This window comes from Elaeis guineensis, chromosome 6, assembly GCF_000442705.2.
Source record: "Elaeis guineensis isolate ETL-2024a chromosome 6, EG11, whole genome shotgun sequence".
Taxonomy (NCBI): Eukaryota; Viridiplantae; Streptophyta; class Magnoliopsida; order Arecales; family Arecaceae; genus Elaeis; species Elaeis guineensis.
The window spans coordinates 78,771,239-78,915,417 of record NC_025998.2 but is presented as its reverse complement, the minus strand read 5'-3'; positions in this window follow the sequence as shown (position 1 = coordinate 78,915,417).

Genomic DNA, 144,179 nt, shown 5'->3' with positions numbered 1-144,179 from the left:
CTAATCTCTATTACCTCCTATGACCGGACGGCATGGTGATAAATCCGATCTGATTATTCGCTATTCAGATCATCTAATCTAAATAATTTAGATCTAATCTAAATTATTTTAGATCTAATTATTATATTTTGATCATATCAAAATTAGATAATAATCATCATAAATAAATTTTACATACTTCAAATTAAAATTAAATTTTATAAAGATCAGCACAAACTAGGACAACCTTTGCACTGTAAGGGATAAACATTATAGCAGGATAACTTTATATCAGTTTGTGTGATCAGATCTATAACTAATTTTAGAACTAAATATCATATATCAGATCTAATCTAAATTAAATTATAGATCTAAATGTATGTAATATCATGTCATATCGAACCATGGCTCTGATACCACTATTGAGATACGCAGGGGTTTCATGCATGCATTTCAAAAATTTTTCAATGAAAGAATATTAGATTAAACTATTTAATCTATAAATACATGTATAAGATTTGATCTTGAAACTCCTATAAATAGATCGATGATATAAATTTATATAAATAAAATTTTGAATTTAAAATGACAAGCATGTGAACCAAAAACAGTATTTAGTAATAGATCTAATCTACCACTTCTAGAATTTTGAATCTAATACCTAAGCATGGGTAGTCAAACTCCATAATCAAGAATATAGATCTGAAAGTCTTCTCTGATCGTTCACAACTGCACAAGCATCTGGCCTCTATGGATGGTCTACACCAAGCCCCTTGAATCGATCAGCCCTCCACGGGAGTGCAAGCTCGTGCAGTTGGATTCTGATGGCAGTTCTGACTTGATCTCCTATTTCAATTATCTCAAACCTTTCTAATATCGAAGATGAACCAGAGGAAGATGCTAGATGGTAGAGAAAAATCAGATGAAGATTCTTTTCTCTTTGATTTTTTTCTCATCCAAAAAATCTAGAACAGTTCTAGGTCTCTCACTCGAGAGGAGAACGATCTCCTCTTTTGTTCACGGCAAGAAAGAATGAAATGTTGGGAAATGTGTCCCAAAAAGCCAATCGTCAAGCTGTTGACGGTTGAGCAACCAAGTATTGTAATTGATTTGTTAATAAATAAAATATATTTGGCATCTTCATCATAATCTTTCATCTTCTAATGAACTCCGTTGTTATGATGAAGTCCTTAGGACTATTTAAGTTCGATAAAGAGAGGATTTATCGATTAGTCCTTAAAACTATTCACGACCAAATGATAAGCTGTTAATAAGGACGACAGCTTCTATCGAGCATAGGTCGCTGTAGGCCATATGGATTGGTTGTCCTCTTAACCAAGGAGTGTGGAGACACTGGTATGGCATACAGGTGAGATGTAAGGGTACATCATCATTGAACATGACCAACTCCAGAGTATTATACTGTCGAGAATGTCTCTGATGGGATATAGGTATAAGTGTCCCTTAGACTTGAGATCACCTCAGTGACTTGCAAGCAACTCACTGTGCTTTGGTACTGGACTAACTAAATTTCTAATTCAGAGACGGAAGGCTTCTAGGCACAGTCAAGTACTTGTGAAGTCAGAGTATGATCGAGATGGAATTGACCACTCCAAGAGTTGGAGAAGAATGAGTCGCTGTATTTCAATTTAACAAAACCTTGGCCAGGGTAATCCATCAGATGGATTTGATATTTTGAAATACAATGTGGACAACCTGATCAGAGTTGATAGTTGAACTCTGGGGTGTCCTATGATTATTTTGGTCAAGGGGATGAATTATATGAAAACTATATCCGTATGGGTTCTAAGGATGTTGTTCTATACATTTGACCTATCCGGTCGTCGGGTACCATTGCTAGATGGTCACTTCGATTGGTACAGAAATTTATTCCTATGCTACCAGCTTAGGTTCGGACCTATGAGGTCACACATTTTAGATTTCATGATCTGATCGGATGGTTGATCAATGATTAAGAATCATTCTAGGGTTAAATGATCAATACGATTGACATTTAACCCAGTGCAAGTGTTACAGGAGGATCGATTAGCAATTCGATTGCTAATTCGCTTAATTTGATTAAGCCAATGGGCTGAGATTAAGTCTAGTTAAATATGATTTAATTATATTTAGTTTGGACTTGATTGGATCAAGTCCAATTAGTTTATTGGATAAGCCAAGTGCAAGGAAAAACTAGTCCTAGTTCAACTAGGACTTGGGTCAATCTAATTTCTAATTTGATTAAAAAATTAAATCAGATTTAAATCTAATTTAATCTGATTAAATTAGGTTCTTAATTGGGTGAAGACATATTTTAATTAGGTTGATCTAATTTTGGTTTGATTTGGTTTGAGAAACCAAATTAAAACAAGTCATGAGATAGAACCCTAATAGGACTAGGACTCCACCTTGCGCCACATAAGCCTTCCCCACGCCCTCTCTCTTATTCAACGCCAATCTCCACTTATTTTATGTGACAAAAGCCCTCTCCCATATTCACAAAAGGTTTCCTCTCTTCTTTCTTACATGGAAGGTGGTTTGGATCAAATCAAAAAGGAATAAGTTTGGATTTCAAATTCTATGAGATAGAGTTTTAGAAATCCAAAACTCTTTCAATTTTGCACTGAATTTATCCAAATTTTTTTTGGAATTTTTATGGCTTTTAGGGTATACATTCTGAACCCTTTTCTGGTGATCCATGCATGAAAATATGGAGGAGGTGCTCAAGAGTTGGGCGCCCCTTAACTTGCCATGTTTGGATAAGCCTTGACTAGGTATTTGACCTAGATAAGAACTCTATCATATCTCTCTATATAAAATGAGTTTCTTTATGAAATTTTTGAATAAGATAGAAATTTGAGGGACCTTTGAGCCATCCAAAAATTAGAGAGAAAGACCTTTGGTTCATGGAGATATAAAAGATACAAGTTAGGGTGTCTAGAGAGAGAAATGAGAAGAAGAAGAGGGTCTTCTTCTAGGGTTGTTTGTTTTCATATCTTTCCTCCCTCCATCTTGAGTTTCCTGAGAGCATCTCAGATCTGAAACTCCTCCTTTTACTTTCCATCTTTGGAAGTATCCAAATCAAGAAGAAGGAGGCACCTAATTAACCATCAAAGAAGGATCAGCGCAGTACTAGCATACTGTGCTGATTTCCTGAAGCAGGACTTCTGCTCGAGATTCGTGGGCTCGTGTGGATGACTCCTAGAGGTCGGACGTGTGTGCGGCTTGCAACATCATCCTTAAGCCCGGATCAGTGAGGTTAGAGCATCTAACTTGCAAGGTAATAGATCTGATCTATTGTTTAATACATACATTAGATGTGGTATAGAAACATGTTGATATGATCAACATGTAGTTCATGCTATATTTATATATTTTAATTTTTGATTTAATACTATATAATAATCATATAATAAAATCTTAGATCTAGGGATTCTCTAATTTTAGAAAATAAATTTTGATTTATTTTAGTCTTTCGCTGTATGATCTTGAAAAAGTTTCAAGATCTAACCCTGAAACCCTAGATCTGATTCCTACAATTGGTATCAGAGCCTAGGTTCTTTATTACATGATTATTTATACATGCTTAGATTATTTCTTATATTAGATCTAATTTATAATCTGATTATTAAATATGAAATTAAAATTTTAGATCAATCACAAACTGCAAGGTTGTCCTGCTGTAAGGTTTACCCCTTACAGTGCAAAGGTTGTCCTAGTTTGTGTAGATCTATCTTTAATCATAAATTTGTTAGATATGATCTAGATTAAATTTATAATTTATTAGATTTAAAAGATATTTAAATCTAAAATAAAATCTCTTTGTTAATAATTTTTGTGCAAAGAAATTGTTTAAAGTTGAAATTGTTTCAATTACATGAACCTGTTTAGATTAGATCTAAAGTAGTTTCATGTTTTTTTCACTTGTATCTTGATTATGAATCAAACATGCAATATGGTTGGTAGAATCATATTATAAAATTATTTTACAAATATAAAAATTATTTTTTGAAAAGTCGAACCCAACCCTCAGCCCAAAACTTAATTAAGAATTAAGAAGTTGTTTGATTAGGTTCTAGGATTGTGAATTGAAGAACCTAAGACACAAACCATAACACATTGGGTTAATGGGTTAGTGAGAATTAGGTCCATTAATTGGGTTAGACCTATGGTTAGATTAAAGATGGACTTAATTAAAGAATTGACTAAATCTAATCAATTATTGTCTTAGATTAGGTCAAGGATTCTCTAGATCAATTACAATAGTTGTAGTTAGTCAAGTCCATGTCTTTAACGAGAACCAAATGGACTTGATTCTTGGCTAAACGGTCTAGCATGAACTGTTAGGTTGATCTAATCGAAACTAATTAAACCAGTTGGTGTCTAAGGTAAACCAGATCGATAGTTTTTAATTGGGAGCCCGCTTACCTGGCCATTTCTGATGGTGTCTAAGGCAAGCTTTGGCAGACCCTCCCACTGATCGAACTTACCTGACCTCTTGGTGAAATTATATTTTGATCGGATCACTTGACTATTCGAGTTGACCCATGTCAGCTAGGTAAATCAGTGTGACTGATTTAGGTGCTCCTAGACCAGCCCTTTTTAATGGTCTCCCTTAAGCTGACTTGGTGAAGCCAGTGGGAGGATCATGATAAGCTGGTTCATCTGACCTCATCCTCTATATTATTTAAATCCTCTAAAATTATTAGGTCCTTAAAATGATAAAGTTATGGAGATAACTGAGTCATAGCCTCCCATTAAGGTGTTTGATAATGAGTCCATTAACTCAATAATCATTGCAGACCCAAAGACCTGGTGCTTGTTGACTAATGAAATTATCACTCATCATATGATGACTTGGAAGTGTCTCTCTAATGGTGGTTAGGTGAGCCAACCAAAGTTGGGCTTAATCATTCATTGGTTAGATACACCAAGTATGATCATGTTAATGGTTGGACCTAACTGGATCCTTACAGTGGAGGCCAAAGCTTACTGATTAGATTTTTGGGGCAAAATTAAAATTACTAAAAATTATTTAGAAAAATAATTGGTTATGAACCTACCCTTAGATGTACATGGGTTGGCCAACCAAAGTTGGGCTTGTGTGCAGTCTAAGTGGATTCTAGTACCCACTAAGGAATTAGGGTAATTCCTCGAATTGGAGGTAGAGGCTACCAATTCGAATAAAATAATGGGAGAAACCTTTTGATTAAAGTCTAAATCTTTAGGTTTAATGAATCAATTATTAATTAGGTTATGGTTCTCCTTTGTGCAAATATGGCCACTTCTCTATCGCTCCGATCATTGTTGGACAATGATAAGTTGGTGGGATCCAACTTCGATAGCTAGTACCGAAAGTTGAAGATAGTCGTGGAGCATGAACGGATCCTATATGTGATAATGGATCCTACACCTGAGGAGCCAGCTGTCAATGCACGTGAAACAGTCAGAGACACTTACCAGAAGTGGCTCAGTGATCGGACCATGGTGCGCTGTATCATGCTGGCTGTCATGAGCGATGAGTTCAGTCGCAGATTCGAGACGGCTCAACCAAAGGATATGCTTCAAGTGTTGGAGGATGCCTTTGGCACACCCGATGACGTAGAGAGGCACAAGACTAGTTGTGCCATCTTCAACGCCAAAATGTGGGATGGTGCCTCAATCACTGATCATGTATTGTACATGATCGAGCTGATGGAACGATTGAGCAAGCTCGGCTTTTCCTTGCATGAGCAGCTTGGGAAAGATGCAATACTGAACTCGTTGTCCAAGTCTTATCTCCCATTCTTCACTCATTATAGAATGACAAAGCCTGAAGAGAACTACCACGGGTTACTGGGGTTGCTTCAAAACTTTGAGAAGGATCACCAACTTCACAAGGAGTCGGTGAACTTAGTGGGAGGTTCGTCTTCTGATTCTCAACCTTTTAAGAAAGGGAAGAAGAACAAGAAGAAGAAAAGAAGAAGGTGCATGTTCAGACTGGGACATCAGTGCAGGGCCAGACCAGAAAGATCAAGCCCGATAAGAGTCTATTCTACTGGCAAGCACCCTAAATTAGATAGTGTGTCAGATATCTACTTATGGCACTGTAGGCTAGATCATATAAACAAGAACAGAATAAACAGGTTGACTCAAGAGGGAATCCTCGAAGTCAGTGATTGTGAATCACTTCCAACCTATGAGTTCTGTCTTCTTGGTAAAATGACCAAGTCACCTTTTACTGGAAAAGGTGAGAGAGCTACTGAGCTCTTGGGCCTAGTACATACTGATGTATGCAGGCCCATGAGCACCAGTGCTAGAGGTGGATATTTCTACTTCATAACTTTCACAGATGACCTATCCCGATATGGATATGTCTATCTGATGAAACATAAGTCGGATTTATTTGAAATGTTCAAACGATTTCGAAGTGAAGTAAAAAAATAAACTGGAAAGAGTATTAAAACTCTTCAATCTGATCGAGGAGGAGAATATCTTTCTAGTGAATTTCTCACATATCTAGAAGAGAATGGAATTCTCTCCCAATGGACTCCTCCAGGAATACCACAGCGTAATGGTGTGTCTGAAAGGAGGAATCAGACTCTGTTAGACATGGTCCGATCCATGATGGGTTTTGCTAGCTTGCCGATATCCTTCTGGGGATATGCACTCGAATTGACCTGTTATCTATTAAATAGAGTTCCAAGTAAGTCTGTAATTAAGACTTCATATGAGATATGGACAAGACGTAAGCCAGCACTTTCACACCTTAGGGTCTGGCGGTGCCCGGCCTATGTCAAACGATTAGTCACAGACAAACTTGGATCTAGGTCTGATAAATGCTCATTCATAGGGTACCCCAAAGAGACAAAAAGATATTTTTTCTACCATGCTGATGAACGAAAGGTGTTCGTCAGCCTTAAGGCAATCTTTTTAGAAAAGAAGTTCCTTGGTGAAGGAACCGTTGCCTCTAAGGTTGAACTTGATGAAGTTCAACAGGTAGAAAGACCGACACCAATAGCTGAACCTGAGTCGGATATGATTAGATCAGATCCGAAGCCCAATGTACCTGTACCATTAAGGCGATCCGGTAGAGTACCGCATCAACCGGACAGATACTATGATTTCTTGGTCTGGGACGGTGATCCCATCGAACTTGATGAGAATAATGAGGATCCGATCACCTATATAGATGTAATACAGAGATTTGATTTCGAGAAATGGCTTGAAGCCATGAAATCCGAAATGGAGTCCATGAAGGTCAACGATGTATGGACATTGGTTGACCCACCTGAAGGGGTTAAACCCATTGGGTGTAAATGGGTCTTCAAAAGGAAGAGGGGCGCAGATGGAAAGGTGGAGACCTATAAAGCCCGTCTGGTCGCCAAGGGGTATCGTCAACGTTATGGTATTGACTATGACGAGATATTTTTTCCTGTGGCAATGCTCAAATTCATTCGGATAATGCTTGCAATAGCTGTCCATCTGGATTATGAGATCTGACAGATGGATGTAAAGACAGCTTTCCTGAATGGAGAGCTGACCGAAGAGGTGTATATGATATAACCTGAGGGATTTACATCCATAAATGAGTCCAAGGTGTGCAAGCTTTAAAGATCCATTTATGGATTGAAGCAAGCTTCTCGGAGTTGGAACATGCATTTTGATAAGGTGATCAAAACGTATTGCTTCATTAAGAATGGAGAAGAGCCCTGCATCTATAAATGGGCAAATGGTCCAGTTGTGGTATTCCTTGTCTTGTACGTGGATGAAATTCTCTTAATCGGGAATGACATCCCCACACTACAGGAAATAAAAGTTTGGTTGTCATCACAGTTCTCCATGAAGGACTTGGGTGAAGCATCCTACATCCTAGGGATGAAGATCTATAGGGATAGATCTAAAAGGATGCTTGGGTTATCCCAGTCCATGTATATAGACACTGTGCTGAAGAGGTTCAGCATGGAGAATTCCAAGAAGGGCTATCTACCGATAGGCCAAGGAATTTCTCTCTCCAAGAAGGATTGTCCGATAACTCCTGAAGAGAGAGAGCGTATGAGTAGAGTCCCATATGCTTCAGCCGTGGGATCTATCATGTATGCCATGACATGTACAAGACCAGATGTGGCATACTCACTAGGAGTAGTGAGTAGATACCAATCTGATCCTGGAGAAAATCACTAAAAAGTGGTTAAAGCCATCCTTAAGTATTTGAGAAATACTAAGGACCAATGGTTGGTTTATGGCGAGTCAGATCTGAAACTTGTGGGGTTCACAGACTCTAGCTTTCAATCTGACCATGATGACAGTAGAAACGTGTCGGGTTATATCTTTACTCTGAATGGTGGAGCCATCTGCTGGAAGAGTTCCAAGCAACATACTGTGGCGGATTCTGTTTGTGAAGCAGAGTACATCGCAGCATCGGATGCCGCGAAGGAAGCTGTGTGACTGAGAAAATTCATCAACGAGCTCGGAGTAGCACCCTCCCTCGATGGTCCGGTTCTGCTCTACTTTGATAGCACTGGTGCCATAGCTCAGGTGAAGGAACCCAAAGCACATCAGCGGACGAAGCACATCTTGTGCCACTTCCACCTGGTCCGAGAGATCATGGATCGAGGTGACGTCGACCTTCAGAAGATCGATGGAAAGGAGAACCTAGCTGACCCCTTCACTAAAGCCCTGACGATAAAGGAGTTCGACAACCACAAGTCGAAGATAGGTATTAGATACTGTGCCGAGTGGCTTTAGGACAAGTGGAAGTTGTTGAGAAATGTGTCCCAAAAAGCCAATCGTCAAGCTGTTGACGGTTGAGCAACCAAGTATTGTAATTGATTTGTTAATAAATAAAATATATTTGGCATCATCATCATAAGATTTCATCTTCTAATGAACTCCGTTGTTATGATGAAGTCCTTAGGACTATTTAAGTTCGATAAAGAGAGGATTTATCGATTAGTCCTTAAAACTGTTCACGACTAAATGATAAGCTATTAATAAGGACGACAGCTTCTATCGAGCATAGGTCGCTGTAGGCCATATGGGTTGGTTGTCCTCTTAACCAAGGAGTGTGGAGATACTGGTATGGCATACAGGTGAGATGTAAGGTTACATCGTCATTGAACGTGACCAACTCCAGAGTATTCTGCTGTCGAGAATGTCTCTGATGAGATATAGGTATAAGTGTCCCTTAGACTTGAGATCGCCTCAGTGACTTGCAAGCAACTCACTGTGCTTTGGTACTGGACTAACTGAATTTCTAATTCAGGGATGGAAGGCTTCTGGGCACAGTCAAGTACTTGCGAAGTCAGAGTGTGATCGAGATGGGATTGACCACTCCAAGAGTTGGAGAAGAATGAGTCGCTGTATTTCAATTTAGCAAAACCTTAGCCAGGGTAATCCATCAGATGGATTTGATATTTTGAAATACAATGTGGACAACCTGATCAGAGTTGACAGTTGAACTCTGGGGTGTCCTATGATCATTTTGGTCAAGGGGATGAATTATATAAAAACTATATCCGCATGGGTTCTAAGGATGTTGTTCTATACATTCGACCTATCCGGTCGTCGGGTACCATTGCTAGATGGTCACTTCGATTGGTACAGAAATTTATTTCTGTGCTACCGGCTTAGGTTCAGACCTATGAGGTCACACACATTAGAGTTCATGATCTGATCGGATGGTTGATCAATGATTAAGAATCATTCTAGGGTTAAATAATCAATACGATTGACATTTAACCCAGTGCAAGTGTTGTAGGAAGATCGATTAGCAATTCGATTGCTAATTCGCTTAATTTGATTAAGGCAATGGGCTGAGATTAATTCTAATTAAATATAATTTAATTAGATTTTGTTTGGGCTTGATTGGATCAAGTCCAATTGGTTTATTGGATAAGCCAAGTGCAAGGAAAAACTAGTCTTAGTTCAACTAGGACTTGGGTCAATCTAATTTCTAATTTGATTAGAAAATTAAATCAGATTTAAATCTAATTTAATCTGATTAAATTAGGTTTTTAATTGAGTTAAGACCTATTTTAATTAGGTTGATCTAATTTTGGTTTGATTTGATTTGAGAAACCAAATTAAAACAAGTCATGAGATAGCATCCTAGTAAGACTAGGATTCCACCTTGCGCCACATAAGCCTTCCCCACGCCCTCTCTCTTATTCAATGCCAATCTCCACTTATTTTGTACCAAAAAAGCCCTCTCCCAGGTCTCTCCCATGTTCACAAAAGATTTCCTCTCTTCTTTCTTACATGGAAGGTGGTTTGGATCAAATCAAAAAGGAATAAGTTTGGATTTCGAATTCTATGAGATAGAGTTTTAGAAATCCAAAACTCTTTCAATTTTGTACCGAATTTATCCAATTTTTTTTTAGAATTTTTATAGATTTTAGGGTATACATTGTGCACCCTTTTCTATTAATTTATGCACAAAAATATGGAGGAGGTGCTCAAGAGTTGGGCACCCCTTAACTTGCCATGTTTGGATAAGCCTTGACTAGGTATTTGACATAGACAAGGACTCTATCATATCTCTCTGTATAAAATGAGTTTCTTTATGAAATTTTTGAAAAAGTTAGATATTTGAGAGACCTTTGATCCATCCAAAAATTATAGAGAAAGATCTTTGAGTCGTGAAGATATAAAAGACACAAGCTAGGGTGTCTAGAGAGAGAAACGAGAAGAAGAAGAGGGTCTTCTTCTAGGGTTGTTTGTTTTCATATCTTTCCTCCCTCCATCTTGAGTTTTCTGAGAGCGTCTCAAATTTGAAACTCCTCCTTTTACTTTCCATCTTTGGAAGAGTCCAAATCAAGAAGAAGGAGGCACCTGATCAACCATCAAAGAAGGATCAGCGCAGTACTAGTATACTGTGCTGATTTCCTGAAGTAGGACTTCTGATCGAGATTCGTGGGCTCGTGTGGACGACTTCTAGAGGCCGGACACGTATGCGGCTTGCAACATCATCTTTAAGCCCAGATCAGCAAGGTTAGAGCATCTAACTTGCAAGATAATAGATCTGATCTATTGTTTAATACATACATTAGATGTGGTATAGAAATATGTTGATATGATCAACATGCAGTTCATGCTATATTTATATATTTTAATTTTTAATTTAATACTATATAATAATCATGTAATAGGATCTTAGATCTAGGGATTCTCTGATTTTAGAAAATAAATTTTGATTTATTTTAGTCTTCCGCTGTATGATCTTGAAAAAGTTTCAAGATCTAACCCTGAAACCCTAGATCTGGTTCCTACATGAAACCCACCCAAAGCTCACATCCCAAAAAAGGATTTTTACCCCACTTTCTCTTTAGTATCTCACAATGAAAAGCTTTCTTAATTTGGCACATTAAAATATGGCTTTTTTATGATTATCACACAAACCAGATAAGATAGGATAAGGGCTAGATTTTATTGTAATTCAAATTATTTTAAATTTTAATTTAACTCTAACTTTTTCTCACTCTTATCAAACTTAAAGAGAGACTTATCAGAGAAAATTAGACATGAAAATCAATTGAAAAGGCTTCTTTTTCTCATTCACAATGGGCACCTTCAAAAACTATCAATGTGTGGAAGGATATAGAAAAGGTTTTAAGTTGAAATTCAAACCAATTTGAATTCAAATCAAAACCAACCAAATCTTATCCTTAATAGATGATAAAAAAAGGGTTATTTTTTGATTTTCTCATGTATAAATTTATTTTATATGGTGAGAAAAGATGTGAGACAATTTAGGTGGCACAAGGGAGAGAGTCCTATTCCTTTGGGGCTCTAGGGTTTAACCAATTGGATTTCTTTCAAACCCAATCTAATTAGATCTAAATAAAATATAATAAATTTAATCTAATTAGGCTCCTATAATCTTAATTAAATTTGTTCAAATCAATAAATTAATTGAGCCATAGACTCGATCAAATCAGGATCATTTTTTTCTTACCGATTACGTCAGCTCATAACCTAATCAGACCTGACCTGATTGAATCCAATTCAATCAAACTTGATCCAGACTTTAATGCTCAATAAAATTGAGTTAATTAGTGATCTAATCATTAATTAATCCTCCATTAATGATAGAGTCTAAGTCGAGTAAGACTCTTCTCTAGAGTCCCCATCTAGTGGGACTCTTCACTAGAGTCCTCGTCCACTGAGACTCTTCAAATTAGCCATATGATCGAAGAAAAACTTCTAGTGTATATAATCTCATAGGTTTGAACCTAAATTGATAGCACAAAAATTAATTTCTATATGAATCGGAGTAACCATCTAGCAATGGTACACGACGTCTAGATAGGTCGAATGCATACAAAGCAACACTCAAGAACCTATTTGGATATAGTTACCATATAATTCATCTCTTTAACTCTTGATGCCAGGATGACTTAGAGTTTAAACTGTTAACTCTTAGTAGTACATCCATTATGTGTCTTAACTTGATAAATTCTGTGACTCCTCACAAAGATTATCCTGGCCAAGGTCTTATTAAATTGAAACATAAAGCATTCTCTCCAATCTCTTGGACTGGTCAATTCTATTTTGACTCACGCACCGACTTCACAAATACTTGACTATGTCTATAAATCTTTCGATTCTGAATTAGAAATTTAAATAGTCTAGCACCAAAACATAGTGAGTTACTTGCAAATCACCATGATGATCTCAGGTCGGAGGGACACTTATATCCATATCCTTTCAGAGTGACTCTTAACAGCAGAGTGCTATGAAGTTTATCACATTCAGTGAAATGTATTCCTACATTTCACCTATATGCTATACCAGCATCTCCACACTCTTTGGTTAAGAGGCCAACCAACCTATATGGCACACAAAAATCTACACTTGATATGTCTACATCCTAATAATAGCATATCATTTGATCGTGAACTCATTTAAGGACTAAATGATAAATCCTCTTTTATTGATTTAAAATAGTCCTAAAGATTTTTATCATAATACGAAAGTTCGATGTTGAAGATGTACAAGCTTATGATAAAAATTATTAAATAAATATTTTATTAATTAATTTATTTATAATTACATCAAATAGTACAACCATCAACAGGCTGACGATTAATTTTGGGACACATTTTCTAACACCTTTCTCCTCCATGCCACTTCTTCCCTTCTACACCTTGGTTATTTCTTCTAGATCAAATCTTGAGAGAGGCCTTAGAGGGAGAGAAAGAAAATTAAGGAGTTCTTAATTTTTCTTGGTGGTATTAAAGAGAAAACAAGTAGTTCAAAGTATGTACTTTTAAAATTTTACGATGAAAAACTAAAGATTAAACATTTTAATCTTCTAAATATGCCTAGGATCAAATCTAAACTATCAAATAAAAATCTATGATATAAAAAATTTACATATAAAATTTGATATAAAATAGAAAACTGTATCAATCGTATCGATGCCCTGAATCTGATCTAATCTTTAGATCATATTGATTGAGTTCAGAACTCATCACTTTTTTATGGATCGATGATCTTTACTATTGGTAGACATAGTATGAAGGTCTTGTTGATGTCGAGCAGTCATACAGATCGTCCGACCTCTACAGATCATCCACTCAAACTCCTGATCGGATCCTCCTTCGTAGGAGTGCTAGCTCACATCGAAGGCTCTAGATGGCTGATCCAAGCTCATTTCTTCAGATCTTCTAGACTCCTCTAGATCAAAAGATGAATCTTTATAAGGAGGTGGTAGTGTAAGAGATTGAACAAGACTCGCTCTTATATTTTTCTTCTCACAAAGTCTAGAGTTGAAACCCTAGATCCTACACCTCACCCTCGAGAGGAAGAACACTTCCTCTGTTTTTCATGCATGGAAGCCTAACCCACTCTTAACTTTTCGCACCCCAGCTCCCAAGTTTTTCATGCCAAAAATCACTTCTAATCTCACACAAAACTAATCCCTTCTTAAGGTGGCGTCCCATGGAAGATAAGGATAAGAAAAAAGTAGTTTCGATTCAATTTGAAATATTGGGTGATCCTTATCATCAATTCAAATCAAATTTGAATTAAATTTTGAACCAAACTTTTGTTGGAAATTATGTCCCAAAGCCAATCGTTAAATGATTGTGCTTATCTTGTAAATTGTATATGAATTTTTATTAACAAAAATTATTTGATATTTTCATTACAAATTGATCATCTTTGAACTTCTAGCTGTAATAAAGTCCTTAGGATTATTATTAATCGACAAAAGAGAATTTGTTGTTAGGTCTTTAAAAATATTCACGACCAAATGATACGCTATTACTAGGATGATAGCGATATCAACTGTAGGTCATTGTGTGCCATATGAGTTGGTTGTCCTCTTAATCAAGGAGTGTAGAGATACTATTATGGTATACAGATAGAATGTAGGAGTACATTTACATCAAGCGTGACTATGTGTCGAGTACTCTACTGTCAAGAGTAGCTCATGAAGGGTATGGGTATAAGTATCCCTTTGACCTGAGACTATCATGATGACTTGTAAGTAACTCACTATACTTTAGTATCAGACCATCCAAGTTTCTAACTTAGTGACAGAAAGATACTGAGTGTAGTCAAGTACTTATCAAGTCGGGGTATGAGTCAAGATGGAATTAACCCCTCTGAATTGGTAGAAGATATGCATCAATGTATTTCAATTTAGCAAAATATTGGCCAGGATAATCCATGAGATGGATTTGAAAGGTTGAAATACAATGTGGTTGACTTAATTAGAGTTGATAGTTCCTAGGTCACCTTGAGCATTAGGATCAAAGAGATGAATTATGTGATAACCATATGCCAATAGGTTCTAGAAGATTGCTTTGCAATACTTCGACTTATCCGATCGTCGAGTCATCATTGCTAGATGTTACATCGATTGGTATAAAAAGTTATTCCTATGCTACCGGCTTAGGTTCAAACTTATGGAGTCATACGCATTAAGAAGATTTGGTCAGATCTAATGGTTGAAGAGTCCAATTGGATTGTGACTTTGGTGAAGAGTCCTACTTAGACTAGAACTCTGTGAGAGAGTCTCACTGGGATTGAGACTTTACCATTTATGAAGAATTAATTAGTAATTAGATTATTAATTGACTCAATTTGATTGAATAAAGAGCTTTGGAACAAGTCTAACTGAATTAGATTCAGATCGACTCATATTGGGATTGATATGATCAAACCCGATTATAAGAGAAATTTGATCCTGATTCGATCAGGATTTAGACTCAGCTAATTTTTAATTGGATTAAAAATTTAATAAGATATTTAGATTTATAATTATATTAGGTTCATTTCTATTAGTAGTTTTAATCCAAATTTGATTTGGATTAGAATTGAATTAGAAATGAAGAGTCCAATTCAAATTAGGACTTTATCCTTATCTTTTGTGCCACATTTGGATCCATACCAATTTCTCCAAGTATAATTGAATTTGGGTTATGATTTTTGGTGTCATAAGAGAAGATCCAATAAGGATGGTCAGTAATAGCTGATGAGTCATAATATTATCTCTTGCTTAATTCGAATACGATCCGAATTAGAGATAAGATGCAGACCCGAAAAGGGTTTTCTCATATATGGTATATTGTTGGCATCATATTATTTTTTTTCTTATTTTTTAAAAAATTTTTTTAGTGTGTGAGACTCTAATTTTCTTTTTCACATCTTAATATTTTTTTTAGAATTTTTTGGGATACCAAAAGAAGATTTTGGCATTGATTCATGGCACCCTTCCTTAGAAAGCCCTAATTCCTAGTCTATAAAAAGGGATCCCCTCTCTTGGACATCCCATAATCAATTCTCTTGCTGATTTTTTATTTTTAGAGTCTCTTCTCCTTCTCCTCTCTTCTTCCTTCAGATCTTCTATCACTTTAAAGTATCCAAGGTATTTGTAGAAGAAGGAAGAGATCTACTGTAGAAGTTGTTCACAGGCTAGCATCTCCGAGCCCCTGATCTGTGCCAGTCTTTGCATAAATTTTTTTATAGAGGCTAGATAATATCATGTGACTGTAAGTGACTTGAGGAATACTCTCTCCAACCATTAGACTAGAGGAGATCAAGATCAAAATTTATTTGGTAACGATCTATAACTTATTTTGATTTCTATGGTAGATATAATAGTTAGATCTCGAATTTCAGCATCGATAAGATCGATTTGATTTTTTTTTTAGATCTAAAATATATATTTTTTATATCAAAGATCTTGATATGGTAGTCTAAGATTAAATTTTATACATATGATTAGAATTAAATTATTTAATCTATTATTTTCGTATACTTTCTTCAACTGGTATCAGAGCAGGGTTGTTTTGATATGAATTAATATGACTTTAGATTTAATTTTTTGTTATTAGATCTGATTATTTATGATTTAGATTATATCTAAATTAGTTTATTTTTAAATCTAATTATTATTTATTTAGATTAGATATTTTGAGTAGTAAAGTACTCGGATTGGATAATCATCAGGTCGTTCGGTCATATGAGCAAGTAAGATTTTATGACCCTCTCCTCCCATTCAATGGGGTGCTCTTCATGACGTGTAGGGGTGCCACTATGAGGTCCCATGAAGAAGAAAGCGAAAAAAGAAAACTTACTTTCTTGCAAAATTCTAGATCTTGAAATATTAGATATTGTTGTATGTGATGCAAGTTGAGAAGATGGTTTGTTACATCTAATCTTGTTTAATCAAAATTATTTTAATTTAAAATTATAAAAAATTTAGATTTGATCTAAAAAATTTTATGATCTAATGTAAAAAATTTACATAAAAAATTATTTTTAGAACCTTAACCATGTTGATGCAAAACTTAATTGAGAATTAAGTATCAAGCTGATTGGATCTAAAATTATGATTTAGATCAACTAACATTGCACAAAGTATGAGGCATGGGTTAGCTTAAATCAGATCCTTCTCTTTAATTGAGTTAGATCTAAGGTTAGAATCAAAGAATTGATTGACCATATAGAGAAATTGATTAAGTCTAACCAAATATTAAATTAGATTAATCAGAATTTCTCTAGTATAATAGTTGTAGATGGTTAAATCCATGTCTTTGATTAGACCAAATAAATCTGGATTGTGGCTCAGTGGTTGAACCCAAATCATTAGGTTGGTCAAATTGAAACTAGTTAACCAATTGGTGTCTAAGGTAAGTTTGCCATTTTGATCAATGGTTTTTAATTGAGAATGACTTACCTGGCCATTTCGATAGTGTCTAAGGCAAACATAGCAAACCCTCCTATCAATCTCACTTATCTGGCTAATTTGGTGAACTAGATTTTGATTAGATCGCTAAGTGATTTGAATTAGCCCATGCCATTAAGGTTGATCAGTGTGACTGATCTAGGTGCTAGTTCAATCAGCATGACCTAACCTGATTCAGTGATTTGGTGAAGTCAGTGGGAGGATTGTGGTCTACTGATTGATCTTTTCTTTTCTTCTCTCTTCTCTAAATCGATTAAATCTTCTAAATTATTAGGTCCCTAAAATGAACTGGTTATGATGATAACTAGATCATAGCCTCCCATTAAGATGAGTGATAATGGGTCCATTATTTCTGATTGACATTGTAGGCACCATCCATCTGGTGTTTTTTCTGAATGATGAAATTATCATTCATCATATGATGACTCTGTTGAACTATCTGATGATGGTTGGGTTGATCGAGCCATCTTCGGGTCTGATCACTCATTAGGTAGAATCACTGAGTAGGTTCATGTTAATAGTTTGATCGAATCGAAACTTTTAGTGGAGGTCCATCACCTACTGAAATGAAATTTAGGGCTAAATTAAATACTAAAAGTTGTTTGAAGAAATAATTGATTGAGAACCTATCCATAGGTGCATATGGGTTGATCGAGCCATCCTTCGGCCTATATATAGTCTGTATGGATTCTAGTACATGCTAAATAATTAAGGTAATTCCTCGAATTAGAGGTAGAGGCTATCAATTCGTATAAAATAGTGAAAGAATCTTTAGACTAAAGTTCAAGTCTTTAAAATTAATAAATTCATATACTAATTAAGCTTTGTATTTTTTGGTGGTGTAGATATGGCCTCAAACTTGTCACTCCGATTACTATTGGACAGTGAGAAGCTTATCGGATCGAATTTTGATAATTGGTATCGAAAGTTAAAGATTATTCTGGAGCACGAGCGGTTCCTTTATGTGATAGCAGATCTGGCACCTGAGGAGCCTGCTCCTAATACATGAGGAGTAGTTCGAGACACTTATTTAAAGTGACTCAACGATCGCACTATGGTTCATTGCATCATGTGGGCATCTATGAATGATGAGTTCAGCCAGAAGTTTGAAGAAGCTCAGCTAAAAAAAATACTTCAATTGTTGAGAAATTTTTTTAATACTCCTAATGATGTTGAGCGGCACAAGACTACTTGCATCATTTTTAATACATGGATGAGCGAGGATGCATCTATTATTGATCGTGTATTATACATGATTGAGTAGTTTGAAAAATTGAGTAAACTTGACTTCCCTTTGCTTGAATAGTTAGGGAAGGATGCGATCCTAAACACTCTACTCAAGTCCTATGCATCGTTCCTCAGTCATTTCAGAATGATAAAGCCTGTAGTCAACTACCACGGTCCATTGGGGCAGCTACAAACTTTCAAGAAAGATCACCAACTCCATAAGGAGACAGTGAATCTAGTGGGAGGATCTTCTTCGGATAGTCATCGTCCTTTTAAAAAAGAAAAAAAGAATAAGAATAAGAAGGTGCTTAGTGCTGGGAGTCAGTCCCAGAAATCCAAGTTCAAGACTGATCAAAGTCAGGCAGAGTACTTTTTTTGCAAGAAGCAGGGTCACTGGAAAAGGAATTATCCTCAGTATATCACTTTTCTTGACCCAAACAGGCCAAAGAAGAAGAAGCAATCAATTACTGGATAAGGTACTTATGTGATAACACCTTGTAACTTCTCTCTTATAGATACAATGATCTGGGTATTGAATACTGAAAGCCCTATTCATATTTGCAATTCATTGCAGGATCTTCAGATCACTAAGAGATTTGGAGAAGGTGAGAGATTCCTGAATATTGGAGATGGAAGATCAGTTTCAGTTCTAGCTTTAGGAATCATCAAGCTTGTATTTGAATCTCAATATATTATTCTTAATGAGTGTCATTACTATCTTAGTTTTCTTTTAAATATTATTTCTGTAGGCCTTTTGGTCCATTTCAATTATGAAATATCAATAAAGAAAAATTTTTGTGATATTATTTTGAATAATGTTACAATTTTACGTGGACAGTTGACTAATGGTATCTATATTGTATCTAGGCTTAATGTAATGTACATTTCAAATAAACACCCTAGAATAGATGATGTCACGGATGCCTACCTTTGGCATTGTAGGCTAGATCATATCAACAAGAATAGGATGAATAGGTTAGCTCAAAAAGAAATTCTTGATAAAGATGATTATGAATCGTTACCTACCTGTGATTCTTATTTACTTAGAAAGATGACCAAGTCACCTTTTACTAGAAAAGATAAACGAGCCAATGATGTGCTGGGTCTAATACATACTGATGTATGTGGATCCATGAGCACATATGCCAGAGGAGGGTACAGCTATTTCATTATGTTCATAAATGACCTATCTAGATATGGGTATGTCTACTTGATGAAACATAAGTCTGAATCATTTAAAATATTCAAATGATTCCATAATGAAGTAGAAAAATAAATTAAAAAAATATTAAAACTCTTCGGTATGACCGAGGAGGTGAATATCTTTTCAGTGAATTTCTGACATATCTAGGAGAGAATAAAATTCTCTCTCAATGGATCCCTCCACAGACACCACAGCATAATGACGTCTCAAAAAAGAGGAATCAAACCTTGTTGGACATGGTTCGATCTATGATAGGGTTTACAACTCTGTCGATCTTCTTTTGGGGATATACACTTGAAACAGCCTATCTTGTACTCAATATTATTCTGAGTAAGTCAGTGAGTAAGACACCATATGAGATATGGTTAAGACGTAGGCCGAACCTTTCTTACTTTAGGATCTTAGGGTATCTGGCTTATGTTAAATGATTACAAACTAACAAGCTTAGTTATAGGTCTGATAAGTGTAATTTCATAGGATACCCCAAGGAAGTGAGAGGATATTACTTTTACCTACTTGCTGAATAAAAAGTATTTGTCAGCAATAAGATACACTTTTTGAAAAAAAAATTCTTAGTGAAGGAATAAATACCTCTAAAATTGAGCTTGATGAAGTTCGACAGATAGAAGAATCAATGCCAATGATTGAATCTGAATTGGATTTGATAAGATCAAATCCGGAGCCCAATGAACAAACATCCTTAAGATGATCCGATAGAGTACTGCGTCAGTCGGATAGATACCTAGATTTCTTGATCCAGGATGGGGATTCTATCGAACTCGATGAGAATGATGAGGATTCGATCACCTACATGAATGCAATGCAGAGATCCGACTCTGATAAATGGCTTGAAGCAATAAGTCCATAATGGAGTCCATGGAGGTCAATGATGTATGAAAATTAGTTGACCCACCTGAAGGGGTTAAACCTATAGGGTGTAAGTGAGTCTTCAAGAGAAAGAGGGGTCCAGATGGAAAGGTGGAGACCTATAAAACTCATTTGGTTATCAAAGGTTATCGTCAGCATTATGGTATTAACTTTGACGAGATATTTTCTCCTGTGGCAATACTCAAATCCATTCGGATCATGTTTGCAATAGCAGCATATTTGGACTATGAAGTCTGACAAATGGATGTGAAGACAGCTTGTTGGGCCTCATGTGGTGCTCCCAAGGCTCAGGAGACCAAGGCTAAGGGCAAGGTCCAAAGTCCATGAGGTACTCATGGGGTTTCTAGGACTAGTTTGGGTCCTAGGATGAAAGGCTGTCAGCCTTTTGGGTCTTGAGGTCCAGAAATTTTGAGCCTTGAGGGGCTAACTTATTTTGGACTAGATTTGGATCCTAAGTAGATGAGATTCATTCAAATCATAGGTGTCCATGGGTTTGGGTTAGCACAAATCTCATATCAAGTTAGCCAAGGGAGTTTTGTGGTTGGGTCATATTGACCTTGTATAAATACCTTTGTATTTAGGGTTTGTATGAAGGGTTCAATCAATCAAATCATTTTTTTTCAGAACTCTCTCTCTCTTCCTTTTTTTCTCCCTATCTCTCTGGTCTTCTCCATGCCCTAGAACCAAGAAACCTAGGATATCTTGGCCGCCAACCCAAAAAAGAAAGAAAGGAACCAGCATTGCCTCTTTTGCATGCCCCTATTTTGAGTGCCCCCTCTTGGCCACCCAAGAGGAGTTTTAGGTCCTAATTTTTTTAGTTTTGGAGGATTCATCAAGTGTTATTTCAGGTTCCAAAAGGTTAATTTCAGATCTAGTGGAGAAGGAGTTCAAATCGAAGAAAGAAATCTTACCGACAGAATTTACAAGGCTGCTGCAACTAGAAAGGCTGTTCTTCTTCAACATGTCTCATCCTCTTTCAGAAAGTTTTCTTCATTGATCTCTTGGTGGAAGGTACTCCACACATCTGAGAACGTGATACAACAAGTGGTATCAGAGCCTGTATTGCATAGAGGGAGAATAAGATGCCAGAAGGTGAAGATCTTCAAAGGCTGAAATTTCAGCAAGATCCCTGTCAAGTTATTTCTCAAATCTCTTGGAGTTTTCTGTTGTGATTTGGTTTGGATCCAGCCATGGAAAGCAACATAAAGGTTGATTTTGAGAAGTTTGATAGGAAAAGAAACTTTTTTATGTAAAAAGTTAGGGTTGAAGATCTCTTGGTTTCGGCAGATCTAGATCAGGCATTGGAGGAGAAGCCTGAAGGGATGTCAGATCGTCAATGGATGTCTCTGAAGAAGAAGGTTTGTTCGGTGATTAGAGAATATTTAGCGGATGTGGCTCTCTATTCAGTGTTAGAAAAGAATACTTTGAAGGGTTTGTGATCAAAGTTGCACACCATGTATATGGAGAAAAATATATGCAACAAGCTAATGTTAAAGAAGAGACGGTACAGCCTTCGGATGCAGGAAGTCGGAGATGTAATGGGTCACATCCAGAGGTTCGACCAGATGTGCAACGAGTTGCTGAATATTGGGATGAAGATGAAAGAGGAAGATAGATCTCTATGATTCCTATGCTCGCTGCCCCCTTCCTATGGTGACGACGCTATTGTATGGCAAGGAGACTCTGGAGTATGAAGACATGGTCTCGGTGTTGCGCTCCAATGAACAGCAGGAAAAGATGACCAAAGATGGAGCTCTCCAAGAGGGCTTGACTATGAGAGAGTGGTTGGAAAGAGAAAAAGAAAGGGGCAAGTCAAGGAGATGGTCAAAGTCCCAGAAGAGTAGAAGCAAGAAAGTGGCTTGGTCTACAAGTGCAATGAGATCGGGCACTTCAAGCGAGATTGCCCATAGTGGAAGAGCAAGAAGAGAGACAAGGGAGGATCTGATGCATTGAGTATGGTGGCTGATCAGGAGGTGGAGGATGACCTCTTGATGATATCTGATGGTTACAAGCGATACACAGATGTATGGACCCTAGATTCAGCCTGTTTGCATTACTACACCCCAAACTGGTCATGGTTCGTGACATACACCAAGATTAGTGAGGAGACTGTGACACTCAGAGATGATCACCCGTACAAGATTGCTGGTATAGGGAGCATTCGGGTGAGGATGTTTGATAGGATGGTAAAGACTCTCACAATTGTGAAGCACGTCCCAGAATTGAAGAAGAATATGGTGTCACTGGGCTATTTAGAGTGGAGCGGCTTCAGCTTCAGCAGTCGTGCTAAAAGTGGAGTCTTGAATATCTCAAATGGAGCCATGGTGGTGATGAGAGGTGGAAGGATGGAGAATAACTTCTATAGATTGGAAAGATCTATAGTGATCGAAGAATCTGATACAGCAGCTGCAGTGTAGGATCAACAGGGGGCTCATCGGTTATGGCACTACCGCCTAGGCCACATGGGTGATCGTGGGATGAAAGAGCTGAGCAACCATGGTCTGATTTTAGATATGGATGGAGGTATTTTAGAGGTATGTGAGTCATGCCAGATAGAAAAGCAGAGGAGAGTGCATTTTGCCAGCAGTTCAGCCCACAGTGCAGCCCCACTGGAACTAGTTCACATTGATGTGTAGGGACTGACACCGATTTTAGCCAGTGTTGGGTATAAAATAACCCCAACCGAAGTTCGTAAAAGGCTGACCCTCCCAGGCCTCTTCCAGCTTCCGACCTTGTGCGGTATCTTTCTGAATCTCCCTGACCGTCTGAGCTTCCACAATATCATCCGGACTCCCCTAGCAGTCGGCCTTCCATAGTGTCCTCCAGATTCCTCCAACAGACGAACTCCTATCGTGCCATCCAGACTTCTCCGATAATGAGCTCCTCCATTCATCTACCGGGCTGCTCCAAATACTTTCTGAGCTTTACTATCAGCCGATTCTCTACAATGATCGGCTATTCTCTGAATCTCTCCCAAACTTTTTCTAGCCACGATCGACTCTACTCCGAACCTCTATTGCAAGCGAACTTCATCCGAGCTCCTACAAGAGCCAGACTCCGTCCGAACTTCTATAATGGACGGGCTCCACCAACCAAATTTCTATTCCGAACTTCTTTCGAACTTCATCAATGATCGAGCTTCTCCAGCAGTGGGACTTCTACAATAAGAAGTCTCCATCTGAGCTTCCACGACAACTGGTCTTCATCCAGACTCCTACAAGATCCAGACTCCGTCCGAACTTCTACAACATAATCGAATCCTGGACTCCTCCAATGTTCGACCTTCCACAGTGTCCTCAAGACTCCTCCAGTGGATGAACCTCCACAACGCCATCCAAACTCCACTATAGGTCGATCCTCTATCGGATTCCTCATGAAATCGGATCCCTCCAGCGGACAGTCCTCAGACGAGCTTCTACATCAGGCAAATTTTAGACGAACTTCTCTAGCAATCGGACTCCTGTCGGACTTCTCCAACAGAAAGTCTCCGTCTGAGCTTCTACAGTAGATGACTTTCGCCTGCAGTATCAGCGCCCAAGGCACCTGACAACAGTGGACTCATCAGCAACCTCGAAAACATCCGAGCCTCTCTTAGATTGCGAAGGCAGAGAGCCAGTCCGCTCTCTCAGACATCCCATCCAAACTTCAGCCGTCCAGCCCGAACTCTCCGGCAAGTCACGATAATGAACACCACTCCACTCTCCATAACAAACTCCACGTGGCTTTGAGCAGCCCACTAATGCCACTACTCTCCATAACAAACTCCGCATGGCTCCGAACGGCCCACTACCAGGCAGTTACGGACGTCGCTGTCAAATCAGTTACGCTCTCCCGTCTATAAAAGAGACCCTCTGATACATTTTTCTCTAAGCTCTAGATTCTATCTCGAAACCCTACTAAAATCTCATTCGAGTGCTCCATTTCTGTTGAGGCAGAGTACTGACTTGAGCATCGGAGGGTCTTGTCGGAGCACCCCCAACTCTGGTTTAGACTTCCCTTGCAGGTCTCGGTGGCAGCCACGATCCCCTCAACTCCAGCTTCTTCGGTGTCGGCGGAATTCTGCACCAACAGCCAGAAATGGGGTAAGATACTTCTTGACCTTTATAGATAATTTCTCAAGAAAGATATGGGTTTACTTCATAAAGGAGAAATCATATCTTCACCAAATTCAAAGTGTGGAAAGCTGAGGTGGAGAAGGAGATAGGTTGGAGCATGAAGTGTCTACGGTCTAACAATGGCGGAGAATACACCAGCAGAGAGTTTCATATTTTTTGTGAAGAGTGCGGCATCAAAAGGCACTTCTCTGTGAGAGGGACTTCTCAGCAAAATGGGGTGGCCAAGAGGTTCAATAGAACTCTTTTGAAAAAGGCATGGTGCATGAAGCTGCAGGCAGAGCTTCCTAAGGCATTCTAGGTTGATATAGTGAATGCAGCCTGCTATTTAGTGAATCGATCATCTCATACAAGATTAGATAGTGGTATTTTAGAGAAAAAATAGTCTGGAAGGAGGATTTGGCTGAGCCATCTAAGGGTGATTGGGTGCATGGCATATGTGCACATCGGTGCTGGTGAGCGGATCAAGTTGGACGTCAGGTCACAGAAGATGGTATTCTTGGGGTATCCATGAGGAATTAAGGGATATCGACTATGAAATCCCTTGGAAAAGAAGGTCGTCATTAGTAAGGATGTCACCTTCAATGAAAATTCAATTCTCCAAAGGTGAGATGGCATGGAAGAGCAACAAGAGCAGCAAGAGATCCAGCAAGGCAGTGCTGGATAACTTACATCCTATTCTCATTTGCCTCTTGCAGGTGCATCGGACGGACTTGGTATTCAGGTGTAGCACTCTTCAGATGTGTCTCCACAGGTGGAGAGAGCTTGGATAGGTGATAGAAGCCAAGAGGTCCAGTAGGAGCAAGCTGGACCTAGGATGGACATCGGGGTTGCACTGTACAAGTCCAAAAGGAACGTCAGGCAATCAGAACGATATGGCTTCGAGGAGACATTGTCATATGTCCTGGTGATAGTGAATGGAGACTCCTACACCTATGAGAAGGCCATGGAGTGTCAGGACAGAGAGAGATGGGTCCAAGCAATGTTCGTGGAGATGCAGTCTCTCCACAAGAACGAGACGTGACGATTGGTGCAGTTGCCACAAGGAAAGAAATCCATTGGTTGCAAATGGGTTTACCAATGCAAGGAGGGGCCTTCAGAGTAGAGAGGTATCAGGTACAAGGTGAGGCTAGTAGCCAAAAGATACTTCTAGAAGGAAGGCATCGAGTTCAGTGAGATTTTCTCTCCTATCGTCAAACATACTCCCATCAGGATGTTGCTGAGCATCGTAGCAGCTCCGGACTTGGAGTTGGAGTAGATGGATGTCAAGACGGTATTCCTCTATGGGCATCTAGAGGAGAGCATTTGTATGGAGCAGCCACTGAGGTTCCAAGAGCCAGGAGTAGAAGAGAAGGTCTGTTTGCTGCAGAAATTATTATACGGGCTGAAGCAGTCATCGAGGCAATGGTACAAATGATTTGATTCCTATGTGAGGAGCATCGGACTTTTCAGATGTGAGTATGACTCTTGTGTTTAAGTTTGATCTATGAAGGATGGGTCTAGGGTGTTTCTACTCTTGTATGTGGATGACATGCTTATAGCATGCAAGAGTAGGAAGATTATACAGGAACTGAAGGCAGCCTTATCTTGGAAGTTTGAGATGAAGGATTTGGCGCATGCGAGGAAGATCTTGAAGCGAAATTCAGTACAGGGGTAAAATGATAATTTTAAATTTTTTTTAAAATTATGATTTTACAGTAGAAAATATTAATTAATCTAATTAATTAATATTTGTTTACCCTACACTAGGATCTAAATATGATATACATCATGCATGTATTTAAATTTGAAATTCGAATTTGAACAGTAAACACTTTACTGTAATGTGTTCAAAACACAATACCTTTATGTGGGTAGTCGATCTCTGCAATCTGATCACTGTCGGGAGGCTCTGATCATCGCAACACAGCCACACAGGATATCTAGCCTCTGCAGATCATCCACACGAGGCTCCCGATCTGATCGGCTCCTCATGAGTGCTAGCTCGTTGTAGAGCCCTTTTGACGGCTGATGCTGATCGAACTCCTTTGATCGATGTCTGTCGATTCTTTGGATGCTTTGGATCATCAACAGATGTGCTTAAGAGGATGTTGAAGATTTTTCTAAAATTTGGTGGGCTCATGACACTCATAGCTCACCTTCTCACTTTTCGAACCCCAGGCTGAAACCCTAGGGTACACTAAGAAAAACTCTGTGCCCTTTTTTCTTTCTTTTCTTTCTTTTTCTCTCAGAAGGTTTTGGATCTTCACCTCATGCAGAAAGATTCCTCACACCCCAAACTTTTTCTCCAAAATTTCTTACGCACGCCCCACCTTTCTCCCCTTTTTAAAACAATGTCAAACATGTCTTATCCGCGTGAGAGGATAAAGATAAGTGGTTGCACATTTGAATTCAAATCGAGTTTGAATTCAAATGCAAACCAACTCATCCCTATCCACTTATGGCATGAGAAGAGAAGGGCGTGGACTCTTTGTGCATGGAAAGGTTTCATGAGAAACCTTTTCTCATTTAAGTTATGTAGCGCACTAGATGGATAAGCATGAAGGCACAAGAGATAAGTTATCCATTCAAATTCAAACACGCTTTGAATTTGAATGGTTAAGTAATCAGCTTTATCCATCCATATGGTGCACAAATGTGGGCATGGGGAGGGCTTTGTGTGAGAAAAAATTCATGAGAAATTTCTTCTCGTGAATTCAAATGGGCGCAGTGGATGTGAGGTGGCGCAGGGAGTTTGGGTCAAGGTGGTTTCATTATTTAAACCAACCTAATTGAACCAAATAAGTTAGGCCCAATTAGACTAATTTAAACCCATCTTAATTAGACTTAATTAGGCTCAATAAATTTCTAATCAAATCAGGAATTGATTAAGCCCAACCCCTGATCAAATCAGGGACCAAAGCATCTCGATGATTAGGTCAACTCTTAACCTAATCGGGTCAAACCCAACTGAATCCAATTCAATTGGACTTGATCCAAAAATAATTACTCAATCAAATTGAGTTAATTAGCAATCAAATCATTAATTAAATCTCTCATAAATATTGAGTCCAAATTTGATGGGCAATCGGGTATCAAAGTTCATCAATATGAAACCTTGATCGAAGAGTCCCAAACTAGTGGGACTCTTGACCTCGGTATCCAAAATGTGTGGGACTTGTGATCAGAGAATCTTGATTCTCAATCACAGAGTTTCAGACACATAGGACTCATAGTCCATGAATATTAGGACTCTTCATCAGCCATCAGATCAGATAGGAACCTCTAATATGTGTGACCTCGTGGGTTCGAATCTAAGCCGGTAGCACAAGAACCAATTCCTGTACTAATCGAAGTGATCATCTAGCAATGGTACCCGACATTCGGATAGATCGAATAGTCACAATCACAACACTCAGAACCTACGTGAATATGATTACTGTATAATTCATCCCTTTTGACCCCTGTGTTTAGGATGACTCAGGGTTAAACTGTCAACCCTGATTAGATCATCCGAGTCGTGTTCAACTCAAACAGTCCTGTGACTCCTCACTAGGACTACCCTGGCCAAGGTTTTACTAAATTGAAATACGACTATACATAGCTCCTGAACTAGAGTGGTCAATCCCATCTTGACACATGCACCGACAAGTCAAGTACTTGACTACACCCAGCAGCCTTCCGTCACTGAATTAGAAATTCAGGTAGTCCAGTGCCTAAGTGCAGTGAGTTGCTTGCAAGTCACCGTGGCGGTCTCAGGTTGGAGGGATAGTTATACCCATATCCCATTGGAGTAAATCTTGACAGCAGAAATAGCTCCGGAGTTGGTCACGTTTAGTGCAGATGTACCCTTATATCTCACCTGTATGCCATACCAGTGTCTCCACACTCCTTGGTTAAGAGGACAACCAACCTATATGGCACACAACGACCTATGCTTGATAAATGTTGTTGTCCTTGGTAACAATGTATCATTTGGTTGCGAACTAGTTTAAGAACTAAATGACAAATCTTCCTTTGTCGAGTCTAAATAGTCTTAAGGACTTCACCACAACACAGGAGTTCATTAGAAGATAAAATAATTTATGATGAAAAATATCAAAATAACTTTTATTAATTTATAATTCATGTACTAATACAACAAAGAGCACAACCGTCAACAGACTGACAATTGGCTTTGGAACACTATTCCCAACAATCTCCCACATGGCCTAAAGCCAATCGATGCAGTATCTAATACCCATCTTTGACTTGAAGTCATCGAACTCCTTCACCGCAATGGCTTTAGTGAATGGGTCGGCCAGGTTCTCCTTCCCGTCTATCTTCTGAAGGTCGACGTCACCTCGATCCATGATTTCCCAGATGAGATGGTAGCGACGCAGAATATGCTTCGTCCGCTGGTGTGCCTTCGGTTCCTTCGCCTGAGCAATGGCTCCAGAGCTGTCACAGTAGAGCAGAACTGGACCAACAAGGGAGGGTGCTACTCCGAGCTCGGTGATGAATTTCCTCAGCCACACCATTTTTTTGACAGCATCTAATGCAGCGACATACTCCGCCTCGCAAATTGAATCAGCCACTGTGTGCTGCATGGAACTTTTCCAGCAAACAGCACCACCATTAAGGGTAAAAATAAATTCCGACAAACTCTTGCTATCATCGTGATCAGACTGAAAATTAGAGTCTGTAAACCCTATAAGTCTCAAGTCTGATTCACCATAAACAAGCCACTGATCCTTAGTATTTCTTAAATACTTCAGGATGGTTTTAACAACCTTCCAGTGATTCTCCCCTGTATCAGATTGGTATCTACTCACTACCCCTAGAGAGTATGCCACATCTGATCGTGTACATGTCATGGCATACATGATAGATCCCACTGCTGAAGCATATGGAATTCTATCCATACGCTCTCTCTCTTGAGGTGTTGTCGGACAATCCCTCTTCGAGAGAGAAATTCCATGGCCTATCGTTAGATAGCCTTTCTTGAAATTCTCCATGCTGAACCTTTTCAGCATAGTATCAATGTATGTGGACTGAGATAAGCCAAGCAACCTTTTAGATCTATCTCTATAGATCCTCATCCCTAGGATGTAGGAAGCTTCTCCCAGATCCTTCATGGAGAATTGTGATGATAGTCAAGTCTTTATTCCCTGTAATGCAGGGACATCATTCTCGATTAAGAGAATGTCATCGACATACAATACAAGAAATACCACTACTGGACCATTAGCCCACTTATAAATGTAGGGCTCTTCTCCATTCTTAACGAAGCCATACGTCTTAATCATCCTATCAAAATGTATGTTCCAACTTCGGGATGCCTGCATAAGTCCATAAATGGATCTCTGAAGCCTACACACCTTAGTCTCATCTGTGGATGTGAATCATTCAGGTTGTATCATATACACCTCTTCTTCCAGCTCTTCATTTAGGAAAACTGTCTTCACATCCATCTGCCAGATTTTATAGTCCAGATGGGCAGCTATCGCAAGCATAATCTGAATAGATTTGAGCATTGCCATAGGAGAAAATATCTCGTCATAGTCTATACCATAATGTTGATGATATCCCTTAGCAACCAGATGGGCTTTATAGGTTTCCACCTTTCCGTCTGTGCCCCTCTTCCTCTTGAAGACCCACTTACACCCTATGGGTTTTACTCCTTCGGGTGGGTCAACCAATGTCCACACATCGTTGACTTTCATGGAGTCCATTTTGGATTTCATGGCCTCAAGCCATTTCTCAGAGTCAGATCTCTGCATTGCATCCATGTAGGTGATCGGATCCTCATCATTTTCATTAAGTTCGATAGGATCTCCATTCTGGACCAAGAAACCATAGTATCTGTTCGGTTGACGTGGTACTCTACCAGATCGCCTTAAGGGTGCACGAACAATGGGCTCTGGATCTGATCTAACCAAATCTGGTTCAGGTTCAGCTACTTGTGTCGGTTTTTCCACCTGCCGAACTTCCTCAAGTTCGACCTTAGAGGCAACAGTCCCTTCACCAAGGAACTCCTTTTCTAAAAAGATTGCCTTAAGGCTAACAAACATCTTTTGCTCATCAGCTAGGTAGAAATAATATCCTTTAGTCTCTTTTGGGTACCCTATGAAATTACACTTGTCAGACCTAGGTCCAAGCTTGTCCATAATTAAATGTTTAACATAAGCCGGACACCCCCAAATCCTAAGGTGCGAGAGTACTGGCTTACGTCCTATCCATAACTCATATGGTATTTTGGTTACAGACTTACTCGAAACCCTATTTAGAAGGTAACAAGCTGATTCGAGCATATATCTCCAGAGAGAGATCGACAGACTAGCAAACCCCATCATGGATCAGACCATGTCTAACAAGGTCCGATTCCTCCTTTCAGACACACCATTATGTTGTGGTGTTCCAGGAGGAGTCCACTGAGAGAGAATCCTATTCTCTCCTAAATATATCAAAAACTCATTGAAAAGGTATTCACCTCCTCGATTAGATCGAAGAGTTTTAATACACTTCTCAGTTTGTTTTTCTACCTCATTTCGGAATAGTTTGAATATTTCAAACGATGCCGACTTATACTTCATTTAATAGACATACCCATACCTCGATAGGTCGTCTGTGAAGGTTATGAAGTAGAAATATCCACCTCTTACACTTGAGCTCATGGGTCCACATACATCAGAATGTACCAAACCCAAGAGTTCACTGGCTCGCTCACCTTTTTCAGTAAAAGGTGATTTAGTTATTTTACCAAGAAGACAGGACTCACAGGTTGGAAGTGATTCACAATCACCAACTTTAAGAATTCTTTCTTGAGCCAACCTGTTTATCCTGTTCTTATTGATATGACCTAGCCTACAGTGTCAAAGGTAGACTTCTGACACATTATCTATTCTAGGGCATTTATCGGAGATTTGAACCACATTAACAGGCTGTGATAGTAAGTAAATTCTATTATTTATTTGTCCAACAAATATTGTAACACCATTCAGAATGATATTGCAAACATTTTTTTTTATTAAAAATTGATAACCGTACATGGCCAAAAGACTTACAGAAATAATATTTAATAAAAAGCTTGGGCAATAGTGACATTCACTCAAAATTACATTACGAGAATTGATTACAAGGTTCATGATTCCTAAAGCTAGAACTAAAACTTTGCTTCCATCTCCAACGTTCAGGAACCTCTCGCCATCATCAAATCTCCTACTGACCTGCAGACCCTACATTGAATTGCAAATGTGATAAGGACTTCTGGTATCCAATACCCAGACAGTAGTATCACAAATGAAAAAGTTGCAAGGTGTTATCATATAATTACCTTGCTTCTTCTTCGGCCTGTTTGGGTCTAGGGAGGCAATGTATAGAGGACAGTTCCTCTTTCAGTACCCCTGCTTCTTGCAAAAGAAGCACTCTGCCTGGCTCTGGTCGGGCTTGCGCTTCTTGGTCTGACCCTATGCAGATGTCCCAGCATGTGGCTGCACCTTTTTGTTCTTCTTCTTCTTGTTCTTCTCCTCTTTCTTAAAGGGTCGATGACCAGAAGAAGACCCTCCCACAACATTCACCGACTCCTTATAGAGCTGGTGGTCCTTCTCAAAGTTCTGCAGTAACCCCAACAAGCCATGGTAGTTCGCTGCAGGCTTTGTCATTCGAAAATGAGTAAGAAAGGAGAGGAAGGACTTGGGCAATGAATTAAGGATCGCATCCTTACCGAGCTGCTCATGTAGGGGAAAGCCCAGTTTATTTAGATGCTCAATCATTTTGATCATGTACAGTACATGATCGGTGACTGAGGCCCCATCCCTCATGCGAGCATTGAAAATGGCACAACTAGTTTTGTGCCTTTTAACATCGTCAGACGTGCCAAAGGAGTCATTCAACATTTGAAGCATCTCCTGCGGCTAGGCATTCTCAAACCTATGGTTGAACTCATCATTCATTGCCGCCAGTATTATGCACCGAACGATGGTGCGATATTGAGCCACTTCTGGTAAGTGTCTCAGACCGTGCCTCTAGCATTTGGGGCTGGCTCCTTTGGTGTCGGATCCGTTACTACATAAAGGATCTGCTCATGCTCAAGGATGATTTTTAATTTTTGATACCAGCTATCGAAATTAGGTCTCATGAGCTTGTCATTATCGAATAATGATCGGAGCGACAGGGTAGTGGCCATAGCTGCATAAAGGAAAACCAGACCTCTATTAGTACATAAATTATTAATACTAAAGACTTGGACTTTAGTCTAAAGTTTCTCTCAATATTTTTACGAACTGGTAGCCTCAACCTCCAATTTGAGGAATTACTTTAATTTCTTAGTGGGTACTAAAATCCACACAGACTACACATGAGCCCAACTTTGGTTGGTCAACCCATGTGCATCTATGGGTAGGTTCATAACCAGTTGTTTCTCTAAACAACTTCTAGTAATTAATTTTGCTCCAAAACCTAATCAGTAGGCTTTGGCCTCCACTGAAAAGATCTGGTTAGGTCCAACCATTAATATGACTTGATTTGGTGAATCGAACTAATAAATGATCAGGCCCGACTTTGGCCGGCAAATCTGACCACCATCAGAAAGACTCAAACCAAAATATCATATTATGAATGATAATTCTATTAGTCAATAAGCACCAGGCCTTTGGGCCGCCAATGATTATTAAACTAATGGACTCATTATCACTCACTTAATGGGAGGCTATGACTTAGTTATCACTATAACTTAATCATTTTTAGGGGCCTAATAATTTTGAAGATTTTATTAAAGGATAGAAGAGAAGAAATTAACCAGTCAATTTCAATATTCCCACTAACTTCACCAAGTCAGATTAAAATGGATTTAATTAGAGCCGGCATTAGGAGCACCTAAATCAGTCACACTGATTTACCTAATGACATGGGTGAGCCCTAATCACGAAGTGATCTAATCAAAATCTAACTCACCAGGTTGGCCAGGTAAGTGAGATCAGTGGTGGGGATAAGCCATTAACTCGTTAGAGATCGAATCAATGCGAGTAGCTCCCACTTAAGAACCACTGGTCAAACTGCCGAACTTACCTTAAACATTAACCGATTCATTAGTTTTAATTTGATCAACTTAGTAAATAGAGTTCCACCGCGTAGCCATGAATTAAGTCCATCTTGGTCTAGTTAAAGACATGGACCCATTCAACTACAACTATTGGAGTTGAGTCTAGAGTGTCCTTGACCTAATCTAATTCAACTTTTGATTAGATTTGATCAATTACTCTATTTTAGTCCATTTCTTTAAGCTAACCTTAGGTCTAACCTAATTATGGACCTAATCCATCTAACCCATTGACCCACAAGTTTATGCAATTGTCTTAGATCTTAATTCACAATTCTAGACCAACTTGACAACACTTAATTCTTTTAATTAAGTATTTGGGATGATGGGTCAGGGTTTGGCTTTTTGAAAACAAGTTTCAAATTTGAAAGATTTTATTTTCTGTTCACCAAACATGTTGACTCATTTCATAAATAAATCAGCATATTTCATAAATAGCAATCCTATTGCTAATTACATAACAGAAAATAACTCAATCAAAATAAATCATGAATATTCCTTTAGATCTAATCTAACACATTCATGATAAATTTTACAATTGAACCTTTACAATTAAGTCCTTTCGCTGCTTCATCTGTATGGGACATAATTACAGCGGCACCCCTACCGCCATAGGAGACCCCATCGAATGGGAGGAGAGGACCTTTAAACCCTACTTTTCTCCTATGATCGGACGGCCATGGCAACCAACCCAATTCGATTACTTGCTACTTGGATCAAGTATATCTAAATATACCAATTTTAAAATTTAAATTTTAAATTTCAAATTTCAAATTTTAAATTTTGAATTTCAAATTTCAAACAAATTTTAAATTTTTGAATTTTAAATTTTGAATTTCAAATCTGAAATTTCAACCAAATTTTAAATTTTAAATTTCAAATTTTGAATTTTAAATTTTTGAATTTTAAATTTTAAAATTCAAATTTCAAATTTTGAATTTCAAACTTTTGAATTTTGAATTTTGAACAACTTTCAAAATTCAAATTTTAAATTTTAAATTTCAAATTTTAAATTTAAACTTTTAGATTACAACTTAATCTATACATGCAAATTCATATATCATATCTTAGAACCTGCTCTGATACCATTTGAAGCGAAATTCAGTGCAGGGGTAAAATGATAATTTTAAATTTTTTTTAAAATTATGATTTTACAGTGAAAAATATTAATTAATCTAATTAATTAACATGTATTTACCCTACACTAGGATCTAAATATGATATACAGTATGCATGTATTTAAATTTGAAATTCGAATTTGAATAATAAACACTTACTGTAATATGTTCAGAACACAATACCTTTATGCGGGTAGTCGATCTCCGTAATCTGATCACCGTCAGAAGGCTCTGATCATCATAATGTAGCCACACAAGATGTCTGGTCTCTGTGGATCATCCACACGAGGCTCCCGATCTGATCGGCTCCTCACGAGTGCTAGCTCGTTGTAGAGCCCTTTTGACGGCTGATGCTGATCGAACTCCTTCGATCGGTGTATGCTGATTCTTTGGATGCTCTGAATCATCAGTAGACATGCTTGAGAGGATGTTGAAGATCTTTCTAAAATTTGGTGGGCTTACGACACTCATAGCTCACCTTCTCACTTCCTGAACCTCAGGCTAAAATCCTAGGGTACACTAAGAAAAACTCTGCACCCTTTTTTCTTTCTTTTCTTTCTTTTTCTCTTGAAAGGTTTTGGACTTTTACCTCATGCAGAAAGGTTCCTCATGCCCCAAACTTTCTCTCCAAAATTTCTTACGCACGCCCCACCTTTCTCCCCTTTTTAAAACAACATCGAACGTGTCTTATCTGCGTGAGAGGATAAAGATAAGTGGTTGCACATTTGAATTCAAATCGAGTTTGAATTCAAATGCAAACCAACTTATCCCTATCCACTTATGGCATGAGAAGAGAAGGGCATGGACTCTTTGTGCGTGGAAAGGTTTCATGAGAAATCTTTTCTCGTGTAAGTTATGTGGCGCACAAGATGGATAAGCATGAAGGCACAAGAGATAAGTTATCCATTCAAATTCAAACACGCTTTGAATTTGAATGGTTAACTAATCAGCTTCATCCATCCATATGGCACACAAATGTGAGCGTGGGGAAAGCTTTGCGTGAGAAAAAATTCATGAGAAATTCCTTCTCGTGAATTCAAATGGGTGCAGTGGATGTGAGGTGGCATAGGGAGTTTGGGTCAAGGTGGTTTCATTATTTAAACCAACCTAATTGAACCAAATAAGTTAGGCCCAATTAGATTAATTTAAACTCAATTTAATTAGGCTTAATTAGGCTCAATAAAATTCTAATCAAATCAGGAATTGATTAAGTCCAACCCCTGATCAAATCAGAGACCAAACCATCTCGATGATTAGGTCAACTCTTAACCTAATCGGGTCAAACCCAACTGAATCCAATTCAATTGGACTTGATCCAAAAATAATTACTCAATTAAATTGAGTTAATTAGTGATAAAATCACTAATTGAACCTCTCATAAATATTGAGTCCAAATTCGATGGGCAATCGGGTATCAAAGTTCATCAATATGAAACCTTGATCGAAGAGTCCCAAACTAGTGGGACTCTTGACCTCGGTACCCAAAATGTGTGGGAGTTATGATCAGAGAATCTTGATTCTCGATCATAAAGTTTCAGACATGTAGGACTCATAGTCCACAAATATTAGGACTCTTCATCAGCCATCAGATTAGATAGGAACCTCTAATGTGTGTGACCCCGCAGGTTCGAACCTAAGCCGATAGCACAAGAACCAATTCTTGTACTAATCGAAGTGACCATCTAGCAATGGTACCCGATGTTCGGATAGGTCGAATAGTCACAATCGCAACACTCAGAACGTATGTGAATATGGTTACTGTATAATTCATCTCTTTTGACCCCTGTGTTTAGGATGACTCAGGGTTAAACTGTCAACCCTGATTAGATCATCCGAGTCGTGTTCAACTCAAACAGTCCTGTGACTCCTCACTAGGACTACCCTGGCTAAGGTTTTGCTAAATTGAAACACGACTATACACAGCTCCTGAACTGGAGTGGTTAATCCCATCTTGATGTAGGAACCAGATCTAGGGTTTCAGGATTAGATCTTGAAATTTTTTCAAGATCATACAGCGGAAGACTAAAATAAATCAAAATTTATTTTTTAAAATTAGAGAATCCCTAGATCTAAGATCCTATTATATGATTATTACATAGTATTAAATCAAAAATTAAAATATATAAATATAGCATAAACTACATGTTGATCATATCAACATGTTTCTATACTACATCTAATGTATGTATTAAACAATAGATCAGATCTATTACCTTGCATGTTAGATGCTCTAACCCTGCTGATCCAGGCTTAAGGATGATGTTGCAAGCTGTACATGCATCCAGCCTCTAGGAGTCGTCCACACGAGCCCACGAATCTCGATCAGAAGTCCTGCTTCAGGAAATCAGCACAGTATGCTAGTACTGCGTTGATCCTTCTTTGATGGTTGATCAAGTGCCTCCTTCTTCTTGATTTGGACTCTTTCAAAGATGGAAATTAAAAGGAGGAGTTTTAGATCTGAGATGCTCTCAAAAAACTCAAGATGGATGGAGGAAAGATATGAAAACAAATAACCCTAGAAGAAGACCCTCTTCTTCTTCTCGTTTCTCTCTCTAGACACCCTAACTTGTATCTTTTATATCTCCACGACCCAAAGGTATTTCTCTCTAATTTTTGGATTGCATAAAGCTCTCCCAAATCTCTATCTTTTCCTAAAATTTTATGAAGAAACTCATTTTATATAGAGAGATATGATAGAGTCCTTGTCTAGGTCAAATACCTAGTCAAGGCTTATCCAAACATGGCAAGTTAAGAGGCGCCCAACTCTTGAGCACCTCCTCCATATTTTCATGCATGGATCATCAAAAAAGGGTGCATAATATGTACCCTAAAATATATAAAAATTCCAAAAAAAATTTGGATAAATTCGGTGCAAAATTGAAAGAGTTTTGGATTTCTAAAACTCTATCTCATAGAATTCAAAATCCAAACTTATTCCTTTTTGATTTGATCCAAACCACCTTCCATGTAAGAAAGAAGAGAGGAAACCTTTTGTGAACGTGGGAGAGACCTGAGAGAGGGCTTTTGTCGCACAAAATAAGTGGAGATTGGCGTTGAATAAGAGAGAGGGCGTGGGGAAGGCTTATGTGGTGCAAGGTGGAATCCTAGTCTTACTAGGATTTTATCTTATGACTTGTTTTAATTTGGTTTCCCAAACCAAATCAAACCAAAATTAGATCAATCAAATTAAAATAGGTCTTAACCCAATTAAGAACCTAATTTAATCAGATTAAATTAGATTTAAATCTGATTTAATTTTCTAATCAAATTAGAAATTAGATTGACCCAAGTCCTAGTTGAACTAGGACTAGTTTTTTCTTGCACTTGGCTTATCCAATAAACCAATTGAACTTGATCCAATCAAGCCCAAAATAAATCTAATTAAATTATATTTAATTAAACTTAATCTCAGCCCATTGGCTTAATCAAATTAAGCCAATTAGCAATCAAATTGCTAATCGATCCTCCTGCAATACTTGCACTGGGTTAAATGTCAATCGTATTGATCATTTAACCCTAGAATGATTCTTAATCGTTGATCAACCATCCGATCGGATCATGAACTCTAATGTGTGTGACCTCATAGGTCCGAACCTAAGCTGGTAGCATAGAAACAAATTTTTATACCAATCAAAGTGACCATCTAGCAATGGTACCCGACGACCGGATAGGTCGAATGTGTAGAACAACATCCTTAGAACCCATGTGGATATAGTTTTCATATAATTCATCCCCTTGACCAAAATGATCATAGGACACCCCAGAGTTCAACTGTCAACTCTGATCAGGTTGTCCACATTGTATTTCAAAATATCAAATCCATCTGAAGGATTATCCTAGCCAAGATTTTGCTAAATTGAAATACAGTGACTCATTCTTCTCCAACTCTTGGAGTGGTCAATCCCATCTCGATCACACTCTGACTTTGCAAGTACTTGACTGTGCCCAGAAGCCTTCCATCCCTGAATTAGAAATTCAGTTAGTCCAGTACCAAAGCACAGTGAGTTGCTTGCAAGTCACTGAGGCGATCTCAAGTCTAAGGGACACTTATACCTATATCCCATCAGAGACATTCTCGACAGTAGAATACTCTGGTGTTGGTCACGTTCAATGACGATGTACCCTTACATCTCACCTATATGCCATACCAGTATCTCCACACTCCTTGATTAAGAGGACAACCAACCCATATGGCCTATAGCGACCTATGCTCGATAGAAGCTGTCGTCCTTATTAACAGCTTATCATTTGGTCATGAACAGTTTTAAGGACTAATCGATAAATCCTCTCTTTATCGAACTTAAATAGTCCTAAGGACTTCATCATAACAATGGAGTTCATTAGAAGATGAAAGCTTATGATGAAGATGCCAAATATATTTTATTTATTAACAAATCAATTACAATACTTGGTTGCTCAACCGTCAACAGCTTGACGATTGGCTTTTTGGGACACATTTCCCAACAACTCCCACTTGTCCTAAAGCCACTCGACACAGTATCTAATACCCATCTTCGACTTGTGATTATCGAACTCCTTTATCGCAAGGGCTTTAGTGAATGGGTCGGTTAGGTTCTCCTTTCCGTCGATCTTCTAAAGGTCGACGTCACCTTGATCCACGATCTCTCGGACCAGGTGGAAGTAGCGCAAGATGTGCTTCGTCCGCTGATGTGCTTTGGGTTCCTTCACCTGAGCTATGGCACCAGTGCTGTCACAGTAGAGCAGGACTGGACCATCGAGGGAGGGTGCTACTTCGAGCTCGTTGATGAATTTCCTCAGCCACACAGCTTCCTTCGCGGCATCCTTTGCTGCGATGTACTCCGCTTCACAAACAGAGTCCGCCACAGTATGTTGCTTGGAACTCTTCCAGCAGATGGCTCCACCATTCAGAGTAAAGATATAATCCGACATGCTCCTGCTGTCATCATGGTCAGATTGGAAGCTAGAGTCTGTGAACCCCACAAGTTTTAGATCTGACTCGCCATAAACCAACCATTGGTCCTTAGTATTTCTCAAATACTTAAGGATGGCTTTAACCATTTTTCAGTGATTTTCTCCAGGATCAGATTGGTATCTACTCACTACTCCTAGTGAGTATGCCACATCTGGTCTTGTACATGTCATGGCGTACATGATAGATCCCACGGCTGAAGCATATGGGACTCTACTCATACGCTCTCTCTCTTCAGGAGTTGTCGGACAATCCTTCTTAGAGAGAGAAATTCCTTGGCCTATCGGTAGATAGCCCTTCTTGGAATTCTCCATGCTGAACCTCTTCAGCACAGTGTCTATGTACATGGACTGGGATAACCCAAGCATCCTTTTAGATCTATCCCTATAGATCTTCATCCCTAGGATGTAGGATGCTTCACCCAAGTCTTTCATGGAGAATTGTGATGACAACCAAACTTTTATTCCCTGTAGTGCGGGGATGTCATTCCCGATTAAGAGAATGTCATCCACGTACAAGATAAGAAATACCACAACTGGACCATTTACCCATTTATAGATGCAGGGCTCTTCTCCATTCTTAATGAAGCCATACGTTTTGATCACCTTATCAAAATGCATGTTCCAACTCCGAGAAGCTTGCTTCAGTCCATAAATGGATCTCTGAAGCTTGCACACCTTGGACTCATCTGTGGATGTAAACCCCTCAGGTTATATCATATACACCTCTTCAGTCAGCTCTCCATTCAGGAAAGCTATCTTTACATCCATCTGCCAGATCTCATAATCCAGATGGGCAGCTATTGCAAGCATTATCTGAATGGATTTGAGCATTGCCACAGGGAAAAATATTTCGTCATAGTCAATACCATAACGTTGACGATACCCCTTGACGACCAGACGGGCTTTATAGGTCTGGACCTTTCCGTCTGTGCCCCTCTTCCTTTTGAAGACCCATTTACACCCAATGGGTTTAACCCCTTCAGGTGGGTCAACCAATGTCCATACATCGTTGACCTTCATGGACTCCATTTCGGATTTCATGGCTTCAAGCCATTTCTCAAAATTAGGTCTCTGCATTGCATCCATATAGGTGATCGGATCTTCATTATTCTCATCAAGTTCGATGGGATCACCGTCCCGGACCAAGAAACTGTAGTATCTGTCTGACTGACGCGGTACTCTATCGGATCGCCTTAATGGTGCAGGTACATTGGGCTTTAAATATGATCTAATCATATCAGACTCAGGTTCAGCTATTGGTGTCGGTCCTTCTACCTGTTGAACTTCATCAAGTTCAACCTTAGAGGCAACGGTTCCTTCACCAAGGAACTCCTTTTCTAAAAAGATTGCCTTAAGGCTGACGAACACCTTTTGTTCATCAGCATGGTAGAAAAAATATCCTTTTGTCTCTTTGGGGTATCCTATGAATGAGCATTTGTCAGACCTAGGTCCAAGTTTGTCTGTGGCTAATCGTTTGACATAGGCCGGGCACCCCCAGACCCTAAGGTGTGAAAGTGCTGGCTTACGTCCCGTCCATATCTCATATGGAGTCTTAATTACAGACTTACTTGAAACCCTATTTAACAGATAACAGGCCGATTCGAGTGCATATCCCCAGAAGGATATCGACAAGCTAGCAAAACCCATCATGGATCAGACCATATCTAACAGAGTCCGATTCCTCCTTTCAGACATACCATTATGCTATGGTGTTCCTGGAGGAGTCCATTGGGAGAGAATTCCATTCTCTCCTAGATATGTTAGAAATTCACTAGAAAGGTATTCTCCTCCTCGATCAGATCGAAGAGTTTTAATACTCTTTCCAGTTTATTTTTCTACTTCACTTCAGAATCATTTGAACATTTCAAATGAATCCGACTTATGTTTCATCAGATAGACATATCCATATCGGGATAGGTCATCCGTGAAAGTTATGAAGTAGAAATATCCACCTCTAGCACTGGTGCTCATGGGCCCGCATACATCAGTATGTACTAGGCCCAAGAGCTCAGTAGCTCTCTCACTTTTTCCAGTAAAAGGTGACTTGGTCATTTTACCAAGAAGACAGGACTCACAGGTTGGAAGTGATTCACAATCACTGACTTCAAGGATTCCCTCTTGAGTCAACCTATTTATTCTATTCTTGTTTATATGACCTAGCCTACAGTGCCATAAGTAGATATCTGACACACTATCTAATCTAGGGTGCTTGCCAGTAGAATAGACTCTTATCAGGCTTGATCTTTTTGCTCTGGCTCTGCACTGATGTCCCAGCCTGAACTTGCACCTTCTTCACTTTCTTCTTCTTGTTCTTCTTTCCTTTCTTAAAAGGTCGAGAACCAGAAGACGAACCTCCCACTAAGTTCACCGACTCCTTATAAAGTTGGTGATCCTTCTCAAAGTTCTGAAGCAACCCCAGTAACCCGTGGTAGTTCTCTTCAGGCTTTGTCATTCTATAATGAGTGAGGAATGGGAGATAAGACTTGGGCAGCGAGTTCAGTATTGCATCCTTTCCAAGCTGCTCATGCAAGGGAAAGCCGAGCTTGCTCAATCTTTCCATCAGCCCGATCATGTACAATACATGATCAGTGACAGAGGCACCATCCCGCATTTTGGCATTGAAGATGGCACAACTAGTCTTGTGCCTCTCCACATCATCGGGTGTGCCAAAGGCATCCTCCAACACTTGAAGCATATCCTTTGACTGAGTCATCTCGAATCTGTGACTGAACTCATCGCTCATGGCAGCCAGCATGATACAGCGCACCATGGTTCGGTCACTGAGCCACTTCTGGTAAGTATCTCTGACTGTTCCACGTGCATTGACAGCTGGCTCCTCAGGTGCAGGATCTATTATCACATATAGGATCCGTTCATGCTCCAGGACTATCTTCAACTTTCGATACCAGCTACCGAAGTTGGGTCCCACCAACATATCATTGTCCAACAATGATCGGAGCGATAGGGAAGTGGCCATATTTACACAAAGGAGAACCATAACCTAATTAGTAATTGATTCATTAAACCTAAAGATTTGGACTTTAATCAAAAGGTTTCTCCCACTATTTTATTCGAATTGGTAGTCTCTACCTCCAATTCGAGGAATTACCCTAATTCCTTAGTGGGTACTAGAATCCACTTAGACTGCACACAAGCCCAACTTTGGTTGGCCAACCCATGTACATCTAAGGATAGGTTCATAACCAATTGTTTCTATAAATAATTTCTAGTAATTTTAATTTTGCCTCAGAAACCTAATCAGTAGGCTTTGGCCTCCACTGTAAGGATCCGGTTAGGTCCAACCATTAACATGATCATACTTGGTGTATCTAACCAACGAATGATTAAGCCCAACTTTGGTTGGCTCACCTAACCACCATTAGAGAGACACTTCCAAGTCATCATATGATGAGTGATAATTTCATTAGTCAACAAGCACTAGGCCTTTGGGTCTGCAATGATTATTGAGTTAATGGACTCATTATCAAACACCTTAATGGGAGGCTATGACTCAGTTATCTCCATAACTTTATCATTTTAAGGACCTAATAATTTTAGAGAATTTAAATAATATAGAGGATGAGGTCAGATGAACCAGCTTATCATGATCCTCCCATTGGCTTCACCAAGTCAGCTTAAGGGAGACCATTAAAAGGGCTGGTCTAGGAACACCTAAATCAGTCACACTGATTTACCTAGCTGACATGGGTTAGCTCGAATAGTCAAATGATCCGATCAAAATATAATTTCACCAAGAGATCAGGTAAGTTCGATCAGTAGGAGGGTCTGCCAAAGCTTGCCTTAGACACCATCAGAAATGGCCAGGTAAGCGGGCTCCCAATTAAAAACCACCGGTCTGGTTTACCTTAGACACCAACTGGTTTAATTAGTTTCGATTAGATCAACCTAACAGTTCGTGCTAGACCGCTTAGCTAAGAATCAAGTCTATTTGGTTCTCGTTAAAGACATGGACTTGACCAACTACAACTATTGTAATTGATCTAGAGAATCCTTGACCTAATCTAAGACAATAATTGATTAGATTCAGTCAATTCTCTAATTAAGTCCATCTTTAATCTAACCATAGGTCTAACCCAATTAATGGACCTAATTCCCACTAATCCATTAACCCAATGTGTTATGATTTGTGTCTTAGGTTTTTCAATTCATAATCCTAGAACCTAATCAAACAACTTCTTAATTCTTAATTAAGTTTTGGGCTGAGGGTTGGGTTTGGCTTTTCAAAAAATAATTTTTATATCTGTAAAATAATTTTACAATATGATTCTACCAACCATATTGCATGTTTGATTCATAATCAAGATACAAGTGAAATAAACATGAAACTACTTTAGATCTAATCTAAACAGGTTCATGTAATTGAAACAATTTCAACTTTAAACAATTTTTTTGCACAAAAATTATTAACAAAGAGATTTTATTTCAGATTTAAACATCTTTTAAATCTAATAAATTATAAATTTAATCTAGATCATATCTAACAAATTTATGATTAAAGATAGATCTACACAAACTAGGACAACCTTTGCACTGTAAGGGGTAAACCTTACAACAGGACAACCTTGCAGTTTGTGATTGATCTAAAATTTTAATTTTAGATTTAATAATCAGATTATAAATTAGATCTAATCTAAGAAATAATCTAAGCATGTATAAATAATTATGTAATAAAGAACCTAGGCTCTGATACCAATTGTAGGAACCAGATCTAGGGTTTCAGGGTTAGATCTTAAAATTTTTTCAAGATCATACAGCGGAAGACTAAAATAAATCAAAATTTATTTTCTAAAACTAGAGAATCTCTAAATCTAAGATTCTATTACATGATTATTATATAATATTAAATCAAAAATTAAAATATATAAATATAGCATAAACTATATGTTGATCATATCAATATGTTTCTATACTACATCTAATGTATGTATTAAACAATAGATCAGATCTATTACCTTGCAAGTTAGATGCTCTAACCTCACTGATCCAAGCTTAAGGATGATGTTGCAAGCCACACATGCATCCAGCCTCTAGGAGTCATCCACACGAGCCCACGAATCTCGATCAGAAGTCCTGCTTCAGGAAATCAGCACAGTATGCTAGTACTGCACTGATCCTTCTTTGATGGTTGATCAGGTGCCTCCTTCTTCTTGATTTGGACTCTTCCAAAGATGAAAATTAAAAGGAGGAGTTTCAGATCTGAGACACTCTCAGGAAACTCAAGATGGAGGGAGGAAAGATATGAAAATAAATAACCCTAGAAGAAGACCCTCTTCTTCTTCTCGTTTTTCTCTCTAGACATCCTAACTTGTATCTTTTATATCTCCATGACCCAAAGGTTTTTCTCTCTGATTTTTGGATGACACAAAGGTCTCTCAAGTATCTATCTTCTCCTAAAATTTTATAAAGAAACTCATTTCATACAAAGAGATATGATAGAGTCCTTGTCTAGGTCAAATACCTAGTCAAGGCTTATCCAAACATGGCAAGTTAAGAGGCGCCCAACTCTTGAGCACCTCCTCCATATTTTCATGTATGGATCATTATCAAAGGGTGCAAAATGTATACCCTAAAAGCCATAAAAATTTCAAAAAAAATTTGGATAAATTCGGTGCAAAATTGAAAGAGTTTTGGATTTCTAAAACTCTATCTCATAGAATTCGAAATCCAAACTTATTCCTTTTTTATTTGATCCAAACCACCTTCCATGTAAGAAAGAAGAGAGGAAACCTTTTGTGAACGTGGGAGAGACTTGGGAGAGGGCTTTTGTCACACAAAATAAGTGGAGATTGGCGTTGAATAAGAGAGAGGGCGTGGAGAAGGCTTATGTGGCGCAAGGTGGAATCCTAGTCTTACTAGGATTCTATCTTATGACTTGTTTTAATTTGGTTTCCCTAACCAAATCAAACCAAAATTAGATCAATCAAATTAAAATAGGTCTTAACCCAATTAAGAACCTAATTTAATCAGATTAAATTAGATTTAAATCTGATTTAATTTTTTAATCAAATTAGAAATTAGATTGACCCAAGTCCTAGTTGAACTAGGACTAGTTTTTCCTTGCACTTGGCTTATCCAATAAACCAATTGGACTTGATCCAATCAAGCCCAAAATAAATCTAATTAAATCATATTTAATTAAACTTAATCTCAGCCCATTGGCTTAATCAAATTAAGCCAATTAGCAATCGAATTGCTAATCGATCATCCTGCAATACTTGCACTGGGTTAAATGTCAATCGTATTGATCATTTAACCCTAGAACGATTTTTAATCGTTGATTAACCATCCGATCGGATCATGAACACTAATGTGTGTGACCTCATAGGTCCGAACCTAAGCCGGTAGCACAGAAATAAATTTTTGTACCAATCGAAGTGACCATCTAGTAATGATACCCGACGACCGGATAGGTCGATTGTGTAGAACAACATCCTTAGAACCCATGCGGATATAGTTTTCATATAATTCATCCCTTTGACCAAAATGATCATAGGATACCCCAGAGTTCAACTGTCAACTCTGATCAGGTTGTCCACATTATATTTCAAAATATCAAATCCATCTGATGGATTACCCTGGCCAAGGTTTTGCTAAATTGAAATACAGCAACTCATTCTTCGCCAACTCTTGGAGTGGTCAATCCCATTCGATCACACTCTGACTTCGCAAGTACTTGACTGTGCCCAGAAGCCTTCTGTCTCTGAATTAGAAATTCAGTTAGTCCAGTACCAAAGCACAGTGAGTTGCTTGCAAGTCACTGAGGCGATCTCAAGTCTAAGGGACACTTATACCTATATCCCATCAGAGACATTCTCGACAGCAGAATACTCTGGAGTTGGTCACGTTCAATGACGATGTACCCTTACATCTCACTTGTATGCCATACCAGTGTCTCCACACTCCTTGGTTAAGAGGATAACCAACCCATATGGCCTACAGCGACCTATGCTCTATAGAAGCTGTCGTCCTTATTAACAGCTTATCATTTGGTCGTGAACAGTTTTAAGGACTAATCGATAAATCCTCTCTTTATCGAACTTAAATAGTCCTAAGGACTTCATCATAACAACGGAGTTCATTAGAAGATAAAATCTTATGATGAAGATGCCAAATATATTTTATTTATTAACAAATCAATTACAATACTTGGTTGCTCAACCGTCAACAGCTTGACGATTGGCTTTTTGGGACACATTTCCCAACACTTGACACACGCACCGACAAGTCAAGTACTTGAGTACACCCAGCAGCCTTCCATCACTGAATTAGAAATTCAGGTAGTCCAGTGCCTAAGTGCAGTGAGTTGCTTGCAAGTCACCGTGACGGTCTCAGGTCGGAGAGACAGTTATACCCATATCCCATCGGAGCAAATCTTGACAGACATACTTCGCCTCGCAAACTGAATCAGCCACTGTGTGCTGTTTAGAACTTTTCCAGCAAACAGCCCCACCATTAAGGGTAAAAATAAATCCTGACACACTCTTGCTGTCATCGTGATCAGATTGAAAACTAGAGTCTGTAAACCCTATAAGTTTCAAGTCTGATTCACCATAAATAAACCATTGGTTTTTAGTATTTCTTAAATACTTCAGGATGGTTTTAACAACCTTCCAATGATTCTCCCCTGGATCAGATTGGTATCTACTCACTACCCCTAGTGAGTATGCCATATCTGGTCGTGTACATGTTATGACGTGCATGAAAGATCCCACTGCTAAAGCATATGAAATTCTACCCATATGCTCTCTCTCTTGAGGTGTTGTCGGACAATCCCTCTTCGAGCAAGAAATTCCATGGCCTATCGATAGATAGCCTTTCTTGGAATTCTCCATGCTGAACCTTTTCAGTATAGTATCAATATATGTGGACTGGGATAAGCCAAGAAACCTTTTAGATCTATCCCTATTGATCCTCATCCCTAGGATGTAGGAAGTTTCTCCCAGATCCTTCATGGAGAATTGTGACAACAGCCAAGTCATTATTCCCTGTAATGCAGGGACATCATTCCCGATTAAGAGAATGTCATCCACATACAATACAAGAAATACCACTACTAGACCATTAGCCCACTTATAAATGCAGGGCTCTTCTCCATTCTTAACGAAGCCATACGTCTTGATTGTCCTATCAAAATGTATGTTCCAACTCCGGGATGCCTACATAAGTCCATAAATGGATCTCTGTATCCTGCACACCTTAGACTCATCTGTGGATGTGAATCCTTCAGGTTGTATCATATACACCTCTTCTTCCAGCTCTCCATTTAGGAAAGCTATCTTCACATCCATCTGTCAGATTTCATAGTCCAGATGGGCAGCTATCGCAAGCATAATCCGAATAGATTTGAGCATTGCCACAAGAGAAAATGTCTCATCATAGTCTATACCATAACGTTGACGATATCCCTTAGCAACCAGACGGGCTTTATATGTTTCCACCTTTCCGTCTGCGCCCCTCTTCCTCTTGAAGACCCACTTACACCCTACGGATTTTACTCCTTCGGGTGGGTCAACCAATGTCCACACATCGTCGACTTTCATGGACTCCATTTCGAATTTCATGGCCTCTAGCCATTTCTCAGAGTCAGGTCTCTGCATTGCATCCATGTAGGTGATCGGATCTTCATCATTTTCATCAAGTTTGATAGGATCTCCATCCCGAACCAAGAAACCATAGTATCTGTCCGGTTGACGTGGTACACTACCAGATCGCCTTAAGGGTGCAGGAACAACGGGCTTCAGATCTGATCTAACCAAATCCGGTTTAGGTTCAGCTACTTGTGTCAGTTTTTTCACCTGTCGAACTTCCTCAAGTTCGACCTTAGAGGCAACAGTCCCTTCACTATGGAACTTCTTTACTAAAAAGATTGCCTTAAGGCTGACAAACACTTTTTGCTCATCAGCTAGGTAGAAATAATACCCTTTAGTCTCTTTTGGGTACCCTATGAAATTACACTTGTTAGACCTATGTCCAAGCTTGTCCGTAATTAAATGTTTAACATAAGCCGGACACCCCCAAACCCTAAGGTGTGAGAGTACTGGCTTACGTCCTATCCATAACTCATATGGCATTTTGGTTACAGACTTACTCAGAACCCTATTTAGAAGGTAACAAGCCAATTCGAGTGCATATCCTCAGAGGGAGATCGGCAGACTAGCAAACCCCATCATGGATTGGACCATGTCTAACAAGGTCCGATTTCTTCTTTCCGACACACCATTATGTTGTGGTGTTCCAGGAGGAGTCCACTGAGAGAGAATCCTATTCTCCCCTAAATATGTCAAAAACTCATTGGAAAGATATTCACCTCCTTAATCAGATCGTAGAGTTTTAATACACTTGTTTGTTTGTTTTTCTACCTCATTTCGGAATAGTTTGAACATTTCAAACGACTCTGACTTATGCTTCATTAAATAGGCATACCCATATCTCGATAGATCGTCTGTGAAGGTTATGAAGTAGAAATATCCACCTCTTGCACTTGAGCTCATGGGTCCACATACATCATAATGTACCAGACCCAAGAGTTCACTGGCTCGCTCACCTTTTTCAGTAAAAGGTGACTTGGTCATCTTCCCAAGAAGACAGGACTCACAGGTTGGAAGTGATTCATAATCACCAACTTCAAGAATTCCTTCTTGAGCCAACCTGTTTATCCTGTTCTTATTGATATGACCTAGCCTACAATGCCAAAGATAGACTTCTGACACATTATCTATTCTAGGACATTTACCGGAGGTTTGAACCATATTAATAGGCTGTGACAGTAAGTAAATTCTATTATTTATTTATCCAACAAACATTGTAACACCATTCAAAATGATATTGCAAATATTTTTTTTTATTAAAAATTGATAACCGTACATGGCCAAAAGGCCTACAGAAATAATTTTTAATAAAAAGCTTGGACAATAGTGAGATTCACTCAAAATTATATTACGAGAATTGATTACAAGGTTCATGATTTTTAAAGCTAAAACTGAAACTTTGCTTCCATCTCCAACATTCAGGAACCTCTCACCATCATCAAATCTTCTACTAACCTGCAGACCCTGCATCGAATTGCAAATATGATAAGGACTTTCCGTATCCAATACCCAAGCAGTAGTATCACAAATAAAAAAGTTGCAAGGTGTTATCATATAATTACCTTGCTTCTTCTTCGGCCTGTTTGGGTCCAGGGAGGCAATGTATAGAGGACAGTTCCTCTTCCAGTGCCCCTGTTTCTTGCAAAAGAAGCACTCCGCTTGACTCTGGTCGGGCTTGCACTTCTTCGTCTGACCCTGTGCAGATGTCCCAGCATGCGGCTGTACCTTCTTGTTCTTCTTCTTCTTCTTTTTCTTTCCTTTCTTAAAGGGTCGACGACCAGAAGAAGACCCTCCCACAATATTCACCGACTCCTTATGAAGCTGGTGGTCCTTTTCAAAGTTTTGCAGCAACCCCAACAAGCCATGGTAGTTCACTGCAGGCTTTGTCATTCGAAAATGAGTAAGAAAGGAGAGGAAAGACTTGGGTAATGAATTAAGGATCGCATCCTTACCGAGCTGCTCGTGCAGGAAAAAGCCTAGTTTATTTAGATGCTCAATCATTTCGATCATGTACAGTACATGATTGGTGACTGAGGCCCCATCTCTCATAGAGGCTCTAGGGCTAGTTGGGCCCTAGGTTGAAAGGCTGTGGGCCTTTTGGGTTCTTGAGGTCTAGGTTATGTGGGCCTCAAGGGACCAACTCTTTATGGGCTAGGTCTGGACCCAGGATAGGTGAGATTAGGTCGAGTCATGGGTGTACATGGGCTTGGGTTAACCTAATCTCCCATAGAGTTGGTCAAGGGAGTTTTGGGTTTGGGTCACTTGACCCTGTGTTTATATATACATGCACTGTATAGGTTTGATTAAGCCAAGAAATATGAAACTCTTTCTCCCAAGTCTCTCTCTCTCTCTTTTCTCTCTCTCTCCAGCTATTCTCTATGCCCCAAGAGCAAGAAACCCTAGGGTTTCTTGCTTCCAGGTCCTGAAAAGGCAGGAAAAGCAAGGGGAGGTGCTAGGCTCCCCTCTTTGTGCCACCAACTCTCTCTCTTCTCTCTCTCTTGCAGTCATCCAAACATCAGGTCCAGGACCTAGAATCTCTTAATAAGAGGATGATACAAGTTTCTCTCAGATCTGGAGTTGATGTGAGGTCGTTTGAGGCACGGGTGAGATCTCCATCAACAGATCTACAGGAAAGGCTGCAGCAGGATAGATCTGTAAGGTCTGTCTCCATCTACCTTCTTTCCTATCTAAAATATCCCAATTCAAGATCTACAAATTGGAAGACCTCGATACAAGCCTGATCTAGTTGGGTACCAGATCTTGGATTTTTTAGAGGTAATTTCAGAAGCATTCTTCATCTGGAACGAAAGGCTGACGAAGAAGACAGCAATCAGGCTGATTTCGTCAAGGGCCTTTAATCGAGTCCAGAAGTCTCCAGATTTGTTTGTTACTGGTTCTGCTACACCCAAGGTCCATGGGAGGAGCCAAGATCATGCTCCAATAGTTGGTATCAGAGCCACAGTGGTGAGGAAGCTTTTCCAAGCTCGAAAAGTTGAAGATCTCAAGTGCTGAAAATTTTCAGTAAGGTACCATCAAGGTATATTCTACACTTCTTGATTTTATATTGCTTGTTTGGCTTGGATCCAGTCATGGGCAGCAATATGAAGGTCGATGTCGAGAAGTTTGATGGCAAGGAGAATTTTTTCATGTGAAAAATCTGGATGGAGGATCTTCTGGTGCAAGCAGATCTGGATCAGGCTTTGGATGAGAAGCCTGAGGGAATGACAGATAGACAGTGGGCATCGTTGGAGAAGAAAGCATGCTCGATGATCAGAGGATGTTTGGCGGATGCGGTGTTGTATTCGGTGCTAGAAGAAAAGACCCCAAAGGGCCTTTGGTAGAAGTTGCACACCATGTATATGGGAAAGAATATGTGCAACAAGCTGATGCTGAAGAAGAGATTGTACAGTCTTCGAATATAGGAGGGATCTGATGTGATTGGCCACATTCAGAGGTTCGACCAGTTATGTACGGAGTTGATGAATATCGAGGTGAAGCTGGATGAGGAGGACAAGTCCCTGTTGCTATTGTGTTCGCTGCCAGGATCATATGATTCTTTGGTGACTACACTGCTCTACGGTAAGGAGACTCTGGAATATGAGGACATGGTCTCGGTGCTGAGGTCTAATGAGCAAAGAAAAAAGTTGACTAGAGATCGGGCTCCCCAGGAGGGTTTGGCAGTAGGGGAGAGGACAGCTAGAGACAGAGGCAGAAGCAAGTCCAGGGGGCGGTCCAAGTCCAGAAAGGGAAAGAAAGAGGTGAAATGCTTCAAGTGCAACGAGTTCGAGCACTTCAAGCGAGAATGTCCACTATGAAAGAGCAAGAAGGGAGAAAGAAGTGGCTTAGAATCAGTGAGTGCAGTTGCTGGGCAGCAGGTGGAGGATGATCTACTTGTGGTATCAGATGGTCACAGGCATTACACAGAGGAGTGGACACTAGACTCTGTGTGCTCACATCACTACACACCACACAGGTCTTGGTTTGCGACATACACCAAGATAGATGAGGGATCAGTGACTCTATGCGACAATCATCCTTGCAAGGTGGCTGGGATAGGGACAGTCAGGGTGAGGATGTTTGATGGGATTGTGAGGACATTGACAAATGTAAAGCACATCCCGAAGCTAGAAAAGAATCTGGTGTCACTAGGCTACTTGGAGCGCAATGGATACAGCTTCAACAGTAGGGCTAGAAGCGGAGTACTGAATATCTCCAATGGAGCTATGGTGGTGATGAGAGGTAGGAGGTTGGACAATAACCTCTATCGCATGAAGGGATCTGTGGTGACCGAAGAGTCTGATGCAGCAGCTGCAGCACAAGACCAGCAGGAGGCTTATAGGATGTGGCACTACCGCCTAGGCCACATGGGTGACAAGGGGTTGAGGGATTTGAGCAGGAGAGGACTCATCTCTAATCTGGAGGATGGTGCTGCAGGGGAGATCTATGAGCCTTGCCAGATGGGAAAGCAGAGGAGAGTTCAGTTCAACATCAGTACAGCCCACAGTGCAACCCCTCTGGAGTTAGTACACACGGATGTGTGGGGACCAGCCCCAGTTTCAGCTAGGAATGGGGCCAGATACTTCATGACCCTAATTGATGATTTCTCAAGAAAACTCTGGATTTACTTCATGAGAGAGAAGTCAGAGGTCTTCACCAAGTTCAAATTCTGGAGAGCTGAGGTGGAGAAGGAGCAGGGGAGGAGCGTGAAGTGTCTGAGGTCAGACAATAGCAGGGAGTACACCAGCAGAGAGTTCCAGGACTACTGTGAGGAGTGTGGGATCAGGAGATACTTCTCAGTTAAGAGGACTCCACAGTAGAATGGGGTGGCCGAGAGGATGAACAGAACACTTCTAGAAAAGGCACGATGCATGAGGCTGCAGGCAGGGCTTCCAAAGGAGTTCTGGGTTGACACAGTTGACGCAGTAGGTTACTTGGTCAATCGATCACCTCACACCAGTTTGGATGGCAGGCTTCCAGAGGAGGTGTGGTCTGGGAGGACAGTTGGGCTGGGCCATCTATGGGTATTTGGGTGCACGACCTATGTGCACATTGGAGTTGGTGAGCGGAGCAAGCTAGACGTCAGATCATGCAAGATGGTGTTTCTAAGCTATCTATGAGGAGTCAAGGGATACAGGCTGTGGGATCCCTTGGAAAAGAAGGTCATCATTAGTTGGGATGTGACTTTTGATGAGGAGTCAGTCCTACGGAGGCGAGCAGGCATGGAGGAGCAGCAAGAGCAGGAGGAGGTCCAGCAGGGCGCTGCTGGACAGCTTACCTCTTTGATTTTGCCTCTTGCAGGTACTACGGGAGGACATGACATTCAGGTGGAGAACCTACCTAAGGTGTCTCCATAGGTGGAGAGAACTCGGATGGATGATCAAGGTGGAGAGGTCCAGCAGGAGCGAGCTGGACCGAGGACTGATATCGGTGTTGCCCTACACAAGCCCAAGAGGACCATCAGGCAACCGGACCGATATGGCTTTGAGGAGATGCTGTCATATGCTCTGGTGACAGCGAATGGAGATCCATATATGTATCAGGAGGCTATTGAGAGCCAGGACAGAGAGCGGTGGGTCCAGGCGATGTCCGAGGAGATGCAGTCTCTCCACCAGAACCAGACGTGGCGATTGGTGCAATTGCCACAGGGGAAGAGGCCGATTAGCTGCAAATGGGTCTACAGTCGTAAGGAAGGGCCTTCAGAGCAGGGAGGTATCAGATTCAAGGCAATGTTAGTGGCCAAGGGATACTCTCAGAAGGAAGGCATCGACTTCAGCGAGGTCTTCTCTTTCATCGTCAGACATACTTCCATCAGAGTGTTGCTGAGCATTATAGCAGCTCAGGATTTAGAGCTGGAGCAGATGGATGTCAAGACGGCATTCCTCCATGGACATTTGGAGGAGAGGATTTACATGGAGCAGCTACCCGATTTCAGGGATCCAGGATCAGAGGGAAAGATTTGTTTGTTGCAGAAGTCGCGGTATGGGCTGAAGCAGTCGCCGAGGCAATGGTACAAACGGTTTGACTCCTATGTGCGCAGCATTGGACTTTTCAGGTGCGAGTTTGATCCTTGTGCTTATGTTCAGTCTCTTGAGGATGGTTCTAGGCTGTTCCTACTCTTGTATGTGGATGACATGCTTATAACATGCAAGAGTAGGAAGGTTGTGCAGGATTTGAAGGCATCCTTATCTCGGGAGTTTGAGATGAAGGATTTGGGCCCTGCAAGGAAGATCCTAGGCATGGAGATTTTCAGAGACCGAGCTCGGAGGGTACTGCATCTATCTTAGGGGGGCTATATATAGAAGGTCTTAGAGAGGTTCGGGATGAAGGGAGCAAAGCCGGTGGAGCTGCCACTTGCCGGTCACTTCAGACTCTCGAAGACCATGATGCCACAGACTGAGGTGGAGGCTCAGGACATGGAGAAGGTTCTTTATGCTTCAGAAGTTGGGAGCTTGATGTATGCGATGGTCTGTTATAGGCCAGACATCACTCATGCAGGGAGTCAGGTTAGCAGGTTCATGGCACAACCTGGTAGGGAGCACTGGAGAGCTCTGAAGTGGATATTCAGATACCTGGCGGGTTCAGTTGGAGTTGGCATTTGTTACGGACAGCGAGGAGGTGTAGTGGGATACTCTAACATGTCCAGGGAGGCTCAGGGGCTGATTGGCGGTTATGTAGATGCAGACTTTGATGGAGATGTGGATACCCAGAGGTCTACGACAGGCTTTATCTTTAGCCTGTATGGAGGTCCTATTTCTTGGAGATCGAGTCTGCAGCCTATCACGGTCCTATCCACTACAAAGGTGGAGTACATCGGACTGACAGAAGTAGCTAAGGAGGCAATTTGGCTGAAGGGTTTGTTGACGGAGATGGGCCTTACTTAGGAGGCCATTAGAGTGCACTATGACAGCTAGAGTACACTTCTATTAGCACAGAACTCAGTCTATCATGCAAGGACAAAGCACATCGACATTCAGTATCATCAGATTAGGGAGCTTGTGGAGGATGGTGAGGTGGAGCTGGTAAAGGTACACACCAAGGAGAACCCAACTGATGCACTTACGAAGGTACTTCCACGGGACAGCTTTCAGAGATGTGTTGAGCTGATGTGGCTGATGGACAGAGTGGAGCTAGTTGAGGCCTTGGGACACCAAGGTGGAGATTGTTGTGATCCAGGTGGTGTGCCCAAGTCCTAGGGGACCAATGCTAAGGCCAAGGTCCATCATTCATGAGGGCTTCATAGAGGCTCTAGGGCTAGTTGGGCCCTAGGTTGAAAGGCTGTGGGCCTTTCGGTTTCTTGAGGTCTAGCTTATGTGGGCCTCAAGGGACCAACTCTTTATGGGGCAGGTCTGGATCTAGGATAGATGAGATTAGGTCGAGTCATGGGTGTACATGGGTTTGGGTTAACCTAATCTCCCATAGAGTTGGTCAAGGGAGTTTTGGGTTTGGGTCACATGACCCTGTGTTTATATATACATGCACTGTATAGGTTTGATTAAGCCAAGGAATATGAAACTCTTTCTCCCAAGTCTCTCTCTCTCTTCTCCCTCTCTCTCCAGCTATTCTCCATGCCCCAGGAGCAAGAAACCCTAGGGTTTCTTGCCACCAGGTCCCAAAAAGGCAGGAAAAGCAAGGGGAGGTGCTAGGCTCCCCTCTTTGTGCCACCAACTCTCTCTCTTCTCCCTCTCTTGCAGCCATCCAAACATCAAGTCCAGGACTTGAAATCTCTTGAGAAGAGGTTGATACAAGTTCCTCTCAGATTTGGAGTTGATCTGAGGTCGTTTGAGGCACGGGTGAGATCTCCATCAACAGATCTACAGGAAAGGCTGCAGCAGGATAGATCTGCAAGGTCTGTCTCCATCTACCTTCTTCCCTATCTAGAACATCCTGATTCAAGATCTATGAATTGAAAGACCTCGGTCTAGGCCTGGTCTAGTTGGATACTAGATCTTAGATTTTTAGAGGTGATTTCAGAGGTGTTCTTCATCTGGAACGAAAGGCTGACGAAGAAGACAGCAACCAGGCTGATTTCGTCAAGGGCCTTTGATCGAGTCTAGAAGTCTCCAAATTTGTTCGTTGCTGGTTCTGCTGCACCCAAGGTCCGTGGGAGGAGCCAAGATTATGCTCCAATAGACTATACCCTGCAGCCTTCCGTCACTAAATTAGAAATTCAGGTAGTCCAGTGCCAAAGTGCAGTGAGTTGCTTGCAAGTCACCGTGGCGGTCTCAGATCGGAGGGACAGTTATACCCATATTCCATCGGAGCAAATCTTGACAGCAAAAATAGCTCCGGAGTTGGTCACATTCAGTATAGATGTACCCTTACATCTCACCTGTATGCCATACCAGTGTCTCCACACTCCTTGGTTAAGAGGACAACCAACCTATTGTGGGGAAAATTCAGTGCTGGGGTAAAATGGTAATTTTAAAACTTTTTCAAAATTACTATTTTACAGTAGAAATTATTAATTAATCTAATTAATTAACATAAATTTATCCTACACTAGGATCTAAATATGATATATAGCATGCATTCATTTAAATTTGAAATTCAAATTCGAACAGTAAACACTTTACTGTAATGTGTTCAGAACACAATACCTTTGTGCGGGTAGTAGACAGCCGCAATCTGATCACCGTCGAAAGAGTCTGATCATTACGATATAGCCACACAGTATGTCTAGCCTCTGCGGATCATCCACACAAAGCTCCCAGTCTGATCGACTCCTCACGAGTGCTAGCTCGTTGTAGAGCCCTTTTGACGGTTGATGCTGATCGAACTCCTTTGATAGACGTCTGTCGATTCTTTGGACACTCTGGATCATCAACAGATGTGCTTGAGAGGATGTTGAAGATCTTCCTGAGATTTTGTGGGCTCACGACACTCGTAGCTCACTTTCTCACTTCCCGAACCACAGGCTAAAACTCTAGGGAACTCACCGGAAACCTTGCACCCACTTTTCTTTCTTTTCTTTCTTTTTCTCTTGGAAGGATATGGACTTTCTTCTCATGCACAAGACTTTTCATGCCCCAAAATTTTTTTTCAAAAATCTTCTTCTTGCACGCCCGACTTTTCTCCTCCTTTTATAACAACGTCAAACGTCTTATCCAAAAGAAAGGATAAAGATGAGTAATTGCACATTTGAATTCAAATCAAATTTTGAATTCAAATGGACACCAACTCATCCCTTATCCACTAAAAGTGTGAGGCGTGGCTTAAATTGTGCATGGAGTGATTTCATGAGAAACCTTTTCTCATGTAATAAATGGGGCATAAAAAAAGGGATAAGGTGCAAAGATTGATTGCCCATTCAAATTCAAACTTTATTTTAAATTTGAATGTCCAATCAATCATTCTTATCCATTCATATGGCACATTAAAGTGGGGCGTGGAGAGGGCTTGGCATGAGAAAATAATTCATGAGAAGTTCCTTCTCATGAATTCAAATGGGTGCAATGGAAGTGAGGTGGTGCATGGAGATTGGGTCAAGGTGGTTTAATTATTTAAACCAACCTAATTGAACCAAATAAGTTAGGTCCAATTAGATTAATTTAAACCCAACTTAATTAGGCTTAATTAGGCTCAATAAAATCCTAATCAAATCAAGAATTGACTAAGCCCAATCCCTGATCAAATCAGGGACCAAACTATTTTGACGATTAGGTCAACTCTTAACCTAATCGGGTCAAACCCAACTGAATCCAATTCAATTGGACTTGATCCAAAAATAATTACTCAATCAAATTGAGTTAATTAGCGATCAAATCACTAATTAAACCTTTCATAAATATTGAGTCCAAATCCGATGAGCAATCGGGCATCAGCATTCATCGATATGTAACCCTGATCGAAAAATCCCAACCAGTGGGACTCTTGACCCCGGTACCCATAATGTGTGGAACTCGTGATCAGAGAATCTTGATTCTCGATCACTGAGTCCCAAACATGTAGGATTATATATTAGCCATCAGATCAAATAGGAACCTCTAATGTGTACGATCCTACAGGTTCGAACCTAAGCCGGTAGCACAGGAACCAATTCCTGTACTAATGGAAGTGACCATCTAGCAATAGTACCCGACATTTAGATAGGTCGAAAAGTCACAATCGCAACACTCAGAACCTACATGAATATGGTTACTGTATAATTCATCCTTTTGACCCCTGTGATTAGGATGACTTAGGGTTAAACTATCAATCCTGATCAGATCATCCGAATCGTGCTCAACTCAAATAGACATATGACTCCTCACAAGGACTACCCTGGCTAAGATTTTGCTAAATTGAAACACGACTGTACACAGCTCCTAAACTGGGGTGGTCAATCCCATCTTGACACACGCACTGACAAGTCAAGTACTTGACTACACCCAGTAGCCTTCCGTCACTGAATTAGAAATTCAGGTAGTCCAGTGCCTAAGTGCAGTGAGTTGCTTGCAAGTCACTATGGTGGTCTCAGGTCGGAGGGACATTTATATCCATATTCCATCAGAGCAAATCTTGATAGCAGAAATAGCTCCGGAGTCGGTCACATTCAGTGCAGATGTACCCTTATATCTCACCTGTATGCCATACCAGTGTCTCCACACCCATTGGTTAAGAGGATAACCAACCTATATGGCACACAACGACCTATGGTTGATAAACATTATCGTCCTTAGTAACAACGTATCATTTGGTCACGAACAGATTTAAGGACTAAACGACAAATCTTCTTTTGTCGAGTTTAAATAGTCTTAAGGACTTCACCACAACATAGGAGTTCATTAGAAGATGAAACATTTTGTGATAAAAAATATCAAAATAATTTTTATTAATTCATAATTTATGTACAAATACAAAAATGAGCAAACCATCAATAGGCTGACGATTGGCTTTGGGACACTATTTTCAACAATCTCCCACTTGGCCTAAAGCCAATTGGTGCAGTATCTAATATCCATCTTCGATTTGTAGTCGTCGAACTCCTTCACTGCAATGGCTTTACTGAATGGGTCAGCCAGGTTCTCCTTTCCGTCGATCTTCTGAAGGTTGATGTCACCTCGATCCAAAATTTTCAGGATGAGATGGTAGCGGTGCAGAATATGCTTCGTTTGCTGGTGTGCCTTGGGTTCCTTCACTTGAGCAATGGCTCCAGAGCTGTCACAGTAGAGCAGAACTGGACCAACAAGAGAGGGTGCTACTCCGAACTCGGTGATGAATTTCCTCAGCCACACCACTTCTTTGGCAGCATCTGATGCAGCGACATACTCCACCTCGCAAACTGAATCAGCCACTGTGTACTGCTTGGAACTTTTTCAGTAGATAGCCCCACCATTAAGGGTAAAAATAAATCCCGACACACTTTTGCTATCATCGTGATCAGACTGGAAACTAGAGTCTGTAAACCCTATAAGTCTCAAGTCCGATTCACCATAAACAAGCCACTGGTCCTTAGTATTTCTTAAATACTTCAGGATGGTTTTAACAACCTTCCAGTGATTTTCTCCTGGATCAGATTGGTATCTACTCACTACCACTAGTGAGTATGCCACATCTGATCATGTACATGTCATGGCGTACATGATAGATTTCACTATCGAAGCATATGGAATCCTACCCATATGCTCTCTCTCTTGAGGTGTTGTCGGACAATCCTTCTTCGAGAGAGAAATTCCATGGCCTATCGGAAGATAGCCTTTCTTGGAATTCTCCATGCTGAACCTCTTCAGCATAGTATCAATGTATGTAGACTGAGATAAACCAAGCAACATTTTAGATCTATCCCTAAAGATCCTCATCCCTAGGATGTAGGAAGCTTCTCCCAGATCCTTCATGGAGAACTGTGACGACGGCCAAATCTTTATTCCCTATAATGCAGGGATATCATTTTCGATTAAGAAAATGTCATCCACATACAATACAAGAAATACTACTACTGGACCATTAGCCCACTTATAAATGCATGGCACTTCTCCATTCTTAACGAAGCCATACGTCTTGATCGTCTTATCAAAATGTATGTTCCAACTCCGTGATGCCTGCTTAAGTCCATAAATGGACCTCTGTAGCCTACACACCTTAGACTCATCTATGGATGTGAATCCTTCAGGTTGTATCATATACACCTCTTTATCTAGCTGTCCGTTTAGGAAAGCTGTCTTCACATCCATCTGCCAGATTTCATAGTCCAGATGGGCAGCTATCACAAGCATAATCCAAATGGATTTGAGCATTGCCATAGGAGAAAATATCTTATTATAGTCTATACCATAACATTGACGATATCCCTTGGCAACCAGACGGGCTTTATTGGTTTTCACCTTTCCGTCTGTGCCTCTCTTCCTCTTAAGGACCCACTTACACCCTATGGGTTTTACTCCTTCGGGTGGATCAACCAATGTCCACACATCGTTGACCTTCAAGGACTCCATTTTGGATTTCATGGCCTCCAGCCATTTCTCAGAGTCGGGTCTCTGCATTGCATCCATGTAGGTGATCGGATCCTCATCATTTTCATCAAGTTCGATAGGATCGCCATCCCGGACCAAGAAACCATAGTATCTGTCCGGTTGATGTGGTACTTTACCAGATCGCCTTAAGGGTGCTTGAACAATGGGATCCGGATCTGATCTAACCAAATCCGATTCAGGTTCAGCAACTTGTGTCGGTTTTTCCACCTGTCGAACTTCATCAAGTTCGACCTTAGAGGCAACAGTCCCTTCACCAAGGAACTTTTTTTTTCAAAAAGATTGCCTTAAGGCTAACAAATACTTTTTGCCCATCAGCTAGGTAGAAGTAATACCCTTTAGTCTCTTTTGGGTACCCTATAAAATTATACTTGTCAGACTTAGGTCCAAGCTTGTCCGTAATTAAACGTTTAACATAAGCCGAACACCCCCAAACCCTAAGGTGCGAGAGTACTGGCTTACGTCCTATCCATATCTCATATGGTGTTTTGGTTACAGACTTACTCGAAACTCTATTTAGAAGGTAACAAGCCGATTTGAGTGCATATCCCCAGAGGAAGATCGGCAGACGAGCAAACCCCATCATGGATCGAACCATGTCCAACAAGGTCCGATTCCTCCTTTTAGATATACCATTATGTTGTGGTGTTCCAAGAGGAGTCCACTGAGAGAGAATCCCATTCTCCCCAAGATATGTTAGAAAATCATTGGAAAGGTATTCACCTCCTTGATCAGATCGAAGAGTTTCAATACACTTTCCAGTTTATTTTTCTACCTCATTTCGGAATAGTTTGAACATTTCAAATGACTCTGATTTATGCTTCATTAAATAGACATACCCATACCTCGATAGGTCGTCTGTGAAGGTTATGAAGTAGAAATATCCACCTCTTACACTTGAGCTCATGGGTCCACATACATCAGAATGTACCAAACCCAAGAGTTCACTGGCTCGCTCACCTTTTCCAGTAAAAGGTGATTTAGTTATTTTACCAAGAAGACAGGACTCACAGGTTGGAAGTAATTCACAATCACCTACTTCAAGAATTTCTTCTTGAGCCAACCTGTTTATCTTGTTCTTATTGATATGACCTAGCCTACAGTGCCAAAGGTAGACTTCTGACACATTATCTATTCTAGGGCATTTACCGGAGGTTTGAACCATATTAACAGGTTGTGATAGAAAGTAAATTCTATTATAAAGTTGTCCAACAAATATTGTAACACCATTCAAAATGATATTGCAAATATTTTTTTTATTAAAAATTGATAACTGTTCATGGCCAAAAGGCCTACAAAAATAATATTTAATAAAAAGTTTGGACAATAGTGACATTCACTCAGAATTATGTTTCAAGAATTGATTACAAGGTTCATGATTCTTAATGCTAGAACTAAAACTTTGCTTCCATCTCCAACGTTCAAGAATCTCTCGCCTTCATCAAATCTCCTACTGACTTGCAGACCCTGCATCGAATTGCAAATATGATAAGGGCTTCCGGTATCCAATACCCAGACAGTAGTATCACAAATAGAAAAATTGCAAGGTGTTATCATATAAGTACCTTGCTTCTTCTTCGGCCTGTTCGGGTCCAGAGAGGCAATGTATAGAGGACAGTTTCTCTTCCAGTGCTCCTGCTTCTTGCAAAAGAAGCACTCCGCCTGGCTCTAGTCGGGCTTGCATTTTTTGGTCTGACCCTGTGCAGACATCCCAGCATGCGGTTGCACCTTCTTATTCTTCTTCTTCTTGTTCTTCTTCCCTTTCTTAAAGGGTCGACGATCAGAAAAAGACCCTCCCACAATATTTATCGACTCCTTATGGAGCTGGTGGTCCTTCTCAAAGTTCTGCAGCAACCCCAACAAGCCGTGGTAGTTCACTGTAGGCTTTGTCATTCGAAAATGAGTAAGGAAGGGAAGGTAGGACTTAGGCAGAGAATTAAGGATCGCATCCTTACTGAGCTGCTCGTGCAGAAAAAAGCCCAGTTTGCTTAGGCGCTCAATCATTTCGATCATGTACAGTACATGATCAGTGACTGAGGCTCCATCCCTCATCCGAGCATTGAAAATGGCACAACTAGTTTTGTGCCTTTCAACATCATCAGGCGTGTCAAAGGAGTCGTTCAACATTTGAAGCATCTCCTATGGCTGAGCGTTCTCAAACTTGCAGCTGAACTCATCATTCATTGCCGCCAACATATGCATCGAACGGTGGTACGGTCGTTGAGCCACTTCTGGTAAGTATCTCGGACCATCCCTCGAGCGTTCGGGGCTGGCTCCTCAGGTGCCGGATCCATTACTACATAAAGGATCCGCTCATGCTCATGGATGATTTTTAATTTTCGATACCAGCTATCAAAATTAGGTCCCATGAGTTTGTCATTATCTAATAATAACCGGAGGGACAGGGTAGTGGCCATAGCTGCATAAAAGAAAACTAGACATCTATTAGTACATAAATTATAAATACTAAAGACTTGGACTTTAGTTTAAAGTTTCTCACAGTATTTTTACGAACTGGTAGCCTCAACCTCCAATTCGAGGAATTAATTTAATTTTCTTAATGGGTACTAGAATCCACACAAACTACACACGAGCCCAACTTTGGTTGGTCAACCCATGTGCATCTATGGGTAGGTTCATAACCAGTTGTTTCTCTAAACAACTTCTAGTAATTGATTTTGCCACAGAACCTAATCAGTAGGCTTTGACCTCCACTGAAAAGATCTGGTTAGGTCTAACCATTAACATGATTTGATTTGGTGAATCGAACCAATAAATGATCAGGCCCGACTTTGGCTGGCCAACCTGACCACCATCAGAAAGACTCAAACCAAATTATCATATTATGAATGATAATTCCATTAGTCAATAAGCACCAGGCCTTTGGGCCTCCAATGATTATTAAACTAATGGACTCATTATCACTCACTTAATGGGAGGCTATGACTTAGTTATCAATATAACTTAATCATTTTTAGGGACCTAATAATTTTTGAAGATTTTATTAAAGGATAGATGAGAAGAAAATATCTAGCCAATTTCAATCCTCCCATTGATTTCACCAAGTCAGATTAAAAAAGGATTTAATTAAAGCTGGTATTAGGAGCACCTAAATCAGTCAAACTGATTTACCTAATGACATGGGTGAGCCCTAATCACCAAGTAATCTAATCAAAATCTAATTCACCAGATTGGCTAGGTAAGTGAGATCAGTGGTGGGGATAAGCCATTAACTCGTCAGAGATCGAATCACTGCAAGTAGCTCCCGCTTAAAAATCACTGGTCAAACTGCCAAACTTATCTTAGACACCAACCGGTTCATTAGTTTTAATTTGATCAACTTAGTAAATAGGGTTCCACCACATAGCTATGAATTAAGTCCATCTTGGTCTAGTTAAAGACATGGGCCCATTCAACTATAACTATTGGAGTTGAGTCTAGAGTATCTTTGACCTAATCTAATTCAACTTTTGATTAGATTTGATCAATTACTCTAATTTAGTCTATTTCTTTAAACTAACCTTAGGTCTAACCCAATTATGGACCTAATCCATCTAACCCATTGACCCACAAGTTTATGCTATTGTCTTAGATCTTAATTCACAATTCTAGACCTACTAGACAACACTTAATTCTTTTAATTAAGTATTTGGACTGATGGGTCAGGGTTTGGCATTTCAAAAATAATTTTCAAATTTGAAAGGTTTTATTTTCTGTTCACCAAATATGTTGACTCATTTCACAAATAGATTAGCACATTTCATAAATAGCAATCCTATTGCTAATTACATAACAGAAAATAACTTAGTTAAAATAAATCATGAATATTCCTTTAGATCTAATCTAACACATTCATGATAAATTTCACAATTGAACCTTTATAATTAATTCTTTTCACTGCTTCATCTGCGTGGGATATAATTACAGTGGCACCCCTACCGCCATAGGAGACCCCATCGAATAGGAGGAGAGGGCCTTTAAATCCTGCTTTTCTCTTATGACCGGACGACCATGGCAACCAACCCAATTCGATTACTTGCTACTTGGATCAAGTATATCTAAATATACCAATTTTAAAATTTAAATTTTAAATTTCAAATTTCAAATTTTAAATTTTGAATTTCAAATTTCAAATAAATTTCAAATTTTAAATTTTTGAATTTCAAATTTTGAATTTCAAATTTCAAATTTTAAATTTTGAATTTCAAATTTGAAATTTCAACCAAATTTCAAATTTCAAATTTTGAATTTTAAATTTTTAAATTTTGAATTTCAAATTTCAAATTTTAAAATTTAAATTTTAAATTTTGAATTTTAAATTTTTGAATTTTGAATTTTGAACAACTTTCAAAATTCAAATTTTGAATTTTGAATTTCAAATTTCAAATTTAAACTTTTAGATTACAACTTAATCTATGCATGCAAATATATATATCATATCTAAGAACCCGCTTTGATACCATTTGTGGGGAAAATTCAGTGCAGGGGTAAAATGGTAATTTTAAAATTTTTTCAAAATCATTATTTTACAGTGAAATTATTAATTAATCTAAAATATAAATTTATCCTATACTAGGATCTAAATATGATATATGACATACATTCATTTAAATTTAAAATTCAAATTCGAACAGTAAACACTTTACTATAATGTGTTTAGAACACAATACCTTTGTGCGAGTAGTAGATTGCTACAATCTGATCACCGTCGGAAGAGTCTGATCATTGCGACACAGTTACACAGCGTGTCTGGCCTTTGCGGATCATCCACACGAAGCTCTCGATCTGATTGACTCCTCATGAGTGCTAGCTCGTTGTAGAGCCCTTTTGACGGTCGATGCTGATCGAACTCCTTCGATCGATATTTGTCGATTCTTCAGACACTTTGGATCATCAACAGACGTGCTTGAGAGGATGTTGAAGATTTTTCTAAGATTTTGTGGGCTCACGACACTCGTAGCTCACTTTCTCACTTCCCGAACCCCAGGCTAAAACTCTAGGGAACTCACCGAAAACCTTGCACCCACTTTTCTTTCTTTTCTTTCTTTTTCTCTTAAAAGGATATGGACTTCCTTCTCACGCACAAGACTTCTCACACCCCAAAATTTTTCTCCAAAAATCTTCTTCTTGCATGCCCCACTTTTCTCCTCCTTTTATAACAACGTCAAACATGTTATCCAAAAGAAAGGATAAAGATGAGTAATTGCACATTTGAATTCAAATCAAATTTTGAATTCAAATAGACACCAACTCATCCCTTATCCACTAAAGGTGTGAGGCATGGCTTAAATTGTGCATGGAGTGATTTCATGAGAAATCTTTTCTCATGTAATAAATGGGGTATAAAAAAAGGGATAAGGTGCAAAGATTGATTGTCCATTCAAATTCAAATTTTATTTTAAATTTGAATGGCCAACCAATCATCCTTATCCATTTATATGGCACATTAAAGTGGGGCATGGAGAGGGCTTGGCATGAGGAAATAATTCATGAGAAGTTCCTTCTCATAAATTCAAATGGGTGCAATGGAAGTGAGGTGGCGCATGGAGATTAGGTCAAGGTTGTTTAATTATTTAAACCAACCTAATTGAACCAAATAAGTTAGGTCCAATTATACTAATTTAAACCCAACTTAATTAGACTTAATTAGGCTCAATAAAATCCTAATCAAATCAGGAATTGACTAAGCCCAACCCCTGATCAAATCAGGGACCAAACCATCTTGACGATTAGGTCAACTCTTAACCTAATCGGGTCAAACCCAACTAAATCCAATTCAATTGAACTTGATCCAAAAATAATTACTCAATCAAATTGAGTTAATTAGTGATCAAATCACTAATTGAACCTCTCATAAATACTGAGTCCAAATCTGATGAGCAATCAGACATTAGAATTCATCGATATGTAATCCTGATCGAAAAGTCCCAACCAGTGGGACTCTTGACCTCGGTACCCATAATGTGTGGCACTCATGATCAGAGAATCCTGATTCTCGATCACTGAGTCTCAAATATGTAGGATTCTACATCAACCATTAGATCAGATAGGAACCTCTAATGTGTGTGACCCCACAAATTCAAACCTAAGTCGGTAGCACAGGAACCAATTCCTGTACTAATCGAAGTGACCATCTAGCAATGGTACCCGACATTCGGATATATTGAAAAGTCACAATCGCAACACTCAGAACCTACATGAATATGGTTACTGTATAATTCATCCTTTTGACCCCTGTGATTAGGACGACTCAGGGTTAAACTGTCAACCCTGATCAGATCATCCGAATCGTGCTCAACTCAAACAGTCATGTGACTCCTCACAAAGACTACCCTGGCCAAGGTTTTGTTAAATTAAAACACGACAATACACAGCTCCTAAACTGGAGTGGTCAATCCCATCTTGACACACGCACTGACAAGTCAAGTACTTGACTACATCCAGCAGCCTTCCGTCACTGAATTAGAAATTCAGGTAGTCCAGTGCCTAAGTGCAGTGAGTTGCTTGCAAGTCACTATGGTGGTCTCAGGTCGGAGGGACATTTATACCCATATTCTATCAGAGCAAATCTTGACAGCAGAAATAGCTCCAAAGTCGGTCACGTTCGTGCAGATGTACCCTTACATCTCACCTGTATGCCATAGTAGTGTCTCTACACTCATTGGTTAAGAGGACAACCAACCTATATAGTACATAACGACTTATGCTTGATAAACATTATCGTCCTTGGTAACAACGTATTATTTGGTCACAAACAGATTTAAAGACTAAATGATAAATCCTCCTTTGTCGAGTCTAAATAGTCCTAAGAACTTCATCATAACATAGGAATTCATTAGAAGATGAAACATTTTATGATGAAAAATATCAAAATAATTTTTATTATTTCATAATTCATGTACAAATACAAAAATGAGCACAACCGTCAACAGACTGACAATTGGTTTTAGGACACTATTCCCAACACCTATATGGCACACAATGACCTATGCTTGATAAATGTTATTGTCCTTGGTAACAACATATCATTTGGTCGCGAACTGGTTTAAGAACTAAATGACAAATCCTTCTTTGTCGAGTCTAAATAGTCCTAAGGACTTCACCACAACACAGGAGTTTATTAGAAGATGAAATAATTTGTGATGAAAAATACCAAAATAACTTTTATTAATTTATAATTCATGTACTAGTACAACAAAGAGCACAACCGTCAACAGGCTGACGATTGACTTTGGGACACTATTCCCAATAGATCATAGGCATAAAAATTTTTAGAGATCGAGCCAAGAAGGTGCTGCATTTATCTCAAGGAAGCTACATCAAGAAAGTCCTAGAGAGGTTAAGGATGAAGGAAGTAAAATCGATGGACCTACCACTTGCCAGGCACTTCAGACTCTTGAAGACGATGTCGCCACAGACTGAGATGGAGGCTTAGGAGATAGAAAGAATGCCATATGCCTCTGGTGTGGGAAGTCTTATGTACGCCATGGTGTATTGTAGGCCAGATATCACCCACATAGTGAGCCAAGTCAATAGGTTCATAGCATAGCCTGGCAGGGAGCACTAGCGAGCACTGAAGAAGATCTTCAGGTACTTGATGGGTACTGTTGGAGTCGACATCCGCTACAAATAGAGAGGAGGTGCTGAAGGACTTTCCAACACATCCAAGGAGGCTCGGAGGCTGATGGGAGGGTTTGTAGATATTGATTTTGGTGGAGATGTGGACACTCAGTGATCTATGACAAGTTTTGTATTCATTTTGTATGGAGGTCTAGTTTCATGGAGATCATGCTTGCAGCCCATCATGGCATTATCAACCATTGAGATGGAGTATATTAACATTACAAAGGTAGCAAAAGAGGCCCTATGGCTGAAGGGTTTGGTGTTGGAGATGGGCCTTGCACAGGAGGCCGTCAGGATGCACTATGACAGTCAGAGTGCACTGTTACTTGCACAGAACTCTATCTACCATGCGAGGTTGAAGCACATTGACATTAGATATCATCGGATCAGAGAGCTTATAGAAGAAGGCAAGGTGGAGCAGGTGAAGGTCCACACCAAGGAGAATCCAACGGATGCACTGACGAAGGTTCTTCCACGGGATAGCTTTCGAAGATGTGTGACACTGATGTGCTTGATGGACAGGATGGAGTTGGCTAAGGTCTTGGGGCACTAAGGTGGAGACTGTTAGGCCTCATGTGGTGCTCCCAAGGCTCAGGGGACCAAGGCTAAGGTCAAGGTCCAAAGTCCATAAGGTGCTCATGGGGTTTCTAGGACTAGTTTGGGTCCTAGGATGAAAGGATGTCAGCCTTTCGGGTCTTGAGATCCAAACATTTTGAGCCATGAGGGGCTAACTTATTTTGGACTAGATTTGAATCCTAGATAGATGAGATTTATTCAAATCATGGGTGTACATGAGTTTGGGTTAGCACAAATCTCATATCAAGTTAGCCAAGGGAGTTTTGTGGTTGGGTCATATTGACCTTGTATAAATACCTTTGTATTTAGGGTTTGTATGAAGGGTTCAATCAACCAAATCATTTTCCCTCAGAACTCTCTCTTTCTTCCTTCCTTTCCCCCTCTCTTCTGGTCTTCTCCACACCCTAAAACCAAGAAACCTTGGGTTTTTTGGCTGCCAACCCAAAAAGAAAAGAAAGGAACCAGTGCTGCCTCTTTTCCATGCCCCTGTTTTGAGCACCCCCTCTTGGCCACCCAAGAGGAGTTTCAGGTCCTAATTTTTTTGGCTTTGGAGGCTTCATCAAGTGTGGTTCTAGGCCCCAAAAGATAAATTTTAGATCTGATGGAGAAGGGGATCAAATTGAAAAAAAAAATCTTACCAACAAGATTTACAAGGCTGCTACAACTAGAAATACTGTTCTTCTTCAATGTGTTTCATCCCCTTCCAAGGAGTTTTCTTCATTGATCTCCCAGTGAGAGGTACTCCACACACCTGAAAATGTGGCACAACATAGTTTTCCTAAATGAAGAGCTAAACAAAGAGGTGCATATGATACAATCAAAAGGGTTCATATCCACAGATAAGTCCAAAGTGTGCAAGCTTCAAAAATCTATTTATGGATTGAAGCAAGCATCTCATAGTTAGAATATATATTTTGATAAAATGATCAGAACGTATGGCTTTGTTAAGAATGAAGAAAAATCCTACATATATAAGTGGATAAATAGTTCAATAATTGTATTTCTTGTGTTGTGTATGGATGACATTCTCTTAATCAGAAATGATGTTCCTACATTATAAGGAATAAAAGTTTGACTGTCGTCACAATTCTCCATAAAGGATCTAGGAGAAGCAACCTACATCCTAAAGATGAAGATCTATAGGGATAGATCTAAGAGGCTGCTCGAATTTTTTTAATCCACGTACATAGATACCATACTAAAATGGTTCAGCATGGAGAAGTTCAAGAAAGGTTATCTTCCGATAGACCAAGAAATTTCTCTTTTGAAAGGAGATTATCCGATAACTCCTCAAGAGAGAGAGCATATGAATAGAGTTCCATATGCTTCGATAGTGGGTTCTATTATATACATCATGACATATATGAGATCAGATGTGGCATACTCATTAGGGATAGTGAGTAGATACCAGTCTGATCTAGGAGAATCACTGGAAGGTCGTAAAGATCATTCTTGAGTATTTAAGAAATACTAAGGACTAGTGGCTTATGTATGATGAAACTGACTTGAAACTTGTGGGGCTCACCAACTCCAACTTTCAGTCAGACCATGACGATAGTAAGAGTGTTTCAGATTATATTTTTATCCTAAATGGTAGAGTAATCTGCTAGAAAAGTTTTAAGCAGAATACTATGGTAGACTCTATTTGTAAAGTGGAGTATATCGTGGCATCCGATGCTATGAAGGAAGCTGTATAGTTGCGAAAGTTCATTGACGAGCTCGAAATGATACCCTTTGTTGGTGGTCCTGTCTTATTATACTGCGATAATACTAGATCCATTACTCAAGCCAAAGAATTGAGATCCCATCAACACACCAAACATATTCTGCACCATTATCACCTTATCTGAAAGATCGTAGATCAAGGTGATATCGACCGTCAAAAGATCGATGAGAGGGAGAACTTGACCGACCTATTTACTAAAGCTCTCAGAATCAAAAAATTTGACAATCACAAATGAAAAAGAATATACGATACTGTACTGATTGGCTTTAGTCCAAGTGAGAGTTATTGAAAAATGTGCTTTAAAGTCAATCGTTAGACGATTGTGCTCAACTTGTAAATTGTATATAAATTTTTATTAATAAAAATTATTTAATATTTTTATTATAAATTGATCATCTTTGAACTTCTATGTTGTAATGAAGTTCTTAGGACTATTATTAATCAACAAAAGAAGATTTGTCGTTAAGTCCTTAAAAATACTCACGACCAAATGATATGTTATTACTAGGATGATAGTGATATCGAGTGTAGGTCATTGTGTGCCATATGAGTTGGTTGTCCTCTTAATCAAGGAGTGTGGAGATACTATTATGGCATACAGATAGAATGTAAGAGTACATTCGCATCAAACGTGACCATAAGTCGAGCACTCTGCTGTCAAGAGTAGCTCGTGAAGGATATGGATATACATGTCCCTCCGATCTGAGACCACCACAGTGACTTGTAAGCAACTTACTGTACTTTAGTATCAAACCATCTGAGTTTTTAACTTAGTGACAGAAGGATACTGGGTGCAGTCAAGTACTTATCAAGTCGGTGTGTGAGTCACGATGAAATTGACCCCTCTGAATTGGTAGGAGATATGCATCAGTGTATTTCAATTTAGCAAAATCTTGACCAGGATAATCTATGAGATAGATTTGAAAGGTTGAAATATAATGTGATCGACTTAATTAGGGTTGACAGTTAAACCTTAGGTCACCTTAAGTATTTGGATCAAAGGGATGAATTATATGATAACCATACACCAATAGGTTCTAGAAGGTTGCTTTGCAATACTTTAACCTATCCGATCGTCGGATCATCATTGCTAGATGGTTACATCGATTAGTATAAAAAGTTATTTCTGTACTATTGACTTAGGTTTGGACCTATGGGGTCATACGCATTAAGAAGATTTGATCAGATCTGATGGCTGAAGAGTCCAATTGGATTATGACTCTGGTGAAGAATCCTACTTGGAGTAGCACTCTGTAGGAGAGTCCCACTGAGATTGAGATTCTATCATTTATAGAGAATTAATTAGTAATTAAATTATTAATTGACTCAATTTGATTGAGTAAAGAGCTTTAGAACAAGTCTAACTGAATTAGATTTAGTTCAACTCAGATTGGGATTGATATGATCAAACTTGATTATAAGAAAAATTTGATCCTGATTCGATTAGGATTTGGACTCAGCTAATTCTTAATTGGATTAAGAATTTGATAAGATATTTAGATTTATAATTAGGTTAAGTTTATTTCTATCAGTGGTTTCAATCCAAATTTGATTTGAATTAGAATTGAATTAGAAATAAAGAGTCCAAGTCAAACTAGGACTCTATCCTTATCTTTTATGCCACATCTGGATTCATGCCAATTTCTTCATATCTGTTGGTGCAGAATTCCATCGACGTTGGAGAAGTTGGATTCGAGGGGATCGTGGCCGCCATCGGGACCTGCAAGAAAAGTCTAAACCGGAGTTGGGGGTGCTCCGGTAAGACCCTTCGACGCTCAAGTCAGTACTCTGCCTCAACAGAAATGGAGTACTCGAATGGAATTTTTACAGAGTTTTGAGATAGAGTTTAGAGCTTAGAGAAAAGCATATCTGGGGGGTCTCTTTTATAGATGGGAGACCGTAACTGATTGACAGCGACATCCGTAACTGCCTGGTAGTGGGTCGTTCGGAGCCACGTGGAGTTTGTTATGGAGAGTGGTGGTGTCAGTTGTCGTGACTTGCCAGAGAGTGGTGGGACCATGTGGAGTTTGTTACAGAGAGTGGAGTGGTGTCCGTTGTCACGACTTGCCAGAGAGTGGTGGGATCATGTGGAGTTTGTTATGGAGAGTGGAGTGGTGTCTGTTATCGCAACTTGCCAGAGAGTCGTGGGACTACGTGGAGTTTGTTATGGAGAGTGGTGGTGTCAGTTGTCGCGACTTGCCAGAGAGTTCGGGCCGGATGGTTGAAGCTCGGTTGGGATGCCTGGTGGAGTGGAATAGCTCTCTGTCTCAGTAATCTGAGAGAAGCCTCGATGTTTTCGAGGTTGCTGATGGACTATTGTTGGGTGCCTTAGGCACTGATGCTGCAGACTGAAGTCATCTGCTGTAGCAGCTCGAGCGAAAACTTTCTATTGGAGAAGTTCGGTAGGAGTTCGATTGCTAGAGAAGTCTGTCTAAAATTTATCTGATGTAGAAGCTCGTCTAAAGATTGTCCGTTGGAGAGGTCCGATTTCATGGGGAGTCTAGCTGAAGGTCGACCGATAGTGGAGTTCGGAAGGCATTGTGGAAGTTCATCTGCTGGAGGAGTCTTGAGGACACTGTGGAAGGTCGACCACTGGAGGAGTTAGAATTTAATTCTATTGTAGAAGTTCAGATGGAGTCCGATTCTTGTAGGAGTCCGGAAGGAGGTCGCTTACTGTAGAAGCTCGGACGAATATCAGTTGTCGTGAAAGCTCGGATGGAGACTTCTTGTTGTAGAAGCTCGGATGAAGTCTGCTTGCAATAGAAGTTTGGAGTAGAGATCCGGCTGGTGGAGTCTGTCCATTGTAGATGTTCATCTGGGATCCATCTATTGTAGAAGTTCGGACGGAGTCTGACTCTTGTAGGAGCTCGGAAGGAGGCCGCTTATTGTAGAAGCTCGGACGAAGATCGGTTGCTGTGGAAGCTCGGACAGAGACTTCTTGTTGTAGAAGCTCGGATGAAGTCCGCTTGCAATAAAAGTTTGGAGTAGAGATCCGACTGGTGGAGTCCATCCGTTGTAGACATTCGTCTGGGATCCATCCACTGTAGAAGTTCGAACGGAGTCCGGCTCTTGTAGGAGCTCGGAAGGAGGCCGCTTACTGTAGAAGCTCGGACGAAGATCGGTTGCCATGGAAGCTCAGACGGAGACTTCTTATTGTAAAAGCTTGGATGAAGTCTGCTTGCAATAGAAGTTCAGAGTAGAGATCTGACTGGTGGAGTCCGTCCGTTGTAGACATTCGTTTGGGATCCATCTGCTGTAGAAGTTCGGATGGAGTCCAACTCTTGTAGGAGCTCTGATAAAATTCGAAAGGCGGTCGACCACCGTAGAAACTTGGATGGAGTCTGGTTATTGTAGAAGTCCTGCTGCTGGAGAAGCTCGATCATTGACGAAGTCCAGAAGAAGTTCGGAGTAAAGTTGATCGTGGCTGGAAGAAGTCTGGAAGAGATTCAGAGAGTAGTCGATCACTGTAGAAAATCGGCTGATAGTGAAGTCCGGAGAGCATTTGGAGCAGTTCGGTAGATGAACGGAGGAGCTCATTATTGGAGAAGTCCAGATGGCACGATAGAAGTTCATCTGTTGGAGGAATCTAGAGGACACTGTGGAAGGTCGACTGCTGGGGGAGTCCGGAAGGTATTATGGAAGCTCGGACAGTCGGGGGAGTTCAGAAAGACGCCGCACAAGATTAGAAGCTGGAAGAGCCCTGGGAGGGTCGGCCTCTTATGAACTTCGGCTGGGATTATTTTATACCCAACACCAGTCCCCCTACTTTCAAGTTCGAGTTTCGAATGAAGGAAGTACAAAAAAATTTTCACAGCCGAAGTTACCCTCCTCAATTTTCATATTCAGTTGTTTCCAGATATTTTGGCGTTTGACGTGCTAGTGCTGGAGTCTTTTCAAATCGAGGCAATTCGAAAAGATTTTTTTTGAAATTTTTGCTAGAGCGTTGCTCTAAGTACGGTGTAATAATGATTCTATCAGTTGTCAGTCGCCTGCCATGATGAGTGGGACATGCGACGGTTGTAGATCGACCAGAGGAGATCTGCAATCATTATTGCATCGGACCCCGTTGCCTATTTAAACCCGCCCCCCTCCTTCAGGGGTTTCACTTTGCCTAAGAATTCTATTAGTGCCCTTCTTCTTCCCGAGAGTTTCACCCTCCTTCAGCGTCCCTCTCGGCCTTAGGCGTTCTTCGGGTCGACCCTCATCCCTGCATCTCTGCATCTCTACATCTCTTGGACCAGCTTAGGTTAGTTCCAGAACCCCCTTTTCTTTTTTGTTGTTCTTTCATTTTTCTTCCTTTGCATTCTTCCTGTTTGATTTTTTGCGAGCGTCCTATCTCTTATTTTTCCCAATTTTTTTAGAATTTTTTAGGATTTTCATTTGATTCATAATGTCCTCCAACACTTCCTCCTCTAGCAGTTCTAGGAGTTCGTCCGTTCCAGTCCCACAAAATCCTAGTTCTACAGATGAACCTCATTCGATCTTTGTACCAGACATCATTCCCAGCTCTCTGACTCCGAACGAACTTTCACTGATTAAGATTCAGTATTGGGTTCTTCCGGAGTACGAGCTGAAGCTTCCCAGGCCAGCTGGCCGGGCTAGCGCTCCTCCCCCCGGCTGCTTCTGCTTATACCAAGAAGCTTTCCGTGTTGGGCTTTGACTTTCGCTTTCACTTTTTGTTATTACTCTTTTTCACTTCTTAAACATTTCTTTAGTTTCTGTAGCTCCGAACTCCTTTAGATTTTTGATAGGATTTTTTTTCCTCTATTGTTTAGCTGAGGTTCGGCCAACCCTTTCTTTGTTTAGAAATTTCTATACCTTCAAACGTCATCCCTCGGCAAAGGACTAGTGGTACTTCTCCCCCCAGTTCGATAGAAAGGGATTGCTGAAAGGTGCCCCTTCTTCTATCCACAACTGGAAGGAGAGGTACTTCTACATCCGATGCCCGACCTTGGAGCTAAGATTGCCCCCCTGGGGCTCCCTGAGGGACTCTATCTGTCGGGCTTCTAACTTGAGACGGGACGACCTTGAAGCCTCCAATAAACTCGAGGCTTATCCAGCTCCTCTCCTCTCCGACCTCCTGAAGGAGCAACTCTTATTTAACATCGACCTAAGCCCTCTCAACCATGTCGATATATATATATATATATATATATATATATATATATATATATATATATATATATATATATATATATATATATATATATATATATATATAGTCATTTGCTGTTTCTCCTTTCTTCTTGTTCTTTTTCTAAGCTGTGTTGATCTTCTTTCATTACAGATATGGATGCTGACGCAGCTCGAATGCTAGCCCTGGGTCTCAAGGCCCACAAAAGAAAAGGCGCCACATCCTCAGGGGCGGCGAAGAGGGCCAGGGTAGAAGAGACTAGCTCGACTGTGCCTACCCAGGCGGCCATTGCCGTCAACGCCCCCTCTGACGTCGAGCTCGCAGTCCCCCGGGCCTCTTCAAGAAGCCCCCCGACTGAGGTTCCCGCTCTAGAGGCTCATCCCGAGGAGGCGTCGGGGGCCAAAAGGAGGAGGAAGAAGACGTTGGCCCACAAGAGCCGCAGCAGCAGAGCTGCCATCGAGGGGGCCGATGGCTCTGAAGAAGATCCGGGGGAGAATCCCTTCAATAATAGGGATTTAATAAAGAGATTGATCAACGGGTGCATCCTGCCTGAGGTCGTCCACAGGATCGTTCATGCCGATACTGAGCAACGGGTCTGGGACTCTCTGGGGTCCTTTCTCGTGGTAGATCAATTTACTTCTTCTTCTCGCCTCTTTACTTAGCTTATTCCTCAGCTTTTATATTGACTCCCTGACCACTCTTACAGATTGGACATCAGCTCATCGCCAACATCGAGGCGATGAATAACACCAAGAGGGAAGCAGCCTAGGTGGAGTAAGGTCGCCTGGCCGAGGCCGCCCGCCTCAAGGAGAAGATCGCCAAAGTCGCGAGTCTCTAAGAGGCACTGCAGAAAGAGGGACAAACCTCGACAGATCTGAGGGCCGCCTTGGAGGAGGAAAGAAAGAAGGTAGAGGCCAAGGTCTCCGAGCTGAAGGCGCAGATCCCGACCCTGGTCTCGGAGGCAATGGTCCGAGCAGTGAAGGAGTTCAAGACCTCCTCCGAGATGAGGGACCTGAAGGTCCAGTTCGGCCAGGATGCCTTCATCAAAGGCTTCGAGCTCTGCCAGGAGAAGATGGTCGGAAAGTTTCTCGAACTGAACCTCGGCTTCCTGGATGAGGCATCCGACGATGAAGCCGGACCTTCTGAAGCCACTGCCGGTCTTCCTCCAGCCAGGACTTCTTTGACTGTCACGGCTGCCATGACCGACCTTTCGGGGGTGCCGAGCCCCTCCACTTTTGTCCCAAAGGTCCGAAACCTCTAATTTTGTATTTTTTTTCTTTGTTGCGACTTTTCCTCATTTTCTTGTACTTAAGAACTATTTAATCAATGAAATCAAATTCTTCTTTACAGAGAGCCCTTTTTTCTTCTTCTTTTATTTCCTTGCATTGATTTGTGTTGTGACGCTCTTATTTTCCAACAACAGTGCCCTGTCGAAGCTCTTCCCCTACCACAGGAGATTTTCTTGAAGTCGATAATCCGAGATCTCCGAAGAAAAGTTCATCACCTAACGAAGAAATCAAAGATGTTGGACGATGAACTTCATCGGCTGAGGAAGAATCATTCGGAAGCCACCATGGAGGTTACTCGCCTTCAGAGCCTCCACAAAAAGGGCTTCATGGACTACACTCGAAAGAAGGCCGACTTCGTGAAGGAGCTTGAGGAGTTCCAGAAATATGTCAGTGATTGATCTTGGACTCAGGCTTCCAAGATCAGCTCCCTCGAAGTTGAGTTGGCGGCCGCACGGGAGAAGATCGACCAATTAAAAGGGAGCTTGTTCTAGCTCGTGACTCAGACCAACCACGATCGGAAATGGTTGAAGAAATTCTCTGACCTGCAAAAGCAGTTGCAGGATGCCGAGGTGAACTACAACGCCTACCGAGTCGGCTGGTGCGGGCAAGTATATGACTACCGAAAGAGGCTCAAGATGGTGACCGACGAGGTTGCCCGCCATCAGAGGCAGTTGTCTGAGAGAGTCTAGGCCATTTTGGTATAAGGTTCTGATGAGCTCCACTCTTTGAGGGAGACCATGGAAGAACTATCCATGGCCCTTGGACAGGAGAAGGCGGAACTGCAGTGGCTGAAGATTCAGCTGGCCTATGAGCAGCAGGCGATCAAGGATGCCGAGATGGAGTCCGAGGTTCTGAGGAAGAGGCTTCGAGAGTCGGAAGGCAAAAGCTGACAATTCCACCAAATGTATCGAGAGATGTTTTTAAGGAAGAAGGAACTAGAAGAAGAAGTTGAGAACTTGAAGCAATCCCTGACAATGGCTGAAATCGAGAGTCCGAAGTTTGAAGAAGCCGAGCTTCCTTAGAGCTTTTTTACCTTTTATTCTATGTATTCTTTTTTTTTCTGGTTGTTTCTTTTTTTTTTTCCCTTCAAAGGCTTTTGTAAAGCATTCTTTACTAATGAAATAAAATAAAATTTTCTCATCATCTTGTATAATTTTGCTCTGAGTTGTTGTTTACCGAGCTTCTTTTATCTTTTGTCTTATTCGATGTCAACATTGTTTGAAGGTTCCTGATCATCGCCGTATTGATTTGTCCTTTTCGTTCATGATCGAAGATCTTTTCGAGACCATTCGAGTTTGACACTTCCTCTCGGTGCTTGAGCTTGGGGAAGTCTATTTTCTCTGACCAGTGTTGGGTTTCTCCTTAGAGACTGAGAGTTTTTGACAAGAGTCTCCTTCCTCGTTGAGACGAGGTCCCTTGTGTTTTTGATGTAGTTCATTTTTTCCTTATCTCCGACGTAGTTCGTCGCTTTCCCTTTTTATCTCCCTCTTTTTTTTTCATATTTGGGTGAGGGTTTTCCCTCTGCTCTTAGCGGGGTTGTAGGGATGTAGAGGAGCCATTGAGGAGGCTTTTCTCCTCATCCGATCTTGAATGACCAGGTCTTCATTTGTGTCAAGATGAGGTTCTCTTCCTATTCCCGACACAGTCAATTTTAGCTCATGCTAGGATGAGGTTTTCCTCCTATTCCTAATAGGGCTATGGGGGCATGTAAGGGCCATTGCAAGGGCCTCTCCTCCCATCCAGTCTCTAAATAATCGGGCCTTCGACTTTGCTCATGTTAGGATGAGGTTTTCCTCCTGTTCCTAACATGGCTGTGGGGGTGCATAAGGACCGTTACGAGGGCCTCTCTCCCCATCCGATCTCTAAATAATTGGACCTTCGACCTTACTCATGTTAGGACGAGGTTCTCCTCCTGTTCCTAACATGACCGTGAGGGTGCATAAGGGCCGTTGCAAGGGCCTCTCCCCTCATCCGATCTCTAAATAACCGAGCCGTCGACTTTGCTAATGTTAGGATGAGGTTCTCCTCCTGTTTCTAACATGGCTGTGGGGGTGCATAAGGGCCGTTGCAAGGGCCTCTCCCCCCATCCGGTCTCTAAATAATCGGGCCTTCATTTGTGTCGGGACAAGGTTCTCCTCTTGTTCCTGACATGCTTAATTTCGATTGCCTAAAGGAGCTACTCCTTGTTGTTACAAGCTCATGCCAAAAGAAAAGATATGCAAATATGAAACTTTTATTTAAGGCAAAGTTATTGGTAATACATTCGTAGATTTTTTGAATTTCATGGTCGTGAAAGGTTTGCTCCTCTGAGCTCTTTTAGATAGTATGTTCTGGACCAGACTACCTCTTTGACTTCATACGGGCCTTCCCAGTTCAGGGCAAGTTTCTTTTGGTTCTGAGGTTATGAAATAGCAGCTCGCCAAAGTACTAAGTCCCCCACTCTGAAGGCTTTGCTCTTGACCTGGGAGTTGTAGTAGCGGGCTGCTTTCTGCTTGTAGGCTACCATCCGAACTTGAGCTGTCTCCCATTTTTCTTCTAATAGGTCGAGGTTGGCCTTGAGATCCTATGAGTTGCGCTGCTCGTCGAATGCCACAACTCGCACCGATGGAAGCTTGAGTTCGATCGGGATCACGGCTTCTATTTCGAAGGCTCAGGCAAAGGGGGTTTCCTCTGTGGATAGTCTTTGGGTAGTTCGGTATGCCCATAACACATGATAAAGCTCATCTGCCCAAGTTTCCTTTGCCTTTTCAAGTCTCGCCTTGATTCCTTGCAACAGAGTCCTGTTAGTCACCTCGGCTTCGTCGTTTGCCTATGGATGGGCTACTGACGTGAAGTTATGGGAGATGTTTAAGTCCTCATAAAATTCAGCAAACCTTGCTCCAGCAAATTATCGCCCATTATCAGTAATGAGAGTTCTGGGCAAGCTGAACCTAGAAACGATTGACTTCCAGATGAAGTCCTGCACTTTAACTTCTATGATTTTTGCCAAAGGTTCAGCTTCGACCCACTTGGTGAAGTAGTCAATTACCACCAAGAGGAACTTTCGTTGCCCAGATGCCATGGGAAAAGGTCCAAGGATATCCATTCCCCATTGTGTAAACGGCCATGGGGCACTCAAAGGTGTAAGTTCGGAGGTGGGCTGTCTTTGGATATTCGTATATCTCTGACACCGATCACACTTTCTGACATATTCAATGGAGTCGTGGTACATTGTAGGCCAATAATAACCTTGTTGGAGTAGTTTGTGGGATAAAGATCTAGCCCCCAGGTGACTTCTGCAGACTCCTTCACGTACCTCCCATAAGGCAAAGTCGGCTTCAGAAGGCTAGAGACATTTCAGGAAGAGCAAAGAGTACGATCTCTTGTATAGCTTACCCTCGTAAAGGATATATCGAGAGGCCTGGTTCCTAAGCTTTTGAGCTTCTTTTGCATCATGAGGAAGAACCCCGTCTTTGAGGTATGCAACCAGAGGGTCAATCCAGCTGGGTTCATGGCTGATCTCCATTACAAGCTGCGGTTCTTTCATACTTGGACACTTCAGAACTTTCAAGAAGACTTCCTTGGGTAGTTCAGCTGGAGCCAGTGTAGCCAATTTGGAGAGAAGATCGGTCTTGGTATTTTCTGCTCTTGAAATCTGCTTGATGTCAAAACTGCCAAAGACAGGGATGATCTCTTTTACTTTTTCGAGATACTTCGCCATACTATCCTCTCAAGCTTCATAGCTTTCGCTGACTTGTCCCACCATTAATTAGGAGTCACTGTAGACTTGAAGCCGATCTACTTCTAGTTCTTTGGCAATTTTCAGTCCTGCAACTAGAGCCTCATATTCTGCTTCGTTATTTATCGCAGAAAATTCGAAGCACAGTGTGTACTCTGCGATGATTCCTTCTGGATTGATCAAGATCAGACCCGCACCCGTGCCTGACATGTTGGAGGAACTGTCCATATAGAGGACCCAAAAACCATCAGGGAGATCTGTTCTTTCCTCAGGGGAGTTCGGCTGGAGCTTGGGTTGTCAGCTTCTCCTCATTCGAGTTTGACTTCTTCCGGGATAGTCCATTCCACTATGAAGTCTGCTAATATCTGAGCTTTTATCACCGACTGAGGTCGATAGTTGATGTCGAATTCTGTGAGCTCGACTGTCTATTTTGCTATCCTTCCGGAAGCATCCGCTTGATGCAGAACCACCTTAATCGGCTGATCAGTGAGCAGTGTTATGGTATGTCCTTGAAAGTAAGGTTGGAGCCTTTGAGCTACAATCAACAAGGTGTAAGTCAGTTTCTCTAACTTAGTATACCTAGTTTCGACATCTCTCAATACTCGACTTATGTAGTAGATTGGCCATTGAATTTTTACTTCTTCCTTAACCAGAACTGCTGCGAGAGCCACAGGGGAGACTGCCAGGTACAGGAATAACTCTTCTCCAGGTTCAGGCTTTGTCAGTAATGGAGGTGAGCCGAGGTAGTTCTTCAATTCTTCGAATGCTTGCTGACATTCAATGGTCCAATAGAAGTTCTTCGGCTGCTTGAGAGTCTGAAAGAAAGGCAGGCATCGTTCGGCCGACCTTGAGACGAGGCGATTCAGAGCTGCTACTCTCTCAGTAAGGCACTGAACATCTTTTATTGACTTCGGGGCGGTCATTTTCTGCATGGCATAAATCTTTTTCAGATTTGCTTCGATCCCGCACCCTGATACCATGAAGCCCAAGAATTTCTCTGAGGTTACTCCAAAAGTGCACTTGGCCGGGTTCAGCTTCATCTTATATTTTCAAAGGGCGCTGAAGGTCTCCTCAAGGTCGGCGACGTGGTTCATTGTGGATTTACTTTTTACAAGCATGTCATCCACGTAGACCTCCATGTTGCAACCGATCTGCTCTTTGAAGATCTTGTTCACCAGCCATTGATAGATTGCCCCTATATTTTTGAAACCAAAAGGCATGACTCTGTAACAATAAAGACCACAGTTAGTAATAAAAGTAGTTTTTTCTTCATCCTCCGGTGCCATCCTGATTTGATTGTAGCCAAAAAATGCATCCACAAAAGTGAGAAGCTCATGGTCCGAGGTTGCATCCACTAATTGGTCAATTCTGGATAGAGGGTAACTGTCCTTCAGGCAGGCTTTGTTTAGTTTCTTAAAGTCTATACACATCCTCCACTTACCGTTCGCCTTCTTGACTAGAACCACGTTGGAGACCCAGTTCAGATAGTTGACTTCTCTGATGAATCCGATTTTTAGGAGTTTATCAACTTTCTCAACTATTGCCATCTGCCTTTTCGGTGCATGACATCAGATTTTTTCTTTCGTCGGTCGATGTTTGGGATCAACAGCCAAACGGTGTTCCATGACTTCAGCATCAATCCCTGGCATGTCCGTTGGAACCCAAGCGAAAACATCCGCATTCTCTTGTAGAAAATTGATGAGCTATGTCCGTACCTCTTTTTCCAGGTTGGAGCTGATCTTCACCATGTGCTCCTTATTCTCATCATTCAAAAGAATTGAGACAAGATCTTCAATTGGCTCACCTCGTTCTTCAACAAGGTCATCATGGGTGTCTAATCCATCAACCGAATAGGGATTAGACTGGCCATTTCTTTGTAAGGCTATATTATAGCAGTGTCTTGCCAGGACTTGATCTCCTCTAACCTCTCCGACCCCTTGGCTAGTAGAAAATTTTAATTTCAAATGGTAGGTCGATACCACAGCTCGGAGGGCATTGAGGTCAGGTCAGTTGAGTATTGTGTTGTAGGTAGACAGCGCCCTCACTACCAAAAAATCCACTTGCGCTCTAGATTGTTTCGGGTACCGACCTGCAACTATAGTCAAAGTTATTACTCCTTCCACAGGCACAGCATCGCCAGTGAACCCTACCAACGGGGAGCTTATTGGCACTAATCGACCATCCGGGATGGATATTTTTGAGAATGCATCGTAAAATAAAATATCAGTAGAGCTTCCACTGTCAACAAGAATGCGGCGTACATCATAGTCAGCAATATTTAAAGAAACTACAACCGCATCATTATGGGGGAACTGAATCTCCTGGGCATCTTCTTCAGTAAAGGTTATAGATTCTTCAGTCCTCTACCGCTTGGGCAGTCCGACTGATCCACTGGTTGCTCCCCACTGGGGTCCTCCAGAGATGGTGTTGATGATCCTGATTGAAGGCCGATCTTCAGGCTGTTCCTCCCTCCTTGGCGGCTCTGGCTGTGGTAGGGCCCTCGACCGATCTTCCCTACCTTCAGGTCGATGTCGAATGAATCTGTCGAGCCAACCTCATCTGATGAGCTCCTCGATCTCATCTCGGAGCTGAATACATTCCTCCATGTCGTGGCCGTGGTCACGATGATAGAGGCAGAACTTGTTAGGGTTGTACTTTCTGAGGTATGTGCGCATCCTTTCCGACCTTGGCAGCTGCTCCCTGATCTCCATCAGCACTTGAGCTTTTGGAGCATTGAGAGGGGCGTAGCTGTGGAATCTTTTTGGGGGGGAGCCCCACCGAATTTTGTGATTCGGGCTCCTCTGCCTACAGGCTCGGGGGGGAGTTCAAACACGCTTGTGTCCGGGGGGAGTTCAAGAATGTGGTCAAGCTTCACTCAATCCTGTTTTAGCTGTGGGCTTGCTGGAGTCACCCGCCTGCCGCGCCTTCACAGCCTCTTCGTCCTTCAGCTTGAAGGCTTCCTCTGCTCGGGCATATCCTTTGGCCCAAGCCAGCAAATCAATGAAGTTCTTGGGATACTTCTTTTTCAAGAAAAATAGAAGATCGTTCTTTTGAAGACCGCTCTTCAGGGTGGCCATTGCAACTGATTGATCCAAGTCTCGGACCTCCAATGCGGCGGTGTTAAAATGATTGACGTAAGTTTGGATGGATTCTCTTTTCTTTTGCTTGATATTGATGAGGAACTTCGAACCTCTCCGGGGATGCTAGCTGCTGACGAAATGAGCCACAAATTGGTGGCTAATCTGATCAAAGAAGAAGATAGTACCCGACTTCAGTGCTGAGTACCAGTTTCTTGCTACTCCCTTCAAGGTAGATGGGAAGGCTTAGCACAAGATGGCATCTGACGTGTCATGGAGCAGCATCATTATCTGGAAGGCCTTCAGGTGGTTAATCAGATGAAGGAGGAAAATCGCTTTTCCTCATAGGATCTTCCAGATTTCACCAAATCTGGGGCGGAATAAATTTAAAAATTTTTATCCTACATATATTTTAGATCTAAATCTCTAGATCTAATTTTATTATCTAATATTTTAAATTTAAAATTAAATCTAAAACTATGATGAAAGAAGAAATACCTCAAGGGTAATCTGATTACCTTGTAGATGATCTCTGCACAACCCGAGGTTCAGATGTAGCCATGCAAGCACCTGGCCTCTATCGGTATCCACTCGAGTAGGACCTAGAACATCTTCTCTTCACAAATCTATGCTCCAAAAATCAGATCTAAATCTGATTAGGAAGATCTTCAAAAGTCTTTCTGAAGTTGGAGCAGTAGCCTGTCGAAGAAGTCCTGCAGCCTTCTGTTCCAGGCGTCACCATGCCTTGGATCTTTGCCAGATGGACGTCCAACTCTTTGGACATGAAGAGAGAAGGAAGGAGAGTAGGGAGAACATAGAGAAGATGGGAGGGGGTGACAGCTATTGGGTTTTGTGCATAAAATAATTTCTACCTCAAAACCCTAGGTGCAGCAGGGTTTATATAGACCCTGTATGCTGCGCAGTGCCACATCATTCAAGCAATCAAAAAATTCTAATAAATTTTGGAAAAAATTTGATTGGTGGAGTGATGTCATCTGATCACATCAGATAAAAACTCCACCCTCTCTCCTAAGTTGGCACCAACATTGGATAAGCTCAAGCAAGGTGGCGCCAAAGAGTCCATGTTTATCAGGACTCTTTGGTTCTTATCCATTTGGGGCGCCCACTTTAATCTAATTGGGCTCACATCATAATCTAATTATAGCATCCAATTCAATTGGATTTTAATATGTGGACACTCTACAAAAATCCTCCAATGAGCCCTCTTCAGTTTAAGACCCATATGTCAACTTTTGACAGATGTCCTAAAATGAAATTGGTAGGTGCTAGGAATTAGCAGGTGTTGTCTTAAATTTATCTCATAAATTAAGACAAACTTTTTTTGAGTAGGACAAGCTTCATTTAGACTGAGAGAAACTTTTCTAAGGTTTTCTGGATGAGTCAAATCATATTTGGCTCAGTAGAGACAAAAAAGATTACACGTGGAGAAAGTTAGGCTCAATCATGTGCTAGCACGATTTTCTTGAACCTAATTGGATCTTATCCAAATCAATTGGGTTAGCCCAATTGATGACATCCAAATCCTAACCCTTATTTGTGTGACCCAGTTAGATTCAATTCTATATGGTAATGAGACATGTCGTGACCTCATCATCGACATCATCGAAACTCCTTTCGATGGACCAGAACTCTTCTGATTTAGATAATTAGAATAATCGATCATCAATATCATTCTAATTGCTCTCAAAATCCACCAGTGATACCTAGCAGTATTTGGTGGCAACCCATCAGAATTGAAGATGAACCTCTCGATGTAGCTACCTGTGTGATTGAGTTCCTCTATCATGAGTCCTGACTGAATTAGGATTAAGGTGAACTCGTCAAACCTAATATCAGTCATATGAGTTAATCGATCGATTCGAGTCCGATGTGAAACCTTAATGAAAAACTCTTTTCTATTATTTCACTCTGCCATGACCATAGGCTTAAGGACTCAATCTTTCAATTATCATAGGACTACTCCTCTCATCTACCGAGGTTGATAGATCCCATCTTGGTGCGACCTAGTTCCTACAATGAATATGCTACAGCAAACATACACCTCAGGGTTCCGAATAGCTAGGAGATCGAGTTATGGTGTAGTCAAACTATAACACACTCAAGGTGAACTATTGATGCACCTCAGATCAAAGAACTAGACACACAACTACAGCATCGAGCTAGTCATCGATGAGAAGGTAGACTTCCTTATGACTGCTCGAAGTGGTCACGCTCAGTACTCTCATTCTCAACGAATACCTGTACTCTTGCTCCAGTGTCTCCACACCGTAGATTCAAGATACATCTACCCTAAGAAAGTGATCATACACCAACCTTCCGGATTGATCACCATCCTCGTGATGATTCTATGGTCAGGAGCTATTTATGAGTTAGTTATGTAAATTCATGCCTTAAATTTTCAACATTTGAAAATATGAATTTACATTCCTACTAACTTAAAAGATGTATCATAGACACAATGTACATAATGTGATAGAAGAATAACCCTTTTATTCATTTATAGTCAAAATTATAAATTTGCCCTTAGATCTATACAGGAATATGTCAGCCGATCTGGCATCTAGGGCACACGTCTAACAAACTCCCACTTGACCTAATGCCAATTGGCTACATATCTAAGTCCCATCTTCTCAAGGTGGGCTTCGATCTTTTGCTGGCCCAATAGCTTAGTCAGCGGGTCTGCCACATTGTCTGTAGAGTCGACTCTCATAACCTCGACATAATCTTTTTTGAGATAAGCACGGATTAAATGGAATCGCCGCTCGATGTGCTTGGACTTCTGATGAGATCTTGGCTCCTTAGCTAGAGCTGTGGTGCCATTATTGTCGCAGTAAAGAGGGATGGCATCCGATGACATCACTCCAAGCTCTGTGGCAAACTTCTTGTACCAGAATGCCTCCTTCACAGCTTCTAATGCAGCAATATACTCTGCCTCCATGGTGGAATCAGCAATCACCGTCTGCTTGAAACTCTTCCAGCTGACGCACCACCATTGCAAATGAACAGACTCCTAGATGTTGACTTTCGATCATCTATATCAGACATAAAGTCTGACTCTATATATCCCTGAATCTAGAGTTCTCCATTCTCAAAGACTAGAAACATATCCTTAGTCCTTCTCAAGTACTTAAGGATACATTTCATAGAAGTCCAGTGCTCTTCGCCTGGATTCGACTGATATCTGCTTGTGACACTCACATCATGGGCTATATCAGGTCGTGTACATAGCATGGCATACATGAGGCTCCCTACTGCCGAAGCATAAGGGATCTTGCTCATGCGTTCAATCTCCTCAGGTGTGCTAGGGCACATCTTCTTGGAGAGATGAATGCCATGTCTAAAAGGTAATAAACCTCTTTTGGAGTTTTTCATGCTAAACCTTTTTAGCACTTCCTCTATGTACATCTTCTGTGAAAGTCCCAGCATCCTATTTGGTCTATCTCTATAGACCTTAATACCCAGTATAAAGGATGCCTCTCATAGATCTTTCATAAAGAACTCCTTAGACAACTATACTTTGACTGAGGTCAATATGGGAATATCATTCTCAATTAGAAGGATGTCATCTACGTATAATACGAGGAAGACAACTGCGCTCTCACTGACCTTTTTGAACACACATGGCTCCTTCTCGTTCTTGATGAAATCAAATATTTTGATCACATCATTGAAACGAGTATTCCAACTCTGAGATGCTTGCTTAAGTCCATAAATGGACCTTTGCAACTTGCAGATCTTGTGATCATCATCACTGGATGTGAAACTAAGCGGCTGTTCAATATAGATATCTTCATCAAGATGTCCATTTAAGAACATCGTTTTCACGTCCATTTACCATATTTCATAATCGAAATAGGTTGCAACAGCAAGCAATGTGCAGATGGATTTTAGCATGGCTACGGGCAAGAAGGTATCCTGATAGTCAATGCCTTCGCACTGACTATAACCTTTCGCTACGTGCCTAGCCTTAAATATCTCCACATTCCCATCTGTACCTATCCTTCTCTTGAAGATCCATTTACACATAATAGGTACAATACCTTCAGGTGGATCTACCAAGGTTCAGACTTAGTTTGAGTGCATTGAGTCAATTTTTGATCTCATTGCCTCTAACCATTTTTTGAAGTCGATATCTGATATCGCCTCATCATAGGTCTTGGGGTCATCACCATGAGCCCCATTTTTCATGAGGAATATTTTCTCTATATTCTCTTGTATGGTACCTAAGTACCTTTCAGGAGGATGGAAAACTCTAGTCGATCTACAAGGTGGAAGAGGTTGTATTAAGACTGATTCTGATTGATTAGGTTCTTTAGCTCGTTGCTCTTGGAAAGATTTTTTCATATATGGTATATTTTTGGCACTATATTATTTTTTTCTTAATTTTTTTGAAGAATTCTTTAGTGTGTGAGACTCTAAATTTTTTCTCCATATCCTAATAATTTTTTAAAAATTTTTTGGGATGCCAAAAGGAGATTTTGGTGTTGATTCATGGCACCCTTCTTTGAAAAGCCCTAATTCCTAGTCTATAAAAAGGGGTCCCTTCTCTTGGACATCCCATAATCAATTTTCTTGCTGATTTTTTATTTTCAAAGCCCCTTCTTCTCCTCCTCTCTTCTTCCTCTAGATCTCTTATAACTTTGAAGTGTCCAAGGTGCTTGTAGAAGAAAAAAGAGATCAGCTATCGAAGTTGTTCGCAGACTAGCATCTCCGAGCCCTTGATCTACGTCAGTCTTCATGTAAATTTTTTTATAGAGGTTAGACAACTTCGTGTGGCTGTGTGTGACTTGAGAAATACCCTCTCTAATTATTAGACTAAAAGAGATCAAGTTCAAAATTTGTTTGATAACAATCTCTAACTTATTTTGATTCCTATGATAGATCTAATAGTTAGATCTAGGATTTCAACATCGATGAGATCGATGTGATTTTTATTTTAGATCTAAAATATATATTTTTTATATCAAAAATTTTGATGTGGTAGTCTAAGATTAGATTTTATATATGTGATTAAGATTAAATTATTTAATCTATTATTTTTACTGCATAAAATTTAAAAATTGCATGTACTGTACTACCATATTTTTTCTTCAATTTTATTCTCATCTTATGAACTCAGAGAGGGGTCGACCAACATCAGATTGGTATAAAAAATCTCATGTAAAAATACTTTATGCATGGAGAAAGGATATGACGTGAAGAGAGGAGACCAACTCAATTTAGACTCTAAATTTTTTATTCAAATTCAAACCCATTTGAACTCAAATTTAAACCAACCAATTTTTAATTCAAAAGAAATCAGATATATGTCCTAAAAGTCAATATGACTGATATATTGTAATAATTCTAAGACATAATTTTATACTTAATATATTGATATGATCAGTAAAAGGGCAAGATTTTTTCATTCAAATGTGATATGTCCTTGAATCGTTCACAGAATTAGTTTCGATATATATTCTCAAGATATTAAGAATTAGAGATATGTATATAATTCTTAAATACTTTCGATCATAAGATCATCACGAGGATGGTGATTGATTCGGATAGACTGGTGCACAAATTACTTTCTTCAGGATAGATGAGTCTCTGGTCTACTGTGTAGAGACACAGGGTGCGAGTGTAGATGGTTGTTAGAGAATAACTAGTACTGAGCGTGACCATATGAGAGATCACTTAGATTTTTATTTGATCGTTAGTGATTATCTCAATACTATAATTGTGTGACTGATCTTTTGACTTGAGATGGTATTGCTGCTCGTAGTAAGGCTGCTGAAGTTTGACTGACACATAAATATAGAACTCAACGAGCACTTGTAGTGGATGCTGACGATAGTTAGTCTACTGTAGGAGTGGGGTGTGCATCAAGATAGGATCTGTCGATCTTAATAGAGAGGAGTAGTCCTATAAGATTTGAAAGACTAAGTCCAAAAATCTATGACCATAGTAGTGTGATTGATGAAAAAGAGTTTTCATAGAAGTCATGACTGGACTTGAGCTAATCGAATCTATCATATGACTGATGTTGAGGTTTGACGATTTATCCATGACCTACCATCTAATCGAGACTCACGATAGAGGGACTGAATCACACGTTAACTATACTTAGAGGTTCATTTTAGTTCTACTGGGTTTCCACTACATACTGTTAGGTGTCATTGGTGGATTGTGAGAGCTCACTAAGATTGTTCTGGATCGACAATCCTTGCTAAGTTAGAGTGGAATTGTTCTGATCTATTGAAAGGAGTTTCAACGATACAATGATAAAAATCATTGTATATCTTACTACCAGATAGAATTGAACTTATGGGGTCACAAAATAAAGAGATTTCTGAAATAAGTAATTAAGCTTATAAAGTGTCAATTAGGTTTAAAAAAATTCATTGGGTTCATGATAACCTTGCTAGCACATGGTTGGACCCAATTCCTCTTTCCATTTGGATTACTTATTTGATAAGATAATTTTAACTTAATTATCTGCTAATAAACTATATGAATTAGATTCATGAGACTTTAATTATTGGGTGTTTAAGGTTATGGATCATATTAATTAAGGGTGCAAGTCCCTAATTAATTTTTTTGATAGTTATTTTTGGATGCCACTTTGATTTGATCAAGTTGAGCGTGTCCATTGATTAGAGGTCTTTTAGTTCTCTTATAAGGCATCTCTTGGGTGTGTTTTGAGGTGTCTAATTTTAGATGTAAGGGTCCTAATTGTTGGCACCTAAAGGGTCTCCTAAAGTAAGTTGGATAAATCAAGTTAATAGAAAACCCAATGCAAGTAGGACTTATATTATGTGATTGAATAGGATTCAATCCTTATACCTATTTAAATAGACCTCTCTTAAGATTTCTAGAGCATCAAAATCAGTAGCTCCTCATGCCCAAAGGCTCTCCCTATGCCCTCTCTTCCTCTCCCTTTCTCTTCTCTTGGGTGTTCTACACGCCCATCCCTTGGGATGCGAGTCCCAAGGAGTTCTATGCCCAAGGTGTTGGGCATCACATAATTTGCTAGTTGCTGGTGTTTTGTAGCAGCACAAAGTAAGAAAAAACTCTAGATAAGAGGAGAAGAAGAAGATCAAGGAGAAAGATCAAGCATTGATCGCGATCCAGGTTTCGTTTAGATTCAGCAGGCTAAATTTTGGAGAACCAAAATTCAGATTAAAGAGAGCTGTTCTAGATTGATCATGAGTGGATACTCATAGAGGCTGAATATTTATATGGCTAAGAGAGAACCTCTTCTCTTTTAGATCTAGATTCGAAGAAAAAGATTGCAAAACAGGTATGTGATTTGATCATAATCTAAATTTTAGCATATTTTAATTTCAGCATATGAGATAGATCCATATGATTTTATATTTTCATGCATGTATAATTTAGATTAAAAATATTTTAATCTTATTCTCTACTGTGATATTTAAAAAATAAAATTTTTGAAACACATATGCATGCACCAAACCTCAAATTCCAATAACGATATCAAAGCCATTGATTTTCATATGCTGAATTTTGATATATATATTTTTGAAAAAATTTCAAAATCAGATTTTTTCTTAATAGATGAGATGCATAGATGGATCTTCTAATCTAAAATTTAATTTTATATTTAATTTTAGAATATATAATTGATATGTAATTGTATGCATAGATCTAAAATTTGATCTAGAAAGAGTTCTAGTTCATGTTCATGTGATACATAGATGTATGCATAAAATCTAAAATTTTTATATAATCTAAATTTTGATTCATATATGTGATATATGATTATATATTTAGATCATAAATTTACTTTTATTTTGATCCATGATTAGTATATGAGATACATAACATCATGCTAAGATCTAAAATTTTGTTTAGATTTGATTTTACATGCATATATGTGATATATGTTCGTATGCTAAAATTTAAAAATTATTTTTATACTTTTAAATCTTACTTTCATGCAATAAATTTAGATCTAAAATATGATTTTAGAATCTAAAATTTATGTTTGTGCATAAAAATTTTGATCATGAGAAAATCATAAATTAGGTCATGTAATAGGATTGCATTTAAGATTTTTGATTTGAGTCATATAGGTCTAACTTGATTAAGTAATTGATCAAACCGAGTCAAGTATTGATAAAGATTAGATCAATTAAGTTTATGATCATACAATTATTGTTGATCAAATCGATTGAATCTCATATATAGAATCGATTAATCTAAGGACTTAGTTTGGCTCGTTGGTTTGAGCCCAATTCATTTAATTAGTATGTAGAATCGATTAATCTAAAGACTTAATTTGGCTCGTTGGTTTGAGCCCGATTCATTTGAGCTGACCAATTCTGATCAATCGACCTATTGGTGTCTAAGGCAAGTTAATGAGATGTGATTATTTAATTAATTTCATTAGTCGATCTGGCCAATTTATTGGTGTCTTAGGAAGGCAATGGGAGGACCTCCATCGATCTCTACTTACTTGGCCAATTTGAAAGATTGGATCTTGAATTAGGTTGCTTAGCAATCTAGTTTAGCCCATGCTAGTTAGATCGGTCATATGATGACTGATTTGATGAAACCTAAACCTAATCTCTCCACAAATATTAAGTCCATAAGCCTTCCACTATTGTAGATGTGCGGGCGTGCTACCGACATTGATTGTTCTTGGCTGGTTACAATGATTAAGTCGCATCGGGAATATGCAACCACTCTATTAGTAAAGAGTTGCTTCAGGGTAGGGATAGGATTGGGCTCAATAATTGTTAGGTGAGGGATCTAATGACGGTCTTGCACCTACTTGTGAATGATAGGTTGGGCTTAACTAAAAAGTGTGGGCAATAACTGTTAGATGAGCCCACATGACTTAGAAACCAAGTCGCTGCAACACACTTAGTGAAGTATCTGGTGAAGGGAAGGAAACAATTTTCCTCCAGAATATCCAGGTTGCATCTAAAAATTTTTTCTAATGTTTTACTTGTTTAAGGATCAAATTCTTACCTGAATTATAGCAGAACTAGAGATTAAATCCCAAATTATCTGATATAAACCTTCGTAGAGGTCTCGATATGCAGACCCTCTACTTCACATGCATATCAGATGCTGCAGAAAAGTAGGATGAACTCCAATCCAATTGGCTTCACAACTCAATCAATCATGAGATGAGATGTGATGATGTGATACCTCACACCAGCAGGTAGGATGTCCAAGAGGGATCCATACCCAAGGAGAGGAGGCAGTAACAAAGGGAGAGATATAGAAAATGAATGACCTCTCTCTTCACACGCCTGTCTCTCTCTCTTTTTTTCTTCTCTCAATTTGATTTGTTTGCTATTCTATTTTTTTTTGTCATCCATAAGTAGAGACCCTCTCTATTTATAAATGATTCTCATGATCCAATGAGAAGAAGACTCTTTATTCAAATCTGATTTGAATTGGTCCAATACTCATGAAAGAAGGACTCCTATATGAGATATAATTGCCATCACTTATGATATCCACTTTGTACACACTCCCACACCCACTTGGAATGCCCCAAATAAGCACCAAACTAATTTTTGATCATGCTTTATGAGTGGATATTCTCAGTGCAAGTAGGAATACTCATATCTCATCCAAAATAGGTCCAATTCGAATCCGATTCGAAGTTGGTTTGAAATAATTTTGAAAAGCTGTCAATCCTAAACTATTTAGGACTTTTGTATCAAGTCTAACATAGATTTTAAATCTATTTAAGTCTAATTAATTCAGATCTAATCTAAAATTAATTGATACTTAAATCCAATCTTTCATATGTTTCATGGATCATAGATAGAAATTGTTCATCCTCGAGATTGAACCTGAACCTCATATGTAGTGCTAGCTAGACATAGTCAACTCTTCAATCCCATTTGATTCATAACTCAATTCTTAATCAAGTTAGCTTATATATTTAATCAAGTCAGGTACTTTCAGATTGAACATATAAACATAGGTCAATTCTTTCTTACTTTATCTGACTTGTGTGCGTGACTCCATAGGTTCAAACACTAAGTCGGTAGCACAGAAACCAATTTCTGTACTAATCGAGATACCATCTAGCAATGGTTCCCAACATCTAGATAGGTTGAATTATTGTAAAAGAATATTTCAGAATCCATACTCATGGTTACTGCATAATTCTTCCTTTTGACCCTGAATGCTCTAGGATGGTCTCAAGTTAACTGTCAACCGAGATTGCTTCATCCACATTGTATTTCAACCTTTCAAATCCATCTCATGGATTACCTTTGTCAAGACTTTACTAAATTGAAATATAGCGATACACCAACTCTAATAATTCAGAGGGATCAATTCCATCTTGATCCATACACAGACTTCACAAGTACTTGACTGTATCTAGTAGTCTTCCGTCACTGCATTAAAAATCCAAGTAGTTCGGCATCAAAGCATAGTGAGTTGCTTGCAAGTCACTATGGTGATCTCAGATCTGAAGGACGTTTATACCCATGTGTTTCGAGAGCAGCTCTTGATAGGAGAATGCTCAGTAGGTGAGTCACTTATTTAGTGATGATGTACCCTTACATCTCACCTGTATGCCATACCAGTGTCACCACACTCCTTGGTTAAGAGGATAACCAACCCATATGGCACACAATGATCTTCACTCAATAAATATCATCATTCCGTAATGACGTATCATTTGATCGCAAACTTGTTTCAGAACTATATGATAAATTCTCTCTTTATCATACACTAGCATAGTTCTAGGGACTTCATCACAGTACAAGAGTTCAAAGAAGATATCACTTTGTGATGAAAAATATCAGAATAACTATTATTCAATAATCAATAATTCATATATAAGGATAAACTTAATCATCATATGATTGATTTTAGGATATAATTTTCAACAACTCCTACTTGGACTAAAGCCAATCGGAGCAGTATCTTATACCCATCTTTCATTTGAAGTCATCGAACCCTTTGATCCTGAGAGCTTTAGTGAAGGGGTCGGCTAGGTTCTTTCCATCAATCTTTTGAAGCTCAATGTTACCTCGATTCACGATCTCTCACACTAGGTGATAGCGGTGCAGAACATGTTTAGTGCGATAGTGCAACTTAGGTTCTTTCGTCTGAGCTATGGCACTGGAGCTGTCACAATACAGCAGGACATGACCATCAATGGAAGGTATAACTCCCAGCTCGATAATGAACTTTCACAACCATACCACCTCCTTTGCAGCATCCGATGCAGCAATGTATTCCACTTTGCATACAGAACGGTCATAGTATGTTGCTTGAAACTTTTTCAGCAAACAGCTCTTCCATTCAAGGTAAATACGTAGCCTGACATACTTCTGCTGTCATCATAATCTGACTGAAAACTGAAATCAATATATCCCACAAATTTCAGATCAGAGTCTCCATAGATAAGTCATTGATCTTTAGTATTTTTTAAATACTCAAGAATTGGTTTTGCAATCTTTCAATGCTTCTCATCCAGATCTGACTGGTACCTACTTACTATCCTTGGTAAATAGGCCACATCCGACCTCATACATGTCATAGTGTACATGATAGATCCTACTATCGAAGTATATGGTATTCTACTCATGCACTCTCTCTCCTCAGGAGTTGTCGGACAATCCTTTTTGGAAAAAGTAATTTCATGACCTATCGGAAGATAGCCTTTCTTGGAATTATCCATGTTGAACCGCTTCAACAAGGTGTCAATGTATGTAGATTGGGATAATCCAAGCAATCTTCTAAATCTATCCCTATAGATCTTCATCCCTAAGATGTAGGATGCTTCTCCCAAGTCCTTCATGCAGAACTGGGATGATAACCATAGGTTTACACTCTGCAAAGTCGGGATGTCATTTTCTAGTAATAGTATGTCATCCACATACAGTACAAAAAAAATGATCATAAAATCAGAAGTCTATTTATAGACGTAAGGCTCTTCTTCATTCCTAACGAAGCCATACATTTTGATTACTTTATCAAAATGCATGTTCCAACTCCTCGATGCTTGCTTAAGTCCATAAATTGATCTTTTCAGCTTGCACACTTTCGACTCGTCTGTGGATGTGAACCTTTCAGGTTGTATCATATACACCTCTTCTTCCAACTCTCCATTAAGAAAAGCAATTTTGAAATTCATCTGCCAGATCTCATAATCTATGTGTGCAGTGACAGCAAACATATTCCGGATGGACTTGAGCATTGCCACAGGAGAAAATGTCTTATTATAATCAATACCATAATACTAATGGTAACCCTTAGCAACTAGATGGGCCTTATAGGTCTCTACCTTTCCATCTGCTCCTTTTTTTTTCTTGAAAATCTATTTACATTCTATGGATTTTATCCCTTCAGGCAGATCAACTAGTGTCCAAACTCTATTGATCTCCATGGACTCCATCTCGAACTTCATGGCCTCAAGCCATTTTTGGGAGTCAGACTTTTGCATGGCCTCCATATAGATGATCGGATCCTCATCATTCTCATCAAGTTCAATAGGATCATGATCTCGGATCAAAAAATTATAGTATCTGTCTGACTGATATGGTACTCTATCGAATCTCCTTAATGGTGCCTCTACTGGCTCCAGATTCGATCACTAACCAAATCCAATTCTGTATGTGTCAGTCCTTCCACCTCATGAACTTCATCAAGTTTAATTTTACAGGCATTAGCTCTTTCATTAAGGAACTCTTTTTCTAAAAAGACTACCCGACTGTTGACAAACACCTTTTGTTCTGTAGTGAGGTAGAAGTAGTACCCTTTAGTTTTCTTTGGGTACCCTATGAACAAGCATCTATCAGACTTCGGTCCAAGCTTATTTGTCTTTAAATGCTTGACATATGCTGAACACCCCCAGAGCATAAGATGTGAGATCACCGGCTTACGTCCAGTCCATACCTCATATGGAGTTTTATTGACAGACTTACTGGGCACTTTATTCAAAATATAGCAGGCAGTCTCTAGAGTATATCCCCAAAAGGATATTGACAGACTGAAAAAACCTATCATGGATCGGACCATGTCTAACAAGGTTTGATTGCTCCTCTCGGACACACCATTATGTTGTGGTATTCCAGGAGGGATCCATTGTAAGAGAATCTCATTCTCTTCTAGATATATTAGAAACTCATTGGTGAGGTATTCACCTCCTCAGTCTGACTGAAGAATTTTAATACTCTTTTCAGTTTATTTTTCTACTTCAGCATGGAATTATTTGAACATTTCAAATGATTCTGACTTATGCTTCATAAGATAGATATATCCATACCTCGATAGTTCATCTGTAAACATAATGAAGTAGTAATATCCTCCTTTGGCACTTATGTTCATAGACCCACGTACATCAGTATATATTAGACCTAGGACATCACTCGCTCTTTCACCTTTTTCTTTAAAAGGTGACTTAGTTATCTTACCAAGTAGACAAGATTCACAGGTAGGCAATGATTCACAATCATCTATCTCAAGGACACATTCCTTGATCAACCTGTCAATTCTATTCTTGTTCACATGACCGAGCCTACAATGCCAAAGATAAGATTCATTGACATTATCTATTTTGGGATATTTACTAGGTGTGTACATTACACTAACAGACTGTGATATTATATATATGTCATATTTTAATTGTCCATGCATAATTGTAGTATCATTCATAATGTATCATAAAAATCATCCATTATTATAAACTTGTAATCAAGTTTGGTCAAAAGGACTACAGAGATGACATTCATCATAAAGGAGGAACAATAATGATAATCATCTAACATGGCACTACTGGACTCGAAGACAAGCTGCAAAGTTCTCAAGGCCAAAACTGAAACAAGGCTTCCATCTCCAATGTTAAGGAACCGCTCGCCCTCTCAAAATTTTCTACTTACCTGCTGTCTCAGCAATAAATTACATATATTAATAAGACTTTCAATATCCAATACCCAGATAGTAGTATTATAAATAAAGAAATTATAAGGTGTTATCATATAAATATCTTGTGAAGCAACCACTTGCCTCTTTCTCTTGTTCTTAGGCCTATTTGGGTCAAGGGTGGCTATATAAGTAGGACAATTCTTTGTCCAATGATCTAGCTTGATACAGAAGAAACATTCTACCTGGCTCTTGTCAACTTTTGACAGTTTGCTCTGCTTGGGATCGACGGTATGGGATTTTTGCACCTTTTTCTTCTTTCCTCTCCTAGAGGATCGATGCTCCGCAGATGAACCTCCCACTAAATTCACTGGCTCCTTTTGGAGCTGGTGATCCTTCTCAAAAGTCTGCAGCAACCCTAGCAAACCATGATAGTTTACTGTAGGCTTCGTCATTCTATAATGACTAAGAAAGGGTAGGTAGGATTTCAGTAGCGAATTAAGGATAGCATCTTTGCCTAACTGTGCCTACAACGAAAAGCCAAATTTACTAAAGCATTCAATCTACTCAATCATGTATAATACATGATCAGTGACTGAAGCTCCTCGCATACGGGCATTGAACACTATGCAAGAGGTTTTATGTCTCTCTGTATCTTCGGGGGTACCGAAAGACTCATTCAACATTTGAATCATCTCCTCAGGCTGCGCATCTTCGAACTAACGACTAAGTTCATCATTCATAGCTGCCCTCATCACGCAACGCACAGTCGTGCGATCATTAAGCCACTTTATGTAAGTGTCTCTTGTAGCACAAGGAGCATTGGCTGCAGGTTCTTCAGGTGCCTGATCCGTAAGGATATACAAAATTCTCTCATACTCCAACACGATCTTCAACTTTCGATACCAGCTATCGAAGTTGAGTCCGATGAGTTTGTCACTGTCCAACAACGAACGGAGGAATAGTGTATTGGCCATAACTAAAAGTAAAAAATATTAACCTATTAGTATATGAATATTTTTTTTTATTTTTTTAATCTTGAAGATATGGACTTTAGTCTAAAGGTCCTCCTACTATTTTTTGCAAATTGATAGCCTCTACCTCCAACTCAAAGAATTATATTAATTCCTTAGTGGATACTAGAATCCACACGAACTGCATTCGGACCCGAGTGTGGCTCAGCCCACCCTAGTGCATCCATGGGTAGGTTTATAACCAATTATTTTTTCAAACAACTTCTAGCATTGGGTTTTTCTCCAGACATCCCTTCAGCAGACGTGTGGCTCCTCCACTGAAAATCCTGATTAGGTCCAAGCATTAACATGACACATCAAGTGCATCCAACAAATGGATGTCCAAGTCCGAGTGTGGCTCGGCTAACCTGAGCATTGATCTGAAGATACATCATGATGGTCATATGATGAATGATAATTTCAATATGTAATAGACATCAGGTGTGTGGCACCTCCAACCTATTTGGGATATTAGACTCATTATCACACACCTTAATGGGAGGTAATGATCAGATTATCTCATAACTTTATCATTTTATGGATCTAATAATTTAGAGAATTTGATTTCATTGACTTGAGAATAAGAGAAGAAGTCAACCTGCAAGCTGCAAATCCTTCCACTGACTTCACCAAGTCATGTAAAGGATTAAACACAAGCTGGTCTAAAGATACCTAAATTAGTCACACTAATTCACCTTAATGGCATGGGTCTGCATGAATCGGATAGTGACCTAATGAAAATATAATCTACCAGTTGGCCAGGTAAGTGAGATCAACGGGAGGGATCTACTCTTAACTCACCGTAGATGCAAACCACTTGATCGAATCTGCCAAACTTACCATAGACACCAACTGGTTAATTAGTTTCGATTTAGTACACCAGAAGATTCGGGCTCAACCATAGAGTCATGATCATGGTCTATTTATTAGGATCAAACACATGAACTTGATCATACTTCAATTATTGAGATTGATTTAGAGAAATACTGATCTAATCTAATTCAATACTTGATTAGACTTAATCAATTTCTCTACTTGGTCCATATATATTCCTAACCCTAGGTCTTACCCATTAAAAGGATCTGATTCATGCTAACCCTTTGCTCATCATTTTATATGGTGTCTTAATGATCTTTAATTCTCAATTCTAGGTTATTCAAACTTAATTCAAAATTAAGTATGTGAAACGTGTGTTTTAGTTTGTAAAACTATTCTACAAGGGTTTCAAGTGAAGCATAACATATATTTCAACACATAAAAATAAATTTTTATAATATGTTTAACAATTAAACATATATAGGTACGATCTAAACTTTATTCATACATCTCATATATCATGACAACTTTTAGATCAATACCAATTACATTATATGTAACATGTAATTCAGATCTAAAATAATTTCATATCTAAATTTTATCCTATTAAAATGAATCATAAATCACTTTAGATCTAATCTAAATATATTTATGATCAAAATAATACGTAAAAATCTGTTCACTTTTCTCCTTCATAAAACTGGATCACAACGACACCCCTACACGTCATAAGAGAACCCATCGAATAGGTAAAAGAGATATTAATCTCTTCAATCTCTTATGATCGAATAGTTTGATGATCTCATCAATCTGAGTACTAGGCTACTAATATTTTAAATTTAATTTCATATATAATTACATTAACATGCAAGTATTGACAAAACTATTTTATGTCATGAACATATCCTTGATCTCATCAATTATATTCTTCATTTAATCTAATTAGATTTGATGTATCATAAATATCATATCAAATCTAAAATTTATCTTATACTAATTATAAAATATCAATTTTAAATTTGATATCAAATAAAAAAATAATTAGATGCAAATATGAATGCATAAGAAATTAATTTTTTGTAAAATCTATTTTCGCGCAGTGCTGAATTATGATAGGATTCAGATCTAAATATCCATCAAAATAGATCTAATTTAAATTTAAAATAATTCTCACTTTATAAAAAAATAATAAAATTAAAATTTTATTAAAATAAATTTTAAATAAATTTTTAATTCATATTATTTTTTATAAAAAATTCAACAACAGTAGAATTCTATTATAATAGAATTCTAACAACCTCAATCAACCATTGATTAGGTACCTCAAATCCAATCAAAATTAGATCAAAAATTTTATATAAATAGATTTAAATGAGATTTAATGTTATACAAAAAAATTTAATTATATCTCAAATAAATAATTCTAAAAAATTCTATTTTGTGTGCATATATTTTAGGCCTGCTCTAATATCAATTTAAGGGAAGGAAACAGTTTTCCTTCAGAATGCTCAGGTTGCATCTAAAATTTTTTTTTAATATTTTACTTATTTAAGGATCAAATATTTATATGAATCATAGTAGAACAAGAGATCAATCCTAAATTATTTGATATAAACCTTCACGAAGGTCTAGATATGCAGACCCTCTACTTCGCATGCACGTCAGACACCGTAGGAAAGTAGGATGAACTCCAATCCAATTGGCTTCGCAACTCAATCAATCGAGAGATGAGATGTGATGATATAACACCTCACACCAGTAGGTAAGATGCCCAAGAAAGATCCATATCCAAGGAGAGGAGGTGGCAACAAAGGGAGAGATTTAGAAGATGAAGGATCTCTCTCTTCACACGCCTGTCTCTCTCTCTTTCTCTCTCTCAATTTGATTTATTTACTATTTTATTCTCTTCTATCATTTATAGGTAGAGACCCTCTCTATTTATAGATAATTCTCATGATCCAATGAGAGAAAGACTCTTTATTCAAATCTGATTTGAATTGGTCCAAATACTCATGAAAGAAGGACTCCTATATGAGATATAATTGCTATCACTTATGATATCCATTTTGCACCCACTCTCACATCCACTTGGGATACCCCAAATAAGCACCAAATTTATTTTTGATCATGCATCATGAGTGGATATTCTCAGTGTAAGTTGAAATACTCATATCTCATCCAAAACAGATCCGATTCGAATCTGATTCGAATCTGATTCAAAGCTGGTTCGAAATAATTTTGAAAGGCTGTCAATCCTAAAATCTTTAGGACTTTTATACCAAGTCTAACTTGAATTTTAGACCTATTTAGGTCTAATTAATTTAGATCTAATCTAAAATTTATTAGTACTTAAATTCAACCTTTCATATATTTCATAGATCATAGATAGAAATTGTTCATCCTCGGGATTGAACTTGAACCTCATGTGTAGTGCTAGCTAGACATAGTCAACTCTTCAATCCCTTTTGACCCATAACTCAATTCTCCATCAAGTTAGCTTATATGTTCAATTAAGTCAAGCACTTTCAGATTGGATATATAAACATAGGTCAATTTTTTTCTACTTTGTTTGACTTGTGTGCGTGACTCTATAGATTCAAACACTAAGCCGATAGAATAGGAACCAATTCTTGCACTAATCGAGATACTATCTCGCAATGGTTCCTGATGTTCAGATAGGTCGAATCATCATAAAAGAATATTTCAGAATTCATGCTCATGGTTACTACATAATTCATCCTTTTGACCCTGGATGCTCTAGGATGGTCTCAGATTAACTATCAACCAAGATTGCTTCATCCACATTGTATTTCAATCTTTCAAATCTATCTTATGAACTACTCTGGTCAAGTCTTTACTAAATTGAAATACAATGATACATTAACTCAAATAATCTAGAGGGATCAATCTCATCTTGATCCACACACAAATTTTGCAAGTACTTGACTGTACCCAATAGCCTTTCGTCATTGTATTAAAAATCTAGGTAGTTCAGTACCAAATCACAGTAAGTTGCTTGCAAGTCACTTTGTTGATCTCAGGGCTAAAGGACATTTATACCCATGTGTTTCGCGAGCAACTCTTGACAGAAGAATGCTTAGTAGGTGAGTCACTTGTTCAGTGATGATGTACCCTTACATCTCACCTGTATGCCATACCAGTGTCACCACACTCCTTGATTAAGAGGACAACCAACCCATATGGCACACAATGACCTTCACTCGATAAATATCATCATCCCGTAATGACGTATCATTTGATCGCGAACTTGTTTAAGAACTATACGATAAATTCTCTCTTTATCGTACACTAGCATAGTTTTAGGGACTTCATCACAGTACAAAAGTTCAAGGAAGATGCACTTTGTGATAAAAAATATCAGAATAACTATTATTCAATAATCAATAATTCATATACAAGGATGAACTCAATCATCACATGATTAGTTTTAGGACACAATTCTTAACATCTGAACAAAGAGTTGCCTATGCATCGGTGTGCATATTACTAATAACTATTAGGTGAGGTGCATATCATCGGTGGGATCGCAGCACCTATTAGGAATTTTTTATTGCATTAGGGTTTTCATTTTCTTCTCAAGGAGTGGAGGGATCTGATAAATTAGTGGGAGTCATTGTTTGCATCTTAAAGATTCTAGAAGTAAATATAAATATTAAGTATAAAAGTCTAACTTGAATCTCTACTCTCATAGTTAAACTATAATGTCAGCCTCAAATCCTCTAGCTTGCATTCTTGAAACCAATCGTTTGATCGGTACCAATTACAAAGATTGGCTCAAAAACCTCAGAATTATCTTGACCTCAGAAAAGTTAAGTCATATTCTCGATCAGGATCCTGTGGTACTACCAAACAATCTTACTACTGAGCAAAGAGCTGCTTTTAAGAAGTGGACGGATGAAGATATTTGGGTCAAGTGTTATATGCTAGCTGTTGGAAAATATGTCTCAAAAGCCAATCGTCAATCTGTTGACAGTTGAGCAACCTTGTATTGTAATTGATTTGTTAATAAATAAAATATATTTTTGTTATTTTTATCATAAGTTTTTATCTTCTAATAAACTCCATTGTTGTGATAAAATTCTTAGAACTATTTAGGTTCGATAAAGAGAGGATTTATCGATTAGTCCTTAAAACTGTTCATAACCAAATGATAGGCTGTTAATAAGGACGAAAGCTTCTATCGAGCATAGGTTGTTGTAGGCCATATAGATTGGTTGTCCTCTTAATCAAGGAGTGTGGAGACACTAGTATGGCATATAGGTGAGATGTAAGAGAACATCATCATTGAACGTGACCAACTCCAGAGCATTCTGCTGTCAAGAATGTCTCTGATGGGATATAGGTATAAGTGTCCCTTAGACCAGAGATCACCTCAATGACTTGCAAGCAACTCACTGTGCTTTGGTACTAGACTAACTAAATTTTTAATTCAGTGATGGAAGGCTTCTGGGCACAGTCAAGTACTTGCGAAGTTGGAGTGTGATCAAGATGGAATTGACCACTTCAAGAGTTAGAGAAGAATGAGTCGCTGTATTTCAATTTAGCAAAACCTTGGCTAGGATAATTCATCAGATGGAATTGATATTTTGAAATACAATGTGGATAACCTGACCAGAGTTGACAGTTGAACTATGAGGTATCCTATGAGTATTTTGGTCAAGGGAATAAATTATATGGAAACTATATCCGCATGGGTTCTAAGGATGTTGTTCTACACATTCGACCAATCCAACCGTTGGGTATCATTGCTAGATGGTCACTTCGATTGGTATAAAAATTTATTTCTATACTATCAGCTTAGGTTAGGACCTATGAGGTTATACACATTAGAGTTCACGATCCGATCGGATGGTTGATCAACGATTAAGAATCATTCTAGGGTTAAACGATCAATACGATTGATATTTAACCTAGTGCAAGTATTGTAGGAGGATCGATTAGCAATTTGATTGCTAATTGGCTTAATTTGATTAAGCCAATGGGCTAAAATTAAGTCTAATTGAATATGATTTAATTAGATTTAATTTAGACTTGATTGGATCAAGTCCAATTGGTTTATTGGATAAGCCAAGTGCAAGAAAAAACTAGTCCTAGTCCAATTAAAACTTGGGTCAACCTAATTTCTAATTCGATTAAAAAATTAAATCTAATTTAAATCTAATTTAATTTTATTAAATTAGATTCTTAATTGGGTTAAGACTAATTTTGATTAGCTTGATTTGATTTTAGTTTGATTTGGTTTGAGAAACCAAATTTGAACAAGTCATAGATTGAATCCTAGTAAGACTAGGATTCCACCTTGCGCCACTTTAGCCCCCCATGCCAACTCTCTCTTATTTTGTGCAACAAAACCATCTCTCCTAGGCCTTCATGCACATCCAAAGCTTTCCACTCTTTCTCTCTTACATGGTATGTGGTTGTGGACCAAGTCAAAGTAGGAATTAGTTTGGATTTCAAATTCTATGAGATTGAATTTTAGGAAACTAAAACTCTTTCTTTATGGCACTGATTTTATCTAGATTCTTTTAAAAATTTTTGTAGCTTTTATGTCACATATTGTGTGCTCTTTTTTGGTGATCCATGGCACAAAAAGAAAGAGGGGGCGCCCATGAGTTGGGCACCCCTTGTCTTTCCCTGTTTGGATTTTCCTTGACTAGGTATTTGACCTAGACAAGGATTCTTCATAGCTCTTTATTTAAGATAAATTTTCTTTTAAAATTTTTGTGAATTATAGAGTATTGAGAGACTTTTTGGGCATGTAAAAATCAGGAAGATAGAGTATTGGGGCATGGAGATATAATAGATACAAAACTAGGTATTTGGGTTAGAGCAAAGAGAAGAAGAAGAGGGTCTTCTTCTAGGGTTGCTGAGTTCACCTCTTTCCTTCCTCCATCTATGAGTTTTCTAAGAGTATCTCATATCTAAAACTCCTTCTCCTACTTCTCATCTTTAGAAGAGTTCAAATCAAGAAGAAGGAGGCATCTGATTGACCATCAAAGAAGGATCAACATAGTACTAGCATATTGTGTTGATTTTCTGGACCAGGACTTCTGATCATGATTCATGGGCTCGTGTGGATGACTCCTAGAGGTCGGATATATGTGTAGCTCACAATATCCTCTTCAAGCCTAGATCAACAAAGTTGGAACATCTAACTTGCAAGGTAATAGATCTGATCTATTATATTTTACATATATTAAATATAGTATAGAAATATGTTGATATGATCAATATGTAGTTCTTGCTCTTTATATTTTAATTTTTGATTTAATGCTATATAATAATCATGTAATAAGATCTTAGATCTAAGGATTCTCTAATTTTATAAGATAAATTTTGATTTATTTTAGTCTTCTGCTGTCTGATCTTAAAAAAATTTTAAGATCTAACCTTGAAACCCTAGATCTGGTTCCTTCAATTGGCATCAGAGCCTAGGTTATTTATTATATGATTATTTATACATGATTAGATTATTTTTTAGATTAGATCTAATTTATAATATGATTGTTAAATCTGAAATTAAAATTTTTAGATCATTCACGAACTATAGGTTGTCCTGCTGTAAGTTTTACCCCTTACAGTGCAAAGATTGTCCTAGTTCGTGTAGATCTATCTTTAATCATAAATTTGTTAAATGTGATCTAGATTAAATTTATGATTTATTAGATTTAAAAAATATTTAAATATAAAATAAAATCTCTTTGTTAATAATTTTTGTGTAAAGAACCATCATATATTTGTCTGAAAAATTTGTGCAGTTTAAAGTTGAAATTATTTCAATTACATGAACCTATTTAGATTAGATCTAAAATAGTTTCATGTTTATTTCACTTGCATTTTGATTATGAATCAAACATGTAACTTGGTTAGTAGAACCATGTTGTAAAAATATTTTACAAATATGAAAATTATTTTCGAAAAGTTAAACCCCAACCCTCAGTCCAAAACTTAATTGAGAATTAGGAAGTTGTTTGATTAGGTTCTAGGATTGTGAATTGAAGAACCTAAGGCACAAACCATAATACATTGGGTTAATGGGTTAGTAAAAATTAGGTCCATTAATTGGGTTAGACCTAAGGTTAGATTAAAGATGGACTTAATTAGAGAATTGACTAAATCTAATCAATTGTTGTCTTGGATTAGGTCAAGGATTCTCTAGATCAATTACAATAGTTGTAGTTGGTCAAGTCCATGTCTTTAACGAGAACCAAATGGACTTGATTCTTGGCTAAGCGGTCTAGCACGAACTGTTAGGTTGATCTAATCGAAACTAATTAAACCAGTTGGTGTCTAAGATAAATCAGACCGGTGGTTTTTAATTGGCAGCCTGCTTATCTAGCCATTTCTGATGGTGTCTAAGGCAAGCTTTGGTAGACCCTCTCGTCGATCGAACTTACCTGGCCTCTTGGTGAAATTATGTTTTGATCGGATCACTTGACTATTCGAGTTGACCCATGTCAGCTAGGTAAATCAGTGTGACTGATTTTGGTGCTCCTAGACCAACCCTTTTAATGGTCTCCCTTAAGCTGACTTGGTGAAGCCAGTGGGAGAATCATGATAAGCTAGTTCATCTGACCTCCTCCTCTAAATTAATTAAATCTTCTAAAATTATTAGGTTCTTAAAATAAAATAGTTATGGTGATAACTAGATCATAGCCTCCCATTAAGTGGATGATAATGGGTCCATCAGTTGGATAATCATTGGAGGCCCAAAGGCCTGGTGCTTATCAGCTGATGAAATTATCATTCATAATATAATTTCTTGACTGCATCTTTCTAAATGGTGGTTAGGTTAGCCAACCAAAGTTCAGCCTAATCATTCATTGACTAGATGGGCCAAGTATTATCATGTTAATGGTTGGACCTAATCAGACCTTTTCAATGGAGGCCAAAGCCTACTGATTAGAGATTGGGGCAAAATTAAAATTATTAAAAATTATTTAGAAAAATAATTGGTTATGAACCTACCCTTAGATATACATGGGCTGGCCAACCAAAGTTGGGCTTGTGTGCAGTCTAAGTAAATTTTAGTATCCACTAAGGAATTAGGATAATTTCTCGAATTGGAGGTAGAGGCTACCAATTCAAATAAAATAGTGAGAGAAACCTTTTGATTAAAGTCCAAATCTCTAGATTTAATGAATCAATTACTAATTAGGTTATGATTTTTCTTTGTGCAGATATGACCACTTCTCTATCGCTCCAATCATTGTTGGACAATGATAATTTGGTGGGACCCAACTTCGGTAGCTGGTACTGAAAGTTGAAGATAGTCCTGGAGCATGAACGGATCCTATATGTAATAACGGATCCTACACCTAAGGAGCCAGCTGCCAATGTATGTGAAACAGTCAGAGACACTTATCAAAAGTGGCTCAATGACCAGATCACGGTGCACTGCATCATGCTGGCTACCATGAGCAATGAGTTCAATCATAGATTTGAGATGGCTCAGCCAAAGAACATGCTTCAAGTATTGGAGGATGCCTTTGGCACACCCAATGACGTGGAGAGGCACAAGACTAGTTATGCCATCTTCAACAGCAAAATGCGAGATGGTGCCTCTATCACTGATCATGTATTGTACATAATCGAGCTGATGGAGTATTTGAGCAAGCTCGACTTTTTCTTGTATGAGTAGCTTGAGAAAGATGCAATACTGAACTCGCTGCCCAAGTCTTATATTTCATTCCTCACTCATTATAGAATGACAAAGCCTGAAGTAAACTATCACGGGTTACTGAGGTTGCTTCAGAACTTTGAGAAGGATCACCAACTCCACAAGGAGTTGGTGAACTTATTGGGAGGTCATCTTCTAGTTCTCGACCCTTTGAGAAAGGAAAGAGGAACAAGAAGAAGAAAGTGAAGAAAGTGCAAGTTTAGGCTGGGACAATAGTGCAGGACAAGACCAGAAAGATCAAGCCCGATAAGAGTCAAACTGAATATTTTTTTTGCAAGAAGCGGGGGCACTAGAAGAGGAACTGTCCTCAGTACATTGCCTCTCTAGATCCGAACAGGCAGAGAAAGAAGCAAGCTGTTGCTGGGTAAAGTATTTATATGATAACTCCTTGCAAATTTTCTATTTGTGATATAACTGACTGGGTATTGGATACCGATAGCCCTTACCATATTTATAATTTGTTGCAGGGGTTACAGGTCAGTAGGAGATTCAAGTAAGGTGAGAGGTTCCTAAATATTGGAGATGGAAGATCAGTTCCACTTCTAGTATTAGAAATCTTGAAACTTGTATTTGAGTCCCATACCGTTGTTTTTAATGATTGTCATTTCTGTCTCATTTTTTTTTAAATATTATTTCTGTAGGCCTTCTAGCCAAAAATGATTATGAAATTTCAATAAAGAAACAAGTTTGTAATATCATTATGAATGGTGTTACTATTTTTTGTGGACATTTGAATAATGGTGTGTATATATTATCACAACCTGTTAACGTAGTCTATTCTACTGGCAAGCATCCTACATTAGATAGTGTATCAGATATCTACTTATGGTACTATAGGCTAGGTCATATAAACAAGAACAGGATAAACAGGTTGACTCAAGAGAAAATCCTCGAAGTCAGTGATTGTGAATCACTTCCAATCTGTGAGTCCTGTCTTCTTAGTAAAATGATCAAGTTATCTTTTACTAAAAAAGGTGAGAGAGTTACTGAGCTCTTGGGCCTAGTACATACTGATGTATGCGGGCCCATGAGCATAAGTGCTAGAGGTGGATATTTCTACTTCATCACTTTCACAGATGATCTATCCAGATATGAATATGTCTATCTGATGAAACATAAGTCGGATTCATTTGGAATATTCAAGCGATTCTGAAGTGAAGTAGAAAAATAAATTAGGAAGAGTATTAAAACTCTTTAGTCTGACCGAGGAGGGAAATACTTTTTTGATGAGTTTCTCACATATCTAGGAGAGAATAAGATTCTCTCCCAATGGACTCCTCCAGGAACACCACAGCATAATGGTGTGTCTAAAAGGAGAAATCAGACTCTATTAGACATAGTCCGATCCATGATGGGTTTTGCCAGCTTGCCGATATCTTTCTAGGGATATGCACTCGAATCGGCCTGTTATCTGTTAAATAAGGTTTCAAGTAAGTTTGTAATTAAGACTCTATATGAGATATGGACAGGGTGTAAGCCAGTATTTTCACACCTTAGGGTTTAGGGGTGTCTGACCTATGTCAAACGGTTAGTTACAGATAAATTTGGATCTAGGTCTGACAAATGCACATTCATAGGGTACCCCAAAGAGATCAAAGAATATTTTTTCTGCCATGCTGATGAACAAAAGGTGTTCGTCAGCCTTAAGGCAACCTTTTTAGAAAAGAAGTTTCTTGGTAAAGGAATCGTTGCCTCTAAGGTTGAACTTGATGAAGTTCAACAGGTAGAAAGATCGACACCAATAGCTGAACCTGAGTCGGATTTGATTAGATCAGATCCAAAGCCGAATGTAGTACCATTAAGATGATCCGATAGAGTACCACATCAGTCGGACAGATATTATGATTTCTTGATTTGGGATGGTGACCCCATCGAACTCGATGAGAACGATGAGGATTCGATCACCCATATGGATGCAATGCAGAGATTTGATTTCGAAAAATGGCTTGAAGCCATAAAATCCAAAATGGAGTCCATGAAGGTCAACGATGTATGGATATTGGTTGACCCACCTGAAGGGGTTGAACCCATTGGGTGTTAATGGATCTTCAAAAGGAAGAGGGGCACAGACGGAAAGGTGGAGACCTATAAAGCCCATCTGGTTGCCAAGGGGTATCGTCAACATTATGGTATTGACTATAACGAGATGTTCTCTCCTGTGGAAATACTCAAATTTATTCAGATAATGCTTACAATAGCTGCCCATCTGGATTATGAGATCTGGCAGATGGATGTAAAGATAGTTTTTCTGAATGGAGAGCTAATCGAAGAGGTGTATATGATACAACCTGAGAGGTTTACATCCATAGATGAGTCCAAGGTGTGTAAGCTTCAGAGATCCATTTATGGATTAAAGCAAGCTTCTCGGAGTTGGAACATGCATTTTGATAAGGTGATCAAAATATATGGCTTCATTAAGAACAGAGAAGAGCCCTGCATCTATAAATGGGCAAATGATCTAGTTGTGATATTCCTTGTCTTGTACATGGATGATATTCTCTTAATCGAGAATGACATCCCAACACTACAGGAAATAAAAGTTTGGCTGTCATCTCAGTTCTCCATGAATGACTTAGGTGAAGCATCCTACATCCTAGGGATGAAGATCTATAAGGATAGATCTAAAAGGATGCTTGGGTTATCCCAGTCCATGTACATAGACACTGTGCTGAAGAGGTTTGGTATGGAGAATTTCAAGAAAGACTATTTACCAATAGATCATGGAATTTCTCTCTCTAAGAAGGATTGTCCGATAACTCCTGAGGAGAGAGAGTGTATGAGTAGAGTTCCATATGCTTCGACCATGGGATCTATCATGTACGCCATGACATGTACAAGATCAGATGTGGCATACTCTCTAGGAGTAGTGAGTAGATACCAATCTGATCCTGGAGAAAACCATTGAAATGTGGTTAAAGCCATCCTTAAGTATTTGAGAAATACTAAGGACCAATGGTTGGTTTATGGTGAGTCAGATCTGAAACTTGTGGGGTTCATAGACTCCAGCTTTCAATCTGACCATGATGATAGCAGAAGCATATCGGGTTATATCTTTACTCTGAATGGTGGAGCCATCTGCTGGAAGAGTTTCAAGCAGCATACTGTGGCAGACTCTGTTTGTGAGGCAGAGTACATCGCAGCATCAGATGCTGCAAAAGAAGCTGTGTGGCTGAGGAAATTCATCACTGAGCTCAGAGTAGGACCCTCCCTCGATGGTCCGATCCTGCTCTACTACGACAGCACTGGTGCCATTGCTCAGATGAAGGAACCCAAAGCACACCAACGGATGAAGAACATTTTGCGCCACTTCCACCTGGTCCGAGAGATCGTGGATCGTGGTGATGTCGACTTTCAGAAGATCGACAGAAAGGAGAACCTAGTCAACTCCTTCACTAAAGCCCTAGCGATAAAGAAGTTCGACAACCACAAGTCGAAGATGGATATTAGATACTGTGTCGAGTGGCTTTAGGACAAGTGAAAGTTGTTGGAAAATATGTCTCAAAAGTCAAACGTCAACCTGTTGACGGTTGAGCAACCTTGTATTATAATTGATTTATTAATAAATAAAATATATTTTTGATATTTTCATCATAAGTTTTCATCTTCTAATGAACTCCATTATTGTGATGAAATCTTTAGGACTATTTAGGTTCGATAAAGAGAAGATTTATCGATTAGTCCTTAAAACTCTTCACGATCAAATGATAGGCTGTTAATAAGGACGAAAGCTTCTATCGAGCATAGGTTGCTGCAGGCCATATGGATTGGTTGTCCTCTTAATCAAGGAGTGTGGAGATACTAGTATAGCATACAGGTGAGATGTAAGGGAACATCGTCATTGAATGTGACCAACTCTAGAGTATTCTGCTGTCGAGAATGTCTCTGATGGGATAAAGGTATAAGTATCTCTTAGACCAGAGATCGCCTCAGTGACTTGCAAACAACTCACTGTGCTTTGGTACTGGACTAACTAAATTTTTAATTCAGTGACGGAAGGCTTCTGGGCACAGTCAAGTACTTGCGAAGTTGGAGTGTGATCAAGAGGGGATTGAGCACTCCAAGAGTTGGAGAAAAATGATTCGCTGTATTTCAATTTAGCAAAACCTTAGCCAGGATAATCCATCAGATGGAATTGATATTTTGAAATACAATGTGGACAACCTGATCAGAGTTGATAGTTGAACTTTGAGGTGTCCTATGAGCATTTTGGTCAAGGGGATGAATTATATGGAAACTATATCCGCATGGGTTCTAAGGATGTTGTTCTACACATTCAACCTATCCGACCATCGGGTACCATTGCTAGATGGTCACTTCGATTGGTAAAAAAATTTATTTCTGTACTATCAACTTAGGTTTGGACTTATGAGATTAAATACATTAGAGCTTATGATCCGATCGGATGGTTGATCAATGATTAAGAATCGTTCTAGGGTTAAACGATCAATACGATTGACACTTAACCTAGTGCATGGAGGAAAAACTGACTTTTTTCTTATAGGATCTTCCAAATCTAATGAGATCTGGAGCAGAATATTTCAAAAAAAAATTATCCTACGATATTTTAGATCTAAGATCTATTAGATATAATTCCTATTATCTGATATTAAATCTAAAATTAAATCTAAAATCATGAGGAATAAAGAAATACCTCTAGGGTAACTAGATTACCCTATAGATGATCGCAGCAATGCCCGAGGTTCTAAAATAGCCACGTAGTCGCCTAGCCTCAACCAGTATCCACTCAAGCAGGATCTTGATCATCTTCTCCTTATAAATCTTTACTCTAAAAATCAGATCTGGAAGATCTTCAAAAGATCTTCTGAAGCTGGAGCAGCAGCTTCTTGACAAATCTCTATAGCCTTCTAATCAGGAAGCCACCACGCCTTGGATAAGCACCAGATGGACGCCCAACCTCTTGGACATGAAGAGAGGAGGGAGAGGAGTAGAGGGGGCATGGAGAAGTGGAGAGGATTCAGGCTTTTTCTAGTTTTTGAGTAGTCTCTAAACCTTAGGCACAGACAGGGTTTAAATAGACCCTACTATGCCATGCAGTGCCACATCATTCGATCAATCAAAAAATTCTAATTAATTCTGAAAAAATTTTGATTGGTGGAGTGATATCATCTGATCATATCAGATAAGAATCCTCACAATCCCTCCTACTGTTGGCGACAACACTAGATAAGCATAGTGAGATTGACGCCTCACAGTCTAAGTTGATCAAGGGATCAGAGTCCTCATCTCATAGGACTCTATCCTTATCCACTTGGGGTGCACACCCAATCTAAATATGGTGCCCACTTTGAGGCCCAATTTAGTAGGTGGACACTCCACAAAAAATCTCCAATGACCTCTTGCCAAGTGGTCTTCAGTCCAATGTCCATGGGTCAACGTTTGACCAATATCCTAAAACGAAAATGGCAGGTGATAGAAATTAGCAGGTGTTGTCTTAAATTCATCTCATAAATTAAGATAAGTCCTTTCTGTGCTGGACTGGCTCCAGTCAGACTGTGAAAAATCTTCTCAAGGTGAGTCAAATCACATTTGGCTCAGTTGAGATAGAAAAGATTACACGAGGAGAAAGTTAGGCTCAATCGTGTGCTAGCATGATTTTTTTGAACCTAATTGGATCTAATCCAAAACAATCGAACTAGACTAGCTCAATTGATGACATCCAAACCCTAACTCTTGTTTGTGTGACCCAGTTAGGTTCATTTTTGTATGATAATGAGATATGTCGTGATCTCATCATCGACATCATCGAAACTCCTTTCGATGGACTAGAACTCTTCTGATTCAGACAATTAGAATGATCGATCATCAAAATCATTCTAATTGCTCTCAAAATCTATCAGTGATACCTAATAGTATATGGTAATAACCCATCAGAAATGAAGATGAACCACTTGGTGCAGTTACCTGTGTGATTGAGTTCCTCTATCATGAGTCCCGACTGAATTAGGGTTAAGGTGAACTCGTCAAACCCAACATCAGTCATATGAATCAATCGATTGATCCAAGTCCGATGTGAAATCTTAATGAAAACTTTTTTCCATTATTTCACTCTGCCATGGCCATGGGCTTAAGGACTCAATCTTTCGATCATCATAGGACTACTCCTCTTATCTATCAAGGTTGATAGATTCTATCTTGGAGCAATCTGGTTCCTACAATGAATATGCTACAACCAACATACACCTCAAGATTCTGAATGACTAGGAGATCGAGTTATGGTGTAGTCAAACTATAACACACTCAAGGTAAACTATCGATGTACCTCAGGTCAAAAAACTAGACACACATCTACAGCATCGATCTAGTCATCGACGAGAAGATAGACTTCCTTATGACTGCTCGAGGTAGTCACGCTCAGCACTCTCATTCTCAATGAATACCTGTACTCTCGCTCCGATGTCTCCACACCATAGACTCAAGACACATCTACCCTAAGAAAGTAATCGTACACCAACCTTCCGGATCGATCACCATCCTCATGATGATCCTATGGTCAGGAGCTGTTTATGAATTAGTTATGTAAATTCATACCTTAAATTTTCAACTCTTGAAAATATGAATTAACATTCCTACTAACTTAAAGGATGTATCACAGACATGATGTATACAATGTGATAGTAGAATAACCCTTTTATTCATTTATAATCAAAATTACAAATTTATCCTTACATTTGTATAGGAATGTGTCAGCCAATCTGGCATCTTGGGCACACATCTAACAAACTTCCACTTGACCTAATGCCAATTGGCTACATATCTAAGTCTCATCTTTTGAAGGTGGGCTTCGATCTTCTACTGGCCTAATGGCTTTATCAGTGGGTCTGCCACATTGTCTGTGGAGTCGACTCTCTTAACCTCGACATAATCTTTTTTGAGGTAATCACGGATCAGATAGAATCGTCGCTCGATATGCTTGGACTTCTGATGAGACTTTGGCTCCTTAGCTAGGGCTATGGTGACATTATTATCGTAGTAAAGAGGGATGGCATCTGATGACATCACTCCAAGCTCTGCGATAAACTTCTTGTACCAGAATGCCTCTTTTGCATCTTCCAATGCAGCAATATACTTTGCCACCACGGTGGAATCAGCAATCACTGTCTGCTTGAAACTCTTCCAGCTAACTGCACCACCATTGCAAATGAACAGACTCCCAGATGTTGACTATCGATCATCTATATCAGACATAAAGTCTGAGTCTGTAAATTTCTGAACCTGGAGTTCTCTATTCTCAAAGACTAGAAACATATCCTTAGTCCTTCTCAAGTACTTAAGGATACATTTCACAGAAGTCTAGTGCTCTTTGCCTGGATTCGACTGATATCTGCTTGTGACACTCACAGCATGGCTATATCAGGTCGTGTACATAGCATGGCATACATGAGGCTCCAAATTATGGAAGCATAAGAGATCTTGCTCATGCATTCAATCTCCTCAGGTGTGCTAGGGCACATCTTCTTGGAGAGATGAATGCCATGTCTAAAAGGTACTAAACCTCTTTTGGAGTTTTCCATGCTAAACCTTTTTAGCAACTCCTCTATGTACATCTTTTGTGAAAGTCCCAGCATCCTATTTGGTCTATCTCTATAGACCTTAATACCCAGTATAAAGGATGCCTCTCCTAGATCTTTCATAGAGAACTCCTTAGACAACCATATTTTGACTGAGATCAACATTGAAATATCATTCCTAATCAGGAGGATGTCATCTACGTATAGTATGAGAAAGACAACTACGCTCCCACTGACCTTCTTGAACACACATGGTTCCTCCTTGTTCTTGATGAAATCAAATATTTTGATCACATCATTGAAATGAGTATTCCAGCTCCGAGATGCTTGCTTAAGTCCATAAATTGACCTTTGCAGCTTGCAGATCTTGTGATCATCATCTCTGGATGTGAAACCAAGCGGCTGTTCCATATAGATATCTTCCTCAAGATATCCATTTAAGAATGCCATTTTTACGTCCATCTACCATATTTCATAATTGAAATAGGCTGCAACAACAAGCAATGTGCGGATGAATTTTAGCATGGCTACGAGCGAAAAGGTATCCTAATAGTCAATGCCTTTGCGCTGACTATAACCTTTCACTACGAGCCTAGCCTTAAGTGTCTCCACATTCCCATCTGCACCTATCTTTCTCTTGAAGATCCATTTACACCTAATAGGTACAATACCTTCAGGTAGATCTACCAAGGTTCAGACATGATTTGAGTGCATTGAGTCAATTTTTGATCTCATTGCCTCTAACCATTTCTCGAAGTCGATATCTGATATCGCCTCCTGATAGGTCTTGGGGTCATCACCATGAGCCTCATTTCCCGTGAGGAACATTTTCTTCACTTCCTCTTATATAGTACCTAAGTACCTTTCAAGAGGACAAAAAATCCTAGTCGATCTACGAGGTGGAAGAGGTTGTGTTAGGACTGGTTCTAATTGATTGGGTTCCTCAGGTTCCTTAGCTCATTGCTTTTGAGAGACATTCTCTTTGAGCTTAATTATTCTTTCGATGCCTCCATCTTAAATAAACTATTTTTCAAGAAAAATAGTATATCGATTCAGATTCACATTGTGATCCTTCAGAATATAGAAATTGTATCCTAATGACTCTTTAGGATATCCTATGAATTGAGCTCTAAAAGATCTGAACTCTAACTTGTCCGCCTGCTGTCTCTTGACATAAGTCGGACAACCTCAAATTCTGAGATGACTCAGACTTGACTTCTTACCATGCCATTCTCATACGGTGTGGTAGGAATGGTTTTAGAGAGAACCCTATTCAATACATATATTGCTATCATTGGACAATGTCCCCAAAGAAACTCAGGGAGGTCCGTGAAGCTCATCATGGAACGGACCATATCTAAGAGGGTCCGATTTCTCCATTCTGAAACCCCGTTGAGTTGTGGCATTCTAAGTGGAGTCCATTGAGAGACTATGCCATTGTCCTTAAGATAGTCTAGGAACTCCCGACTAAGGTATTCACCTCCTCGATCTGATCGAAGAAACTTAATGGGCTTTCCTGTTTGTTTTTCTACCTCATATCTGAATTCTTTGAACTTTTGAAAGGCTTCAGACTTGTGTTTCATTAGAAATACATACCCATACCTAGACATATCATCGGTGAAGATAATGAAGTAGACATAGTTGCCTCTAGCCGATACATCAAATGGGTTGCACACATCTATATGTACTAGGGCAAGTAGGTCTGGGGCCCTTTCCCTATGTCCTGTAAAAGGGAGCTTGGTCATTTTGCCTTGAAGGCATGATTCACAAACTGGATATGACTCAGAAGTCAACAGACTCAATAGCCTGAATTTCTCCAATTTGTTAACCCTGTCTTCCGCTATATAACCTAGCCTTGGGTGCCATAGATACCTATCATTTAGACTATCTCTAGGCCTTTTAATTCTCTTGGCATTTATATTTTGCTCAATATGAAATACAGATACATCAATATATAGTTGATAGAGATCATTAATAAGAAAATCATTTGTAACTTTATTATTTTCATAAAATATGTTACAATGGTTCTTATGAAAGCTAATCACATAGCCTTCTTGTGCTAAACATGAAACAACAATCAAATTCCTGCTTACTGCAGGCACATAATAACAATCTCTAAGAACTAAATCTAATCCTAACGGTAATCACAGAGGGTAGGTTTCTACGACCACAGCAGCAACTCTTACTCCGTTCTCGATGTGTAGGATCATATCCCCATCCCTCAGCCTTCTGCTCTCCTCAAGACCTTACATAGAAGTGCACAAATGAGCACTAGAACCAGAGTCAAGTACCCAACTGGATGTAGAGGAAACCATAAGATTAGATTCTATAACGAGCATTCCTCCAGAAGGACCATCCTTCTTGTTCTTCAGGGTGGCCAGGTACTGAGGATAGTTTCACTTCCAATGGCCATCTGAATTACAGTGAAAATATTTTTCCTTTTCAGCAGCCTTCTTCTTCGGTTCCGTCTTCTTCTTCTTTCCATCCACCTTCTGCTTCTTCGCAGACTTCTTCTTCTTTCCAAAAAATTTTCTCTTGGAAGAAGTCCACTCCACAGTAAGGACTAAGCCTTTTGAACCCTTCAAAGAAAGCTCAGCCGTAACCAACATGTTCATTAACTCAGTCAAAGTACACTGCATCTTATGCATATGGAAGTTTATGATGAACTGACCATATGCATCAGACAAGGACTGAAGGATCACATCAATATGAAAATCCCTGTCTAAGATGACACCGAGCTTCTTAAGCTCCTCAAGGTCTTTGATCATTATCAAACAATGATCTTGGACTGACTGTCCATCATGCATTTTAGCCTTAAAAAGTCTTTGGCAAACTTGATACTTGGCTACGTAACTTTGTTCACCAAACAACCCTTGTAGGTGAGCCAACATTTGGTGGGTAGTCAAAATATTCTCATGCTAATGCTGCAAGTCATCAGACATGGCACCCAACATGTAGTACCTGGCTTTGTTATCATCATCCATCCACTTTTCCAGAGATGCTCTCTGTTCAGCAGTCGATGTGCTGGTATGGCAGGTGGGTCCTGGTCCAAGACATGAGTCAGTTTCTCGAAATCTAGAATAATTTTATAGTTCCTCAACCAGTCCTTGAAATTAGGTCCAGTCAATCTGTGGGTGTCTAGTATTTTGGTCAGGGGGTTGGATGCAGACATTTTTCCTGAAGAGAGTCAAAAGTTTCTAGTTAGATTTTATAATCAGACTTAATCAATTTATTTAGAAATTTTATTTTTAAATAAATTAGGCTCCCACTATTTTTTTAGATCCCTACACTCCCTAGGTAAAGATGTGAAAATCTCCATGATTAGTGATTTCTAGTGGGTGGTGCGGTCTCATCGACTGGCTCAGCATCTCACCTAATAGTTATTGATGATGGATCAACCGATGAGTGGACAACTCTTATCCAATGATTCTCTAATCATGGTGCATCCAAAACTTGGTCTCTAATTCATGAAGCTCACCATGCCCGAAATATTGCTCCAATCCTTAGATAAGTCAGATCCACCAATTGCATGAATTAGATTCCTGATTGGGTCTCTCACCGTATCCGAAATATTGAGCATAACCCATCCTCTAATCCATAGCATCCAATGCCTAATAGACATGGTTGCATCTTCCCGGTGCGACTGAACCACTGTAACCAGTCGAGAACAATCAATCCCGGGAAGGGCCCGCACATCCATAATGGTGGAAGACCTTAGACTTAATATTTTTTTAGAGAGATTTGATTTAGGTCTCATTAAACTTGACTTGACATAGTCATAATAATTATGACTAACCTAGTGGCATGGGTTAGCTCGAATTGTTAGCCACCTCAAATCAAAACTACGTCGACACATATGGCAAGGTAAGTGAGATCGGTGGGAAGGATATGCCATTAACTTGACAAGAACGCATTCGAGTCGAGTAGCTTCCAATTAAAAATCAGTCGGTCGCATCTGTCCAATTTTTCTTAGACACCAAATTATCAAACCAGAACCAATTGGGTTAGCCTACAATCCAGGCTCTAACCATTGAGCCAAATTAAGTCTTAACTTGATCGAGTCACATATGAATGTGATTCAACCTTGACCTAGACTTAATCCTATTAGGCTGGTCAATTATTAGCTTTCATGATCTCACCTAACCAACTTTTGATTCGGTTTGATCAACCACTAGACCTAATTGAGCTACCCAAGCTCGAACCCAATTTTATGAAAATGGCTTAGATCTGAAATTCTCAATTTTAGACCTAATTTGATTTCATTGGCTTAATTCATTAATTAAGTCTTGGGTTCATAAACAAAATATGTAAAATAAATCTTAGAGTTTTAGGATTTAGGATTTTGCAGAAAAGTAAATTTTGATTTCTGATTAAGGATGAACGTGCAGCACCCCTACACGTCATAAGAACACCTCATTGAATGGGAGGAGAGGGTCTTAAACCCTAGTTTGTTCTTATGACCGGACGGTCATGAGGAATACCTTAATCAAAAATATTAATTTAACTATAAAACTAGTTAGATCTAAGTTATATATAACATATATAATTTCAGATCTAACTTGTACATGCTTTGCATACATCTCATATATTAAAATCTAATCTAATTTGTATACTTTCAGATCTGATACATCATATATAATATCTAAAAAATAAGATTTAAATTGAACTATTCAATATAAAATCTATTCTAGACAGTTACTAGAATAATTCTACAACTAGTCTAGGCATGCAGTAGATCAATCTTATGAATTAATTAAATTTTATTTTTTATTTTTTGATCTAAATATAATATTTATAACAATAAAAAAATAAAAAGTAAATTAGATCTAATTTATATTTTAATCACATTAAAATATAAAACTATAAGAGTATTCATAGATTAAACTATTCCTAGTCTAGTCATGCATCTCATACATGTTAGATCTACCTAGATTTAATTTTAAATTTTTTTGATTTCAGATCCTATCATATCTGATGTAACATCTAAAATTCATTAATATCAAATAAATAAAAATAAAAATTAGATCTAAATTAGATCTGAAATAAAGCCATCAACTTGGCTCTGATACCAGTTGAAGGAAAAACTGACTTTTTTCTTGTAGGATCTTCCAGATCTAATGAGATCTGGGGTAGAATATTTTAAAAAATTAGATCTACTTAGATTTAATTTTAAATTTTTCTAATTTCAGATCCTATCATATCTGATGTAACATCTAAAATTCATCAATATCAAATAAATAAAAATAAAAATTAGATCTAAATTAGATCTGAAATAAAGCCATCAACCTGGCTCTGATACCAGTTGAAGGAAAAACTAACTTTTTTCTTGTAGGATCTTCCAGATCTAATGAGATATGGGGTGGAATATTTCAAAAAAAATTTAGAATTTAGGATTTTGCAGAAAAATAAATTTTGATTTCTGATTAAGGATGAACGTGCAGCACCCCTACACGTCATAAGAACACCTCATTGAATGGGAGGAGAGGATCTTAAACCCTAGTTTGTTCTTATGACCGGACGGTCATGAGGAACACCTTAATCAAAAATATTAATTTAACTATAAAACTAGTTAGATCTAAGTTACATATCACATATATAATTTCAGATCTAACTTGTACATGCTTTGCATGCATCTCATATATTAAAATTTGATCTAATTTGTATACTTTCAGATCTGATACATTATATATAATATCTAAAAAATAAGATTTAAATTGAACTATTCAATATAAAATCTATTCTAGACAGTTACTAGAATAATTCTACAACTAGTCTAGGCATGCAGTAGATCAATCTTATGAATTAATTAAATTTTATTTTTTATTTTTTGATCTAAATATAATATTTATAACAATAGAAAAATAAAAAATAAATTAGATCTAATTTATATTTTAATCACATTAAAATATAAAACTATAAGAGTATTCATAGATTAAACTATTCCTAGTCTAGTCATGCATCTCATACATGTTAGATCTACTTAGATTTAATTTTAAATTTTTCTAATTTCAGATCCTATCATATCTGATGTAACATCTAAAATTTATTAATATCAAATAAATAAAAATAAAAATTAGATCTAAATTTGATCTGAAATAAAGCCATCAACCTGGCTCTGATACCAGTTGAAGGAAAAACTGAATTTTTTCTTGTAGGATCTTCCAGATCTAATGAGATCTGGGGTGGAATATTTCAAAAAATTAGATCTACTTAGATTTAATTTTAAATTTTTTTGATTTCAGATCCTATCATATCTGATGTAACATCTAAAATTCATCAATATCAAATAAATAAAAATAAAAATCAGATCTAAATTAGATCTGAAATAAAGCCATCAACCTGGCTCTGATACCAGTTGAAGGAAAAACTGACTTTTTTCTTGTAGGATCTTCCAGATCTAATGAGATCTGGGGTGGAATATTTCAAAAAAAAAAATATCCTATGATATTTCAGATCTAAAACTATTAGATCTAAATTTTATTATCTAATATTAAATTTAAAATTAAATCTAAAATCATGAAAAATAGAAAAATACCTCTAGGGTAACTAGATTACCCTGTAGATGATTGCAGCAATGCCCGAGGTTCTAAAATAGCCACGCAGTTGCCTAGCCTCTACCAGTATCCACTTGAGCAAAATTTAGATCATATTCTCCTCATGAATCTTTACTCCAAAAATTAGATCTGGATCTGATCTGAAAGATCTTCAAAAAATCTTCTGAAGCTAGAGCAGCAGCTTCTCAACAAATCTCTGTAGCCTTCTAATCAGGAAGCCACCACGCCTTGGATAAGCACCAGATGGATGCCCAACCTCTTGGATGTGAAGAGGGGAGGGAGAGGAGCAGAGGGGGTATGGAGAAGTAGAGAGGATTCTGGCTTTTACTGGTTATTGAGCGGAGTCTCTAAACCCTAGGTGCAGACAGGGTTTAAATAGATCCTGCTGCGCCATGTAGTGCCACATCATTCGACCAATCAAAAAATTCCAATTAATTTTGAAAAAATTTTGATTGATGGAGTGATATCATCTGATCATATCAGATAAGAATCCCCACAATCCCTCCTACTATTGGTGCCAACACTGGATAAGCACAGTGAGATTGACGCCCCACAGTCCAAGTTGATCAAGGGATCAGAGTCCTCATCTCATGGGACTCTATCATTATCCACTTGGGGCGCATGCCCAATCTGAATATGGCACCCACTTTGAGGCCCAATTTAGTAGGTGGACACTCCATAAAAAATCTTCAATGACCTCTTGCCAAGTGGCCTTCAGTCCAAGGTCCATGGGTCAACATTTGATCAATGTCCTAAAACGAAAATGGTAGGTGACAGGAATTAGTAGGTGTTGCCTTAAATTCATCTTATGAATTAAAACAAGTTCTTTCTGAGCTGGACTGGCTCCAGTCAGACTGTGAGAAACCTTCTCAAGATTTTTTGGGTGAGTCAAATCACATTTGGCTCAGTCGAGATAGAAAAGATTACACGAGGAGAAAGTTAGGCTCAATCATGTTCTAGCACGATTTCCTTGAACCTAATTGGATCTAATCCAAATCAATCGAACTGGGCTAGCTCAATTGATGACATCTAGACCCTAACTCTTATTTGTGTGACCCAGTTAAGTTCATTTTCATATGGTAATGAGACATGTCGTGATCTCATCATCGACATCATCGAAACTCCTTTCGATGGACCAGAACTCTTCTGATTCAGACAATTAGAATGATCAATCATCAAGATCATTCTAATTGCTCTCAAAATCTATCAGTGACACCTAACAGTATATGGTGGCAATCTATCAGAAATAAAGATGAACCTCTCGGTGCAGCTACGTGTGTGATTGAGTTCCTCTATCATGAGTCCCGACTGAATTAGGATTAAGGTGAACTCGTCAAACCCAACATCAGTCATATGAATCAATCGATCGATCCAAGTCCGATGTGAAATCTTAATGAAAATGCTTTTCTATTATTTCACTCTACCATGGCCATGGGCTTAAGGACTCAATCTTTCGATCATCATAGGACTACTCTTCTTATCTACCAAGGTTGACAGATCCCATCTTGGTGCAATCTGGTTCTTATAATGAATATGCTACAGCCAACATACACTTCAAGGTTTTGAATGACTAAGAGACCGAGTTATGGTGTAGTCAAACTATAACACACTCAAGGTGAACTATCGATGTACCTCAGGTCAAAGAACTAGACACACAGCTGCAGCATCGAGCTAGTCATCGACGAGAAGGTAGACTTTCTTATGACTGCTCGAGGTGGTCATGCTCAGTACTCTCATTCTCAATGAATATCTGTACTCTCACTCCAGTGTCTCCACACTGTAGACTCAAGACATATCTACCTTAAGAAAGCGATCATACACTAATCTTTCGGATCGATCATCATCCTCATGATGATCCTATAGTCAGGAGCTGTTTATGAGTTAGTTATGTAAATTCATGCCTTAAATTTTTAACTCTTGAAAATATGAATTAACATTCTTACTAACTCAAAGGATATATCACAGACATGATGTACATAATATGATAGTAGAATAACCTTTTTATTCATTTATAGTCAAAATTATAAATTTGTCCTTACATTTGTATAGGAATGTGTCAGCCAATCTGGGATCTAGGACACACATCTAACAGTGCAAGTATTGCAGGAGGATCGATTAGCAATTCAATTGCTAATTGGCTTAATTTGATTAAGTTAATTGGCTGAGATTAAGTCTAATTAAATATAATTTAATTAGATTTGATTTGGACTTGATTGGATCAAGTCCAATTGGTATATTGGATAAGCCAAGTGTAAGGAAAAACTAGTCCTAGTCCAAATTAGGACTTGGGTCAACCTAATTTCTAATTCGATTAAAAAATTAAATTAGATTTAAATCTAATTTAATCTAATTAAATTAAGCTTTTAATTAGGTTAAGATCTATTTTAATTAGGTTGATTTGGTTTTGATTTGATTTGGTTTGAGAAATCAAATTTGAACAAGTCATAGATTGAATCCTAGTAAGACTAGGATTCCACCTTGCACCACCTTAGCCCCTCACACCCAATCTCTCTTATTTTATGCGACAAACCCTTCTCTCCCAAGCCTTCATGCATGTCCAAAGCTTTCCACTCTTTATCTCTTACATGGTATGTGGTTGTGGACCAAGTCAAAGTAGGAATTAGTTTGGATTTCAAATTCTTTGAGATAGAATTTTAGAAAATCAAAACACTTTTCTTATGGTACTGATTTTATCTAGATTTTTTTTGAAATTTTCATGACTTTTATGGCACATATTGTACATTCTTTGCTGGTGGTCTATGGTAGAAAAAGAAAGAGAGGGCACCCATGAGTTGGGCACCCCTTGTCTTGTCCTGTTTGGATTTTTCTTGACTAGGTATTTGATCTAGACAATGATTCTTCATATCTCTTTATTTAAGATGATTTTTTTTTTGAAATTTTTGTACATTATAAAGCATTGAGATTCATTTGGGGCATGTGAAAATCAGAGAGAAAGAGTGTTGGGGCATGAAGATATAATAGACACAAACCTAAGTGTCTGGGTTAGAGCAAAGAGAAGAAGAAGAGGGTCTTCTTCTAGGGTTGCTGAGTTCACCTTTTTCCCTCCTCCATCTATGAGTTTTCTGAGAGTGTCTTACATATAAAACTCCTTCTCCTACTTCTCATCTTTGAAAGAGTCCAAATCAAGAAGAAGGAGGCATCTGATCGACCATCGAAGAAGGATCAGCACAGTACTAGCATACTGTGCTGTTTTTCTAGATCAGAACTTCTGATTGTGATTCGTGGGCTCATGTGGATGACTCCTAGAGGTCGGATGTGTGTGTAGCTCATAATATCATCCTCAAGTCCAGATCAGCAAAGTTAGAATGTCTAACTTGCAAGGTAATAGATCTGATCTATTATATTTTACATACATTAGATGTAGTATAGAAACATGTTGATATGATCAACATGTAGTTCTTACTCTTTATATTTTAATTTTTGATTTAATATCATATAATAATCATGTAATAGGATCTTAGATCTAGAAATTTTCTGATTTTATAAGATAAATTTTGATTTATTTTAGTCTTCTATTGCCTGATCTTGAAAAAGTTTCAAGATCTAACCCTGAAACCCTAAATCTGGTTCCTTCACTGGCGTCTATGTCAAACGAGTTCAAAACCAGCATGAGCATATACCCACTGCTCGAATCATGATCACTCACCTACAAGAGTTGTATGGTGAGTAGAGCCGTACTACGCATTTTGAAGTATCCCAAAGACTCTTCAATCTGAAGAAGCATGAAGGACAGTCCATCCATGAGCACTGTATGATAGTGATCAAAGATATTGAAGAGCTTGAGAAGCTCGGACTAGAAATACAAAAGGAATTGTAGATGGATCTGATGCTTCAATTCCTTACCAGTTCATATAGTCAATTCATTATGAATTTTCATATGAACAAACTTGACTACACTATTTTCGAACTCGTGAACATGTTGGTCACCACAAAAGGTACCTTGAAGAGTTCAAGGGGCATTATTCTCATTATGGAGCGGACTTCTTCTTTCAAGAAAAAGTCTACTAGAAGGAAGAAGGTTAAATCCACAAAGAAGCAAAAGAAAGAGAGCAAGCCGAAGAAAGATGGTCCAAAGATGACTGAGGCAAAGAAAAAGTGTTTCCACTATCATGCTGAATGCCACTGGAGGAGGAGCTGTCCTAAATACCTGGAGAGCCTAAAAATCAAAAAGGATGATAAGCCTTCTGAAGATATGCTCATACTTGAATTTAACCTTACAGTTTCTTCTACTTCTAGTTGGGTATTGGACTCTGACTCGAGTGCTCATATTTATACCTCAATGTAGGGTCTGATAGAAAATAGGAGGTTGAGAGAAGGTGACATAATCCTTCCGATCGGCAGTGGAGCAAAGATTACTGTAGAGGCCATTGGTACTTACCCTCTTCGATTATCGTCGGGTGTTAGATTAGATTTAAAAGACTATTATTATATTTTTATTGCTAGTCAAAATTTAATTTTTGTGTCTGTGCTAGCACAGAAAGATTTTAAAATTTGTTTCAATAAAGATTTTTATTCTATTTATTTATGAAATTAATTCATTGCATGAGGTTTTTTAATTGACAATCTTTATCACTTGCATGTTGATGCGAATGTAAACCTAAACGAGGAAATAGTGAGTGCCGTAGGTCAAAAGAAACTTAGAGATAAAATTAATCAGAAGTACTTGTGGCACCATAGACTAGGCCATATTAGAGAGGACAGGATAAACAGACTGGAGAAGGATAGGATCCTTGGCTCTCTTAATCTGAAGTTGTATCCAGTTTGTGAATCCTATCTTTGAAAAATAATGGCCAAGTTGCCCTTTGTAGGACATGAGGAAAGGGCCACAAAGCTACTTGCCCTGGTACACACCGACGTGTGTGGGCCATTTGATATACAAGTCAGGGGTGGTTATACCTACTTCATTATCTTTACCAATGATTTGTCTAGGTATGGATATGTGATCTCATGAAACATAAGTTTGAGGCCTTTGAAAAGTTCAAAAAATTCAGGAATGAAGTAGAAAAGCAGACAGACAAACTCGTTAAAATTCTTCGATCTGATCGAGGAGGTGAATATCTTAGTCAAAAATTTTTGAGATGTCTTAAGAACAATGGCATAGACTCTCAGTGGACCCCTCCTAAAATACCTCAGCTCAACGGGATATCTGAAAGGAGGAATAGAACCCTATTGGATATGATCTGATCCATGATAAGCTTCACTGAAATATCCTTATTTCTTTAGAAATATACCTTGTTAACTGCCATTTACTTATTGAATAGGGTTCCATCAAAGTTTGTTCCTTCCACACCATATGAGATATGGTTCGATGAAAAGTTGAGTCTGGGTTATCTCAAGACTTGAGGATGTCTGGTCTATGTCAAGAGATAAATGATGGATAAACTAGAGGATAGATCTATTATAGCTTGCTTTATAGGGTATCCAAAAGAATCCATGAGATACTACTTCTACTTTCCACAACGTCATAATGTGATTGTGAGTTGAAACACCATATTTCTAACAAAATAGTTTATCCAGGATGATGGTAGTGGGAGGTTAGTGAAGCTCGAAAAAAAATCTCTAAAGATTCCAGAGCTATAGATCCTCAGGAACCCGTAGTCCATGAGCCAGTAGTTAATATTCCTCTACCATCTCGTAGATCTAGCAGGATCTCCCAACCTCCAGAAAGATACATGGGTATGCTTACGAAGGAAATAAAGAAAATGTTCCTTATGGGAGATAGGGGTCATAGTCATGACCTTAATACCTTTGATAAGGTGATGTCTGACATCGATTTTGAGAATGGTTAGATGCTATGAAGTCAGAAATTGACTCGATGCATTCGAGCCAAGTCTAGACTTTAGTGGATCCACCTGAGGCTATCGTACCCATTGGGTGTAAATGGATATACAAAAGGAAGATAGATGTCGATGGTAAGGTAGAGACCTATTGTTGCCCAGCTATGCAACCCAAGAGGGGAAGGGTGAATTGGGTTTCTAAAAATTTAAAGTTAATTTACAACTATGAGAATTTTATAATAATAAGCAGGATAAATATAAAGAGTGAAATTTATGCAAGGTGTAGAAGCTGGATGTAAGAATGTAAGAAGATAAGAAAATTTAAAAGGAGAGCAAGTAAGCACAACACAAATAAAAAGATTTATAGTAGTTCGGTGCCAACCTTGCACCTACGTCCACTCTCCAAGCTCTTACTTGAGAATTCAAATCCACTAAACCGTATTCAATCTGAATACAATATCGAAACCTTCGACTCTGGCTATTCCAAGCTAGAACACTTGTTTCTCGGATACAAGCCAACCCAATACAATCTGATTCAAGGTTCGGATCAATCTTTTCACATTTTGGAATCCTTCCAAAATAAAATATCAACTCAAAATAGAGTATAGCAGTTAATCACATAGAAATACAGATGTAGCTCCTTTAATGAGCAAATAAAGCTTTAAATATACTTTACACATAAGAACGAAGCTCTTCTGATTTCTCTTAAGGTGATTAAAGACTTGAATCAGCTCTTGAGGGGTTGGTGATCTTGAAATAAAAGCTTCTTAAACTTTTAAGTAATCTGGGCTGAAATAGAGCTGTTGGAGCACATTAAATGGGCATTAAATGCAGCCAAAACAAGATAAAAACTAGCCGTTGCAGAATTTTTCCATCACAGGGGTCGACTCATAGGGTCGACTTATGCTCATGAGTCGACTCATGGGGTCGACTTCTGTGGCACAAAATAGAAAATGACTGTTCTGTAATTTTGGCCTACACAGCAGCAGAGGTTGACTCATAGAGTCGACTCATTCTCAAAGATCGACTCATGGGGTCGACTCACAGAGTGTGCCAGTCAAAGAATTCAGCATGTCGTTCAGCCCTTTTTGCCATGAGTCGACTTATGGGGTTGACTCAAATATATAAACATGATTTTCTTTCAAAATACATATTCAAAAATATAAAAATTACCTCCAATAGATTACAAATCTTGTGTTCTTGCTCTTGAGGCTTCCGAATCAGAACTTGATAAAATTATGATTTTGCCCCTAAAATATAATAAATCTTTTTCCAAGTCAAAATCATTAGTCATCCCCTCAAATACTTTGTAATCATCAAAATCAATTCAAGGAGCAACAATCTCTCCCTTTTTGATGATGACAACATACTTGAGCAAAAATATATATAAAGCATTGAACATGAATTTCAAATTTATGAAGATGCATCACTTCAATATCATAGTCAAGTATTTGAATGAAATACATCATAAACAGTTTGAAGATCAATTTAAAATTTGCTTATAAGTTCATTTACTTTGAAAATTAGATAAAAAAAGAGCTGACGATTTTAGTTCTTTGACACATTTGCTTAACAATTTTGCTTATTACTAATTTCTTTATTGCTTATTACTCATTTCTTTATTGCTTATTGCTCAAATTCGATTTTGATTCTCTACTCTTTCTTTTTGACAGCATCAACTAAGATTCTCTACTCCTCCTTTTAAGAGATCTTGAAAGGATAAATTTTCTTTACTCCTCCTTTTTGATAGCATCAATTAAGATATTAAGGAATTTTAAGGATAGAGAAAAGAAAAGAAAGATGACAAAAAGGATATATTTTCTTTACTCCCCCTTTTTAAGACCATATTTTACTTCTTTAGCCCCTTCTTTGATTGCTTATTTCTCTACTCTCCCTCAAGATAGCAAACATAAAGGATATATCAACTTGCTCATCTAGAAGATATTACAATTTATTGGTGCAGAATTTCATCGATGCCGGAGAAGCTGGAGTCGAGGGGACACGGCCGCCGCTGGGACCTGCAAAGAAAGTCTAAATCGGAGTTGGGGGTGCTCCAGCGAGACCCTCCGACACTCAAGTCAGTACTCTGCTTCAACAGAAATAGAGCACTCAAATGAGATTTTAGCAGAGTTTAGAGATAATGCTTCCAGCTCCCCCGAGAACGTATCTGGGGGGTCTCTTTTATAGACGAGAGAGTGTAACCGATTGACAGCGACATCCGTAACTGCCTAATAGTGGGCCGTTCGGGGCCACGTGGAGTTTATTACGGAGAGTAATGGTGTCCATTATCGCAACTTGCCGGAGAGTTCGGGCCGGACGGCTAAAACTCGGTTGGGACGTCTGGTGGAGCGGAATAGCTCTCTGTCTCAGCAATTTAAGAGAAGCTCGGATGTTTCTGAGGTTGCTGACAGGTTAACTATTATTGGATGCCTTAGGCATTGATGCTGCAGATGGAAGTCATCTACTATAGAAGCCCGGACGAAAACTTTCTGTTGGAAAAATCCAACTGGAGTCCGATTGCTAGAGAAATCCATCTGAAATTTATCTGATGTAGAAGCTTGTCTAAAGACTGTCCGCTAGAGAGGTCCGGTTGCATGAGAAATCCGACAAAAGGTCGATCGATAGCAAAATTTGAAAGGTATTGTAGAAGTTCACCCACTGGAGGAGTCTGGAGGACACTATGGAAGGTTGACCGCTGGAGGGGTCTGAAGAGAATTTGTCCATTGGAGGGGTCTGGTTGGCACTGTTGAAGTCCGATTGGCACTGTTGAAGGTTGATGGTTGGAGAGGTACAAAAGACACCAGAGATAGTTGGTCACTGTAGAAATTCGGCTGCTGAAGCCCATCCATTGTAGAAGTTCGTCTGGAATCAATCCGCTGTAGAAGTTCGGATGGAGTCTAGTTCTTTTAGGAGTCCAGAAGGAGGCCGCTTACTGTAGAAGCTGGAGGAAAAACCGTCTTTTTCCTGTGTAGGATCTTCCAGATTTCATCAAATCTGGGGTGGAATAAATTAAAATTTTTTATCCTACGCTATTTCAGATCTAACATCTATTAGATCTAATTTTATTATTTGATATTTAAAATCTAAAATTAAATCTAAAAATATGAGAAATATAGACATACCTCAAGGGTAATCTAATTACCCTGTAGATGATCGCAGCACTGCCTGAGGTTCTGATGTATCCATGCAAGTGCCTGGCCTCTACCAGTATCTACTCAGATAGGATCTGGAACATCTTCTCCTCGCAATTCTATGCTCCAAAAATCATATCAATATCTGATTTGGAAGTACTTCAGAACTCCTTCTGAAGTTGGAGCAGCAGCCTGTCGAAGATGTCCTGCAACCTTCTGTTCCAGGCATCACCACACCTTGTACCTTTGCTAGATGAATGTCCAACTTCTTGGATGTGAAGAGGAGAGAAAGAAGAGAAGGGAGGATGTGCAGAAGAGGGGAGGGGGTGGCAGATAATAAGTTTTTTTCATAAAATAATTTCTATCTCGAAACCCTAGGTGCAGCAGGGTTTATATAGATCCTGTATGTTGCGCAGTGCCACATCATTCGACCAATCAAAAAATTTCAATAAATTTTGAAAAAATTTTGATTAATGGAGTGATATCATCTAATCACATCAGATAAGAATCCCCATGTTCTTTCCTATGTCGGTGCCAACATTGGATAAGCACAAATAAGGTGGCGCCAAAGAGTCCAAGTTTATCAGGACTCTTTGATTCTTATCCATTTGGGGCGCCCACTTAAATCCAATTGAGCTCTCGACATAATCTGATTATGGCACCCAATTTGAAGTGGTTTGGAATGTGGACACTCCACAAAAATCCTCCAATGAATCCTCTTCAGTTTAAGACCCATATGTCAACTTTTGACAGATGTCCTAAAATAAAATTGACAGGTGCTAGAAATTAGCAGGTGTTGTCTTAAATTCATCTTATGAATTAAGACAAATCCTTTCTGAGCTGGACAACCTTCAATTAGACTGAGAGAAATCTTCTCAAGGTTTTCTGGATGAGCCAGATCACATTTGGCTCAGTAGAGACAAAAAAGATTACACGAGGAGAAAGTTAGGTTGAATCGAGTGCTAGCACGAATTCCTTGAACCCAATTGGACCTTATCCAAATCAATTGGGGTAGCCCAATTGATGACATCCAGATCCTAACCCTTGTTTGTGTGACCCAGTTAGTTTCAATTCTGTATGGTAATGAGATATGTCATGATCTCATCATCGACATCATCGAAACTCCTTTTGATGGACCAAAACTCTTCTGATTCAGATAATTAGAATGATCGATCATCAAAATCATTCTAACTGCATCCAAAATCCACCAGTGATACCTAGCAGTATGTGGTGGCAACCCATCAGAACTGAAGATGAACCTCTTGGTGCAGCTATCTATGTGATTGAGTTTCTCTATCATGAGTCCTGACTGAATTAGGGTTAAGGTGAACTCGTCAAACCCAATATCAGACATATGAATCAATCGATCGATCCGAGTTCGATGTGAAACCCCAATGAAAAACTCTTTTCCATTATTTCACTCTGCCATGGCCATGGGCTTAAGGACTCGATCTTTCGATCGTCATAGGACTACTCCTCTCATCTACCGAGGTTGATAGATCCCATCTTTGTGCGATCTGGTTCCTACAATGGATATGCTACAGCCAACATACACCTCAAGATTCTGAATGGCTAGGAGACTGAGTTATAGTATACTCAAACTATAACACACTCAAGGTGATCCATCAATGCACCTCAGGTCAAAGAACTAGACACACAACTGCAGCATTGAGCTAGTCATCGATGAGAAGGTAGACTTCCTTATGACTGCTCGAGGTGATCATGCTCAGTACTCTCGTTCTCAATGAATATCTGTACTCTCACTCTGGTGTCTCAACACCGTAGACTCAAGACTCATCTACCCTAAGGAAGCGATCATACACCAACCTTCCGGATCGATCACCATCCTCGTGACGATCCTATGGTCAGGAGCAGTTTATGAGTTAGTTATATAAATTCACGCCTTAAATTTTCAACTCTTGAAAATATAAATTTATATTCCCACTAACTCAAAGGATGTATCACAGACACAATGTACACAATGTGATAGAAGAATAACCCTTTTATTCATTTATAGTCAAAATTATAAATTTGCCCTTAGTTCTGTATAGGAATGTGTCAGTCGACTGGCATCTAGGGCACACATCTAACAAACTCCCACTTGACCTAATGCCAATTGGCTACATATCTAAGTCCCATCTTCTTAAGGTGGGCTTTGATCTTTTGTTGGCCTAATGGCTTAGTCAGCGGGTCTGCCACATTGTCTGTGGAGTCGACTCTCTTGACCTCTTCATAATCTTTTTCAAGGTAATCACAGATCAGATAGAATCACCGCTCGATGTGCTTGAACTTCTGGTGAGACCTTGGCTCCTTAGCTAGGGCTATGGTGCCATTATTATCACAGTAAAGAGGGATGGCATTCGATGACATTACTCCAAGCTCTGTGACAAACTTCTTGTACCAGAATGCCTCCTTTGCAGCTTTCGATGCAGCAATATACTCTGCTTCCATGGTGGAATCTGCAATTACCGTTTGCTTGGAACTCTTCCAGCTAACTGCACCATCATTGCAAATGAACAGACTCCCAGATATCAACTTTCGATCATCTATATCAGACATAAAGTTTGAGTCTGTAAATCCCTGAATCTGAAGTTCTCCATTCCCAAAGATTGGAAACATATCCTTAGTCCTTCTCAAGTACTTAAAGATACATTTCACAGAACTCCAGTGCTCTTCACCTGGATTCGATTGATATCTTCTTGTGACACTCACAGCATGGGCTATATCAGGTCGTGTACATAGAATGGCATACATGAGGCTCCCTATTGTCGAAGCATAAGGGATCTTGCTCATGCGTTCAATCTCCTTAGGTGTGCTAGGGCACATCTTCTTGCAGAGACGAATGCCATGTCTAAAAGGCAATAAACCTCTTTTGGAGTTATCCATGCTAAACCTTTTTAGCACCTCCTCTATGTATATTTTCTGTAAAAGTCCCAGCATCCTATTTGGTCTATCTCTATAGACCTTAATACCCAGTATAAAGGATGCCTCTCCTAGATCTTTCATAGAGAACTCCTTAGACAATCATACTTTGACTGAGGTCAACATGGGAATGTCATTCCCAATTAGGAGGATGTCATCCATGTACAATATGAGGAGGACAACTGCGCCCCCACTGACCTTTTTGAACACACATGGTTCCTCCTCGTTCTTGATGAAACCAAATATTTTGATCACATCATTGAAACGAGTATTCCAACTCTGAGATGCTTGCTTAAGTCCATAAATGGATCTTTGCAGTTTGTAGACCTTGTGATCATCATCACTGGATGTGAAACCAAGCGGCTGTTCCATATAGATATCTTCCTCAAGATATCCATTTAAGAACGCCATTTTCATATCCATCTGCCATATTTCATAATGGAAATAGGCTGCAACAGCAAACAATGTGCGGATAGATTTTAGCATGGCTACGGGCGAGAAGGTATCCTGATAGTCAATGCCTTCGCGCTGACTATAACCTTTCGCTATGAGCCTAGCCTTGAATGTCTCCACATTTTCATCTACACCTATCTTTCTCTTGAAGATCCATTTACATCCAATAGGTACAATACCTTCAGGTGGATCTACCAAGGTCCAGACTTGGTTTGAGTGCATCGAGTCAATTTCTGATCTCATTTCCTCTAACCATTTCTCAGAGTCGATATCTGATATCGCCTCGTCATAGGTCTTGGGATCATCACCATGAACTCCATTTTTCGTGAGGAATATTTCCTCTACATCCTCTTGTATGGTACCTAAATATCTTTCAGAAGGACAGGAAACCCTAGTCGATCTACGAGGTGGAAGAGGCTATGTTAGGACTGGTTCTGATTGATTAGGTTCCTCAGGTTCTTTAGCTCATTTCTCTTGGGAGACATTCTCCTTGAGGTTAATTATTCTTCCGATGCCACCATCTTGAATAAATTATTTTTTTAAAAAAATAGTATTTCGACTCACAATCATATTGTGGTCTTTCAGAATATAAAAATAATATCCTAATGACTCTTTAGGATATCCTATGAACCGAGCTCTAAAAGATCGAACTCTAACTTGTCCGTCTGCTGTCTCTTGACATGAGTCGGACAACCCCAAATTCTGAGATGATTCAGACTTGGCTTCTTACCATGCCATATCTCATACGGTGTGGTAGGAACGGTTTTAGAGAAAACCCTATTCAATACATAAATTGCTGTCATGAGACAATATCCCCAAAGAAATTCTGGGAGGTATGTGAAGCTCATCATGGAATGGACCATATCTAATAGGGTCTGATTTCTCCATTTTGAAATCCCGTTGAGTTGAGGCGTTCCAGGTGGAGTCCATTGAGAGACTATACCATTGTCCTTAAGATAGTCTAAAAATTTTCTACTAAGATATTCACCTCCTCGATCTGATCGAAGAACCTTAATGGGCTTTTCTGTTTGTTTTTTTACCTCATATCTGAATTCTTTGAATCTTTCAAAGGCTTTAGACTTGTGTTTCATTAGAAATACATACCCGTACCTAGACATATCATCGGTAAAGATAATGAAGTAGACAAAGTTGCCTCTAGCCGGCACATCAAATGGGCCGCACACATCCATATGTACTAGGGCAAGTAGGTCTATGGCCCTTTTCCCATGTCCCACAAAAGGGAGCTTGGTCATTTTGCCTTGAAAGTGTGATTCACAAACTGGATATGACTTGGAAGTCAACAGACTCAGTAGTCCGGATTTCTCCAATTTGTTAACCCTATCTTCCGCTATATGACCTAACCTTAGGTGCCACAGATACTTATTATTTAGACTATCTCTAGGCCTTTTAATTCCTATGGCATTCACATTTTACTTAATATTAAAAATAGATACATCAACATGTAACTGATAGAGACCATTAATAACAAAACCATTTGCAACTTTATTATTTTCATAAAATATGTTATAATGGTCCTTATGAAAGCTAATCACATAACCTTCTTGTGCTAAACATGAAACAGAAATCAAATTTCTGCTTGCTGCAGGTACATAATAACATCTCTTAAAACTAAATATAATCCTAACGGTAATCACAGAGGGTAGGTTCCTACGGCCACAGCAGCAACTCTTGCTCCATTTCTGACACGTAGGATCATCTCCCCATCCCTCAGCCTACTGCTCTCTTTAAGACCCTGCATAGAAGTACACAAATGAGCACTAGAACCAAAGTCAAGCACCCAACTGGATGCAGAAGAAACTGTAAGATTAGATTCAATAATGAGCATACCTCCAAAAGGACCATCCTTCTTGCTCTTCAGGATGGCTAGGTACTGAGGACAGTTTCGCTTCCAAAGGCCTTCTGACTGACAGTGAAAACACTTTCCCTTTTCAGAAGCCTTCTTCTTCGATCCTGTCTTCTTGTTCTTGCCATCCACCTTCTGCTTCTTCACGGATTTCTTTTTCTTTCCAAAAGACTTTCTCTTGGAAGAAGTCCACTCCACAGTAAGAACTGAGCCTTTTGAATCTTCCATTGAAAGCTCAGCTGTAACCAGCATATTCATTAACTCGACCAAGGTACATTGCATCTTATGCATATGGAAGTTCATGATGAACTGACCATATGCATCGGACAAGGACTGAAGGATCACATCAATCTGAAAATTCTTGTCTAAGATGATACCGAGCTTCTCAAGCTCCTCAAGATCCTTGATCATTATCAAACAATGATCTTGGACTGACTGCCCATCACGCATCTTGGCCTTAAAAAGTCTTTGACAGACTTGATATTTGGCCGTGCGACTTTGTTCACTAAACAACTCTTGTAGAAGAGCCAACATTTGGTGGGTAGTCAAAATATTTTCATGTTGGCGCTGCAAATCATCAGACATTGCACCCAACATGTAGTACCTGACTTTGTTATCATCATCCATCCACTTTTCCAGAGATGCTCTCTGTTCAGCAGTCGGACGTGCTGGCATGGCAGGTGGGTCCTGGTCCAAGACATGAGTTAATTTTTTGAAACCCAGAATAATTCTGTAGTTCCTCAATCAGTCCTTAAAATTTGGTCCAGTCAGTCTATGAGTGTCTAGAATTTTGGTCAGGGGGTTTGAGGCAGACATGTTTCCTGTAGAAAGTCAAAAGTTTCTAGTTAGATTTTATAATCAGACTCAACCAATTTGTTTAAGGTTTTCATTTTTAAACAAGTTAGGCTCCCACTATTTTCTTAGATCCCTACACTCTCTTGGTAGAGATGTAAAAATCTTCGTGATTAGTGATTTCTAGTGGGTGGTGCAGTCTCACCGACTGGCTCATCACCTCACCTAACAGTTATTGATGATGGGTCAACCGATGAGTGGACAACTCTTGTCCAATGATTCTCTAATCATGGTGCACCCAAAACTTGATCTCTAATTCATGAAGCTCATCGTATCCGGGATATTGCTCCAATCCTTAGTTAAGCCAAACCCACCATTTGCACGAACTAGATTCCTGATTGGGTCCCTCACCGTAATCAGAATATTGAGCCCAACCCATCCTCTAATTCGTAGCATCCAATGCCTAATGGACATGGTTGCATCTTCTCGGTGCAACTGAGCTACTGTAACCAGCCGAGAACAATCAACCCCGGGAAAGGCTCGCACATCCACAATGGTGGAAGACCTAGACTTAATATTTTCTTAGGGAGATTTGATTTAGGTCTCTTCAAACTTGACTTGACATAGTTATAACAATTATGACTAACCTAATGGTATGGATCAGCTTGAATTGTTAGCCACCTTAAATCAAAACTAGGTAGACACATATGGCCAGGTAAGTGAGACTGATGGGAGAGATATGCCATTAACTCGATAAGAATGCATTCGAGTCGAGTAGCTCCCAATTAAAAATCAGTCGGTCGCATCTGCCCAACTTACCTTAGATGCCAAATTATCGAATCAGAACTAATTGAGTTAGTCTACAATCCAGGCTCTAACCACTGAGCCAAATTAGGTCTTAACTTGATCGAGTCACATCTAAATATGATTCGACTTTGATCCAGACTTAATCCTATTAGGCTAGTCAATTATTAGCTTTCATGATCTCACCTAACCAACTCTTGATTCATTTTGATCAACCGCTAGATCTAATTGAGCTACCCAAGCCCGAACCCAATCTTATGAAAATATCTTAGATCTGAAATTCTCAATTTAGATCTAACTTAATTTCATAAGCTCAATACAATAATTAAGTTTGGATTCATAAACAAAGCATGTAAAATAAATCCTAGGATTTCAGGATCTAAAGTTTTGCAGAAAAGTAAGTTTTGATTTCTGATTAAGGATGAATGTGCGGCACCCCTACATGTCATATGAACATCCCATTGAATGAAAAGAGAGGATCTTAAAACTTTACTTTGTTCTTATGACCGGACGGTCATGAGGAACACCTTAATCAGAAATATAAATTTAACTACAAAACTAGTTAGATCTAAATTAACATATCACATATACAATTTAAGATCTAACTAATACATGCTTTGCATACATCTTATGTATCAAAAATTAATCTAATTAATATATTTTTAGATCTAATACATCACATGTAATATCTAAAAAATAGAATTTAAATTGAACTATTCAAAATAAAAACTATTCTAGACAAGTTACTAGAATAATTCTACAACTAGTCTAGGCATGCAACAGATCAATTTTATGAAATAATTAAATTTTTATTTTCTATTTTCTGATCTGATTATAAGAATTATAACATTAGAAAAAATAGAAAGTAAATTATATTTAATTCATATTTTAATCTTATTAAAATATAAAACTTAAGACTATTCATGGATTCAATTAATCCTAGTCTAGTTATGCATCTCATGCATGTTAAATCTTCTTAGATTTAATTTTACATTTTTTGATTTCAGATCCTATCACATCTAATGTGACATCTAAAATCATTTAATATTAGATAAATTAAAATTAAAATCAGATCTAAAATAGATCTGAAATAGAGCCAACAACCTGGCTCTGATACCACTTGGAGGAAAAACTATCTTTTTCCTGTGTAGGATCTTCCAGATTTCATCAAATCTGGGGCAGAATAAATTAAAAATTTTTATCCTATGCTATTTCAGATCTAATATTTATTAGATATAATTTTATTATTATTGTGATCCAGGTGGTGTGCCCAAGGTCCAGGGGACCAAGGCTAAGGCCAAGGTCCATCATTCATGAGGGATTCATGGAGGCTCTAGGGCTAGTTGGGCCCTAAGTTGAAAGGCTGTCGGTCTTTCGGGTTCTTGAGGTCTAGGTTATGTGGGCCTCAAGGGACCAACTCTTTATGGGCGAGATCTGGACCCAGGATAGGTGAGATTAGGTCAAGTCATGGGTGTACATGGGTTTGGGTTAACCTAATCTCCCATAGAGTTGGTCAAGGGGGTTTTGGGTTTGGATCACTTGATCCTGTGTTTATATATACATGTACTGTGTATTGGATTGATTAAGCCAAGGAAATACAGAACTCTTTCTCCCAATTCTCTCTCTCTCTTCTCCCTCTCTCTCCAGCCATTCTCCATGCCCCAGGAGCAAGAAACCCTAGGGTTTCTTGTCGCCAGGTCCATAAAAGGAAAGAAAAGCAAGGAGGCACTAGCCCCTTCCCCCTTACAGCCGCCAACCAGATTGCTCCCCTCCTCTCTTGCAGCCACCCAAATGTCAGGTCCAAGACCTGGAATCTCTTGAGAAGAGATTGATACAGTCTTTCTCAGATCTGGAGTTGATCTGAGGTCGTTTGAGGCACGGGTGAGATCTCCATCAACAGATCTACAAGAAACGCTGCAGCAGGACAGATCTGCAAGGTCTGTCTCCATCTACCTTCTTTCCTATTTAAATATCCTGATTCAAGATCTACAAATTGGAAGACCTCAGTCCAGGCCTGATCTGGTTGGGTACCAGATCTTGAATTTTTTAGAGGTGTTTGTTGAGGCGTTCTTCATTTGGAACGAAAGGCTGACGAAGAAGACAGCAACCAGGATGATTTCGTCAAGGGCCTTAGATCGAGTACAGAAGTCTTCAGATCTGTTCGTTGCTGGTTTTGCTACACCCAAGGTCCGTGGGAGGATTCGGGATCATGCTTCAATAGTTGGTATCAGAGCCATGGTGGTGAGGAAGCGGTTCCAAGCGTGAGAAGTTGAAGATCCCAAGTGCTGAAAATTTTCAGCAAGGTACCATCAAGGTCTAGTCTACACTTCTTGATTTTATATTGCTTGTTTGGCTTGGATCCAGTCATGGGCGGCAATATGAAGGTCGATGTTGAGAAGTTTGATGGCAAGAAAAATTTTTCTATGTGGAAAATCTGGGTGGAGGATCTTTTGGTGCAAGCAGATCTGGATCAAGCTTTGGATGAGAAGCCTGAGGGAATGACAGATATACAGTGGGCATCGTTGGAGAAAAAAGCATGCTCGATGATCAGAGGATGTTTGGCGGATGTGGCGTTGTATTCGATGCTGGAAGAAAAGACCCCAAAGGGCCTTTGGTCGAAGTTGCACACCATGTATATGGGGAAGAATATGTGCAACAAGCTAATGCTGAAGAAGAGGTTGTACAGTCTTCAGATGCAGGAGGGATCTGATGTGATTGGCCACATTCAGAGGTTCGACCAGTTGTGCATGGAGTTGATGAATATCGGGGTGAAGCTGGATGAGGAGGACAAGTCCCTGTTGCTGTTGTGTTCGCTGCCAGGATCATATGATTCTTTGGTGACTACACTGCTCTTCGGTAAGGAGACTCTGAAATATGAGGACATGGTCTCGGTGCTGAGATCTAATGAGCAAAGGGAAAAGTTGACCAGAGATCGAGCTCCCCAGGAGGGTTTGGCAGTAGGGGAGAGGACAGGTAGAGGCAGAGGCAGAAGCAAGTTCAGGGGGTGGTCCAAGTCCAGGAAGGGAAAGAAAGAGATGAAATGATTCAAGTGCAACGAGTTCGGGCACTTCAAGCGAGAATGTCCACTATGGAAGAGCAAGAAGGGAGAAAGAAGTAGCTCAGAATCAGTGAGTGCAGTTGCTGGACAGCAGGTGGAGGATGATCTACTTATGGTATCAGATGGTCCCAGGCATTACACAGAGGAGTGGACACTAGACTCTGCATGCTCACATTACTACACACCACATAGGTCTTGGTTTGCGACATACACCAAGATAGATGAGGGATCAGTGACTCTAGGTGACAATCATCCTTGCAAGGTGGCTGGGATAGGGACAGTCAGGGTAAGGATGTTTGATGGGATTGTGAGGACATTGACAAATGTAAAGCATATCCCGGAGTTGGAAAAGAATCTGGTGTCACTTGGGTACTTGGAGCGCAGTAGATACAGCTTCAGTAGTAGGGCTAGAAGCGGAGTACTGAACATCTCCAATGGAGCTATGATAGTGATGAGAGGCAGGAGGTTGGACAATAACCTCTATCGCATGGAGGGATCTGTGTTGACCAGAGAGTCTGATGCAGCAGCTGCAGCATAGGACCAGCAGGGGGCTTATAGGATGTGGCACTACCGCCTAGGCCACATGGGTGACAAGGGGCTGAGAGAGTTGAGCAGGAGAGGACTCATCTCTGATCTGGAGGATGGTGCTACAGAGGAGATCTGTGAGCCTTGCCAGATGAAAAAGTAGAGGAGAGTTCAGTTCAACATCAGTACAGCCCGCATTGCAACCCCTCTGGAGTTAGTACACATGGATGTGTGGGGACTAGCCCCAGTTTCAGCTAGGAATGGGGCTAGATACTTCATGACCCTGATTGATGATTTCTCAAGGAAACTCTGGATTTACTTCATGAGAGAGAAGTCAGAGGTCTTCACCAAGTTCAAGATCTGGAGAGCTGAGGTGGAGAAGGAGCAGGGGAGGAGCGTGAAGTGTCTGAGGTTAGACAATGGCGGGGAGTACACCGATAAAGAGTTCCAGGATTACTGTGAAGAGTGTGGGATCAGGAGATACTTCTCAGTTAAGGGGACTCCACAGCAGAATGGGGTGGCCGAGAGGATGAACAGAACACTTCTGGAAAAGGCACGATGCATGAGGCTGCAGGCAGGGCTTCCAAAGGAGTTCTGGGTTGACACAGTTGATGCAGTGGGTTACTTGGTCAATCGATCACCTCACACCAGGTTGGATGGCAGGCTTTCAGAGGAGGTGTGGTCTGGGAGAATAGTTGGGCTGGGCCATCTATGGATATTTGGGTGCACGGTCTATGTGCACATTGGAGCTGGTGAGCGGAGCAAGCTAGACGCCAGATCATGCAAGGTGGTGTTTCTAGGCTATCAGCGAGGAGTCAAGGGATACAGGCTATGGGATCCCTTGGAAAAGAAGGTTATAATTAGTCAGGATGTGACTTTTGATGAGGAGTCAGTCCTACGGAGGTGAGTAGGCATGGAGGAGCAGCAGGAGCAGGAGGAGGTCCAGCAGGGCGCTGCTGGACAGCTAACCTCTTTGATTTTGCCTCTTGCAGGTACTACGGGAGGATATGACATTCAGGTGGAGAACCTACCTAAGGTGTCTCCACAGGTGGAGAGGACTCGGATGGATGATCGAGGAGGAGAGGTCCAGCTGGAGCGAGCTGGACCAAGGACTGATATCGGTGTTGCCCTACACAAGCCCAAGAGGACCATCAGGCAATCAAACCGATATGGCTTCGAGGAGACGCTGTCATATACCTTGGTGATAGTGAATGGAGACCCATATATGTATCAGGAGGCTATTGAGAGCCAGGACAGAGAGCGGTGGGTCCAGGCAATGTCCGAGGAGATGCAATCTCTCCACCAGAACCAGACGTGGTGATTGGTGCAGTTGCCACAGGGGAAGAGGCCTATTGTCTGCAAATGGATCTACAGTCGCAAGGAAGGACCTTCAGAGCAAGGAGGTATCAGATTTAAGATGAGGTTAGTAGCCAAGGGATACTCCCAGAAGGAAGGCATCGACTTCAACGAGGTCTTCTCTCCCATCATCAGACATACTTCCATCACAGTGTTGCTGAGCATTGTAGCAGCTCAGGATTTAGAGCTGGAGCAGATGGATGTCAAGATGGCATTCCTCCATGGGCATTTGGAGGAGAGGATTTACATGGAGCAGCCACCCAGTTTCAGGGATCCAGGATCAGAGGGAAAGGTTTGTTTGTTGCAGAAGTCGCTGTACGGGCTGAAGCAGTCACCGAGATAATGGTACAAGCAGTTCGACTCCTATGTGTGCAGCATTGGACTTTTCAAGTGCGAGTTTGATCCCTGTGTTTATGTTCAGTCTCTTGAGGATGATTCTAGGCTGTTCCTACTCTTGTATGTGGATGACATGCTTATAGCATGTAAGAGTAGGAAGGTTGTGTAGGATTTGAAGGCATCCTTATCTCGGGAGTTTGAGATGAAGGATTTGGGCCCTTCAAGGAAGATCCTAGGCATGGAGATTTTCAGAGACCGAGCCTGGAGGGTGCTGCATCTATCTTAGGGGGGCTACATACAGAAGGTCTTAGAGAGGTTCGGGATGAAGGGAGCAAAGCCGATGGAGCTGCCACTTACCGGTCACTTCAGACTCTCGAAGACTATGGCACCACAGACTGAGGTGGAGGCTCAGGAGATGGAGACGGTTTCTTATGCTTCAGGAGTTGGGAGCTTAATGTATGCGATGGTCTGTTGTAGGCCAGACATCGCTCATGCAGTGAGTCAGGTTAGCAGGTTCATAGCGCAGTCTGGCAGGGAGCACTGGAGAGCTCTGAAGTGGATATTCAGATACCTGGCAGGTTCAGTTGGAGTTGGCATCTGCTACGGACAGTGAGGAGGTGTAGTGGGATACTCTGACATGTCCAGGGAGGCTCAGGGGCTGATTGGCGGTTATGTAGATGCAGACTTCGATGGAGATGTGGATACCCGAAGGTCTACGACAGGCTTCATCTTTAGCCTG